Genomic DNA, 144179 nt, shown 5'->3' on the forward strand with positions numbered 1-144179 from the left:
GTCACTTCTTTGTTGTTTCAAAGTGTTAAATGTTTTATCAATTAATGAGTTGCACCTGGTGAACAACTGGTATGCGCAGTGCTCGAAGTGGCCCGGTAAGTTCTCAGGTTCATTATTTGTCATATGCACATAATTACAGTGAAGCAGTTGTTGGCAATGAAATTCTTGTTCTCAGGCTCTCTCCAACAACGCTCATACAAAATGTACAAAAGAAAACCACACAAGTAAAATGAGAGATGAGAAAAAGAGAATCTAAGTCAAAGACATGAATAGTGCAGAAGTTAAAATAAAGGAATAGAATATAATGTATATAAAATAGAAAATCAAATTATTATATGAACTACTTATACTGAGGTAGACGGGTGTACAGTAGTGATGAACAGGTAATGCACATAAAAATATATACTGTGATGTTTAATAGTAGTAAAATAAATATATATGTAAACTGCAATATATATATATATATATATATATATATATATGCAGAACAGTTTGTAGCTGGGGTTATTGGGGTCTTTGATGATCCTGTTGGCTTACTTCCTACACAGCTGGGTGTAGAGGTCCTCCATGGATGGCAAATTTGTCCTGGTGATGTGCTGAGCAGTTTTCACCGCCCTCTGTAATGCCTTATGGCTGAGGGCGGTGCAGCTGCCATACCAGGCGGTGATGCAGCCAGTCAGGACACTCTCAGTAGTGCACATGTAGAAGTTGCAGAGTATCTTGGAGTATAGGTTGAACCTCCGCAGCCTGCGGAGGAAGAAGAGCTGTTGTCTTGCTGTTTTTGTGATGGTGTCTGTGTGGTGGGTCCAGGTCAGGTCTGCACTGATGTGAACCCAGAAGAACCAGAAGCTGCTGACTCTCTCCACTGTAGTCCCATTGATGGTGATGTGGGCGTGTCATTCTCCCTGTCACTTCCTGTAGTCCACAATCAGCTCCTTTGTTTTTCTGATGTTGAGATGGAGGTTGTTGTCCTGGTGCCAAGATGTCATGGCTCTGACCTCTCCTCTGTAGGCCGTCTCATCATTGCCGGTGATCAGGTCGATAACAGTTGTGTCGTCCGCAAACTTGATAATGGTGTTGGAGCTGTGGGTGGCCACGTGAACAGGGAGTACATAGGGCTGAGCACGCATCCCTGAGAGGTGGCGGTTTTGGGAGTCAGGGTGGAGGATGTGGTGCTGCCTATCCACACAGCCTGGGGTCTGCCCATCAGGAAGTTCAGGATCCATTCAAACAGGGTGTTGAGCCCTAGGTCTCTGAGCTTGATGAGGAGCTCAGAGGAAACAGTGGTATTGAATGCTGAACTATAGTCAATGAACAGCATTCTCACATATGTGTTCCTCTGGTCCAGGTGGGAGAGGGCAGTGTGGAGGGCTAGGGTGATGGCGTCATCTGTAGATCTGTTTGGTCTGTACGCAAATTGAAGTGGGTCCAGTGACTCAGGGAGGGAGGAGGTGATGAATATTTTGTTTAACTGCTCAAAGCTCTTCATGATGGTGGAGGTCAATGTTACTAGGCAGTAGTCATTCTGGCAGAGGGTTTTGGTCTTTGGTCTGTAGAGACTACAGACTAAAGCAGGGACATGTTGAAAATGACTGTGAAAACATCTGCCAGTTGATTTGCACACACCTTGAGAGCCCGGCCAGGGATGCCTTCAGGTCCAGGTACCTCGCATGGATTAATCCTTTTGTAGTTTGTGATGGTTCCAGACCACATGTTTTTAATGTTGGAGCCCTGATACTTAGACTCCACTTTGTCAACGTCAGTCAAGATGAATGGCTCAACTGTTGGTGAAAGGATCAAATGTTGTATTTTTGCTCCCAGAACAACAGGATCATTGTCAAAGACAAAAAGCTTTGGGGCAAAGTTACATCGCTTGCTGCTCAGAAAGAGCAGCTACTGAGGCTGTCAACTGAGTGGAGTGGGCCAAGTTTTTCACTTAGACAAGACGTGTGATGATTTCATCGACCATATTGCAACAGAGATGAAGAAAAAAATGGTCAACGACATAATCAAAAACAGACAAAAATTGTTGATTGCTGATTGACAAATCCACCACAATCAGTGGCAAGTCTGCATTGGCGGTCTGTTTGCAGGCAGCTATTGCCGACCCAGAGCCAGCCACGATACTTTTTGAGCTGCTCGAGTTGGATAGGACCACAGCGAATAACATCACAGAGACATTGCTGGCATGTCTTCACAAATATGACTTTGATGACCACTTATTTTTGTGGCCTTTGCATGTGATGGAGCATCAGTAATGCTTGGCAGAAGAGCAGGGGTTCAAATCATCATCTACCACTGGCAGTTGGAGATGTTCTCAAGGAGGTCAGTGGACTTAATCATTTTATATTTTATGATTTTCTTTAATAAGAAGAAGAACAAGAAGAAGAAGAAGAAGAAGAAGAAGAAGAAGGGGAGAGGTTTTTGGGATTTTGGGAATACAAGGAACTAAGGGCATCCCGGATCCCAGCTGCCCTGGAGCCTCTACTTAAAGCTTTCCACACCATTACTGTGTCTACCAGTGAATGTGAGCGAGCCTTCAGTAGCATGAATGACATTCTTACTGTCAAAAGGAACTCAACTGCTATAAGCAGACTGCCCAACTTGTTTTGCAATGCAATGGTCCACCATTAGAGCAGTTCAATCCACAAAGTTATGTAAGGTCATGGCTGGTGAAGGGAAGATCTGCAGATAAAACAGCATGCAAAGCCCCTCGCCATTCAAGCACAGCTGACCCTAACATCTTATTTCTGATGGATATCATCACTATTGTCTTTTAATATTTAGTGCATGCAGAATAATTTAATTTCAGAGTAAGATTTAATATTTCTCTTTAGACTTCTTTTTTTTTTACTTTTTTTTACGTCTTGTCTTTGGCAATGAGTATTTGTCAACTTTGCTGATGTGTTTCATTATTCCAAAGTACAATAGGTAACAAGTGATGCTGAATTAACCATTTACCATTTAATGTGATGAATTCATCACCACGTTCATAGCCAACTCATTTTCTACCTCTATCTCTCTGTCTCTTTCAGCCTTTGCCTGGTAAAGGCAAGGAGAAATGCAGATCAAAGAACATGACAACAGAACATACTGGTGCCATTTCTCTAAGTATGTGAACATCTTATTCATTATGAATAACGGTGTTGTTTGTCCTGTCAAAAATGTCTAGTGCTTGCTGAATTTATGCTACCATCAAATATTCAATCAGATAACACACCCTAATTATCTATAGTCAATTAATCTATAGACACAGCAGTATATCTCTTGACTGAATTCATTGCCACCTGCGTAGCTAACTAGTGGTTGTCCCCTTGGTTAAATAAATTTACGTTGTGAACTTCAGCAATATCTCTTAGTATCTTTTATTCACTGTGTCGCAACCTGGCTCAAAAGTATGTGACAAAAGAGGAAGACCACACAGTCTGTAAATTATGCTAAATGTTTTAATTAAGTAAATTAAATAAGCAATACAATAGACTGAGTCTGTCAGCAGGTCAATATGTATGCAATGTCTGTGTGAGTGGTGAGGAGTGTGTGTATGAGTGTAATACACAAAGTACAAACAAATGACAATATCAGTCAGCAGGCCAGGGGAAGAGAGTGAGAGGATCTTGCAGGTCTGATTTATAGCCTCCTGAGCGCAGCCTGCATCTCTGACAAGGAAAATACACTGCCAACAAAGAAGAACAAGATAGGGCAGACCCTGAGGCCATCACAACTGTAGAAATTCAGAATGTAATACTTAATGATTTGCTGATACCGCCCGATACACACACCAACATGTGAATAAGGGAAGTACAGGCACTTAATTTTTTCCATTTCAAACACTGGGTATGCATCTGTTTTGAATTGCAATTATGAGGAGTATCAAAGGAGCTATTATGAAATAGGGATTTTTCCCATTACAATAAAGGTTTGTTTTTTTTATTGTTTTCCCCTGACACGTTCACACATTCAGGCACTGACCCTTCTGCTGAACAAGACCTGATTGTTATTTTAATTCTGACCTTCTCTGCCAGACTACATGTCTACTGTAAGTGTTCAATTCAAGTCCTATTACGCAAAACATAAAAAACTCTATCACTTTGCCACACATTTAAAAACACAGAGTCAGCATCCTCAGCCTAAATTACAAGATCTCAACTTTCTTGTGTTTCTTGTGTGTTCGTCCATATTCTTGTTAGAGAGAGTGAGTGAGTTAGAGGATCTCTGCAGGTGGCGAAGCTGTTTGGGGACGATGAGCGATGGTGTGTCTTAGGCCCATCTTTAATTCAGATGTTTCATGGTTCTGTGGTGGAGAGAAAACAAGAGACTTAAGATACAAGATTGATGCTCAAGTAGGGGACGTGCACAGCCAGTGTGAGTCACACAGCTGAGGCATCATGCAACAAAACAAGCGGTAGATTTGCAGTTCATATGTCATGCCATATCTATCGACTGGGCTGTCTGGTTTTGTTGTTTTATTCATAAAGCACACCAAAAGCTCTCTTTCTGTGTGTTTTGTTGTACTGAATTATGGCTGAAACATTAACAGAAAATGCAGCTGAAATGAATATTTGAACATTTGTTTTGTGAAGGATACTTTCGATATAGAATAAACATCGCTGGATAAACCCACTGGAGGGCCCTGGGGCAAAAATGAGTTGTAGGTCCAGATTGACCCCTCTTCCTATCACTCTCTGTGCATTGTGTCACCTTCAAGGTCTCATTAAGTAAACCACACTCAAATACATGGAAGCTTAATTTGGAGCCCCAGAAACCAACCACTGCTGTGTCCTTTAGTTTATGGTAATTGTGCTGAAGACAAAATGATTTTGCAATATGAGCTGCATATGCAAACAAATGTTTCAAAATTATAGTTTAAATGGTCCAAATTAGGGTCTCCAGAAGAGGTATTAATACAGGACCCCCCCTTAATGCCCTAGTTACTGTATACTGTGCTTTAGTGGTGTATATTCAAATATTATTAGACAAGACTAAAGACCTAAAGCTCCACTATCAACCCCACTATATGAAAGTGTTGGACAAAATGAACAATATACTGACAGTTACACAAAGCCCGGCTGGTGGTGAATTAATAAATTAGTCATTTGTGCTCTTAAAATTACTAAATTCATGCTTTTCATTAACAGAACATGTTGAACAACAGTGTTGACATTTGTGTCAAAGGGATGTCAAAGATATTTTTTACATTTTTCATGCCAAACACAGCACCTCTGAAGCTTGTAAAGATTCAGTGTCTTGCTCAAGGACAGTGTGTGGACACTTACCAATACAGCAACATAGTATCTTATTGTATTGTATTCAGTGTGGCCTTCATTCAGCATCCCCTAACAGACAAAACAATGACATCCCTCAGAGGATAAAGCGAAGTGTAAGAAGTGGTATGAATGGAGTGAGACTACAGGTGCTTGAATTAATTGTACGTACAGCAGTTCCCATGTTCCCCCCGAGACGCCACGGTGAATCAAAGGCAAAGGAAGCGCATAAAGTAAAAAACACAAATCAGAACAAAAGAATATGTCTTATCATTTGACTGCTAACCTGATTCCTGCCAGCATCAGATCTGGAATTCACATATATTCACATCTTGTCATATAAATAATAATAAAAGGGAGAGCGTGCCTATTGTAATCCTGAAAAACTTCTAAAGACACTCTAAATTGATGTTTTTGTACTGGTTTCTATCCAGGGATTACTGGTTAATAACAGCACCAAGTACTGTGAGATGCCTTGCCTTATTTTAATAAAGTTTGAGAGTCTCTTTTGCTGCTTTTTTCTTTGTTCCACCATTGTGCTTAAACTAACTACCCAGTTCTTCACTTTAATTTGAAGTAAATCCCTGTTGCATCCGTTGTTCAATCAAACATAAAAGCTCCCATAAACTGGAATCACTACTATGATATATCAAGCTGTGATATTTTAATAGCAGCCTACTATTCGTTTACACAAAAATATAATAGATTCTTAATTAACAATTATGAAACCATTATAATTGTAGATACTGTATATGTACAAGGTAAAAATGAAAAACCAAATAAACTGATAAACATAACAGCCATAATTGTGATGTACTGCAGCATGGAATCTTAAAACTTTACATTTATTTTTATTCTCTTCATACCAGAAAATGTATTACAATTACATAAGTGATGCCTTTAACTGATATAATATACCATATTGGAAGCAATTATATAGAGTAATTATATAGAGCATGTTCTTATGTGGTGACAGCTGCAAGGAGGAATAAAGACAGAAAACAACTTGCAAGTCGCATCTGTTGTGGGATGGATGTGTTGTATGGCACTATATGCAGTAAAAACATTTTTAATGTCAAGATGGTACCAAGACATATGTGTTGGTGTGTGGGGGGTTTTGTGAGGACCTGTTTGAGTCTTAGACCTTTAGTGAGGACATTTTGCATACCTGATGGTTAAAGGTATGGTTAGCATATAGGGAATAGCCATAGTCAGTGGCTTGTCTTCACAAGCAGAAATTACCAGTGAGTGTATGAATGTGTGTGTGTGTGTGTGTGTGTGTGTGTGTGTGTGTGTGTGTGTGTGTGTGTGTGTGTGTGTGTCACCTCTTTTGTTTAGTTAAACGGCTCAGTCCTCAGTACGCTCCCTTATCACATTCCATATGTTAGGATCGGCTGTGATGGACAACAATTGTTGCCCCGTATTTGGCTCTTGCCATCGCATTCCAACTTCCACTGCCAAACTAATTTACTCCTGCCGCCAGCGCTCTTCATAGTTGCCTTGGAAACCAAACTTGTGGTAGCATTTCTGTTTAGTGAAAGTGAAGTAATTGATGCATTATATGCTAATCAGAAATAACAGTGTGGGTAGGATGATGTGGATGTTCACCCAGTTGGCATACCAAGCAGATGCAGATGGGTGTAAAGCTGTCTGTTTCCTGGGTAGACCTTTGATGATGAATGCCAGGCGCAGCTCTGCTGATGGAAACGTCTGCTTCCTGCTCAGCAGACCAGCAAAGACACAGTCAATGGAATATTAAAATCATTATATCTGAGAATGAAAAAAATAGAGCGTTGGAGGCGGGAAATGGTCGTGCGATAAACAGCAGGGATTGTTCAAAAGGAACCATTTCACCCGACTGGAATTTCTCAGATGCTGCTGAGGTCATCACTGATCTTCTCAGTGCAGGTAAAATGTCTCTATTTATGGTGGAATTGATGATAGATGATTACTTTAATTGGTTGTGAGACTCACCAAGGTTTTAATAGAGGAATATATGAACACACTGGAAAATCCACCATGTGGACAATGGCTTTAATGACTAAAAAGATGTTGACTTTTTGTCATTGTTTCTCTTTGTTGTTATCGCCTATTCCCAACAGGCTGTTGCTAATGAGAAATGCTCAATGTGAAATAAAAATACAGCAGTGCCTCATGATACATTAGCAATGATTTGGGCTCCTGACAGTTGACAAGGAGAAAAAAAAGATAAAAATTGAATAAAACTGAAGTGCAGTATTGTGAATTATTTAGTGCAGAGGCCATAGCAAAGATCTGACTACTTGCTCATTTAGGAAGATTAACAGATGTGGCAAATCACTCTGCTGTGGCTGTCAATCTTTTACAGTTCTGAGCTGAAGAAGCATGAATAAATTGGGTTTCATATCTCCAATGGGAACTATTCTTTATGAGGGTCCTCTTTTCCTCCCTTCCCTGCACAGTACGTCTAAAAATAAAAAAAAAGGATGCATTTGTTATCCAACCCTGACTGGAGACCATTGTGTTGCATTTTTCTCTGTGGCCTTATCTCACTCATTCAGATTCTGCCCTGACAGCAACTTCTATATCAGTCTTACTTACAGGAGGAAACACATTTGTGCAAGTTCTATGTAGAGCTGCACATAATGAGAAAAATATGGCGCCGCTAGACAGGAGATAAGTGTGACCTGTACCACACTGAGAGAATGCTAGCCACAAATTTTGCAGAATAGTCAAATGTCCTCATCTCACAATGATGTATCTCTTCAAACTCAGCATCTACATAGTTCTACATTGCTGAGACTCTTGTGTACCTTAACTTCCATGATAAGCTTTTGCCTTAGTCCCACCTCACTTCTTACATCTTCACTCTTTACAACCTGTCCTCTAACAGAGGAGCACTCAGACCCAATGAAGACACTTTCACACAGACATTAATCTGCCACTGGCCACAGCCTTGCTTCATTGCCGCAGATATACTGTCCAAGGAGAATAAGTTCACTTCACCACCTCCTCCTCTCTCTCTCTCTCTCCCATCTCTCGCTCCATCTCCGAGCCACTGTTTAGACAGGAAGTGGTGTGCTCAGAGAAGCTGTTGTCTTATTAAATGGTACAACTGAGGAGGAAATGGATAACAGCCAACCTTGATAATTTTACATCCTCTTCCTCTGACAACAGACTGAATCATTGGGAATGATTCCTTTTATGCTGCTTTATTGACAAATAAGACTAAGAGCCCATAGCCCCACCAGTGGCTGTGTGAGGCCACTTACCATGTTCACCATCTTAGTTTAGCCTGTTTGCATGCTAACATTTACTAATTAGCACTAAACACAGTCCAGCTGAGGTTGATAATGTCATTAGTTTTGAAGGTATTTGGTCATAAACCAAAGTACTGGACTACTGTAAATTTTGACCTGATGATGGTGCTAGAGGAAAAGTTAATGTAAGTTATTACATTTCATCCTGAGGGGATCTTGAATATCTGTAGCAAATTCCATGACAATCCATCCTATAGTTGTCAAGATATTTCACTCTGAACCACAAAAGTCAACCGCAGGTAGGCTAAAAGTAGAGTCATATATCACCAAAGTCAGTAGATTTTATCCTCTGGGGTCCATGACTGTCGGTACAAAATTCCATCACGATCAATCCAATAGTTGTTGAGATATTTCAGTCTGGTCCAAAGTGGGGGACCGACTGATCAGCCAACATTGTCATCCCTAGAGCCATGCTTAATGCATCTGACTCACAATGGTGTGGCAAATATACCTTTGAAAGCACATTGGCTTCTATTGTAGGAGGACATAAATTCAGTGGGACATTTTGCATTAAAATGGAAACACGGGGGAATGTTTGACAGTGTCATGTTTGACCAGTAAAACTCAAACACTCAAAGCACACTAGTGTGGTTACTTGAAGGCTCAGGTCTACTAGCTCGGAGGTGACGTGGACATTAAGAGCAAACACAGGGAGCGGTATTATTCATTTTCCTCGATTGCCAGTTTGTGATTTCTGTTATCAAATTTGGATGTCCTTATTGCAGAGATGTAGGCCAGCTGATGAAGGGATGATTCAAACTATCTTTTAAGACTTAATTTAAACTGCGATTAATCAAGCAGGGTGATCTCTTTGACACAAAATGTCAAAGAGACACAGTATGTCAAACACAGTCTGATTAGAGAAGACAACCACGGAGTAAAAACAACCTTTTCACACTGTTCAACACAAGCAGCAAATTGGCTGGAAATTAGAACTAATGAGCAATTACCTCACCAATGAACTTCTATTAATGTCTGTTTTCTCAATGCTCTCCAACTGAATCCTAATTTCTACTTATTTAATCAATCTGAATAAATAAGACACTTGTCTTTAGGTCTTTAATCTTTCATTGTGTTCACTGTGAGCCACAGAGAATGCGCTTCTGCATTCTGATGCACATCCAAGAAAATAACTCATAATCTCCAAGCTCCTTCTGAAAGACTGTGAATACAGTGTAAACAGACAAACATATTTCTCCATAGTCAAAACATGGCAACTGCTACTGGTTCAGTTTATTGGTACATTCATAAATACTTTATTTGTATGCAGCTTCTATTATGAACCTCCTGCCCATATTTCTGCCATAATAAAGCTAGTTACCCTTTAGAAAGAGAAGAGTTGCACTCTGCTTGAACCGACGGCTCATTTCCCTGCCAATGCAACTGTACATGAAAGACCCTTCAACACGGGACAGTTATGATTTAACAGGGTGTGTTCACAAAGAGAAATATCTAACAATATAATCAATTATTCACCCACTCTCTCAGCCCCGAACAACGATGGTACATCAAAATATAAGTATGTGTGCATTGCTTTGATGATGGAATTCAACACCGTTATCAATGAACAGTGAAGTAAGTTGGAGGTTATTGTTGTTTTTTAATGAACTAAAGTAGTGTTATGTGGGTATTAACATTTTGAATTCCAAGTTTATAGATGTGCAGTCATTTTCTCTTCAACAGAGCTGAGCACAATGTTCAGCAACCTCAGCAGAAGTTGAGGAACCTGTGTGAAGACTCATCATAAAAAAAACAACCCATAATACCAAAATGACTGAACTTCCCATAGAACGGCATTTTCATACATATGATGTAAATATGAGCGAGCATGCTTGAGCGTGTGCATGGAAACTGGACTCGCATGAGGTGTGCTGCGTTCCAAATATGGGTGTTTTAAAAAAGAACATTACCACCACCTGCAGCTCACAGCCTGTAATAACATCCATTATATGAACATAAAATCTGACATGCATCCTCATTGGAAACTGCTTAATGGTTGGCTCACTGAGCCAAACAAGAAGCTTGAAAAAAGTTCAATCTGGGTGCCGCTCTTCGCCACAGTCATGCATGAGATAATATAACCGTTGAAAATCATCGTACTAAGGTCTTTGTGTCGGAGTAAAGCAACTCATTCTGTGTTTCCAATTCATTTTATACTATCATTTGCCTCTTCTGTGTTGTGGTATTAGATCTGTGGTCTGTGTAGATAATTTTCAGTACTTTTAGGCTCGGAAAGTTGGAGCAGTGACAGTCAGATATGAGAAGGCATCTGAGGCATCATAAATGAATAAAGTGAAGCACCATCTGCAATATTAATGGGGTAATTATGCAAATTAGACACCATCTTTCATAACAAAATAGTGATCTTTATGCCACACAGAAATGAAGCTCATTGTTCAGACCTCTCCTTCCTGCTGTTTCACAAATATCTTGTTGATAATGTTGATAATGCTGGAAGCTGATACATGTCTGTACGCTTGACTGAGAAGCTTGTGCTCACTCATCAAGTACCCGAACATCTATTCCCACAGATGCAATCTGTGTCATAGTTCATGCTGTCAGATGAAAACAAATCCCTACTGTCATGCTTTAATTCCATATACAACGCTGATGGCACACAGAGGTAAAGCTCTCTAAAGGCAAAGTGTTGTCTCCTGTGCTGTGAATGGTTTAACACACACAAACACACACAGAGAATATAAGCTGTATTTGCATTAGCGTCTTTCTTGAGGTTCTGTAAATTCATAAATAACACTTCAACATGCAAAGATTTCAGCAAACAAGACTGCCTGTGTTGCAGACCTCACAGAAGTCATCCTGACTTTTTACGTAGACCAATGCTGCCCCCTAGTGTGAGAAATGAGAACAAGGGGAAATTAAATGCAAGTTACTGTTGGTTACCACAAGAGGCTCCTGTTAAAAAAAATAATGCAATGCAAAACTTGAGTGATCCTCAAATTGACCCTCCACAGGGTACAGGTCAGATACAAATTACTGAAATATTAATGGGAGGAGATTTTTTAAAAAGTAGTGATTTCAAATGAAGCCATCTTGGGAAGCTGGCAGTGGTCAACTTTTTCTGATTCAAAATCAGCTACAGAGCCGCACTCCTGGAGCTTCAATGTCTTTTCTCGGTGTTTATCAGGGCAGATGTTTGCAATGCATGAATATGGCTCCTCTGGTTAATGAACAGTCACTAAACCACAGGTTCATCTTACAGGTTTTCAAGTACAACATCAAATGTAAGATGTAAATCGGTTGATGATTTTTGATTGCAACAATAAAACCCAGCAGGGTTGTTGTAATTGAGGTCAAGAATTTGGAAACGTAGTAATTATGACTAGAGCAGTCCATGTATGGGTCAAACAAGCACAGGACTTTCACCTAGGAGACTGGGGTTTGTATCCCGTGTGAAACCAATAGTACGAAACTTATGTGACTTATGTCACGTCACTTACATAATGTAACATACTTATTGTGAACCCAAACCATGATCTTTTCCTAAACCTTCAACTGTTTCACAACATTAACCACGTGTTGTGAGCAGTTTCATGTAGGAACTATTGATAAAAAGAAAATAGTTCCTACATGAAACTGCTCACAACAAATCTGTGGATTAACTTGAGTAACCAGGTCATGATTTCTGGAAAGAGACATTGCTATTGAGTTTTTCAAATGTATTTTTTGGCAACTTTTTTGGTGTGTGGGGGGGGGGGCTTTTTGCCTTTATTTGATAAGAACAGCTGAAGAGAGACAGGAAATGTGGGAGCCAGAGAGAGGGGGGATGACATGCAGCAAAGGGCCGCAGGTTGGTTTCGAACCCCGGCCATGGGGGGCCAAGGACTCAGCCTTATACATGGGGCGTGGGCCAGGTCTGGGTGTCAGGGCGGCGCACACCAAAACAATCTAGATGGATAAATAGCACTACAGGTAAGAGGGAAAATATGCATTTTTGATTTTGGGGTGAACTGTCCCTTTAAGTAAATTCCTTATTTTCTACATTAAACAAACAAAACATGTTTTATTTTCAATATTTAAAAAGTGCGATTAAAGGCATATTTTCCTTGTCTCATGGTTAGTGTTAAAAATCTAATTTGAACAGTAGCCATGTGTGAGTTAACTACACATCTAAGAAGGTCATTTGGAGACATTTCTAATGTGCCACTCTTTAAGTGCATCTGCTCATATTCCATTCTTTGCTGATACACTCATTCATCACAGACGACGCGGCCTGGGAATCGCAGTTTTGACTGGATGCTGCCTCGAATGAATGCTCGCTGTACTGTACTTGTCTGTCTCCAGTTTTCCGCTGCACTACGCAATGAGGATGGAAACGTTACCTAGGGAACCAGCCAGAGCGACAGAGTGTACGTTCCTATTAGAGGACACTGATATCTACTGACTGTAAATAACTGAAGGTCACAGGTGACAACACTGCAGACAGTCTGACACCTAAAATACGAATGCAGATAATCCCACCTTTCTCAGGCACGTGTGTTGCATTTTCTGCTAGTTGATCAAACATTTCCTGTACATAACCTACCTTTTATATAACATACAGTACACTGGGATAAGAATAGTGGAATACATGAGTTTATATATACACTTACTGGCCACTGTATTAGGTACACCTTGCTAGTACTGGGTTGGACCCCCTTTTGCCTTCAGAGCTGTTCTCAGCTGACAGGAGTGGCACCCGCTGTGGTCTTCTGCTGCTGTAGCCCATCTGCTTCAAGGCCTGACGTGTTGTGAGTTCAGACATGCTCTTCTGCATACCTCGGCCAGTCTGGCCATTCTCCTCTGGCCTCTGCCATCAACAAGGCATTTTCGCCCAGAGAACTGCCGCTCACTGGATATTTTCTCTTTTTTGGACCATTCTCTGTAAACCCTAGAGATGGTTGTGCATGAGTTTCTGAAATACTCAAACCAGCCAGTCTGGCACAAAACAACCATGCCACGTTCAAAGTCACTTAAAGCCCCTTTCTTCCCCATTCTGATGCTTAGTTTGAACTTCAGCAGATTGTCTTGACCATGTCTACATGCCTAAATGCAGTGAGTTGCTGCCACGTGATTGGCTGATAAGATATTTCCGTTAACGAGCATTTGAACAGGTGTACCTAATAAAGTGGCTGGTGAGTGTATATCACATACTTTAATTTGGGTTGGGTTTTTTTACACATTTTTCTTTAGCAGTAATATTTAATGTAGAAAAATATGTTATAAACTGTAAAGGATTTTTATGACATGCTACATTTTATCTGATAGCAAGTAATGCTACATTCATGACTAGGAAAGCACAGGGCAATTTGTTCCACCAAGCAGAAAATCAGAGGGTTTTACCTGTTCTGTGGTGTGTACAAAAAACAAAGGCCACTTAGACATAAGTCAAAGGTTCAGAGAGTTATAATGACTTCTTCCTGGTGTGAAGATTGTTCTTGCCCAGACAGAGGGCTACGCTGCTGGGGGAGGCCTGTGACGACACGGTGCAGGAGCTGCACGAGGCCTGGTCCACCCTGTAGGAGATGGAGTTGTAAAAGACGGGGTTGCTGTGGCCGCCCGCCTGGTCACGGTGAGGCGGGGAGGGGCTGTCGTAAATGTCCGGGCCACAGCACATGCAGGAGAACAAGGCCCTGAGTCTGCTGGGTTCAGAGTGCTTAGAGTGCTCAGATATAACAAGTCTGCGCTCCTCTACAGGAGAGGGGAGGAGATTCATACAGCTGGTGCCCCCCTCCATGGGAAGGCTCAGGTTGCACAGGCTGCTGTGTCCGTCTTCGCCATCTTTATATTCAACATCAGCAGTTTCTGCTTCAGCCCCCAACACCTCCCTATCCCCCTGCGTATCCTTAGGCTGCAATCCCTGCTGCCCCCCCCCTCCCTCAGGCCTCAAGTCAGGCTCCTCAGTGCTTACAGTGAGAAACCTCAGGACCACCAGGTTAAGAAAAGCCCCAATGACTGTCAGCCCAACCAAAATGTACATGAAGCTAAATGCCACATAGGGGGGTTGCTTCTGGAGCGCATCTTTCTTCTGCAGGGCCACAAAATCCCCAAATCCAATGGTGGTGAGCGTGATGAAGCAGTAGTAGTAGGCACTGAAGAAGGTCCAGTCCTCAAAGCGGGAGAAGGCTGCAGCTCCAATACACAGGGTGCTCATGCATGACAGCAGACCCACCAGGACCATGTTCCCCATGGACACCTCCGTCTTCCGTAAGCCCAGGCCCTGCTTGGCTCTGCGCAGGAGGTAGCGGACACAAGTGTTGATCCTTTCGCCCAGGCTCTGGAACATGACCAGTGTCAGAGGAATGCCCAAGACAGCGTAAAACATACAGAAGGTCTTGCCAGCATCAGTGCGTGGAGCAGCGTGGCCATAACCTACAAAGTCACAGTATATTGCAGGTCACATAATGTCAAGCACTACTGTTTAATGTCTATAAAGATTCACAGTCCTCAAGATCACTACTGCTTTACACACTGCAAGGCCAGAAATCTCAGGTCACCCACTGCAGAACCAAGTCAAGTCTCAAGTCTCTGGTTCTGAGTTGAAATTAGGTCTCCAGCTGTTTTTATATATGTAGCTGCTTCTATGGTTAAACCTGCACGAATCAATATTTTAACATCGTCACTTAATTACATGGCTCTGTATAAAGACCAGCTCATTGTGGCAAAATCCCGGAGAATTAACATTAAACTGTGCAGCTCTACAGAGCTTTTTAGCTCCTTTAACACATTCTTTGAGCTGTCTCTCAACCAGAAGGCAGACATTTCCAGAAAAGGCTCTGATAAAACCACAGTACGCTAACTGGCCAAAGCTAGCGCCTACTGTAGCTGGTGAAGAAAGTCAAACATTTGTCTTTGTTTTGATATTTTTCTGCCCCCTACTGGCCAACTACTGATTAATACAGCTTTAAAGAAAGTTGCAAGGTGGGTAGTTGGTTAACCTAAAGACAGAGAGCAAACAAGTCGATATAGTCTGTATATTACACTACCCAGCTGTGAAGAGAACCTTTGTAATGTTAAAAGCCCTGCACACCCACACAGGTGTTTTCACTTATTCTGTCTTATTAGACCTCTGCTCAGGTTGAAGTTGAGCAGGAATGCTGGAATTGATACTAAACTACATGAACCAATAAGAATGAATGAAAGGTGTAACCTCTCCCATCCTAAAGGCACAGTCCATCCTACAAATATTTGCTCTGTCCCCCATTCACTTCAATTAAGGCCCAAATGAGGGCATTTGTTTCCTGTTTCGTGCGATCTCCAGCCGGCTCCAGTAGACTCACAGGTCAGAGTTCACATTTGTTCAACTTTTACTGATTGGATGTGCTCGGTTGGCCAATAGAAACACTGATGCACTGTGTTTAGGGAAAAAAAGTTATTTCTCTAGAATGTTTTATCACCATGTCACACTATAGAAGTACACATTGTAACATTGTTCTCATACACTGTTTACAGTTTGTGGTCGCTCTGACCAACATTTATTTATTATGCACATCAGAACATCATGTCTTATTTGCGTGCGGGGCAATTATGTTGAAAGGAAGGGTAATGAGACTGTACCACAGATACAACTAATAAGAGGGTCAGACAGATGTCAAGCTCAGTCTGTACACACCCACAAAGTCCTCAGGCAAGTTCTAATCAGGCAAAATAAGTGAAAACACCCTGGACCGTGGGTGTGTAGGGCCTTTAAAAACTGGCCAGGAAACATGAACTTCTTAAGGATATAGCAGAAACAGACAACAAAGGGAAACATATAACATTAACCCAGAACTTTTTGACCTCACTTTGTCATGGTTCATTAGCTAAGTGGTCCTGTGGTCATATTCCTCATGGCTCTCATGGAATTAGTTACCCATCTAAATATTACCAACAATGATGGACCATTGGCAAACCAAATTAGCAAAAATGGACTGCACATTTATTCAGGTATGTTTTATTTTGGTTCTGCAGTCTGTGCCAAATTAAATTGTTTTATTGGGCCAATTAAAGGCATATTATCGCATAGCGTCGTTTTTGGCCGAAGCAGGCAGCCGTTCTCAGTGAAAAAAACTCTAAAAACCCACCGCACTAATTGCTCAGCACAGTTAGAGACGGTGAACATAGTGGAGCATTTAGCAGCTGAAGAGTCAGATGGAGTCGGTAGAAACCAAAAACAGAACTAAAAGGAGAATGAATATTGAACTTACATTCACCAGGTGGACACAACACAACAACAAATGAATGCTAACTGTTTACTAACAAGTTCTCCATATCAACTTAATTACATTTAGATGCATTACGCGAAACCTAGATAAGAACATAGTAATTGAGTAACAAACAGTCACCATCTGAAGAGCTCAAAGGAAGCTAAATTTACTGACTGAGGGGAGATGCATTTCCCTTTATTTTATATGTATGCAATAATGTTACTAACATTTGTTATGAGTTTTTAAATGTCATTTGATTATGCCAAATAATGCTATAATGCTCTCCACTCATATGCTCAGTGTTCCAGCCATATTTTCATGAAAATATGGCTAAATAGGCCTACATTAAATAGGCCTAAAATCTCAATCCTCACTCAGGACCCTGACATGTTTACACTGGAAGGTTATATTGTAACAATATTGTCACACGTGCCTCAGTTCACTGAGGGTCCAGCATTATGCATGTTGTGTATCTTACCAATTGGAGGCTAACCTCTTGGGTGAAACTAGCCCTCATAACGGGAAGCAGGATAGGGCAGAGGCACAAGTCAAATGAGAAAGTCAGCTTCAAAGAATGGAGAGATGAGCTGGCTAGGATAGCTATTGAGGAGCTTATCCACAGAGTTAATAATAGTTTAAATGTTGGGAATCCCAGATATTAATAGGTAGAGATGATCACCATGACTATTGATATTCATGTGTCCCATCCCAGTTCTCTGTGCATCGTATAATCATTTATGCTCAGTGGAGGAACATGAGGTGTAATATTGTTGTATGATAGAGGAATGTGCATGTTCTTTTTTATCTGTATATTGTTTGTAAATTTGTATATTCAAACAGTGAAAAATCAATAAAAAAAATATTTGGTTTCTTAATGTTTTGATCATTTTTATCCAATGTGAAATCTGGTCACTATGAGAATTCATTGTAACCACTGTGGATCCTTGTTGACTACCACAGTAGGCCTAGTTTTTATGGCCACCTGTAATGTTTCACATCAGATAGATTTTTGTTGGGTTGGTTTAAGTTTAAGTAATTTTACATGTCTCAATGCCAGTCATTAAGTTGTTTAGAAGGTGCTAATCAGTGGGAAGTCGTTAAATGACTCCAGTTCCCATTTGCAAAATCACGCACAATATGCATGTTTGCAATACCTTACACTGCACCGCAGCCCTGTAAAGTTTCCCCTGTTCCTCTCCAAAGTGGCCCCTCCAGTTTGGAGCCCTATGACAGGGCTCCGCCTTTGAACTGTAAAGAGCGCCTAAACACACGCACACACACACACACACACACACGCTCTCGGTAACACAGAAATGCTGCTTTTCCTATATTTTTCAGGTAAGAAGCAGGTATGGGTAAATCTTAAAGGCTACTTGCCAATTGTGGTGATAACAGTGATGGCAAAATAAAAAGAGCCGGCGAACTTCCACTGCCTCCCGGCGCGGTGCGGCTCCGACTGGAGGACCACTCTCTCAATCTCTCTGTAGTCATCCTCGGTGAAGCCGTACTTTTTCTTCAGCTCGTTCAGCCTCTGCTCCAGCGCCTTTTTCTTTGAACTCTCACTGTCCGACTCTAGCGCGTCAAAGACGGCGGCTCCTATGAGCAGGTAGAAAACAATAGAGAAGATGAGAGAGATGGTCCTGATGTTCTGCGTCTTCATCCTCAACTCCGGAGTGCGCGCGATGCGGAGGGAGGGAGGGAGGGAGGGTGGTGCTGCTCAGAGGGACGCAGAGGACACAGGAGCATCCTCCATGGACTCCATTGATCTTCAGTGAGTTGATGTGTTGAGGCCCCTTTGGCCTGCTAGGATTACAGCTTATAAACCTACATAGGCTGCTGTCGAAATGGCATCAAACTCGTTACCTGAGCTGAGCAGCTGGGACTTTCCACAGGATGTTAGTCTAGGCTATCCTACTTATTTGCTCACATGGCGTCATTTACTGCAGCTTACCTTAAAAGTAAAGTTTAAATGTTTTATTTATGTATTTTTTTACAGGTGCACTCACTCACAACTGCACTCACCAAGTCTACAGATTCATTAAAGTCCCCCCTCCACACAAAATGTGTTTTACTTATTGATACTTCAGTTTGAAGTCTGACCTTCACTGTGGAGAATGGTGTTTTGTGCAGAGTTTGACACTAAGAAGGCTGTTTTCACATTCACCGGCTGGTGAGGGAAATTTTCTCTGTTCCGACCTTAAATCTGAGTTTAAAACGTGCGTGCAGGAGCAGGATTTTGTGATGTAGTTTGGAAGCCGATCATGGTCCAGTATGCAACTGACACAAGTGTGATGCGGAAGAGTAGGACACATCTTGTGTCCAGCATTTATACGTTTGAAATGAACAATGCATAGTCATAGATTCTGGATTTTTCAACGTGAGAGAAGGAGTAGATTTGAAGAATTTTAACTAGATAATTGAACTTTTTTGTGAAAACAAATTAGACACATCTTGTTTTTTAAAATATATTGCATAAATACAACGATATAAATATATAAGTATAATGAACATTTCCTGTGTGTGTGTGTGTGTGTGTGTGTGTGTGTGTGTGTGTGTGTGTGTGTGTGTTTGCGTCTAAAATTATCTGGGTATAATATCCTGGGATATTATATTCTTGGTAGTCTGTCTTGGTATTCAGAACAAAAGGATTGTCACTATTTCTGAATTCATGGAGAGTTTTACAAAAATAAATAAGGCAGAAAAATGTAAATGATGAATTTCAAGTAAGCAAAAATAAATCAGCGCAGACTGGATATAGCCGCAGCACATTTGCCACAGCAAAACAGAATGTGTTAGTTCAGTTATCACCACTTCCTGCCCCTCTTTTTTTTAAAACAGTTTGTGAAGTATCTATGCTGCAAACTTTCTTAGACTGACTCTCCTAGCTGTTAATCACTGATCCTGTGTTTGGAGAGATTTGGGAAACACAAGTATGTCACAGAGTGTCTGTGTGTGTTGTGTCTGTTGTGCTGCCACAGAGAAGCACAGCAGAAACAGCTGGCCTTTCCGGACTCTACTCTCTTGATTATTTTGCCCTGTGAAGCGTTCATGTGCGGAGTATTCACAATATGCTCGGCTAAAGTATTACTCGGAGCGATGAAGCATTAGCTGGTGGCAGCACTGACCTTTATCAAGCACACTTAGTCGCTGAGTGATCCGGCAAGCCTTCGTCATTAACTAAGTCCAACACGCAGACTGAGTGGGGGAAGAGATGATTTGTGTGTATGTATCAGTGCAACTGTACACAGAGATCTGGTTCACGGAGCCTCGCTGAGGTTTTCAGTGGCATCTGCTGGGTTTTTGCTCAGTGTCATGCTAATTGGGTTCATAGCATAGCAACCACAAAATAGGCTGACTACTGTAGCTCCATGTTGCAAGTTATTTCAGTTTCATATCCTGCATGAAGTTCCCATCTATTTCAGGAGGCCATTCCAATTTGTGGGGCCTATTCATGCACTAAACCATGCCATAAAGAGCCTGAGATCTGTCATTAAAATCCACATTTATTGCCTCCATTCCATATAAAACATATGGCTATCTCTACACTGTGTTTTATCTTGCAGAGACAGCACAGGACCTTATCCTGCTTTAGTAAGCACAAATGAATCTATTGGAGCAGATGTTAACAGTGTAACATGCAGACAAGCCTCTTGGTTTTCTCCGCTGGCAGTGAGAGCAATTATCTCCTTTTGAAAGGAGTCCCTGAGAGATAAAGCCTCGCTGGAGTCCACTCAATGAGAGCACACAGTGCTTACATCGGTATTATTCAACATCAATTTCTTATGTAAATTTCACTTCGTATGTAGAAAATAAATAACCCACAGAAGAACTTTTTAAAGTCACAAATAGGCACAGCACTTCAGCAGTGTATTGTGCAATCAAGCGACTTTTTTCATGCGGATCATGTAGTTTAACAACTCTCCAGCCTCAATGTAATAATGCTGTATTATCTGATGTACTCATCTCATATCTCTCTGCTTTTCGGGGCGGTTCATGCATCCCTTTATCTTCCACAGGAAGACATTAAGAGCAGGATGTCCACTGACTCGAGTCAAGACACTCATCTGTCCAAGTGCCATCCCCGTAGAAAATGAGGAGGGGGGGGGAAATATATTGCAGGCATGATGCTATCTTTACACTGATAACAGCAGGTGACGGCAGTGGAGATAAAGACAGTCGTTATGATGATCATACAGTACAGAGACAAGGTGTATTTTTGTCATAAAAACAAAAATGCAGCATCTTTTTAAAGCCTGTTTAATTTAAAAAAAAAATGCTTTATATGAACTTGCAGGCAAATGTCTTTTTGGTGACAAGTGGTCAGTGTCACAGAGGGAAACAGGTTTGAACTTTGCAGCTTATGTGAACAGTCCTTTGAGCCTTATTAGCCAAAAGGGCAGAGACGTGGTCTTTAATTCCTCTACAGCGTTACCTTCAGGGACAGGTGCCTCATTCTGGTTGAGGCCTCTGGTTGATACCAGAAAAATGTTGTTTTTTATCAAATGGATCACTGTTTTCTCAAATGACAGTAAATTGCATGCTGACAGCAGTACTTGCGTTTTGAAATGATAGTCATTGTTTCATTTTCTGTAAAATATCACAGAGTTAAAATAAAAATATGTCTGTGTTTTGGCAGCAGGGTAATTTCTTCCTGTGAATGTCCTGGTGAGTAGACTACTTCAGCTTTGTTGGCCACGTTTTAGGGAGTTGGACAGAAACAAAGCAAAGAAATAAATCAAAAATAATTCAACTTCACTTTCTTTAACAAAAAAATGTGTTATGGTAAACAGATTTATTATGTTGATATTGTTAATAATCTTGAAATGATGAGTTTCTATCTGACCTGGGAACTGTTGAATGGATGGATGGAGAATGTAACCGTTTCACACTGAAATATTAGCCCAAGTGGAAAAGGGGTCATGATCTACAGTTTCATTGCAGTTTTAAGGTCATGTTTAATTAAATGATAAGCACTAACCTACAAAAGATCAGAAACTCACATAACTGTTGCATAAGCGAAAGAGAGACAATCAGAAAAGGTGTTCAGACTTTGATGGTACTCAAATACAATTAGTGTCACTAAGTCATATATACATGTGACCCAAGGAGTAGCTTTACATGCACACGGAATGAAAATAATAAAAAGTCTGTATTTGAATAACATCCGGAAGGCTCAATCCCTGACAGTGATTCAAATGGACTCATGTACTTGACAATGCACTACACGTGTGAAATAACAGCACTCTTAATTCATCTTGAACTTACCACTGAACAAAACACCAAACATCTTTATTTTAATCAAGGAGTTTGGTATGGTAGCCAGAGATCCCTTCATTTATTCATCAATTTGAAAATGTGAAAAGGAAACCCCTTAAAAACGCTCTAAATAAACAAATTAAGTAGAAGTGTTGCCTTAATTTGCACATTCATTTGACATATTTGACAAATCTATTAATTATTAAATAACGGTGTTATTGCGATTGGGACTTTGGTCTGCGTTAGGTCTGAAATACTTTCAGAATTCAGGTAGGCTACTTGATAGGTTTGTAACACAGGTGCTTAACTGGTACAAGAAAGCGTGATCACATAACACTAGTTTTGGATTCCCTCCACTGGCTTCCAGTCTGCTTGATTTTATTGCTTGCTTTTAAGGTTTTAAATGGGCTGGCGCCACCTTATCTGGCAGAACTCTTACATCAGCAGTTAGAGCACTGAGGGCTACTAACCAGATGCTCTTGGATGTTCACAAAAACAGAGGTGACCGAGCCTTTACGGTGGCTGCCTCTAAACTCTGGAACAGCTTTCCTTTTTCATATATGAGCTGCTCGAACCCTAAAAACTTTCAAGTCGCTGCTGAAGACCCGCCTCTTCTCGTTGGCATTCAATTCTAGTTGAGCTTGACACCTTGATTTCATTTTCTATTGTGCTGCTGTTCTTTTATTTATTTATTTTTTGTTCTTTTATATTCATTTATTTGGTATTTTATCCTGTTTGGCACTTTGGTCAACCATGGTTGTTTTTAATGTGCTAAATAAATAAATGTGTCAATAAATAATAATAAAAAAAAATGCCTCCAGCTGGGTCTTGGACCCTTTAAACAAGCAAAACACACCATCCAAATACCTCTTCCATAAGAATATATTCTCCTTGAAGCCATGATTAGAGTAAATAAACTTCTCTTTGCCCTTAAATGGTGCCAATAGCTAATTCATTAAAATTCCTGAAAATATTGCAGTCCATTAAAGTATCTATTAATTGTCCAGTTAAGTCTCATTAAAATGCCTTGCTTACTTTAAAATGACATAAGTATTCATGTGTAAATAAACGTAAGTTTCATAATGCCAGAGGAATCAGGTCATGGCTGCTCATATTTCTCACTCCCTTTGCTGATTGACTTAAAGGTTCAATGTGTAAAATTTAGGAGTATCTATTGGCAGAAATGGAATATAATATTCGTAAGTATGTTTTCAATAGTGTATAATCACCAGAAATCTACAGAGGGAGCGGGTCCCCTTCCACGGACGCCGCCATGTTGCACCGCCACTACGCTACTTTCTACAGTAGCCCAGAATGGACAAACCAAACACTGGCTCTTCACTGGGCTCACAGGGCCTTCACGTAGTTTCTCCTACACGCTTGAAAGGAGAGGGTGAGGCGAGCGGTATTCGACTGGTTGCAAGCCACAATTTCACAGCTAGATGCCACTAAATCCTACACTGCTCCTTTTAAAGGATTTAGCGGAGGTGCAACATGGCGAACTCCGTGGAAGGGGACCCGCTCCCTCTGTAGATATAAAGGGCTTATTCTAAAGTAACGAAAACACAACGGTTCTTATTTTCAGGGGACTATAGGCTACACTAATGAAAACATACTTATGAATATTATCGCCATACTCTGCAAATAGAGCCCCCTAAAAATTACACACTGCTCCTTTAATTATCTCGAGGTATCAAACTTTGCCGTCTTGTGTTTGCAGTTATTGCTGTTAAAACAATGGGGGAAATATAGGCTACCTCTTATGCCTATAACGTCCTCAAATGTAGCCCCATTATCGACTCATAGTAATAACATACATAATAATATATGAGATTAGGCTAAAGCGTGTCTTTCACACTCAGCCCATGAGTATTTCTGTTTGTTTCACTTAGCAACGTTATGGTTCTGCTCAAATCAAAAGCTAGCAACGGGAAGCTGCTGATGTATTTGTGGGTGTTGGTTGTCGACAAAGTTTCTGTTTTCTGTAGAAACTGTAACGACAACTTCAGAGGAAGTGAAAGTGAAACAGACGAACTCTTCGTGTAGGCTACAGCACACACAGCAACAGATGAGGACTGTGTCAGCGCTGTATATTCTCGGTAAACGCGTGTTAATGATGGCGTGGTTTAGCTACAACCGACTTTATCCTGTTGTTGAGTGGTTATGGCGCAAACTCATTTCCTTATGGCGCTGTTTCACCACAGCGCTTGGTTCAATAGTCGGGTATGCACGTTCAGCGATAGGCTGGCGACAGAATCACGCAGGCCGAGATGACCCTGAAATAAGCGAAGACGAAGACGGCGAACTTCCAGAGAGAGGCTTCTCAGTGGAGGTCAACGAGCCTGTCTGTGATTGTCAAAGTGAGGCTGCCGTTGGCCGGAGGGCCGCAGGCTCTACCCGAGAGCGGCCGTGGTGTGAGGAAGATGATGATGATGATGATGACTTTGACAGCGAGAAGTATCGAGTTGAGACCTCAGATGAGTTGTTCTGTGGCTATGATTCAACCTGGGAGACCGAGGAGCATCAGGAGAGCACATTCAAAAGCAGCAGGCGGTCAGCGTCCAAATATGTGAGTAAACCAGAGGCCTGCTGCATAATTATAGCTCGGGCCTACTGTACACAGCTGGTTGCACTCTAGGCCTGCATTGACAAAGGGATGACGCTCAATTTTTAGATTTTAGGTGTGCCTTTTGGTGATCTAATAGCGACTTGTATTATATAATATAAACTCAGTTGTTACATTTTCAACCCTTTTTATTTTTTTTGCCAGGGTAACTTGGCAAAATTGACTGCAATGTTTGTTGTTCCTTCTATAACCACTAAATGTCTCTGACTTTCATGTATTTTCTGTGTACCAGTACAAGTTCAGCAGATTTGAAAATGCTGCAAAAGACATGCAGAACTACAGGCATGACTACCCTGTAAGTTACACACACACGCAGCTTACACTGCAAACACACACTGTCCCGTGTTCAAGCGTAAGCCGTGCACTCACACTGTTCTTTTGTATCTCCCCACAGTCCCAGACCAGGCAGCAACGCTGGATAAATCCAGTAGATGTAAGTACACACATGATGACTGTGTGTTTATATGACGTATTATATGACTTGGTTATTACTCAGTATTAAAAAAAAAATGGAATGTCTAAGTGCAATTCTCTTCTGCTGAGCAGGATGACATGCCCAATTTGAAGTTCTACCTCGGAATGATGCCCTCTCAACCTAACGGTAGGCCTGTGTGAAGTCCACAGACGTGCCTTCAAGCTCTACGTTGTGATTTAATTTGTCAAGTCAGTGTAACTGCAGTGTAAATCTGCATCAGCGTTTTTAATCAAGTATAAGGATTAATTCAGTGGTCCCCGACCTCTTTGGCCCGTGTCCCCTTAAAACAAAGTGAAGTCTACATGTCACCCCTCATCACATGTTTGATGTTTATGACGATTTTCTCGTCTCACATTGTTTCGCTTGAATAATGTTTAGAGGCCTGAAGAAATTAAAAAAAAAAAAAGTGATAGCATTTCACTAGAGAACAGCAGTGACTATAGCAATGTAAGAACAAGTAAACATCATTTTGTGTAGCAGAAAAATCTGGTCCAACCACCAGACTGGGAACCACTGGATTCATCTTAATCTTTGCTTTACTATGTTAATTGATTTGCTTCTGGTGACTTGTATTTGTTATCAGGCGCCTACATCGACGATTTCCACAATGAATGGTCTGGAGAGTATGAAGCACTGGAGTACGTACACACCTATATTCAATGGTAAGATATTCGATAATCACAGATGTAATGTCAAATGTTCAGTTGTTCCTGTTTCTACAATTTGTGATAGCATTTTTCTCCCAAAGGTTGTTCCCACTGCAAGAACCAGGGATGAACAATGAGGCCAGTACTTTGACAAAAGCAGAAATTAAGGTACACTGCTAAACGCTACAAAGTTAACATTTCTAAAGAAAGTGCTTCATGTATTCTGACAGGAGTTCTGCCTCTGCTTCAGTGTTTTCTTGAGAACAGGACTGCAAAGGAAAATCTGTTAAAGTCCTACAAGCTCATGTTGGACTTCTATGGTATCGAGTTGTGCAATGAGGAAACAGGAGAGGTCAAGAGAGCATCAAACTGGAGAGACAGATTCAACAACCTTAACAGGTGATCTTTGAATTTTAATCAAACATATTGTTCAGTAAAAGTAACAGAACCCTCTATGTAATCTTTTTTTGTGTGTGCCTTTTTACTGTTTGTCATTGACAGTCACACTCATAACAACCTGCGCATTACCCGCATCCTGAAGTGCCAGGGAACCCTGGGGTACCCGCATTACCAAGCCCCCCTGGTCCACTTCTTCCTGGAGGAGACTCTCGTCCATGGAGAACTCCCAAATATCAAGGACAGTGTGCTCAACTACTTTGTGTTTGCTGTCCTCGATAAAAGAGAACGCAGGAGTCTAATCAAGTTTGCCTATTTGAACTATGACCATAAAGATGAGTTTGTATGGTGCCCAAAGAAAATCCAGATGATGTGGTCAAGGGCTGGCGGTGTCCAAGCAGCAAAATGGAATTAATGAAGTATTTGAGTCTGGATAATGAGGATGAAGCCAAAGACGAAGCTGCCAAAGCAGAATCTGTCACGGTTCCCCAAATCCATACTACATATTAATTCTATACTACATACATATCGTCATAGATACAGGAGCAGGAAATGATACAATATATGTGACGTTGGTTGTCAGTCAAGCTGACTTTGGAATTTCACTGCCAATTAAACGTCACTAATAGACATCAAAATATTTTTTCTAAAACGTTATACTATTTTTATAAGATTTTTTGGAGCTGTTTCACCACCACCCACAATTTAATGTGTCTCAACAGCACACTCAAAAAAATACCATATTTAGCATGCATGCTGCCTACTTTATTTTGTTACTTTTCTAGTGTAAACACACTGCATACTAAACACCTGCTTAATATCAGTATGTACTATAGTTTTGGGACACGCAGCATGTCTCGTATCTGGTAACAGTGTGACTCACGGGACCTTGAAAACCTGATGTGTAATAACTGTTGCCATAAAGCAACAGTTACAATTGATTTGCATTCACCAGCAGTAGGTGTAAGAGGCAATCACAGAGCGTAAACAAGAGCAATAAAGAGCTCATGCAAGTCCGCCAAATGAATGCAGGTAAAATATCCAGCCCTGAAGAGAACGTCACAGAGAATCAAAGCAGCAAAGACAGAGTGATGATGAATTATCCAGTGATGTAGAGGCAGATACACTCCAGATACTGCACATGATCTTGACAGAGCATCAGTGAAATTTCCTCAGTACTGTATAACAATGGTTTATTGTGCTTTACACACTGAATCAAATAGCATAGTCATTTATGCAAATGCTTTTGTTTCTTTTAGTATTCACAGTTTGGTTTCTGGACATCTATTCTTGTTTTATTCTTATTATTCGACTTCACAAACAAAAATGTGCAGTATTCTGAACTGGGCGAGTATGGTTTAACCAGACAAGGTGCAATTGTAATAAAAGTGCTTATGTTATGGTGTGGGTAAGTAGGACAAATGAAGAATTTTAAGAATTGCTGTTTGACTGTGGTTAATGAAGCTGTTCCCAATTCTCATTGTCTAAAATCTTCATTCTATTTTCTTATTCAGTATGTTCACATTCTGTTGTTTTATACCTAAATGCCTTACATGGTCATAGATTTCTCATGCTTGCATTTATTCCTATTAAGGTAATAACGCATATTAATGTGATTAGATTCACATAACTAATAAGAATGTTTGTACAGATTATGGCCAAAATAATGTCGAACAGTGGTTTTGTACTGGTAGTGTTGCATTTAAAGTTTAATCATCAAAAAGAAGGTAGATTCTACTATCAGTTCTGTGTTTGAGAGTTGTGTTACTGCCTAACTGCAGTAAAGTGCAGTTAGTTCCCTAATGTTTTGAATAATCTATTAATCCAGTTGATCATGCATTATAAACAGTTATAACATCTTCCTGATACAGCACTTTTATCATGCAGGTTTTTGATTATTCTCAAATTCAAAATAAGTGATTTCAAAAATATTTCTCCTTATGCCTTTACCTCACCAGGTTTCACCATTTTTTTGTAGCATCTGCCAGATGTAAGGCTACATACATCTTAGACTATGCTCACGACATTTCATATGATGAGACCCCACCTGTACTAGCAGCTAGATATTTTGGACGTACTGCAACAACCTAAGACACAGGCATTCATTGGCATTGGCCTAACTGGCTGTTATGTGACTCCTTACCACCCAGAATCACTCTTGTATTACTGAACCGCAACGTGAAGCGAAGCAATTTCACAATACTTTGGGACCAAGACTTAATTCACATCTTACACAAAAAAATTCTGTATTTACAACAACAGAGACCAACACACTTGTCATCAAACAGGTTTAATTGGTTGAGCTGAAACAAAATCAGGACATTTCATTAACAACCATTGATGGGGTGTATACTGTAGATAGTTGGAGCCTTTAAGTTCAAAGCTGTTGGACATATAAACACACATTTGTGTGTAAACAGTGTTGCCCTAACTTTCACATTATCTATTTCAGATATATGGCTTTTATTTTCTCTAGTTAGAAAAGTATGATTAAAAACATCAGTATATACACAAATACATTCATATTTACATATTGCAAATGGTGTGTTAATCAGTTACATCATTGTTTTCTTAAAAAATGCTTTGACAGGAGGAAGGTACATGTAATAGAACTCAGAATACATCTTGTCCACAAGCAACTTAGATGGCCTTCAGTTTCTTTTTTTCAAATGTGATAAAACAAACTTAGAAACCGTGACAAAAACAATACAAACATTGTCAAACTTTTTTTCTAGTAGGAACACAACTGTGGAAATTTAACGAAATACTGCTCATTTACATTTACAGTGTTGATTTCAACTGGTGAAAGATTGAAGTGTCTCTCAAAACCATAATGTAGTGTCCATAAAACAGAGACTAGGACATGTTCTTGTCATTTTGTGCAGTTTTATCACTCTCCTTGGGTGTATCATGTTTACTGTCTTTTTTCTCTTCTCTCTTTTCTCTGCTTCTGCTCCTGTCCCTACGATCCCTGTCTTTGTCCCTGTCTCTATCTCTCTCCCTCTCCCTGTCTCTGTCCCTGCCCCGGTCTTTCCCACGGTCTCTGTCCCTGTCGCGTTCCCTGCTTCGGGATCTGTCCCGTCTCTTGTCTCGCTCTCGTTCACGGTCACGGTCACGTTCACGTTCACGCTCTCTGTCACGGTTTCTCCCTCTGTCGCGGTCGAAGTCCCTCCTGTCAGAATCCCTGGCTCTGTCTCTTTCCCTGTCTCTCTCCCGGTCTCTCCTCTTGTCTGTGTCTTGATCCCTGTGTCGCTCTCCCTCCGTCTCCCTGTGCCTCTCGCCCTCTCTCCCTCTGCTGCGGTCTCTTTCTCGGCTACGCTCCCGATCGCGGTCCCTTTCTCTACCTCTATCCCACTCTCGCTCTCGCTCTCTGCTCCACTGCTTGCCCTGGCCCCTGTCCCATGACGTCCTGCCAGCGTGGGGGACTTCACGCTCTCTTTCCCTCCGGCGGTCCTCGGACAGTTCCTTTGGTCTCTCTTCAGAGGGTTGTGAGGGACCAGGGGCAGGTTCTCTGTGCCCTCCTTCGAAACGACTGAAGCGATCTCCGCTGCGGGGTTCTGAGTCCTCTCGGTTAGTGCTGCTCCTCCTCCTCATTTCAGGAGAGTGGCGGCGCCAGTGCAGATCTGGACTGTGGGCTCCCATGCGACTTGGAGGACCTATGGGAGCCTCTGGAGGAGTTGGCAGTAGTGGCCCGCTATGGCGAACAGGTCTAGCTTCATCAGAGTGCCTATCAAAGCGGTACCGCTCTGATCCTCCAAAACGCTGAGAAGGATGGGGTCTATTCTCATGGGGGGGGGGACCTCTGGGCTCATCAAAAGATCCTCTATGTGGTGGTGACGAATGTGGTCTGGAGCTCCCATACTGGTTATGTGGATTGAAGTGCTGTCCACTCATCTCGCCACTGGAAGGTGGGCCTCTTCTGTCCTCATACTGGTTAGGTGGAGGTCCCCGATATGCTGGACCTGGCGGGGGACCCTGATTGTCTTTAAAAACATGCAGAGGGTTTGGATTCTGGTCCACATTTAGCTTGAAAGAGTTAGAATTGTCTTTGTTATACTGTTCTGCAGGGCCCCGAGGTTGGTCTACCATTGAGGGTTGAGCCCCATGGTCACCATATTGAGATGGTGGGGGACCCCTGGGCCCTGGGAAGTGGGACGGAGGAGGAAGTCTGTTATCAAAGTGACTGGGAGGGAGCCCTGTGAAAGGTGGAGGAGGGCCTCTGTTTGCAGGGAAATTAAATGGCGGTGGAGGACCAGTGAATCTTGGTGGAGGTAAACTGTTCTGTCCATCAAAAGCAGGAGGTGGGGGAAGGCCTGGAGGCAGGCCTTGCTGTCCAAGGTGCTGAGGGGGAATGGAGGGTTCAAACATTTGAGGAGCAGGGCCTCTCTGGGCCACTGGAGGGAATGGTGGTGGTGGTCCTCTGGGTGGCATGATATTCTGAGGAAGTGGTCCAGGAGGAGGCTGCTGCTGCTGCTGCTGCGGTGGCTGGGTGCCTGGCCACTGGTTCTGATACGGAGAGTATGCAGCCGGAAGTGAACCATATTGCTGGCTGCTGTCACCCTGCATGGGAGGAGGACCACTTACAGGGGGAGGAACATGGATGGGTGGAGGGAGTCCTTGCATAGGAGGGGGGCCTGACATTGGAGGAAGACCCTGCATGGGTGGTGGCATAGACATCGGAGGAGGCCTCATTATCAGGTTTTGTCCTTGCATTGAATGGGACGAGGGGAAGTTGGATGGTGGGGGAATGTCAGCTGGAGGTCTGTATTCGCTGTCGAAGCCTGACACTGACATGTGGTGTGGCATGTGATGGGACTGAGTGTCAACCATGGTTGTGCTCTGAGTGAGTACTGGAATTGTCGAAGTTATTGTGGAGGTGTTTGCAAGCTCATTATAGTAACTTGTGGTTGGTGTATCTTGGCTATTCTCCTCATACTCTGAGTCCTCACCAGCTTTTAAAATACTGGCAGCATTTGGCCAAATACTGTACTTATCCATTTGTGTTTCCTCCTTGATTGGCTCAGTTTCCTCAGTTTTCACCTCTTTCTCATCCATGTAGTTGACCTCCATATCAGGTTCCATCTCCTCTCCTAATAATGGAATTGACACCTCTGCCTTGTCTGACTCCATGAAGGGTAGCGTCTCGCTTTTCACTTCCTCTTGAGGCAGTGATGTCTCTGGGCCTTGCAAAGAGTCTGGGAGTTCAGCTACATTAGACGACTGAGGCTCTTGAACTACAGGTTGTGAGGAAGGAGTAGAATCTGCCAACAGAGCAGATGTCTCCTCTTTCTCCTCAGGTTCATCGGTCAGTTTCCTGCCAGCCGCAGCCTGGCGAGGATCCCTGCTCTGTCTGGGATCTCTCCTCTGGTTGATCAAGGGAGCAACAGATGAAGACTTCACTAGTTCCTCGACCTTTTTGCCAAGCTGCAGTAGCTGAGTATTGACCAAAAGGGATTTGGTAGGTTCAGTCAAGAGTGTGTCTGGAAGTGTCAGTGAGGCACCAGGTGTCCCTGTGGATGAAATTTGCTGTTCTCCCTGTTTCTGGAATGTCTGATCCCCAATCTGTTTAAGGCTCTCCAAGATCTTTTGTGGATCAGTGACAGATTCAGCTGCAGCCTTAGCTTGACCTGGTACTAAAGTTTTCACATCGTCAAAAATTGAGTCGTCTTCTGGGTCGTACGCCACATCATCACTTTCATTCGCAACCACCTCAGGCTGCTTAGAGATTTCAGGTTTGCTTACTACTTCAACAGGCTTCTTAGGAACATTGTAGCCCATACTGGGGTCATACTCTTCTTCTGGATCATACGGTCGGTCATCTTCGTCCTCCTCAACCTGTTTCTCTTTAGAAATCTGTGCAAACTGCTGCACAATCGGGTCTAGCATTGTACCCGGCGGGACGGAGAGTTCTCCACTCTGATCAGATGAAGAGTTGGAAGCTTCTGAGTCGTGCTTTTTCTTCCCAAAAAGAGTGTTGAGGATGGTCTGAAGAGGAGTGGCAGCTGCTGCAGAGGAAGCAACAGAGCTGGAAGAAGATGGGGAGTCCTTGCCAGTGGTAGTGGATGTTGCTGGAGCTTTGACAGAGGACAAGAAGGAAAGGACTGAGGAGGTGGTCACGGTGCTGCTTGAGGTCTCAGAGGAGCTGGGTGGAGGTGACCCTGGAGGAGTTGTGCTGAAGGGGATTTCGAGACTCTGTCGTGAGTTTCTTTCTGCTCTGACTGAAGGAGTTGGCTTTGGAAGGCCAGTGTCATCGGCATCCTTGTTTTGAGTCTTGGACCGTTTTTCCTCAGTTTCCAACGGAGCACCAGCTCGCTTTCTGTCCTTCTGGCAGATCAGCAGCCCCAAGAGGAGGTTGGGACGAGCTGGTTCAAGACCTGCAAGATGGACAAAACAAGAATCTTTGAAAACATTTGCATGTGAACTAACAGATACAATTTCACAAAATAGACTGCCATTCTTTCTATAAAACTGCTAAAATAAAAGGGTTTGATTGAGCATTTCTAACATATGCAGTAGACACAAAAAAATAGGTGAAATGAGAGCCTCTAAAAAATTTCCACAATACATACAGAAAGAAATAGTAGCACAAAAAGCTTTATCAGATATAAAAAACCAAAGTTCTCAACTCCAAAGTGTATCTTTTTATACGACAAATGGTATTAATATGACTGCACAAGTTTCCTTGTCTAGTTTAGCAATAAGTCAGTAGTCATTAAACTTGTTGGTGAATTTAAAAAGAAAAGTAAAAAAAACATGCTGACATTAGTAAGTGAGCGCCAGCTGCAGAGAAACTTTGTTTTTATCAGTAGGTTTGTGTTGGTGACTGAAGTTATTTGAAGATGTACTGCCAGATATCACCAAGAAACAAACTGAATCAAGTAAAAACACTCAGTCCTTCATTGACATCACTAGACTGCAACTGTAAATTACCAAAACACGACTGGAAGAATGACTGCAACAGATGGTAAACTATAATATTCTGGTTACTCCACAGTCACATGCATTAATTAGTTACTATTGAAATTTGATTTGGGATCATTATCAGCCTGGTCACAAATTCAAGATGTGTGCTTATATTTTTCTACTCAAATAAAGGAAAAACCTCATGCATCTAATTCTCTTTCTGAGGCACAATATGCAGGAGTAGATCTACTGATATTTGAGACCCTCCAAGATGGACAACTTTTTTTTTTACTTACCACAGCTGCAATAGCCATGTGGATAATGTTAACAGCGTTGTGGAATCACTGGTTGCAAAGTTTAGATCAAGTTCTGATTTTTCATTTAGGACAGCTTAAGAACATTTTTGGTTTATTCCAGTGGTGCAGCATGTAACCATATCAACACCAGCGTGGTATAAAATGGTCGACAAATGATCTCACAGTAATTTATTGATTACACCGTTGTTGAATTGTGTTTATGTACGAGCCAAGTCTTAAGAAACAACAGGCTGAGACTGGACTCAAATGGCACCAACCTGCGATGCAAACTTCCTTTATTAGAAATGTGTGATACAAAGTCAGATACACAGCAGAGAACACAGCAGCTGTTATATGCACAGAGGTTTTTTTTCCTGGGGCGACTCAACAAGGAGTGTGAGTGCCCCCTACAGTACAAACCCATACTCACCACATGAATGAAGACAAGACAATTTAAAAGCAAAAACATTTAAATAAATACAATTACAATATACCACAAAGGTATATTTGTGTATCCCTGTAACTGCTTACCTGGCCCATCAAATGGTAAGAGTTTAGACGGTAATGGGTCCTTTGAGCCCAGTGGGATGAGATAGAGGTCTTTGATGCGCCGGTTGTTGTTAGCCACCACACCAAATCGTTTCCTGCTGCTAAAGTAAGAGAAGAGAGAGACATATGCCACCTCCTCTTCCTCTGTGGCTGGGTGGAAACGGATCAGACACAGTTCCTGCAAACACAGAGAGAGCAAAAACCAATATGTAAGTGATGCAAGGCCTTTAAATAAAGATGTTAAGCACTTTTTTTCTCCAAACAAACCTTGGAAAGCGAGGTTTTCAGTTTCCCGACATAGTCCCACACTGTGTTTGGAGATATCCGTCCTCCAACATGAATGGTGTCTGGCAAATCCTGCACAACATCGACAACACTAAGTCCAATGCTTTTGCTAACATGTACACTACCGTTCAAAGTTTGGAGTCACCTACCACAAAACCATGATTCAGTACAGTCAGATGGCTGAGAGGAACACTATTTTTTTAATGTCCTTTCATGCTTTTAGGTTGTAGAAAGTTATTTTGTTAGGGTTTGCAAAAAAAGTAATGTTTTGTACATGGAGAACAAAATGCTGTGCAATGGTTCAACAAGACTGACAAGTGAAAAGGCAGAAAGAGACAAAGCCTCTGAGCAACAGTTAAATAAGAATACAAGAAATCGGCAGTCATTGGTAAAAGAAATTGGAAGTTTAGCATTAAAATCTGTGCAGATTTAAATAGGAATAGGCTCCTGTTTCAGTGTCATGTGCACAATAATGCCTATAACAAGCTGGAATTAACGTTGCTTTAAAAGAGAAATAGTTATAGGTTATTCTAGGGTTAGCACTATTGGAACCGGATCACAGAATAGCAGCTGAACATACTATGGACAGACAAAACTGAGTAGACTGCAGAGGGCCCAAAGAAAAATGGGTTCCCAAAATATTTAGAGCCAAATTGCAAGCACAGTTGTGGTTCAGAAATGATCTGGGGTCACTTACGCTTTTCTTTTTCAATGCAACATTGTGGGGACACTGACTAAACGAAAGTTTTAATCATTTAATTATTCTAAAACTATTTCAAATAATACATTTAGTGTATAATTATAAATTGTTTTTATCTATGTTAAAATAGCCATTATTAAAGGAAAGAAGAAAAACATCAATATAACAGGTGATTCCAAACTTTTGAATGGTAGTGTATGCCCAAAGTTTTTGTGTTCAATAATGATTCATTTTGAAATGTAGTATGAGCCTAATAACCAGGCAAAATTGCTAACCTCCTTCAGATGTTCAAAGGATCCTGACACCAGATAAGCCTTGGTCACAAATTTAGCCACTGACTGCATGTTGATTAATCCTTTCCAAATCTTCTCTTGACCATGGAGGAAGATTGCTGTCTCACCCTCAGGAGGAGGCTCGGATGTACTGTAAAACCAAAAACATCATCCTTTTAGAGAAAAGCCAAAATCCAAGTTTCAAGCTCATACACGGTTTATCATAACACAGGGCTTTTCTTAAAGAACAGAACAATGACGCTACCCAATAATATATTACAGTAGCAACACAAATCCTGTTTAAAAATAGAATTTTACATATATATTCTCATGCAATTTTAGCACACAATATACAAAATATATTGCTAACAAATATTAGCACACTACAAAACCCAGCAATTCTGGGAAAAGCTAGTTTATAAAACCATGATGAGATTGAGCACCTTGTTTTCGCTGGTTTGGACACAGCTATTGAAGGTGGTGGAGCTGGGGGCATCGGCAGTGGTGCCTTGGGTCCACTCTCTACTGGAGCACTAACAGGAGCTGGGAGTGGTTCTGCTGAGTTGTTGATGGGCTTTTCTGGAGCAGTGTAGGTGACAGTCACACTGGAGCTGTGCCTGGCCATGCGTGGGTCTCTGCGGGTGATGCTGACGGAGGACACGGTGGGGGTGACTGGTGCGGGGGCAGGGGCTGGAGGTGCCTCCTGATAAAGCTGCGGCTGTGATTCTGAGACAGCTGGCTCCATGTTAGATTGGTAGGATGGAGGGATTGGGTGTTGGTAGGCTAAGGGGTCTTGGTGCTGGTAAGCTGTGGGGACCTGTGTTTGGCCGACGGGAGAGACATCCCCTGACCTGGACGAATGCAGCTCTTGTCTGGGCGGCTTATTTTCAGGCTTCTTGATCAGTTTGGCTCTCTTAGCTGCAGGCTCATCTTCCATCTTCTGACCTAGAGGGCAAGATAAAAAACACTAATAAAGTTATCTGTTGTATAACAATTCACGGTTAATTCACTGGATGAATATAACCCTGACACTTCATGTCAGCCTCTCATTTACCTGTGCATATTTTACAGTTGAGGTCAAATAGATGAGTCCTGTGTTCAGAAGTGGTGTCTTTGAGCATGTTACTGAAAATGTCGGGCATGCTGCTGCCACTGTTCCCCTCCACAGCAGAGGGCTGAGCCGAAGCTGAGGGAGTGGAGCTAGACTCATCTAGGTCCTGTGGACACAGAAAAGTGGATCTCCATCAAACCTTAGGTGAACTGCAACAGATGATAATCGTTCACATAACACCCACAATTCCGGATTATTATTAACACTATATTTTGTGCAAGGTAGATGCAAGTAGGTTTAAGGCCTAGCAATGATTAAGAAAGACAAAGCTTCAGAAAGAGAGAAATTGCATTGAAGAACAGGACAGTTGGCAAGATAACTGACCTGCAATATATTCGCTACTGTCTTTCCTTTGTCAGATTTGTGTAACAGTTTGTGTACTAAAGACCCCATGCAAAGGTGAAAAGAAAAGTGTGAAAGCTAGAGAAAGACAGCATGCCACCACTTACTGCAGCAGAAGCCATGCGAGTAGATGAAGTGGTGGCAGAGATACATACATCTGCATCAGATGTTGGTGGAGCATCCTCCATATCAATGCTATGTGAGCCAGAGTCATGCCTGTTGCCCAGTTTGGACTGCCCCGAATGGACCCTTGCACTGGAAGACAGGGCCTGCAGGAGACAACCATAAACGCTGTAGCAATCTTATGCATCCTGTAGATCAGTTAGTTTAATTAAAACCCTCAACAGGGAGCTCTTTGAACCTCAAGTTGACCTGTGTTTGGTGTTTAGTTAAAGGGAAGTAACATTTACCTCAGGAGCATCGGGCTTCCTCCACTCAGATATCTCTTTGGAAAGCAACTCTTCGGCACTTAGTCTCACCAGTCTGAAGGGACTAACCTCACCACCCACCACCCTGTAGAACAAGCCCTGAGACAAACATACCACACAGTATTTTAACATCTCAACATCAGGGACATCAACTCAGAAAACCAAAGCTTTTCAGGCTGTAGGCATTGCCTTTATATGCACAACTCTGTGTGCATGCATGTTTACTTTGACTCACTTTGTTTTTAGGATCTTTCAGGTTGAACATGAGGGACCTGTATTTGTTCTTGTACTTGCTGTCAGTGCTAAGGCAGAGGTTGAACATTTCCTTTTCAATGGCAACTGCCAGCCTTCCCACCTCACTCTCAGTCATTTTCAGATCATCACTGTCGCTCACCCTGGTGGTAAGGAACACAACAAATATTGGTGTTTGGTGTTTAGCCAAATATTTAAGTATTAAAGAAACAACAAAAGTATTCTGAAGTAGGTTTTGTGGGAGTCTTACCTCTTATAGAGGATGTCTGTCAGCGAGCGGCGGATGTTCTGTCTCATCTGGTTGTTGGGTGGCGGCGGCATGGTGGACACAGGGGGCGCTGAAGCAGTTGGATGTGGAGGTCTGGAGGACGAGGAGTGGCTGGAGGAAGCTGAAGAAACTGGAGATGATGAGATTCTGGAAGATGAGGAGGACTGACTATGGGATGGAGCATCCTTTTGTTGTGGCTGCTTTTTAGGAATGGTAAAGTTGGACTTGGTGACTCTCAGTGCTCCTGTGACGTGGATCGGACCTGGAGGAAAGGGAGACGGTGCATGGACGGGTGAAGGACCTGGTTTCTTGGACTTAGCTGCAGTTCTACTTGGGGGTGTCGCAGGTTTCTTGGACGCCTTTGAGCTGATAGTCTGAAGGGAAGGCTTCTTGCCCTTTGGGGAAACCTTGGCTGCTTTAGTGGTCGGGGACTTTTTGTTTCCTTTGACTGGTGTTGCGGACGCTGGGGAAGGTTTCTCAGGAGCCGGGGCTGGTTCCTTCTCTTTCTGTTCCTTCTCACTCTGCTTCTCTTCTTTTGGGGGGGCTGGAAACAAAGAACAAGATCAAACTTTTTAAAACATGCTGTCATTTGCAATATCAGCAGATGCTTGTGTAGTGTGATGGCATTAAACAAACACTGAAGATAATCACAATTTTGGGTCTATAATTCAGAGACTACAATGCTATGACAGAAAAGGCTCCATATTGTTTTTAGATGACAATTATCAATTTCACAGGTGAAAAAGAAAACTCAAATCAGAAAAGTGAAACAAATAGTAAAACTTAATAATGAAACCCGTCCTCAGTTGATCCAAAAATAAATATCATTCACATAAAGATTTGTGTGTGTACATATTTAAACACATTGCAATAAACATCCTGAAATAAACACAAAGTTGACAACTGGGCAGTTAAAAAAGCCCCTCTTTATTTGTAGCAGTGGATGGCAGATACATTGTGCTGTTTATGCAGGTCCATTTGAGAAAGAAGTATTTTCACCAACATTATTTGGTGGCAATGATCTTCAAGAAGAGTATATGAGTACCTCCTCCTGAGACAACTTGAGCACCCATAGATCCGTACAGGAGAAAAGGAACTGATGCACAAGGCTTGCGCAAACTCTAACAGACTTACTATCAGCAGTTACTGAAAAGAAAGGACTACAGCTACCAGGTTCTTTCACTTGAATGTGAGAGACAAGCATTAACCACTTATTCACTGGCTAAAATGTTGTTTAATCCACATATTTCAATGCCCACTAAAGCATAAATGCTCCATTACCCTGCGTGCACGGAATATGTGGCTCAGAATAAAAGGAAATGATTGAGAATGATAAAGTTCATAACTTACTCGTTCTTAAACTGTAACTTTAAACGTTCATTCATATCATGAGCTCTGCGATAAACCCTAACCACTCACAAGTCTCAGTAATAGTTCTGTCATTTCAAGAAAATATGCAGGTACACAAATACATTTTTAAAAAACTATTCACTTAAAAATATTTTACAAAAAGTATTATATCAACCAATTTGCACCAAGACTTATATAACAATCCACACCCGTCAAATCTCTCTTCAAACTGCTCTCAGCAGATGCTAATGCGTCATCTATTAGTTCCAAGTTCTGTGTTAAAGCTGCATTAGTATAAGCATTAAGCCCACTTTAACACACAAGCTATACCCACTAAAATGTATAAACCACAATAATATTGTGCAGAGCAACAGTATTGAGACACAAAGCAACCACAGTCAACCATCTTTTGAATAGGTTGTCAGACCAAAATATCACTCATCAAAATATGGACTATGAAAACGCAAATCAATGAGCCATAATTTCCTCCTGTTAATCACACAACAATCAGTGGTCATACTGATCTCCTGACCTGAGGCGATGCATTTACTTAAGATTAACACTTGCTATCTTGCTATCAATTAAGATCCTTCTAGTGCCTTCAATGACCTCTTATGAAAGGCGAGGTGAAAGAAACTGAAATGTCCACATTTCATTGCAACAAACGTTTCCCTCAATATATATCATATCTCATCAGGTGCAAAATGTGTGTGAAAAACTTTGAGCGCGGGCCTCCCTCTTCTGGATGTGCGCTCAGCCCAGGTCTTCAGCTTCTCTCTTCTGCTCTGGCCATTCTGAACTTCACTGCAGTATCTCCAGGTGGTCTGGTCTTTGTGGCAGAGGTTCTTTCTTTTCCAGCTGTTCACCATCTGGGGGCTCTTGAGCATCACGTCTCCACAGTGTGTGTAGATTTAACAGTTGTATATGCTTGTTTGAGCTGAACTGGTCAGGATATCCTACAGGAAGCCAACACTGCTCACATAATCAATCGAGGCATCCTAAAATCTGTTATATCACCTTTTATTTTAAAGCCAGTTTCCCACGAGTAGTAATGCATCATATTCAATATGAATCAAGAACTTTGAAAAAAAAGTCAGCCTGTTAACCCACAAAATAGTAGGAAAAACACATGGTTCTTATTAACAGCTGATATCAGCTCAATATGGGCTAGGTTAGCTTCATCGGTTCACATTAACATGGGGGAGTTCTGAGACACCTACCTGCTGGAGAAAGGGAGGACCTTTTTTTATGGGTCCAACAGCTGAGGTGATGAACCCAGGAAGTGGAGAGACTGGTGCAGGTAATTTGAAATCAGACACACATACACACACACACACACACACACACACACAAGCACCAGTCCATTCAGTACATCCATACATCTCATGGTAAAGCATCATAATCTGATGAGTTAGAGATTATTGCTCTCCATTTCTCTCTTCCACATTCCTTTCTAGGTTTTCATCTACAGCCCTGCATTTTAACTATGAGGTATTCAAAGGGGGTACTTTTAAAAAAGTTGAGGGACTGGAGAGAATTATATTAAAAAAAGAAATGGTTAAAATTGATGCAGCAGAGGCCAAGGTATCCTGACTTTTAGGTCCAGTCTTCAGTTTGTAACGCAGGCTTTCTGTTAAGAAATTAAAGTCTCCAAGCCCAGGCTGAGATACCCCTGGTGACATCATCAGGATGAGTTTTTCAGACTTCGCAAAGCTCTTCCAGAGCCACACAAGACAATATACAATTGTGTTCACAGGCTTAGTACCCCACCTTGACTAATAAAATTATCTTGATGATGCTCCTTTCGAAATAAATTAGATTATTGAATACTTACCCAAAGCCACAAATAACACTTACCTTTTCCACAGCTGCCAACATTTCATTGAGTAACAAAACCTTTACATTATCAAAGTCACAACACTTTGCAAATCATTTTGAAGTCTAGCATACAGCTGAGTTCATCTCCAGAGCACTCATGTTCTTCCCCAAATGTACGGATCATTTCTAAATTATGTTAGCATGACAGGAACCACATTTATAATGGAAAAACAACAATGTGGTTTCAACAACAGCCCAAGACCTTCAAAGAGATACATACACTTTTTGTTTAACACTGTTGGTGATATGGGTGTAGTCTTTTCTGGTGTTACTGCAATGTAATTATGGTCGCTGGACCAGGATGCAGTGGCTGGCGGGGGCGGGTGTTCCTCAGCATGCTCATCTTCGTCGTCCTCATCTGAATCAGGACTGTGATCTTCCTCGCTGTCCGACTCCTCCCGGGTTTTCTTCAGTGTCTTCTTTCCACCCGCGCCGCTCCTCTGGGTGAAGGCAAGAAACACATTCAGGCTTTTAATAACAGCACTCAGCAAGCATTGTTTGATTAACATTACAGACACAATACAGAAATGTTTTACTTGAGCTATGATGGCTTTTAAAAATAGAATCCCTCTATTAATGTACTGCCAAATTCCAGGAAAATCTGCCCTTGGTTAACAAAATCATTAACTCTTAGTCTTTGGTCTGCCTGCTCTCCATTTTTGCCCTTTCTAACCACTGTACACATACACATAGCATTCAAAGTAAATTAATAGCATTTCTGCATACAACAGGCTCCAGATTGGCAGTCTTTTACATTACTTTGCATGTAGTATCTAAGCTTCTGTACACCTGGACATAGTTCTATGAAAAATGTACACTGTGTACTAAATTATTCTTGGCAGGTACATTTTACTGGTCTATGCTAGAGAGCCAAAAAGTTCTTCAAAAGAGTGCTCTGTATTACAAAGCAAGTTCAACATTGTCAGGCTTTCTTCAAGTAATGATTCTTCAAGTTTAAACCCTATGATGATGGTTTCGCTGAACATACATATCACTTGGAATGATGAAAGATCACAATGCATGCATTGCAGTGTACATCCTTGTTTACTCGCTCCCCTAGCCCTTGAGGGTTCAGTTGGACTGTTGACTAACGCTATTATATACTGTTGATATTTTTAAGCCTACAGTTAAGAGATTTTCCCCTCTGTACTGTCACTAATAAGTAACTATAACATAAATAAGAAAGATACAGGACATTAGAAATGCAGACAGTGTGACTGCATGAAAATGTTTGAAATGCATAATGGCAGTCTGTAAACAAAATGTAATAATAGTAAGTGGTAGTTTTTAATAAAAGTATTAAGAGCCATATTCATTTAGATATCCCTTTGTTAAATAAAACAGGCCTATCACCTGCCATCATTAAGGTGCACTGGGGAAATGATTCACATACAACCCATGGCATTGCATCTAGAAAACTATTTTCACTTCATAAAGTCACCATATATTCTCTAGGGCTGGGGAACATCAGTAGCCTTATTGGGCTACACCATACTATTTTATTACTGATATAATAAATTAGCTTGTAAAGCAAAGTCTAAACACATTGCTCGAAATGCTTAAAATACTTGTCACTTTAATCTGCATGCAGTGCTTTTGTCCATTCAACGATCCAGAGGGAATGATGACTTCATTGTTCCCATGAGCTGACTGTTCAGTAGACAGGCCACATGCTCATTTTGATCTGATCCAATGAACTTAACCTGCTCCGCTGCAGGTTACCATCATGATCTGACCCTGTTAAATGTGAGTCAGTTTCGTATTACAAAACAGCCTGTGTTAAGACCAAATTTGGCTTGCTAACCAACCAAATTTGCTTCTTGAGACGGGCACTTAAACATCAAGACGTTCTGACATCAGAAAGTAGCAGCTGCCAGTTACCATTTGTTAAGTAATTCCACTTCCAAGTGGTACTTTAGAGTAACAGCAAAGCTCTCTGAACCATTTTAATCAGGCCAAGATTTGATTTTCTTGTGACATTATTAAAATATAGAGGGTGCAGCCACAGCAAGGAAACTTGACACTGCCAAGACAAATTTCAAAATGAGATTTCTTATATATTTTTTAAATCCCAAATATGACTGTAATAACACTTGGGTGTTAATATTAGCTAATGATTGTTGCATACACATGAATGTGGGTTTTCTGTAATGCTAATCAACAGTGAAACAACATTTTCATCCAAGTCACACCAATGCAGCTATTTATGCATGCATACAGTGCAGCCGGAAAGTATTCACAGCGCTTCACTTTTTCATATTACAGCCTTATTCCAAAACGGATTAAATTCATTATTTTTCTCAAAAATTCTACAAACACTACCCCATAATGACAATGTGAAAGACGTTTGTTTGAAATCTTTGCAAAATAATTAAAAAGAAAAAAAAAAAAATCACAGCCTTTGCTCAATACTTTGTTGACGCACCTGTGGCACCAATTACAGCCTCAAATCTTTGAGTATGATGCTACAAGCTTGGCACACCTATTTTTGGGCAGTTTCTCCCATTCTTCTTTGCAGGACCTCTCAAGTTCCATCAGGTTGGATGGGGAGCGTCGGTGCACAGCCATTTTCACATCTCTCCAGAGATGTTCATTGGGGTTCAAGTCTGGGCTCTGGCTGGGCCACTCAAAGACAACACAGAGTTGTCCCGTAGCCACTCCTTTGTTATCTTGGCTGTGTGCTTAGGGTCGTTGCCCTGTTGGAAGATGAACCTTTGCCCCAGTCTGAGGTCCAGAGCGCTCTGGACCAGGTTTTCAATCAAGGATGTCTCTGTACATTGCTGCATTCATCTTTCCCTCGATCCTGACTAGTCTCCCAGTTCCTGCCGCTGAAAAACATCCCACCACCATGCTTCACTGTAGGGATGGTACTGGCCAGGTGATGAGCGGTGCCTGGTTTCCTCCAGACACGCTTGCCGAGAATTTTGTTTCTCATGGTCTGAGAGTCCTTCAGGTGCCTTTTACTGAGGAGTGGCTTCCGTCTGGCCACTCTACCATACAGACCTGAGTGCTACAGAGATGGTTGTTCTTCTGGAAGGTTCTCCTCTCTCCACAGAGAAACGCTGGAGCTCTGTCAGTGACCATCGGGTTCTTGGGCACCTCCCTGACTAAGGCCCTTCTCCCCCGATAGCTCAGTTTGGCCAGGAGGCCAGCTCTAGGAAGAGCCCTGGTGGTTCCAAACTTCTTCCAATTACGGATGATGGAGGCCACTGTGCTCATTGGGACCTTCAATGCTGCAGAATTTTTTCTGTACCCTTCCCCAGATCTGTGCCTCAATACAATCCTGTCTCGGAGGTCTACAGACAATCCCTTGGACTTGATGGCTTGGTTTGTGCTCTGACATGCAATGTTAACTGTGGGACCATTTACTTAGGTACATGTTATGTTTTCGTTTTTTTTTCTTTCACGTTGTCATTATGGGGTATTGTTTGTAGAATTTTGAGGAAAATACTGAATTTAATCCATTTTGGAATAAGGCTGCAACATAACAAAATGCGGAAAAAGTAAAGCGCTGTGAATACATACTCCGGATGCACTGTATGTATGGATGTACACATACATATAGACACGTATTCATACACGCGCACACACACACACATTGGGGGGGGGAGGCAGAAGACATATTAAAAGGAAAAACCTGAATAAAAGAGTGGTGAAACATATCAAATGCAGAAGCTTCCGGGCACCAGAGCTCACTGAATGGTTTGGTGAGGATGAAAATGATGTGAATAAAATGCTACAGCCTTTACAGTCACCAGAGCTCAACCCAGTTTCACACCTTTGGAAGATTTTGGACCAGCGTGTAAGACAATGCTCTCCACCACCATCTCTATAAGACCAAATAATATAATATAAACTCATCTTCAAATCTATTTAGTGATGTCTGTGACTGTCTCTGATGCTATATATCCTTTTGTTATGTCTGGCTATGTTTGTTTTAATTAAAGGTTGTATATATAAATGCGGGAATATCTTGTGGAGGAATGGTGTTCATCCCTCCAATAGCTGTTCTGGAGGCTTGTGGTGAATTCTATGCCCAGCAACGCTAACAATAAACCAAACATTAGGCAAACAACAAAACGCATTTTAGGAAATAATTTGTCAAATGTGATAAAGACATGAGATCAAAAGTCAATCTACATTGCTATGACACAGATTATTTGGCAGTCATAAACTACTTCTAAGAAAGTGCTTTCCACTATTACTGATATTATAACTTACAAGAATATCATGTCTGCTACCCTGCACAGCTTTTCTAAATAGGTGAAAGGCATGAACATTTAGGGACAGGCAAAGGGCATCATTTCAAGTAGTCCGAGTTACCTTTGGTGTAGACTTGCTTTTCTGAGTCTTGGCTTTGTCCTTCTGCTTGGGCTCTTTGACATCAGTGATGGACTTCATGGCCGCAGCAGCATGTCTCAGGATACAGTCGTTGCCGCAGTACACAGAGTCTGGCTGGGCGTTATTCTCACAGCCAGGCCCGATACATTTGGGAAGTGAAGACTCCTCAGCATTCTGCCCAGCCTTCTCCTCTGGCACCTCCGCTGCTGCTGCTGCTGTTGTTGTTGTTGTTTTCACCTCCACGTTTGATGCCACTTTCTGCTCTGTGTCTGGTAGTGCTTTCTGCTCTGCTGTGGGTGTTGCCTTCTTTTCCACGGTTAGTGTCGATTTTTGGTCTGCTTTTGGTACGGCTGGCTGCTGTACAGCCTGCTCCAAGTCAACACACAACAAAATCAACAGCTAATGACGAGCAATGCCATTTTGCATTGTGTTTTCACAACACTAGCTTTCAACAGTTTTCAATTTCAAGTTGTGGTAGGCTGTCTGATGCTATTGCCATGCCTTTAACCATTTGTTTGTACACAGAGATTTCAAAAATGCGTTTTCTAAAAACAGAAACACCACCCATGCAGACTCAAAACACTAACAGTTGGAGTCATGGGTCACTGTACTCTAATCACAGATTGGGTGATTAATAATTACAATTAAAATTTCACCTACACGTTTAAGCTGTTTGACAGTGACTGTGGTGAAATGGAATTCAATTTGGTTTAAGTGTGAACTGTTTATAGCATTAAATAGTTAACAATGGCATCATAGTAACTTTGAAATTAATATTATTGGAACAACACTTGTATTGACATGTACTATGAAGTATTGGATGACAGAACAATAGGCAGCAACTCAGACGATGATTTAATAGCTGGACTCATAAAAACACAGTAATTCAAAGGCTTTAAGTTGAGATCAGTTGTAACCTACCGGCTGAAAGATCTTTATCTTCTTTTTCCCAGTTGGATTAGTAGCTTTCTCTATCCTGCCTTTGATGCCCAGGTCCTCAGCTCCCTTCTCTTCGGTTCCAGCAGATGTGGAGGACGGAGGTGCTGCCACAGCCTGAACAGCTGACGGACTAGCATCTACTCCACTGGTGGTAGATTTCTCAGCAGTTGCAGAAGAGGTCACAGCAGAAACAGCAAGAGCAGAAGTTGGAGGAGCACCATCAGCTTTGGGCTTCCCAATCTCTGTACATGTAGAGAGGATAGATGTGGCGGGTCTGACCACCTGGTTTTTCTTAGCGGTGCAATTAGGGCAGATGTAGTCTTCCCCATTTCTCTCCATCAGACGCCCTCGGGCCTCTGTGATGCCCACACAGTCTCCATGGAACCACTCCTCGCAGCGGTCACAGCAGATCATGAACCTAGTGAGCACAGAACATTTATAGTGCCACATTTCCTCAAAGTAATGCTCAACAAAAACTCTGTCTTGCTTTCCTCATACTTTCGAGTACAGTATGAATATAACACGACATTGTGGAATCAGACAGTGGTTGCAGCTACAAGCCTGAACAAGGTGGTGACATAAAATGAAACTTAAATATGCAGAGTTATAAGTGCAATGAGGAGTAAATGGTAATGAATTCATTAAAATTTACAATGCACTTCATTATTAACACTTTAAGTAGACACTGCAATCACCGCAATAATAGATTAAAAAAAAATACCTCTTGTTGTGTTTCTGGCGGCAGATGCAGTAAAGTGCATTGGGGTCATAACCTCCATCGTCAGAGTCAATGGATGATGAAGACGAAGACGTTGAAGAGTCATTCTCATCGTCATTCTCATCATCATTCTCATCATCATTCTCACCATCATTATCCTCTTGTGTCTGGGGCTTGCGTGTCTTTCCAGATGCTTGGGTAGGCTTGGTCTCCCTCTTGACAGGAGTGGTGCTCTTGTTGGCAGGAGCTTTAACAGGGGTACTGTTCTTATTGGCTGCCTTCTTTTTATTGATGTAAGTTCTTATTGGTCCACGTTTTACCGACATTGCTGCAGGCTTGTCTCTACTGTCCTCGTCAGTCTCTTTATCAGTCTCCTTCTCTGAATCCACTTTGTCATCTCCATGTTTGTTCTTCTCCTCAACCTCTTTCTTCTCAGAGTCCTGCTCTGGCTGAGGCTGTACTGTATTCGTGCTCCCTACATCTTCAGGACTGGGATAACTCTTTTCGTCTTTTTTCTCCTCATCTTCATCCGGTAAGTGGTCCTTCTTGGCAGCTTCTCTGATTTCCTCCTCGTTCTCAGAGCTTCCCTCATCTTTGACTGTCATTCCATCGCCTCCTCGGGTCTGTCTGCCACCTCGAGTTGTCCTTTGGGTCTGCTTCCTTGCACCACTTCTCGTCCTCCTCTCTGGGGACTCTACCTTGTCCTCTACAGCCTTGGGGTCAGCGTTACCATCAAAGCTGGCCTCTGACGCAGTCTCTGCATCAGTTGGGGTTTGGGAAGGAGGATCTCCGCTTTCCAGACTGGGGGGAGCGCTCTTTCTTGATCCTCTTTTGGCAGTCAAGAGGAATTCCTCTAGTTTGTCAGTACGCTTAGACTGCCTGCCACTGCGACGTACAGGACAGCGGTTTTCAGGGCTTTCGGTTGCTGTCTCTACTGGCATCTCTCTTTTTGCAACAGTGGACCGTCTGAAACCCCAAGTCTTCTTTACTTCACTGTTGGCTTTGGAATATTTATCTGGCTCCTCTAGTGTCTCTTTGGCCACATTCTCGCTTTCGGTTTGAAACTGGTCCTTCTGCTCGCTATCCCCTTCTCCAAAACCTGTGAAGAGACAATCAAAGAAGGCTGTGGACAAAAAATTATGACATGAGTCAACAACAACATAGCATATAATGATTGCTTGACTTGCACCCTTATTTACCCTACATTTTCAGCAAAATTTTAAATCATTCAAAGATCATAGAACCTAATACCACAATTGTGCCCAGTATTACTATAACCTCCCCAGCCCTTTATTATGAGGGGAAAGAAGCTCATCCAAGGTACCTTGAGAGCAGCTATCCATATGGTCCTGGCTCTGCCCTGGCTCAGGAGCTAGAGAGAGCTCAGGGCTCGCATTCTCCTCCATAGATGATGGAGTCAATCACTACTTTCAAACTGAATGTCTACAGAGGAGCACAAGAGACCAGCTATGAGTCACTCTTTTCAGTTCATAATATGATAAATACTGAGGGCTGCCAGGTTTTTATTCATTAGGCAGTGGTGGGATTTAGATATGTGTTTCTATTACATTCTCGTTCCAAAATAGTGTTAGAAATATAACACAAAAGTTTATTTGCACCATACAGTATCAATTCAACAAATATGTTTTAATGGAAGATCTACCGAGGGTATGCAATGACGCCACTTTTTCACATGATACCACCACCATCGCAGCATAGCTAAACAACCTCATAATGGCTGCTATGAATGGGGAGAGATGCAATACTGAGAGGAGACAAACACATCTTGAAATCGCAACAGCAATCAGTATCAACACTGATGCATACCATGTCCTCATCAGTCAGTGCTAAATAAGCCCAGCTGATATATCAGGGAATACTAGCTTATTGCATATATCGTATCAGTGTATATATCTGGCAATAAGTAGCAAGAAATTGCAGTACAGAAATGCTAAAGTAGGGTTGAGCTAATTTAGAAAGTGTCTCAATTACATAGCTTGTCCACCAGAGAGCACTGACAATGTCCTGCTTAGTATGTATCTTGGCCACAATTCTTTAAAAAAAAAAAAGTTTCTGACACAAATACATACTATGTGTGCGCGTGTGACAGTGAGGAACTAGGAGCATAAACCTCAAAGCAAATACATGCCTCTTCCCACTATGCCATACTTCACATCTGTCAGCCTAATCAAAATCACAAGAACTTTGAAGGATATGCTGGCTGTCTGTGATCAGGTTTGCATTTCATTTAGATGTTTTGCCGTCTATAAAAATGTGTGGCGGAATTTTTTTTTTTTTTTTTTTAAATCTGTGCATTTGATTGCATAAAAGCTTTTTATTTTTACAGCAGTACTTTCCATGTGAATGACAGATGCATGTTTGCTACTTAGGGGGACTGACTGTGGCAACTTCTGTGTGTCGTCACATCACATTCACACCCTCTATAGTCTAATGCTGCAATTTAAGGTTGTATAATATTATAATTTAAAATTTTTTAACTAGTGTCTGCTGTTTAAATATTGGCTGATTAAACATTTGTAAATTAATTTACATGCCAAAACTGGGATGAGAATCAGAAGTCACAAGTTCACACGTCTAAAACCAAGTCTATTGTGGCCCAACACAATTTGAAAATTATTAATGTTGATCGTGATTGTTGAATTATTTCTGTTAGGTCCTAATGCAAATGAGAATTAAGGAAACTGTACTTCACTTAAGATTCTCCAGGGTCAATCTTGCTATTGAGCACATAATGAGAATAGCCAACAACTGTACCTGCAGTTCAGTAGTGATGAGTAACAAAATGCTCCTTCAAACAAAACAAAGGCTTCACAGCAGTAATCATTGGTCTTGGTACAAGGTTAAAGGATCTGCCAGAAAGAGGAAAACACAAGTTAGGGTCAAAATACTCCACATTTCACAGAAAAGCTAAGATGCAACAACAGTGGGGACTTGTTAAATGATAAAAATAACAACGACAAAATGTTCATTTTCCAGAAATTTAAGATGTTTACTAACTGGGACATTTCTCACTTCCCCAACTACTTAAGTGACGTTTGAACTTTAAATGATCAACAAATAATACACCAAACAAAGTGAATTTTGACTTAATATGCCACAGTGATGATTTTGCAGTGTTATTCAAAGTAACTGCAAATGGATAAAATAACCAAATATGAGTGGGGCACCTGCTTGCTGTAACACAGGAGGGAACTGTTTGCAATTCGTTGACAATTCACAGCAAGTAAGAAACCTTAATGAATAATTGAAATCATTTAATAGTTGAATGCATTTGTATACAATTATGTCCTAAATGATCCATATTAATTATATCTGCTTTTAAATTGAGGCATCGATGAGCCTTGCACACTGCACCGACAACACTAGAAAAAAAAAAAAAAAACAACCAAAACCTGAAAGTCATTAAAGAGGATGCCTCCAATGCTGTGCCTATGGTCACGACACCGTGCCACGTGAATCGGTGGGAAACTGTTGCCATGAAAGGTGGGAGGGGCTCGGGACGAAGATCAAATTTAACACTAGCGTATATAGCTAATTACACATTCAGACAAAGCAATGAAATCAACTTTCTGACATTTACAGATTCAGCGGTATTTACATGTTGCAGTGATGCTATGTCTGTAATAGACATATTGAGGTCCAGCAGTGGCTGCACAGGGCCTTGGTGCGCATAATATAGCAACTGTTAAATCCCAATCTCAACCATGCATCGTTATCACATGTATATTGTCAAACGTGACCTGCAAATATGTTTGAAACAAGCCAAAGTATATTGGAGAAATCAGACAACAAACTACGATAACAGACTATAACTTACCTCCTGCCCACCCGACACAGTCAATGATGGCCGCAAAGCCAACATTCTGCCAAACCATTAGCGCTAACCAACGGTCTTCCGTTAGCTAACGTAAACCATTAGCACAGCGGCACAAATTGTTGTTGAATTATTGGGCGGGGCACAATTGGCAATTCCTTGTATAACGCTAAGCACGCCTTTGCATGTTTCGGTTCTCGACGTTTATCGTTTCGTCTTACAACGATGAACGTAGCGTTGAAAAACGTGCACTTGTAGCTAGCAAGCCTGGCTAACACTATTAGCCACCACGAGCAAGCTAACGACAAACTCAACCTGTAGCTGTTAGGAATTTAGGTAACCCTCAAAACTAAAAACACATAACTACCAAAAACCGAACAATGAGAGACATTGATTGTGTAGCAAGAGTCATATCTAACTAACCAGCGTCAAATTTAATAGCGTAACGTTAGTTTGGCTGTACACAAGTTACCGTTAAGCTAACGTCAAGCACATGATCACATGCAACATTGCCTCGAATACCTTTAATAGAACAAAAACTGACACACGGACGCAGCCCACAAGAAAACAACACTACACTAACGTTACTATAATATTAAATTGCAGCGTTCTACCCACCTATACGCTAGAAATACCGATGATATGCCCTCGCACTTAGGTCAGTCCTCCATTTTCCATTCCCGCTGGAGCTAACTGACTGCGGCAGATGGCTGACGGGTTACAGAACACGCTCAATGTGTTTACAGCGCCCCCACTGGCCAGGGGGAAAACTGAGTAACTATGCTGGGTTTGTTTGGCTTGTAGGCCTAGGCGTACCAGTTTTTAAATACAGTCTTCTAGCATTTTTGTTTAATCTTAAGCTATTGGAACACTTTAAATACCCTAAAATAGCAAATATAAAGATTTACAAACTGAAAAGTTTGTGATTTTTTTATTTTATTGGAAACAACCTTGAGCTAAATGGGAATTTGCCTGAATTTTGATCACTTTAAATAGTCACCTTTAACAGACAATATACTGCATATTTGTTAAAAATAATAAACTTCTTCTAAAGGACTTCTGACATACGGAGTCCTACAATATTAAAATGTGCCACAGCTGGTAGAGTTAAAAATAGTCAGTGTAGAGCTGACAAAATATGTTTTGTATATGTAATATTGTACATATACCAAAACCAATCCAACACACGAACAAGTTCCTCTGAGACAAGTTAAAATTTAAGGTGGCACAATTTTTCAAGATTGTATTATCTGAACTTGAGTTTCAGAAACTGTTTAAAACCTATGTACCTACTCAACCTATGGTTGAAGCTATGACTAAGCTATGGTTGAAGCTGTGCTAATTGATTGCAAACTGCTTCATAACTAATTAGACCACAGTGTAACCATAGAAACAGCTTGTTTAAAATGCTTGTATTTGTTATTTTCTTTGCAGTATACAGCAGGCAACATTAGAATAACAAATAAATTAACATAGAATACAAAATAAGTAATTTACAGACATTTCTGTCAACAGTCCTCTAATCTAAAGCTGGGGTGGTCCATTAACATGGGTTATATTTTTGCAGTCTTAAACTGTTTAACTGTTGTCATTTACACTATGTGTATGTTTTGTGACACTCAGGCATGCTCTTAAGATCTTTATACTGACAGCTCTCTATAGACTGCAAAGGAGTGCACGAATATGCAGTATACATTTTTTTTTAATTGCCCCCTCTAGTGGTTACTATCTGCTGTCAGTATTGTTTCCACATTTAAAATGTTTCAAAGACCACTGTGCACCGGGGCAGTATGTGAGCTCTAAAAGTCAAACAAAAATATATAAATAAAAAAGAATTTAGATTGCTCCCTTAAGCCCCCCTGCTTGAACAGTACATTTTACATAGACATATTCTTGTGGTGAAAAAAAAAAAACAATCTATACATTTACATTTTCAAGTATGGCAAGCTTGGTTAGGACAAAGTGACAGCAACGTTGTCCGTGCTCTTTTCCATGTCACAGTCTTTATCTGATGGTGCAGAGACCGGCGTGTCTCTGAGAGAGTTCGGGCCACTGCTACTCTGCCCTAAACCTTTGTTTGGGAGGTCTGCTGTCGACTCAGCCTCAGGTTCTTGCTGTGGAGCTGTGGCTACAAATAGAACAAAAGTGAAAAAAAAAATACATTACATCTATGAAAATTTTAGTAGTAATGACTGCTGATTATGCAGGCAAGCAAAGGACTGGAGACTTCCAGACAAGGTTAAGAGCTGCCATAAGTAAAAAACAATAGTCCTTGTTTGTGTGAATGTCATCAACAGCATGCTGGCACGTGCTGTTACCTGACTGAGTGCAGGACTTCATGTGTTCTGGCCAGTGGGCTTGCTGACAGGGGTAATCACAGTAGCTGGTGTTCCAGCAGCAGTAGAAGATGGCCTCTTTCCTGCAGTTAGCACACCACTGTTTCTTCTTTGTCTCATCTACTGCTTGCTGCTTCTCCAGCTCCATCTGTTTCTTCACCTCAGTCACCAACCTCTCTCTCTCCTGTTCCAGACTTTGCCTCATCTCTGCCATTGTCAGCTCTACATTGAAGTACGCAAACATGATCAAACACAACTAAAACTCACAGTAGGGAAAAGACTCCATGCATAATATTTTGCTGATTTATTAAGTTCTCACCAAGATTGTGCTTCATTTCTGACAACTCTTGTTGATGCAGCCACTGTAATTTTTCTATTTCAATTCTCAGTCGTCTTATCTGAATTAAAAACCCACGGGGACATTAGGGTAAGTAAAGGGTCACATGCAAAGCCATGGTTATGATCTGAATAGTAATCAGTCTCTAAAGGGCCAAGAGCAAACACCTACCTCTGCTATTGTATTCCCTGAAGTACTCTTAGAAAGGTCATTGTAGATTTCAGTCATTGTACCTTTGATTGCATCCATTATCTGAAAAAGAGTGGACCATAATATTGTGATGTCTCGGTCAAGAAGAAAATGTTTTATGGATGGATCAGATTGACATATGAACTACCAACACCAATTTCTTTGTCTTGTCATCTTTAAGTCCCATTTTATGTAGCAGTAAAAAATATGTAGTTTGAAAGCTATGAAGAATTGATATCTAATCTATCTCAGTGTATTACACACCAGAACCCCCCCACCTCATCTAGGTTATTTAGCCAGAGAATGATCAGTCAGTGCCAGTGGATTTGGCACCTTACAAAGCAAATGTAAAATTATACTAACTTTATTCGTGTACTTGGCAATGTCTGCAGCCACATCCGCTGAGGCAGTGGGAATATACAGGTCTGTTGCCACTGGTGAAGATGTAGCAGCTGTGCCTAAACTTGATGCTGCCATCATGGCAACAGAAGCTGGACTACTGGATACCAGGGTGACAGCTGACGTGGATGTGCTGAATGGAGTGTCTTTTTGTTGAACAGCTAGAATTAAAAAAACACTATTAATCAGAAACATCATTGTGGACAAAGTGATGGTGAAATTTTTAGCAAGCACATTTGTTGCAATTGATGATCTGTTTAACATATAGATACTATGGATATCAAACATTTATATACTACATTTTCTAATCACTATTAGATGAAGGAATTGTGATATATACTGGCCCACACACTGTGAAAAGCCATACTTGAATACTGTCATGAATATGAATACTGTAATGGTATCTACCTTTAACAGCCTGTCTAGTCTGATAGCGTGTGCTTTGTGAAGACTGCTGTGCTGAAGATGAGGATACCACTGTCGAGCCATTCCCAGTAGCCTGTGTCTGGGTCAGCACTTGAGCCTGGCCTTGCCTGGGAGACGATGCCTGCATCTGCGTGGTTGCCACAGGTTGCTGGTTCTGTTGCTGACGCTGCACTTTCTGCATGTGCCACTTCTGAGAGGAGGTCTGAAACTTGGCAGTGGGATTCCACACCACTGCTCTCTGCACCACTGGCACCGTCTCTCTGGGCAGCAGAGGGCGCTGTTTCTTCAAAGCTGGTGTGGTGGAGGCTGAGGAGGAGGAGGAGGAGGAGGAGGAAGAAGAGGGGGGTGTTGCAGTGGCACTGGGCACGGTTGTAAGGCTTATGGTTGCGGGAGAGGGAGTAGTGAAGGAGACCATGGTGACAGGAATGGCCATAGGGGACTGTGTGGAAACACTGGAGGGTGTTGAAGGAGCTGTACTGTTTTGAGATGGAAGTGTCGATGGGGTCAGGGCTTTACCTACAAGGGAAAGCACCTGTATTATTTACCAGTTCTGCCATCAACAAAATTGCTGATGTTTCCACGTTACATACACTAAAAATGGACATTACATTCAGCATGTTTGATTATTTCTTGTATGATCAGCAGAGAAAAGTACAACTCTCACCTTCAGGTTTACCAGCAGATGACTCTTTAACAATGGTGTTGTCTTTCCTGCTCCTCTTCCTGTCCTTGCCTCCCTGTTCCTCTCCGAGGTCAATAACCAGCTCTCTCTCTGAGTCAGAGTCCTCCACTGGCACAGGCTGCTTTGCCAGTTCTTTCATCTGAGCCTTCTCTCTGGGACCAGGTGATGCTGGAGGTGCTTTGGCCTTCTCTGGGCTCTCTTTTTCTGAATCTTTGCTTATTTTGTCTTTAGTTGGAGCATCTGATGCTGTTGCAGTGGAGTCGCCTGCTGCAGACTCAGAAGCCACGAGCGTTTCAGCTTTACCCTCCTTATCTTGGCTAGGGGAAGGTTGCTCTTTGCCTTTACTTTTGGTAGGCTCCGTTTGGGCTTCATCATTGGGTGCTGTGTCCTGACCATGCTTGGTCTTTTGCTCCTCATCACTGGCATACTCACTGTCACTGGAGTCAGATTTATCAGAGTCTTCTGAGTCACTGTGTTCCACACCTTTATACACATCAACAGAGATCTCATCTATGCCTGCAAAACAAAGTAATGGGAGGGATATCACACTGCCATTCAATATGTTATAGGGTTCAGCTACAGAGGAGCAAGCACAGGTAAGCAAGAAACTGGATCAAAATTATTCAACATCACACTTCAACACTACATTTTATTCAAAGTCATATCTCCAAAAAGTGTAAGCAACTTTTCCATTAGGGCAATGATTCTGCTGACTATCAACAACAGAAATACTTCAGAAATTGCAATTGTTTTCTATGCGAACTCTACTGACCCAGCTGTGCTTTGCAACTCTCAATGGTTTTGTCCAAGTTCAGCTGGAAACGGCTCTTGATCTGTCTTTTTGGAGAGGTGAGGACTGGTGTGGCTCCTTGTTTCTGCTGAACCGTTTCACTAAGCTCCTTTAGGTCCATTTCTGCTTTACTCCGGTCTGGAAGAATACAGCGTAAAATAACTCCAAACAGCAATATCTGCACAAGAGAAAGACTTTATTTCTAGCAGAATCATGTCCAATGGTGATCTGTATTTACTCACAGAGAATGGACAATATTAAACACTTCATGCATATTACGTAATTGACATAAAAGATTCACCTAGATTGAGGTTCAGAATGCTTCCTGTCGGCGGGGTCTTTTCCTGCTTGGAGTTGCCAGGAACTTGAGAGTGGAATGGTTTAGGGCTGTCCAAAGAACTGCCTGCAGCACCAGATCGAGGATGGGCAGGTGATGCTGTTCAGACATATTTACTGTTAAATGAAGTCTCCTCCCATTAGACACAACATACTTGCGACACTAAAATGCACCTGGTGAAATACCTGTGCAGTCCATGGACTCTTCTCCCGTACTGTACTGGCTGTTTGGAGCTTTTGTCTGGGACTTGTCCGCTGTCTCCTGTTCCCCATCTGAAACAGTATGGGCAGAGGAGTTGGTGCTCATGGGGGAGCGAGGCATGTCACTGAGAGGAAGCCGCCGGCCTGCTGTGCTCCCTCCCACCCCAGCCCCAGACAGCATGGTCCTGGCCAAAGGGATCTTGGGTGATGCCGTCATATCAAAGCTCAGCTTGATCTTCTCCTGTTTCTCAGGTTTGATTGGGGTGGATGAGGGGTTGGAGGGATCTAGCAGCATCTGGAAGTTGTTGTCAGGAGTGTAGGGTGTCCTGAACGGGGCATAATTAAAGACTCCAAACTTTTTCCTCATGTTCTCCACGTAGACCTCCATCTCTTGCATGGCACTGTTGAAGATGCTTTTGGTCTTCTTCACAGAGAAAGGAATCTCTTTGGACATGAGGTAGCAATTGTTTAAAGGAACCCAAGCCCTGAAGGATAAAGATTCACATCATAAACAAAGCTTGAAATCTGCCTCATAATCCAAGTAAGTAAAGCACAAAGGACTGATACCTGTCATGCTGACCAAAAAAGCGGGCATCCACCTGTCCATCTTTATCCCGCAGAGCTTTAGCAGGCCAGAATGGAAATCCTTTCAGTTTGGCCCACACTAGAGGGTGCGGGTTACTCTGCAGACATACAGTAAAACACTGGAAGTAAGTGGTTGTATTCCAATGATCTCTGTTTGAATGGGTAAACAATTTGGTGGAATCATCAACAGAAACTCAACTCAAACTCAAAGTTACTCAACTAGCTTACACAAGGCTCACAGAACCAGTTGTCTCTCTTTTGGCAAGCAGACAGATAACACTCAGGACAAACTTCAATCTCGTTCATCTGCAATTAAAGAATCAAAAGACATGAAATGAAGTTTCAGCTGTCACGTCTATAGTGTTTTAGATCAACAAATCAAATCAGCTTGATTATAAAAATCTTTTCTGACCCATACCACATACCCACCTCGTGTTCGCAGATTTTTACTATCACTTTAGCAGTAGCCGTGAGTTTGTGATTGCCTGAAACAAGGACATAAATACATGTCAAACAATTTATATACATACTAGACATGGTGATAATTCAATATTATTGTTAGTCATCTTTCAGTGGAACTGTATTGTAATGATGACAGCATGTTTATGTTGTACAAACTTCTGTTATCCAAATTAACTATCCTGAGTAAACTGTCATTAAAAACTAACAAAATAAGTTATTGACATCTGACAGTGGAACACAGTTGATTGCATTAAACATCAATTAGACTATTTCATGACATGGCTTGAAAATGATTTAATCTGTGTCACCCAGCCCTGCTGGATTATTCTTAAATATGGTTCCACACAAGGAAACATACCTCCATTGTATATAATACAGTTGTGCAAAATCCATTTTGCATCTGCCAAGAAGGCCTCTGTGCAGCCATACATTTTCTTTTTAATATTCTGCAGTGCAAAAAGAAAAGATGGTGCACAACTGACAAACTTTTTCTACATTCATATTATCAAAGAAGAATATGTGACAGCTTGTGGTTTACCTTCTCAAGTGTGCAAAGATCCATAGGGTGAAAAATGTACTCTGCATAATCTGGATGCTGTTCAAGAGAGACAGGTTTCTGGAAGGGTTCAGTCTATAAAGTTGAGTGGACAGAAAAGAAAGTGAAGGTAGACAAACTCTCAGGCCAAACTTACTGCACAACCTACACCTCTACTGCACATGAACATGTTACCACCATGCTACTACTAAAAAATTCTAAAAGCCGCTTCAAACAAAAGGAGGAAAACCAGTGGAGGAAAAAATCATGACGGGGTCTTGTTAGTGGTGTAATTGATTACCCAATTAAAAGTCTTTCTCTGCGTGGAAGCTGCATGGGGGGAGCGAGATGACAAGCGGGGATGATCCTGAAAGAGAGTGAGAGCGGCAGCTGTATCCTCACCACCAGCTAGCAGGTTTGCCTTCATGGTTTCCAGCCATGACAGACCCATTATAGTACAATGACTGTGATTGTTAGTTCTGTTATTAGAAATCATTTGCACATGCAAATCAGTAATACATCATGCTGGACTGATATGTGGACACTTCAGGGTGCAGATCTTAACATCTGGCACGACTGATGGGAAAACGATGACCAGAAAAAATGTGTGTCTTTTGGTTGCATAAGCAATCTAAAAATTAAGACTGGCCAGAAAAGAACACATGCCAATATCCAAGTGAAATTAAAATGACAGTAAACAGAGTACCCCATCTGTAATTAGAGTGTCTGCCTCAACACAATATCAGTAATGGTAGCATGAATTTCTTAGAAAGACAGAGGGACCAGAATACTTACACCTGGCTGTTTCATCTTCTGAAGGGCAAACTTTAGTAGGTAAGACAGCTGGTCTATAGTTAGCATCATCATGGCTTTGCTCTGAGTCTCTATACACTCAGCAACTGTTATTTTCTGGAAGACATCAAGAGGAAAGTAGTTGAAAACGTTGTTCTTATTCCATTATTGCACAGAATTAGGCTCATGTTTTTATCACTTACGTCCAGAGGTCCTCCATAATTAAACAAATATTACAACAGGTTTTGACTACAGGCTTTGAAATATGGTTTACAACACCCATACACTATACGTATTCCTGGGTGAGTACCTCACACTCCGGACAGAACCAGTCGCCCTCGGGCTCGGCTGGTAGTTTGAGGCACTTGGCGTGGTACACCCTGGGGCAGAGCTCACAGCAGAGCACCTGGCCCTCGCGGTGGCACAGCCAGCAGTAGAAGTCATTCCTTCCGTCCTGCGGTACAACATCAACAGGGTCTGTGGTGAGTGCTGGCTGCTTCACATAGTAAAAGGGACCATGTCTTAGTTCTGACTGGAATGCAGGCAAAAGAAACACAAAGTTGGGAAAGGTCATAATCAGGCCAGAGATTAGAGAAGCCAAGCAGACATGCACAGCATCAACAAAATGCTCACACAAGTGTTACACACTAACTGCTGGTTGTTGAGATGGAAATTACCTCGAAAGACAATAGGGCTGGATATTTAGTCATGTGACTTGTTCAGTTCTTATTTGAGTCTGTGTTTTAGAACACAACCATCACTTCTGTGCACATGGGTATACAGTACAGTGTGGACGGCCTCAGATAGTTACAGTGGCTACTAATCATTTACAAAGGTCAACCTAATGTGCCAAGTCTAAGATACTAGCAATCATTCACCTACTGTGCATTTGTTAAGTGCTTTAAGCACAAAGGCAGCAACGCATGCACAAAAAAATAACTATGATAAACCACAAATAATCATATGATATTCTCAGATTCAGAGCTTAAATTCAATTCTATTCAATTTTATTTATATAGCACCAATTCATAACAGACGCTATCTCATTGCACTTTTCATATAGAGCAGGTTTAGACCGTACTCTTTATAATATAATTTAAAGAGACCCAACAAATGTCTGCAAAAAGGAAAGAAATACCTCTGCCTCACTAGCAACTACCAGCAGATTATGCACTAATGTACTTCATAGTAAGTAAAAGAAATAAAGTTAAAATACAGAGCTTCAAATGTTTTCTTGAGATTTTCACACAGATTTGTGTTATTGATGTTTTGTCAGATTTAGACAAAATTTTGAAAATTAACCTCACAACAAAAATAGACAGGAAAACTGAAAAAATATTTGTAAAAAGTGAAACCTAATGTCCATTTGGTACAATTAATTTGGGGTTAAACTAACCCACGACTAACAACAAATAATCGTTAACTATTTCATAGTAATTAATACGAATTCAGTTGTAATCACTGAAAATAACATTAAAGCCCTCATCAAAGTTTGAACAATCAATATGAATATCTAATTTGAATTTGCATTGAGCAAAGTTCCATGTTTGAGGGTGGCAGCAGAAGTCTCAGTTGCAAACATCTCGACATCTAGATCTTCGGCAAGTAAAACCAGAACTATCCACATTGACCTCTTGATGATTAAAACATTCTCAGAAGGTGATGTCTTGTGTAAGTCTGAATATCAAAAGACAATCAATCAATCACTTTGGGAGTGATGGCAGGTTTAAATCCCATTTTTTGTTGATTGTTACCTGGTCTTTGCTGCCGCTAACAGCACCTGGTTTCTTCTTCTTTTTCATTGGGCAGGGGGAGGTTTCAGAAGAGGAGTGACCGTTGGATGAGTGAGAGGGACTCGGCATCTTTCGTTTTTGGGTCATCCGCTCTGTTGACCCTGTGTCTGAAACTGCAGACAAAAGGTCAAAGATTACACAAATCAGGAAGGGCACACTGATGGCCTCCTTACAGCAGGAAAAAAATACCAGAAATGATACACCACATGCACGGTGGCAGAGCGGCTACAGCTCCTGCCTCCCAATAAGGAGATCGTGGGTTCGTGGGTTCGATTCCCGGACCGGACCAACATCACACAATCTCTCTGGGTTACCGTGGGTTCTCTCCGGGTTCTCCGGCTTCCTCCCACCGTCCAAAGACATGCATGTGTAGGTTAATTGATAACTCTAAATTGTCCGTATTGAATGAATGTGTGAGTGAAAGGTTGTCTGTCCTTGTCTGTGTCTGTGTTCGCCCTGCGACGAGTTGGCCACTGTCCAGGGTGTGCCCTGCCTAAGGCCCGAAGTCACTGGGATAGGCTCCAGTCACCCGCGACCCCCTAACGGGGACCAAGCGGTAGAAAATGGATGGATGGATGGATGATACACCACAGTTTTACATGTTTCCTGTGAGATATATAATAATATATCTAATATATCATATAAAATCAAAACAAAACCACTTTACACATCACTGCGTAAATACAGAAATAGGCATAGAAATAGAGATTTGCCAGCCTATATAAAAACAAACTTGTATAGTATGTACTTACCTTTGGACCGTGTTGAGATTTCCATTCCTTCTGTTGTAATCTCAGTTTTTCCCTCTCCCTCTGCCACACTGATGCAGAAAAGAGGTTTACCAGTCAAACGTAGCCTACAGCTGAAGATTTCGCATATCTGTTATTTATGCTATAATCATTAAGTTAAAAAACTGTTGAAATTGTTCCTTACAGTAGAACAACACGTTCTTTAGAAGTACACTCTAGTTGAGACATCCTGGTGGCCAAGGGGTTTAAGATGTTAGCCTCTCATTTCCTGTCAGCTCTCTAAATGGTAAAAATGGTAAATGGCTACATTTATATAGCGCTTTTATCCAAAGCGCATTACAAGGTTTTTGGTGCTCATTCACATATTCACGCACACACTCACACACCCAGTTTAAAAGTCACAAATAGTACCAGCTTTCCTCCTCTGATGTCAAATCTGAACATTTTATATCACCAAACACAACCAATTGGTTCAGAAACGAAGTGTCAACAAAATCCAAACAATCTAGATTATTACTGACTTTCAGTTGTATACTACATTAGTGGCAATGGAAATGGTCAAATGTTCGGTGTTAAGACTATAATACATTCCTGCAGAAGTTTGTTATTAAATACCAGTCTCTCCTACCTCTTAATGCATTCCCCTCATCTTACTACAATGGAGTTATTCTAGACAAAAAAAGGTCAATTTTGCCAACAGGCTCTCTCTTGACATTAATATAATTCTGGTTAGATTTGGGGTACTCAGTTGGGAACAGAAGCATCATACATCTTCTGTAAAAAAAATAATATTAAAAACTACTACTTCTACCAAAGTGCTATGCTAAAAACAGTTTCAAAGGCTTAGAATGATATGAATGATTAAGTCATTAAATGAAGTTATCACCGGTGACAGCTTGCTAAATTGTGTCTGGGATGAAATACTGAAAAATGACTTGTAAATTCTGATTCCACCAGCACTGTGTGCAGTTGACAAAAACATCTGTTTTCTACTCTGCTGAAGGTTACATGATTCCAATAAACACATCAAAACAATTATTACAAAATAAATTAATGTAGGACTACACTGCATGAAAACAAATGGGCCACTGGAAATAGCCTACAAAATTACCTAATGTTAATGTTAAGCTCTAAAGTAGAATGAGACCACAACTTGGTGACTCAGTCAGACATCTTCTAAATATTAAAAATATCAAAACTGAATTAAAGCAAATGTTAACCAATACCGGTGCTAAGGCAGCGCCATGTGTAGGGCCATTCTCCAGTTATAAATAGCAGGCACTTTTCTCCACTGACCACAGGTCTAAACAGTAAACATGAAAACACAGAACAGTAAAATCTGCAGCGTCTGAACCTTCTGACATCCAACAAGTGAAAACCATGTAAATACACATCCGTGCTGATTTAAAACAACCACGTAATATTCATTGATCAAGTATCCTAATAACAGACAGCATATCAGAAATGAATTGCATAATTACAGCCCCAGATCTGCTGAGAAACATTTCCTTGAAATGCAAGCCACAATTTGCTGTGTACCACCTTCTATTCAAAATATGCCCAACAGGTTTTTCTCAGTATCAGTTCACCTTGGTTTGCAGGCGCCCTGTTGTCGATCCTATTATTGTTGCCATTTTCTCTGACGCCACAGCAGATGCACTGGCCTCACTGTTCAGATGGCTTCAATTTTGCCTATTTTTATGTCACTTACTGCCGAGGAAAGCACCATTTGAATGTTTTGTGTAAAAAAAGACATGAATTCACTAAAAACAAAAATACTGCCTCCATTTCAACAATCTTGTCCACAAATCCTCCCACCCCTCCTCCTCCATCACTAAAGAAGGATGAAATGACAGCCAGGAGCACAGCACATCTGCAAAGACAGACAGGAGGGCAGTGAAATGGCTTTACTGGCCTCCTCATCTAACCTGTCTGGACAGCCTCAGACAATCTATCCCAGCAACATCCTGTCCTGTCCAGGGCAGGAAATACAGCAACAAGAGACAAAGAGAAAGACAGGGACAGGCACAAGAAAAAAAATCAATGCTGCTCATCCTGACAAAAACATTTTTAAAGACCACAGAGCACACGATGCAGCCTATTGTAGCCTACTGATACAACCCTTTCCACACCCACCATTGCCATAACATCCATGCTTTAATGTAGGAAATCAACAGCATACCTTTTTCCTTTTTCATATACAGATTCTTCAGCCTATTCTTTAATCTTTTTCAATTATTGAAGGCGTTGGGGATGAGGGAAAAGATGGGTCCAGGTTTCCCAGAAGGCCTTCTCTCCCTGCTGCTCTCTCCTGCAATTGTCAATCTTTAACCTCGGCTGCAGGCTGCCGATTGGCTTGAGCACCACACGGAGGTGCCTGATTGGATACTCAGCTCTGTGTGCCACACAGGCTCTCTTCTCCCCGCTCTCCTCAGCCACAGTGCTGCAATGCAGAGAGGACTGCTCCTCACTGTTGCTAAAAAACCTCCTGAAAACCAAGTCCCCCACTCCCTTTAAACCCAATACAGACATATACTGGCTGTGTGCCTTTTATCAGACATGTAAGATGTAGCTCTACAGGCTTGACAGGGATAGGATCAGATTCCCTCCCTCGCTGTACTCTCAGCCAGTGTATGTGTATGGCATCCATTTTGAACACACTCTCCCTGACCACTGTGCGCACCGAACACACAGCACGTACAAACGGCAAAAGTCAAATCTGCTGTAAAGGACCACATGCAGTTTATTTTGTGCCCCAGCATGTTGATATGCAGCATGGGCCCTAATACTGGACACAAAGACAGGACTGAAAATGTCACAGGCCTCCCAGAAAGCACAGAAGGCATAACCCCCTCCCTCCCTTCCTCTCCAATGCTTCTTCAACATACACTGTCTCATAATCAATATGTGGCCTGGAGATTTGAGTGTGAGCAACAGTAAGCTGACAGCAACAGATAAACAACTGAGAGCAAAGCTATACATTTACCCATCTTTCTGTGGAAGTTATTTCCAAATATATGCATTTCATTTAATCAACTATAGAACTTCAAATCATGTATACAAACAGTGCACACAATTAAAACACATTGATATACACACTGCACTGCACAACTAATAAACCGTCCTTCAAAACAGAAACAAATCCAGGCCAAAATGTCAGGGCCAACTACATCATCTACACAGGTCCAAGGTCAACTAGTGGATATTTTAAAGACAGACACCAAACTAAATATGCTGTGTGTGTCGGTGTAATGCAGATTTAAGTGTGCCTACACCAATCCTTACACCATAGTGGAATGAAGGGATTAGACGAATTACCAAGCACCATTCACAAAATACTGAGGGGGGATTTGCTGTTTCAGTCAATGTATACTGCTCCTGAACCCTGGTCAAGCAATATTATGTGCACCATTATATCCAGGCCATAGTTCCCCTGGTTATATTTAAAACAGAGCCTTTGTCAGACATCATCCACTAATAATGACAAAACACATATCACATATTCCACCAGGAATATGTCAAATGTCCAAGAATAAAATAACAATACTGACAAACTGGCAGAAATAGATACAATCATTAACTAAATGTAATCATTTTTTATCTGATTCATGCATACAGAAACACCAACATCATTATGTATAAACAGAATTCAATCTAACCTGGTCGACTTCAAACAGGTTTTCAAGCCTCTCTGGATGAGATGAGGTTTCTATGCAGAGCCTTTTCAGAGGAAGTCCTTCCCTTCTTCTTTCCTTCTCTCTTACATACAAATACTCAGTGTGCTTGGAGCAGAGGGACAGAAAGGGGAAGCTCTCTAAAATGGCTGACACTCGGCAGCAGAGAACAACACTGGGAGGCAGTGCACACCATTAGGCTCAGGCAATTCCTCCAACCCTGTGATAAACAAGCTTCCACGGCATATTTAGTCCGTAGATAATTGGTATTCTACAAAACTGGTGAGCAGCTTACAGGATTAGGCCTGTTAAAAGCATGTTTTTAATTCACCAAGTAAAAAAGGGCATTATGGTGAGGTGACTTGGGTTTTGGGAGAAGTGTAGAAAAATAAGGCAACTAGAAAATTTACAGTCTTTTCTTCATTGCCATGTTAGTCTGGAAAACAATTAACAACAGTGCCCTCCTGCCTTACTCTCATGACAGTTTGAGGCCTAAATTAAACTTGCTGTGCTGTCAGTTTACCATCTGTTAATTCCTCTGGGGACTCCCCTCTGCACTGCTCCCTGTCTCTCCCATCCTGCTTGGATCCTTCACAAGGCCTGCCATCTTGACAGCATAGGCCAGGGGCAGCCACAAAAACCCAATCCTCTTTTTAGCTTGACAAAAGAAAGCAGGTTTTCTCAGTCAGTATACTATGAATATACAATGACCTTACACTTGACCTGTGGCCCCCTACTGTATGTGTCCAGACAGCCACCCAGTTAACAGAGGGAGTCTGTTGTACTGTACCATGCTATGCTCTCCTTTCAAGCTCCACTCCTATGCTGTGGGGTGACAAATACTCTTACCCCTCCCCCAGTCTGTCAGACAAACCTGTATTATTACTCAGGCACGGATCACACACAGTGGCTGGTGCCTTATCAACAGAGTAATATATGTGAAAGAATGAAAATTAGGCTTACCTCTGTGGATGCATGGTTAAAAACTCTGTGTGATATGTGAATGCTTATTAAAACATGGAGGACAGCCCTGTCAGCCCTCACCCTGCTCAGAGCACAGCCACGGCTCTCCAAGCTGTCCGACTCACTGCTCCGATATAAGGCGCACTGAGACTGGCCGCGCATGCTGACAAAATGTAAGGCAGCTGCTGATTGGCTAGTGCATTTCCTGGCTACTTGTCTTTTGTTTAGCACAGGCAAGCAGTACTCAGAGCAAGAAGAGCTAGGCCCAGATCAAAATAATCATCCACTGCACACCTAGTTGTGCCAGCTACCAATAAGACTGCATACAGCTGTTGATGTCTCATAAACTTGCTATAAAGTAGGCCTTTGGTGTAGCTGTGAAGGACAGTTAAAGAACAGGCATGTGGCTGTATTCTTAAGGAGGAACTTGTCTAACTAGTTCCCACCCTCAAGTTAAACCAACCTTCATGGGAAAGATAAAAACTGCTATATAAATAAAAGCAATGAGTAAACAGGCACTAAATGAAATGTACTCTGTTTCTTTGACCTATAAAGGTTTAACGACAATGCTAAAAATGCAGACCAAATTACAGTGTTGTGTGATTTGCCTGACACTGGCCTTTGAACTGGTGTGATCGCATGTTAACAATGTGGTTCTAGATAGGCCAAGATTGTACATTTTAAAGAAACTATGACTTTTAGTCTGTTATATCATTCCACCATGGAGCATGATTCAACAATATTTTGTTACAAAATTTTCAATGACTTACAAGAAAATGTATGGTACCTCACAGTTCACAGCATAAGCACAGCATTAATAGCAATTTTGCCATTTTAGGAGCTTCTTGTTTTCTATATTTTGCCTAATGTATATCTTAAGAGACATGTGAGCTTATGTTAACGTTATTAAAAACATGTTAGGACAGCTTGTGAAAATGTATTTCTCATAAGTTGAGGACGGAGTGTCACGTTGGCAAATGTCAGCACAACTTTAATATTTTCTTTTTTTTCTTGCATAATCAGAATTTTATTTTCACTTCCACCATTTTGTTAAAATTGAGCAATCAAACAAAAATCCTGTCTCAGTTTGACAGACAGAAGTAATTTTTCTTATATATTCAGCGTTATAAATGAGGGCTGTCATGATATCAGATTTTCACTACACGAATATCATGGCCAAAAGAAATCACGATAACGATATTATCACTATATCTAGCTAAAAACTAGCTAATTCAAGCTAGTTCAAACTTTATAACCATAACTTTGTAATTCATGCAATATTAAAGGTAAATGTTTATAACTGATTGAACATAAACTTTGTGAAAAACTAGCAAAGCAAATTACATGGCAATAGCAAAGCCAGTTTAAATGTAAATCTGAGAAGTGCTTATCAAAGACATTTGAATCACTACCTGTAAACAAATTAGCCACTGATCAGTAGGCCTGAAAAAATTGCAATAAACGATATTATTGTCATTTTAAGACCATTTTATGCCACTGATATAATGATAATATAATAGCATAATAATGCAAGTACACCCTTTCAAAGAGCAATGAACTTTTAAGCTGCCTGAGCACGGCCCATGCTGAAACTCAGACACTGAGAGCAGACGACGAGAGGACAGAAGCAGCGCGACCAGAAATGACAGAAAAGCCTGTCTCAGACTCAGCATAGTTTTTTTCTGTTAAATTCGGCTTAGGCGCTGTGAAAAAATACACTCAGGCGTTGTGCCCAAGTCTTATAATTTAGGGAAATCCCTGCTGTTCATTCTGGCATGATGTTGGTTAAAATGTTGGTGACATTCTTATCCAAATAAACACGCATGTGAACACAACAGGCAATATCGTACGATCACATAACCTTGATCATTTTTGCTGACCTCTTGGTAACTACTTGGGTAACTACTTGTCTCCAGAAGATTATCCCCCGGCTGATATCGTGAAGGTTTATGCACTGATCATTGCTTCTCTGTAGGTATAAGATATATGATGGAATTCATTGTTTGTTTCAGTTGGTGGTTGCTGGCGATAATGCTAATTTTACTCTGCTTTTTGTAAGTCATAAGATTTGGCTGCTAAGAAGCACCTGGCTGCACTGTTCAGTTACTGTGGCCTATCCTTCTACATGAAGAAAGACAGCAGCGACCTCTTGTGGGAAAACTTTACAACAGCACAGTGGGCTACACACTAGCTCAGAGATTCTCAAACGTATTCATGTCAAGAACCACCAAATAAATATGAAGTTAACCAAGGAGCCCATTTGACAACCTTTTTCCAAAGAGACCAACAGATCTGTTGCCACGATAAAGCAGGGAATGCATAGGAGTATATAATGTAGGGTGGATGATAATGGAGCGAGGCCTACATCTATGTAGTCATCATGTATTCACTCACTGGGATAACAGTTTGAGCTACCTGTTAAGTATGAAATATTGTTCAAACAAACAAATCCTCATATAGCTATGGACTCCTGAATATGTTCAGATTAACCTGCAAGGGGGCCCAGGTGCAAACATTTGTTGTAGGACTGAACTGACCTCCCACTCTCTGTGGTATGTATGTGCCTTACCAACCTCAAGTGCAAATAACGCACAGTGCCCACAGCAGGCTACGAAGTGCATCTTAATCATATTTGCCAAACCAGTAATCCTATGCTAGAATACCTGCCCTCAGATTTGCTGTGTGTCCACTTGTATATGGTGAATTGATCAAACACAAACTTATTTAGAAATATGTCATATCATAATAATAATACACTTTATTTGTGCTTATATGTAAGCACAATGTCAACAAGACATAGTAAATGTCTTAAAACTAGATTTCGTAACAAGATCCCTTTACAACAGGGCCTTAAAATTAGACAAACCAATTGACACACTGTGAACCTGGGGGTCTTCAGGGATAGTTCCTGTCTTTGGTTATCCAGCCTTACTTTAGGACATCACTGCCAGGGTTCACCAGCAGTCTAAGTTCTTTATAGTTTCAGTGCAGGCCAGGAAAAGATTCTTACACATTGACACATGACAGCTAAATACAGATGGTGCATTGACTTTAAGGCATATAAAATATTTTTGGCAGAAAGGTAAACAATAAAAAAAGATTTTTATAATTGGTGGGAAATAGTCTTGGAAAGAGTCAGTGTGGGTTATGTCAGCAAAGTAAGGATACCAAAATTGTGTAACCCACTTGGCATTACTGTCTAAATGTTAAAAGATAAAAAGTTAAGCTAGTTTTACTTGGTTTAGCTAGTCTCTCTAGGCTTCTAGTTAACTTAACTAAATTGCAATGTCAGCCTAATAAAAAATATGTGTACTTGAGACAAAATAAACTGAGAATAACGTTGCGTCTCCTACTTACTAAGGTTATTTTATGGAATTGGGAAGCTTTTCACACGAGTCCGTTTTCGCATCTCTCGCCAATTAACTAGTAAGTTAGCTTAAGTTAAAGTTAACTTATTAGCCATGAGCTTCTGCCCAAGATCACACTAACGTTAAACAGGGATAATTCGGCTAACGACGGCGTGAAAACACTTCGCCGGTCCATTTACCAGATGTTTTAACGACAAAACATTATTACTCTGGTGCCACCCCATATAACAACTTAGCTATATGTTATTATATTCTGTCACCTTTGTCGGCCTCGACGATGACCCGTGAGCTTTACAAGAGGCAGACTGGTAACAAGCCCTGCGGTCCCCAAGATGGCGCCCGAGCTAGACTTTCACTGCTCAGGCCAGTAGTTGGATAGCCTTTAAGTCTTCCTTGGATACAAGGGCTTGAATATAATACATGTAAAGGTTGTTTAAGAAGACTTCATTCTTTTTTTTTTTCTCAGTGCATACGCTCTAAACGTAAATATTCCTGGCCACATGCTGTGCTGTGTTCTGATTTACCAGTATCATTATTTTTATTTGTTTTTCATGAAAAGACATTTACCTCAACTGCCATTGAAAAAGGATTAAATTTAACCTGCAGAAAGTTATGTAAAGCAATATGTTTTTTTATTCACTGTTTTAAACTTATACTTTCTGTGATCAGTCACAAGGGACCACCGAGACTTACATATTAATTAGACTTGGGCCTAAGCTACTGACTTGTGGTTTCTGAGGTAATAATCTCCAAAGGTTAAAAACAGACTATCTTCATCTAGCCATTTAGGGTATTTTAAAAGAGAAATGTCAAATGGTTTTTCATTTTCCACAATTAAACTGTAGATTATATGCCATGGATCAAAATCAGATTGGTCACTGAAAAGAAAAGAAAAGCTAAAACAAAATTTGTTACGCCTATAGGTCTAATTTACTGTGTTTTCACTGAGTTTTAGTGACTTGATTTGATTAGTCTTATAGATTAGTAGACAATACAGCTGAGAAACCAGAGGAATTATATCAATGATTTTCCTATTAATTATACTACTTTCCTGCACTTAGGAAAAACAATTCAAATTACACAAGCAATTTATAAGACAATCTACATGTTTTACTGAACTTTAAACACACAATATAATGGGATGTACACAGTTTGTTAATCTGCCAGTGATTAAATATCTATTGGATTTTATAAGCAGCTTGGAAATGAAATCTCAAAAATTGGTCCTCACCGTCTCTTTATTGTCATCTCGGTAGTAACTTGTGTTATTGCTGAAAGTAGATATGTGAGATGTGTTTTGTGCTTTATTGCATCTGCATAGTGTTGAGAAGTTGGGGGATGGGAATGGGTTTGGAGCAAAGAAAGGCATGCTGTTAGCTGTTTGCAGGTAAACCAATCTGAATGCATTAATGATTATGGGTCTATCTCCTGTCCTTTCAAACTGTTATCTCCTGTCCTTTCAAAGTAGAGAGGCCGAGTGGGGAGGGGGGATGGGATAAAGTGTCTCACACTCACGGAGGGGGGAGGTCAGTTTGCCATGTTTTGTGGGGGAAGGGGCACAAACAGAGGGCCACTGGGCCCCTCTTTGGGTCTCCATGGAATGTAATTGAGGCTCTCTCACTCAGGCAGACATACAAACAGACCAAAAACACACACACCAAAAGTAAAAAGCCTTGTGCATTTTTGGTGTGTGTGTGTTTTCATTATGTCATGGACCATTAAAAATCCTATAACATTAGCAAACAAACTGCATAGATCTGGACTGATCTATATGTAACCATGTTTTGCATCAATATTATGAATAATGTCTTGCCAATGAGTACATTTTGTGAATTGGTAGCATAACATAAAATGACGTAACAGCGGTAATGAACTTCACTGCCTTCTAGGCAGCTATGATTTAACCAAATAAACTGTATTGGTATTTCCACCCTGCACACACACACCCTTTAATTTTTTCCTCCTCAAAGTTTTGATGCTGATTGCAGATTTTAACACTGCCTCTTCTCTTCTTTATTTTCTTCACCCCGTAGCCTACCGCACTCCCTCCAGCTTTGGCCCTCACTCACTCCTCAATAGTAAAAATTCTAAACTACTGTGCCCAAGAAATCATCATCTCAGATCAGACAGTTTCTTCCGTCCTCTGTGGGCACTCAGGGTCCATGGCGGCTCCACACTCACCCCAGTTGATATAACTGACACTGGACCCTGAATCTGTGAGGTATCAGGCCGCATATGTTGGCATGTAGCCTATGTGAGTGGCAGTCACTTTATAACTGACATAATTGCAAGGTACTAAAAGGTCAAATGTGATGCAGTGGATGGAGTGTTCTGTTTAACAATATAGAGACCATAAATCATGTTTTGGCAATTATATTTAATCCTGCTTAATTCAGGCCACATTACATATCATACTCGATCTTGTCGAATTGCCTGCACATTTGTAAAGTCCCAGAGTAACAACATTGGAAAAATGTCCAGCTTTTTACACTGTACTTCGGTACAACTCTCATACAATGTGTAGGCCTACATGTTTCCCTTAAATGAATTCCAAATGCACACTTGTGTTCTGTTGAATATTTAAAAACAATCTTCAATTGTTTACATTTTGTGAAAAATATTTTTGTAATTGTATGTGCAGTGAATAACATAATAATGTAATACAATATGGCTATGATAAGTAATTTGCATAAAGCTGCTTTTCTGCCAGCCTATAAATACATTTTTAAATCTCTCCCCTAATAATATCAGCGACTGCTGCTCATATCACCTACGGGTATTGGTGTACGTGTAGTTCATTTGCAGAATGTGTCAAACTGTTTGATGCGGCTTGAAAAGGAAAGCAACTACATTACCCAGACGTCCTGTCGCTGTGCTACAAGCTGGCTCCCTCCGCTCTGGGAGTGTTTCGCATTTAAACAAACACGGTCCTGCCGAAGATGGCGGAGAGTTTGTAGAGGCGTAAAAGAAACTGCTCTACTCAATGAAAGCGTCGAAGCCGGTGAGTTTTCAGCAGTTGGTTTATGATTCGGTTATACCCAAGTTTTGAACTAATGCTAGTGTGTGTTTGAACGCGCAAATTTGTTACAAAGGCAGTTGGTGTTGCTCCGCTTCCGAGCAGGCTGTGGTTTTTAAGCTACCGTGTTACAATGAACCACCTTACCACTGTCTATTTGTTATGGAATGTTTGTTATGATGTTATTGGCTCCGAAACAATAAATGATTATAGTACGTAATTTACGTTAAGCCTATCTTGCTGATGTGCCATTTTTATCCGCTACGGTGTTTATTGGTGTTTCCATTATCCGCTAGCTACAAAGTTTACGAGATACAGGCTCTCTGATCCGCTGGGGTGCAATAGCCTAGCTGTTAATACTCCACACTGCTTATGAGTGAACTCGTTTGTGTTTCAAAACGTTAATGTTAACTTTGTAGCGCCGTTGGGCTGTGTTCATTGTCCACAACACAGCTGAATAGCTTTGGGCAATACATTTTTTTACCAGACGGTCTGACTTGCTTTACAGTTTCGGTACAAATGGGACTGCAGGAATTGTTTGTGTTCACAGCTAACGTTAGTTACACCGTAGTAGTTGTCTTGGGTAACAAAATGAAAAATATGGTTTATTGCTCGTTTGTTACGATTGTCTAGCCTCCACCGTGAATGTAGTGGAGGGTAAACACACTTAAACACGGTGTAACGTTAACTCAGTGTACCTGCATTTTGTTTGTGGAATAGTTTTCTTGGCTTTAATTTGACACACACTGAATGCAACACCACCAAATAAATAGCCACAAGCCAATTTAGCTGACGTTCAGTCGTATGTAGGCCTAATTAGAAAAACACACATTTCCGTCTTATTTTCTTGGTGGTTGTTAAACGTATGATGTTAACCAGTAGGTCATGATTAACCACCTTGTGTATACCAGTACATCACTGTCCCCCACTGCTGACAACTAAACTTGAACTGACTAGCTCAGCGTGGCTGCTCTGGAGAATCCACAGCATCTGTTATTTATTTGCGTGGTTGTAGCGAGATTACTTATCCCTGATTGTAATGGTTGGTATAATGGCCCATCACACTATGATAAATGTTGTTTTTCACTGCTGATAAATCATATTTAGGTACGTGTGTGTGTGTGTGTGTGTGTGTGTGAGAAAGAGAGAGAGACAGGCAGGCAGACAGACAGACAGACAGGCAGGCAGAGGGAGATGAATGTGTTTCAGTGCAGGGGAGGATGAAAACTCCCAGGGTTCAGGTAGAGTCCAGGTTTGCTTTCTTTGTGGTCGATAAGGTGTATGCTGAGCACTCACTTTTTGAGGTGGTAAGAGGACATTCTTGGAGAGCGTGCTCATATGTAGGCAGACAATAGGGAGGCAAGTTAGACCATTCCACTGAAACGGTTGAGATCTAGGTGTGCTGTCACTCTCTTTGCCTGGGGCCATCCCTGCCAATACTTGCAGGTATTTACAGCTCAGTGCTTTTTCCAGTTTATGAAATCATCTAGGTATTTTTTTCATATTCCTACATGATCTAGCTACTAGGTTGTCGCAGGAATTTTCCTGCTTATATGATTTCACGCAGGCCATTAAATGAGCTGCAATGTCTCAATAATGTGGGCATTTAAATGGCGTGTAGCTGGGAATGAACCAAGTGAGAATGGTGCTGGCACTCTTCAGCCGTCAGATGAGCTAACTTGTCTTTATTTTGAGTCTGATGGAATGCCATTACTCAAGCCCACGTATGTGGTATTTTTGTAAGTGGTAGAATGACCACTGTGGGAACCTGTCCAATGAAGTGCTTCTGCTCATATTCTTGGGGAAAGGAGCCCCCTGTCCCCCATCCTCTGTCCCTTTATCTACCACTTTCTTTCTCCCTCACACAGGGTGTCAGGCTGCGTTAACAATGAATCAATCTTTGGGGGGATTCTTTGACTGCAAATGGGGTGAAGAAGTGACTGGGATGCATGGCTTTCGCTCTTTGTCTGCCGGCCCCTCTGTGCTCTCAATAATTCATTAACTTATCACTTTTTCTCATGGGACTGGGAGAAGTATCTGTGGTGGCAGATTTTGTGGTTACATCAGATCACCTTATTGATAATCAAATGAGCATACATTTAGTGGCATTGTTGATATTTCCATTAACATTTCAACTGTGTCGCTGTTGTCTGTAGATGTTTAACAGATTATCAATGAATTATATGTGACAATTCATGAACATACCCTAATCGAGATGTTTTTTGTGCCTAAGCCTAACCAAACCTTTATTTGTGAAACAGTTGAATTGTTGAATCTCAACTAATAAGCTGTTGAAATGTTACAAATACTAAATATAAACTATCTGTAGGAGGACTATTCAAAAAAACTGTAACCGAGGTTACTTTTGATGTTGAATATTTTGGCATCCTGTCGACAAAACAATACTTTTATTTTTGAGATAGTTACCAAACAGACTTGGTAAACTACTATATCTGGGAAGCAGGTGTGACAGATAACATATCTGTGTAAAAATACACTAGATTTGGCTGTTTGAATTTATTCAGTGATATCTGTAGCTACTTTGGTAGGGTTGGGTAATGTTTGGATTTTGTCAATTCTGATTCTGTGTATTGATTCCAGTCCACTTTTGAGCATGCTTTTAGGCATCCCATTTTATTGTAAACACTGTATATATGTGTAATTGTAGATGTACATGGAAGCACAGTAGGTTCAAACTATACTTTCTAGAGTCAAACTTTTGTTTTTAAAAATCTTTGCGACAAAATTTTCAAAAAATCTCATACTACTTTTCATTTTCTTTTCATACACTCCCTTTTAACTGTATTGGGTAAATATTTCTTCATTGACTTCTAAATACTGTCTGGTATCAGAGAAAGGGAGGAAAAATAAGTGGAGAGCTTACCACTTTTGTGTGGCAGAGCCACTTTTTGTTAACTGTCTCTAATCTGTCTTTGTCAAGCTGCATTTTTGCATCACTGACGTCTGAATAGATGGCATTCTTTAAGTGTTTCGTCAGTCTGTGTGCCTTAACAGAGACAGAGAGACCTAGATAAAAAGTTTCGTTTAGAGAAACAGACAGTCATGTGGTATGTGTTCAATTTAAGATTAACAGCTGTTTGGGTGAGCAGTGGCTGTGAGAGGACTCTTGATGACACTCAAAACTGAAAGGAAAGCCTGATTGTTTCCCCTAATTGAAATATGACTCCTTGGTCTTAGTACCTTTTTGTTAGGCAGCAGTGCAGGTAGTGTAGGGTTAGTCAAGGAAAACACCAGAGTTGCTGTCACTGACTGATAACTGAGTACGTATCATTCAGGGAGTACGCCTTTTAAATTTTCCAGAAATCTTTTTTTCTTTTTTTAGTGTTTAAGGGATTTACCCATGTTCTTTTCCCAAGTTTCTCTGAAGATTCTCTGAAGCGTAAAGCCAAATTCATACTTTCTGCGTGTCCGCTAGGGTCCGTGTGCCGTAAATGCTGTCCTCCATCCATGTCCGCGATGGTCAGCCCAAAATTTGTGACTGCGCTGACAGTACACATAGCAAGTGCGCCGACCGAGCATGCTCCAGATAACAAAATGGATGCTTGTTTTGAAGAGAGGTTGTGCGAGGAGATCCGCCGTTACCCACATTTATATAATTTGCCATGTAGAAAGAATAGAAAATGCTATCGTGAGGTTGCCATTTTCTTTCCTGGTGCGCATGCTGCTTCTTGATTTTTTTTTTTATTATTATTATTTTTTTAAAATTAAAATTTTTTTATGGCGGTTGGCATGCAACGTTATGGTGCATTACCGCCACCAACTGGAATGGAGTGTGGATCGGGAAATGTGCATGCGTGGAATGCCAGACTGGAGCGGACCCTCAATTGTAGTATGAATGAAACTGTGTAGTCGTCCACGTGACCGGTACAAGTTGCGGCTGTCCGCGGACACGGAAAGCATGTCCAGGCCATTACTCTGTACCATTTAGACTTGACTCTGACTTGTCATTGGAGGCTGTTTTACAACCAAGGTTTAAGAATACAAAAGTTTCCTGTGGTCAGCTCAAGCTGTGTAAAACATCCTGTTTAGTCCCCGCATCTCAAGGTCACTCATGCAGTGACAGTGATCTGTATTTGTGTTTATTAAAGTGAACATACCACACACTGGTGTGCTGGTGTGGTAGTACTCAACAGGTAGGTTTGCTTTCTCTGCCTACCTCTGTAGAGCTAAATATAGAAAATTCTGCTCAACAAGACAGTCATGTTTCCACTGCTAAAATATTTACAGCTACTTTGCCCCAAACAAGTGAGAGTGAGAATATGAGATGAGAGCTGCTGAAACCAGATTTTTATTCATTATTCAGAGGAAGCCAGACAGTCCCAAGTCAAGCGGTGCAGTTTGCACTCTGACTCTGTTTGAAGTCACATCTCATTCATCCCTTCAGTCCCCTCTTCTTCAACTCTGAGGTAATACCCAAGTGTTGGGCTAGCTGAGCCATATGTGAGCCATGCACACTTCTACAAGCCAAACAGGCAGCCTGAAGCAATCATTGCACCCAATTCCAGTTTATAACCAGCAAGGATTTGGAACAGTTCACTCTCTGTAGTCCTCAGTGATTGGACGAAGGCGAGAGTTTATTAGAGAAGGGGGTGCCAAGAGCTTTGTCCCCCCTCCCCTCCTTCCCCTTCCTCTTTAACTTCAACTCCCCCTTTAACTTTCGCTCCCCCAGCTGAAGAATGCTCGTAAAACGGGTTCACCTGAACAAGCCAGTGGGAGGGTAGCTGGCCGAGTTTTGTTACCATTGTAAAATGTTAGCAAGACCTTGTTTGTGTTTTGTTTAGGGCCCCCTTTTTATAAAAAATGCTTTGGGGGGAGAGACAGCAAGGGAGAAAAAAAGCTTGGTTTGTGAGATAACTACTACCAGATGCTCTCTCTGTCTGTTATTCAGTGTAAAGAAAGGAGAGAGAGAGAGGCTGGTAAAGACGGGAAGAGAAAAGACACTGTCATTTGTGGATGAACTTCTCAACTGCTACATGGACACTCTCCATCTTCTCCCGGTCTCCAATTTTCTTGTCCCATGTATACTCTGCATTCATCAAATACACAAGAATTTAAAAATGTGTGTTTGCACATGCCAAATAGTTAAGCTGAACCCACCCAAAGTACCCATAACTTTTATCCCCAGGAACTACCTTTCAGGGAACTAAAAAGTTCCTTCAGCCCATTGTTGTGTATGTTTCCACCGCGGTCTAAAGACACGCGAAGATTAAGCAAATTACACCCATTAGGTTACACCCATCACACAGATGCATAACTCTATAGTTGTAACTTATTAAACACATCACCTGCAATCCAGCATAAGGACCTTTGCTTATTTTGACCTATGCACTCTCACCTGTTTTTAAATACTGAGATTACCAGTGTATAATGATGAAATGTAACAAAGAGTTTCCCTACGGGGGATCAATAAAGTATTTCTGATTCTGATTGAGAGCCACTTCTTCCTCACAGTGTAAATATTAGAATAAGGTAATGCAAGCATAAGCATTACGTGCAGGAGTAAACACACTAGTCTCTGCAGCCTGCAGTTTAGTGTGCCCGCCTGTTTCATCTGAAAACATGTTGGGTAAAAACGTGTCTCACTGCAACAACGTTTACAAGATATTTATTTTGTACGATCGATTTAGCCAACCCTTGTCTTAAGGAACACAACGATTCTACACCATTAGCGGTTGGTGTTAGCATGTAGCTGACGTTAGCTTTTGGCTAGGGTAGCGATAGCATGACAACAGTTAGCATTATAGCATTTAACAAGCAGCATGTAATTTACCTTTGACCGAGTGGTCATCCGCTTCCGTGTCTTCCACCACAGCTTCCAACAGCACAGTAGCTGAGCTGCTGCGCCAGAGAAGGCCGGCCTGTGACCCAGCAACACATCGTTCCAGACGGTCAAACCTCTTGCTGCTCTGCGACCAATCCGAAATGTTCAGCGCAGCAAGCCCCACCCCGACAGTTCCGGTACTTCTGAAAAGTACTACCCCCCCGAGCAGGGACCTTTTGGAGGGTAAAATAATGTCCCCGAAACTTAATTTAGACCCTGGTCCCTGTAGAGGAAAGGTTCCTAGTCCCTGGGGAAAGTTCCTGCACTGGAAATGCAGCTTTAGTTTGCAAACCAAAACAACAACAAGGGGCTTTGGCCTCGACCACTGCAAAGTGTGTAGGTTCTCTGTCCCAAATTTTCACAAAGCTCACCCTTACTGCTCTCACTACTCCATCCCCTGTAATTCAACAGTATAAAATTGTTGGTTGCTTTTATTTCCTTTTGTTTACATTGTGTTCCTCTTTCTCTCTGCACCTCTCCAAGATGAACAGTTTGATGTTGGACTTATGTGGCAGTGGGGTGGGGTTTCTGGGTCTGTCAGGATTGAGAGGCAGCCGTGGCTGTAAGAGGATATGTGCACCAGTGATGTTGCTAGGTATGCGTCCTGCGTCTCTGATGCATTCAAATCCAAAAAGATGCAGTAAACCAAGTCAAGGGGACGCACACTATTTTTTCTCTTGATAATGCTACATTGTGAACAACAAATCCATGTTGAAATCATAGCAATAAACAAAAGACACCTCGCTTTTAGAACACAAGTTTTACTCGAACGTTTGGCAGTGCACCAGTTGTTGTGTATCAGCTGTAGCATGCTAGTCAATTTAGCCCGGTTCGTCAAGCTCATGTAGTATTGCCGCTCATCTGTATGGGAGCATTATGCTTTCCCGGCTAGTTACAGTGAACATGGACACAGATTGGTGTCAAACTGTATGCTGACATTGTTCAACTGAAGTCGGGTTTGTCTGTGGAAACACTTCAAACACGTAATTTACGGCGGCAATACCCGAACGTGTCAAATAGCGTAACGAGGCAAAAACAGACTGAAAGGCGAGTCCTTCTCCTCACAGCGTTCAGGCAGCCACTCACTACAGATTCAGACCGTGCCAAAGTAATAACTAATGCTATAGGAGTGTTTATCTCTTCAGATATGTGACCATACTCAGTCTAGAGAATACAGGATTTAAGCATATGCTCAAAATGCTTGAGCTCTGCACAATGTGCCTTCACATGTGCATGTTAATCAGTCCGTTGTGCAGCTCTTTATATATGAGCACAAGTTCAGGAATTATCAACAGGTCAGAGTCTTACGATAAAGCAAGACTTATTTATTATTTATTTGTTCTATTTAGTTTTTCTTATTAACAATATGCCAGTAATTGAGTGCCTTATTTGTTACAGTAAGAATTGTGGCCAATGAGCCACTGTTGAATGTTTACATTTTTCTTTTCAAAATAAATAATGACCTACAGTATTTAAACCCCTAAAACCGAGGTACATACCGAACTGTGAATTTTGTGTACCATTACACACCTAACATGAATATAACCAATATAACATCAAACACGAGTTTAACACTGCAATTTGTCAAAAAACACAAATTTGAGGACCCACTCAGTTTTCCCTGGGACCCACTCAAATGACCACCCGTGGGTCCCGGGGACTCACTACATTGAAAAGCTATCAATATGAAGGGTGCACGTATGTGACCATGCAAGCAGGGACTGTCTCCTATCTTATAGTTCACCTGCAATTTAAATGTTCCTTTTTAATTAAAAGAAATTACCACAAGTTCCAGTGAGTGTGCAGACATTTGCTCACTGCACTGTGCTAGACAGCATTTTGATTTTCCACTAGTGTGATTTCTTCTTTTATTGCAGCCTTGAGTTCAAAGAAAAGTCAAGTTGTGAATGACATACTTCCACGCCATCGTTAAAGGCTCCAGACTTACTACAGCATGTCAACACTGGCAAGGCTTGTGTCACATAATTTATTATTATTCCTTTTTTCAAAAACACTCATTTCTTAATTGGACTGATTTTCTTTCTGGATGAAGTGGAAAATGTTCCTTTCACCATTACTGCTCTTCACTCTGCCTGGTGACATCACCCCTGTGTATGTGGCTTGTCGTTAAGGCACTCCAGTCAAAAGGTTGCTGCTCTGGAGCTTCCCCAGAATAGCTGAGCCAACACAGCTTTGCACCAATACAGTAGTTTATATACCAAACAACACTCAAAAAAGTTGGCCAGTAGTCCCGTCCAGTATTTTGTATAGAGGTGGCTCTACTTTTGGCAAGTGATCGCCATATTTCCATTCTCCTTGTTTCTTGTGGTTCTCATATATGTTCATCTGATTGCTATTGCCATACTGGAACAAGTGATTCTATATGACTGCGGTATGACTAAAATAGGCAAAGTAAAAGTCCCTGTTCAATCAGCACCATGGTAGCAGTCTATACTACCCTGACACTACCCTGTTCCATGTGGCCACCCTTGAAATTAGATGAAAGTTATATTTAGAGCAATGTATGAGTTTGGTCTTAAGTAGAGATGGCAGTTTTGACAGTTGTGGGGGCCAAAAACACAGTCAGTTGCGCAGATCAGAATAAGCGTGTATTGGCGCAATGTGGATGAAGTCAACCCACATGGTTTTGTAAGCTTCAGTAAATTTCGTTTTAACAGACAATAGTAATCACAAGTAGTGTAACAAGACAGTCAGTACAGGATACAAGGTTCACAGTTCAATACTTACTATTTTTTACATTTTACAGACAGACTAGAAGATTCCTTACTCATTCTTCAGTTGGCATAAAATGTGCAAAACAGTTGTCTTTAAGTTTTGCCATCTCTTAGTTTTTTAAAATGTAAAATTTATAATTTTACATTTATAATTAATAATTTAAACTTTTTTTAATCAGATCCTTATCTGCATAAAACTTAACTGACGAAAAAAATGGATGGTTTGCAATGGTTGCAAGTAGATTTATGGATGTTGGCTAGGGTAGCAATAGCATTACAGTTAGCCTTTATAGCATTTAACAAACAGCATGTGGGCCGTATGTAATTTACCTTCAGCCGAGTGGTCATCCGTTTCCGTGTCTTCCACCACAGCTTCCAACTTGGATGTCTAGTTGCCAGTACTAGTTGAGCTGTACAGCCTACATACTGTATTATTTACTTCACAGATAATCAGGATATATCTCCCATGAAAATTTCTTACTAAAGCCAGTACACAATCGACGGTAAGAAGTCCTGCATCATAGTGAACTTCACACATGAGCTTGCTCGAAGGCATGATGATCTACAGTACATTCTTAAGAATTTTACCTTGGTAAATGCAGGTTTTGTGTTGTGACATCCTGTAAGATATAGGATACCGTATTTAACTTTTCCTGCAGATGTGATATTATAATAAATATAATAATATTTTGATCTAATTGATTCAGTTTAAAAATCATGTGGTGTAATTTTACTACAGATAGTCTAGATATACGCTACAAACAACATGTGCTAACACGTTGCTGTTAAGTTTTTATACTTGGCATTGGATGTGTCTGACAGCGACCAGACTTAGAAATAAGTAGGCTGCAGACAAAGTTTTATGAAGGCTGCACAATTATCTGTGTAATAATTGTCATCAAGATTTTGGCCTCCACAATTAAACTTGACCGGTATAGTTTTGATGCTTTGTGTTTAGTAAGTGTTCAGGTTCAATTGAATATTTTTTTCATCATCTCAATACTGCACAAACATAATTATTAAATTCAACAAAATCATTGTTCGGCCCTATGTTTTACACATCAAAACACCAGTAACATACAATGAGCTGCTTTAAAGTTGCACAGTAATGCAGTATTGTTAAAGACACTCAAGGCTTTAAGCAAAAACTAGTAGAACTGTATGTCCTTAAAAGAACTGTGAGGTAGGACTTTTTCATTCAGTTTCTGGTACGAATGGGTATTTTTACCAATAAAGCTTATCAATATTAAAACTCATTGGTACTCTTACTGCTACTCCTCAATGATTTAGTAAAAAAAAGAGGGACATGTTCTGAAAGAGGTTAACCTTAATCTTTTTTACTTCTGGCAGAAACTGTAAATACATGTGTGCAAGTTTTGTTGCTAAACTAAACTTAACTTATGTTGCAACTGTGTGGGGTCCCAACAACAAAACTCTCATTCTAACTGTAACAAAATTGTTACACTATAGGAGAATTTTTGATTTGACAAAAGTTTAGTCCAATCCAAGGCGTCTTACAGACTCCTCGATTAAGACATGACAAAATGAACAGACTGAAGTATATTTTCTTTTGTTCATACAGTTTGAAAACCTTTCTAAACCCATCAAACTTGATTTCATTTGGAGCAGTATGTGGGTCTGCAGGAACATTGACCCTGAACTTCTTTTCTTTTTTTTTTCGTGGGTGAAAACTAAGAAGGCAGTTTGAAACAGAGACCAGTGTGTTTCAGCACGTGTCGTTCTTTGCCCACCCGCTCCCTTACAGTGTGAGGGACTTGATTAGCAGTGCAGGCTTAATCACTCAGCAGATGGGAACAAAGTGCAGTGTTACCAAGACAAAAACAAACCCACAGTTGGAGTGTGTGTGTGTGTATACACATATGTGTGTATGTGTCCAGTCAGGCTGAGCAACTCTGATTTTGATTCCTGAGTGTTGTGATACAAGTCCAGCAGAGCTCCCCCCCCCCTTTGCCTTCTCTGTATGTCTTTCAACACTTGGTCCTTGTGACCCCTGTATCCCGCCTGTCCTCATAAGTCATTTAAACACACTTTTAATAGTGTTAACCTGGAACTGAGCGGCATGTGGTGTGGCAGGCTCTGTAAAGTATCAGAGATTAAGGAACATAAAGAAGGAAAACCAAAGAATAGAGTAGTAGACCTTATCAAGTGCACAATGATTTTTATAATCTATAATAATTCTGTGGATTTTATTGCAATTGGATTGAAACAAAGCAAACTATAACGGTCTCTACTTGTCTGTAAAATGATCCTTGTGATTCTCATGAGTTTTTTTAGGTAGTTTTTTTTTTTTTTTAGGTTTTATGTCATTTTGTTTTTTATTTCACCATGGTTAGCTGTTCATCACCCTGGGAGATAAAAGAAAGCAGGTATTGATAGTTTTCTAATAAAGTACGGCCGTGAGGATTAAAAATCCCAGTTCTGCTTGTGCTCTCCGTTACCCCTCATACCTCATTTCTGGAATCTTTTTCACCTAGGTTCTGTCAACACATGAAACTGGCCAGTTGAAAGAAAGGAAAAGAAGTAGTAAGGGGAAAAATCGTGGGGGGGGGTGGAGGGGGTGCAGTTGTGAAACTGGCGTCAGACCATCTTTTGAGTGGAATTCTTTGCAGGGGTTAGAGTTCAGGCGTTGCAGTGTGGCGCTGTGATTGGCTGAGGAAAGGTGAAATTAAAACCACTGTAAACTTTTGACCCCGGCTCAGGAGCCCTGCAGGAACGCCCAGCTCTGGCGTGGTGGAACAGAGCCCGCTCTCTTCCTGTGTTTACTCCACCAATCCAACAGGGACGGTGGGGAGAGGAGGAGGGAGCACAGAGATGGAGGAGAGAAAGACACGAGAGCAAGAGGGAGGGGGAAAGGAAGAGAGAAAATCGTCAGAGCTGCGCTGCGGTCTGAAAATGAATGTCTGCTTTTTCACTGAGTGGCACAGTTGAAACGTGTACACAAACGCACACGCGTTGCTTCTGAAAAGCAGTTATATCAACATGAGGTCATTTAAAAAAAATATTGCCAAAAGTAATTACAATGATTGACATATCTTCACATTGAATTATCTGAGGCTACATGAGATTTCTCCTCCATTGCATCTGCATCAGTTGCTAGTGAGGATTATCAGAGTGGGCAGCATGAAGGCTGATCAGGCCTTGGCACTCTGGCTCTCCAGATAAAAGGCTGTTTAGCCATTGATTAATTAACTAATTTCCATAATATTAGCCTTGAGTGATCCCAACTACCTGCATTTTGGTTGGTCGCTGTGGTCTCCTCTGGACGATGTCGTGTCCTCATTCTTATCACCTCGCCATAAACACTACCATGTCAAGCTTTAAAAAATGAATGGCTTGTTAGAGATGCAGCGTAACAGTGGTGCTATGCGATGAGTTAGCTGGTTGAATCTGTGTCTGCGTGGGTCCTTTGCTGTTCCTTTCTGTTCTTTGTCCGTATTAATGATGGATAGTTATTGGAGATGCATGTGTCACACACACACACACACACACAGTGGAATCTGCCATCTCTTTGTTTCCACCTTCATTTATTTTCTCTGTTTTTCTACACGTTGCAGTTTGTGAGAAAAATGGGGAGATGCACACACAGTCTGTCTGAGCACTGTGTGTGTTGTGTGCGGGTGGGGGGGGATTTTTCTAGGAGAAAAAGCAATCCTATGTAGGCAGTTTCTCTCTGCTTTGAACTACCTTCTCTCCCTTACCACATTCATCTATGGGCATCATGTACACTACAAGTTTAAGGAAAAAAACACTAGGAAAAATAGCTGTTTTGTGTTTATGTACATCTACTGTTTTTATGTGACCTTGCGAATTTGTTTTATGAGGAAAATCTCTAATATAATTTACGTCGACAGAATGTTGTTTTGCAGTGTAAATGAGTCGCAGATGGGCTAAGCGGTGTTTAATTTATTGATAATTCACCCCACACATGTCTGACATAGATTAGCTATTAGATTTGGAAACTGTTTAAATGTAAATAACATAGCTGACCTTTTACACATTTATATTTTTCATGTATTTTAGGCCTTAATTGGTCAGCCAAATCGGACCATCAACTTGGAGGCCTTAAAGATTGAGGCTTCTTACTGATACCTTTTCTGAAATGCTTCACAAACTCCAATAAGCTTCTGTGAGGGTGGACTGCTTTCCCAACTCCACCTCCCTGTCCACGCTCATATTTGCGTCAATACCGTGGTTTTTGAAAGGTGTGCTTTATTCCACTGTGAACTGCTCCTTGTGTGACTTTAATATTAACTATAAATCAGTCACTCTTGTTGAGGCTTTTCATTTGGAAGACTTAGCTAAGTGAATTAATTTGGTAAAACAGAAATGAACCAAATTTGGCTTTGTATTTATTTTGTTTTTGGCAGTGTCAATTCACAACTCAGACACGGTTTGAATGGACCTTCACATTAAGTACGCAGAGGAATAAAGAGACAGAAACATCTTGCTGTACCACCAGACATGCAACAGACAAACAAAGGGACATAGCCTGTGTTTTTCAGTCTGGTTTTTAAGCCTTGCTGGAATTTCACAGCTGCCTCAGCATCTCAATTGTTCTCTGAACAATTTACAGCTTCAGTTTTTCAAAATCCACACTTGTACACACATGCTTGACATATGTCCTCCTTATCCCCATCCCTGAATCTCATTGTGTGGTGGCTCTCTCCATCTTGCCATCACACCCTGTGGCTCCAGTTTAGTCCCACTAGCCATAAAATAATGTGTAATGTTGGCAGGAAAACAGCTAATAAGCAATATTCACCAACAACAAGGGTGCATTTCAACTCTATGAAAAATGTTTGCTTCTGGAAGTTATCGTCACTAAAAATTAAAGGGGAATCCCCAGAATGTCAAGATGATAGATGGCTGCTAAACAAAGTGAAATTTGGTTCTAAAGTATGTGAAGCAAGAGCAGTAATGTCCTCCATGGTTCCCTTGTTTTTACTGCCATCTAGCAAGGGAAACAAAATTATTTCCAGCATGGAGTTCACAGCATTGAAAGTTCACACGTGTCAGACACTGTGGGTGTGGTATGGCATGATGATTCAAAATGTAAAGCTAGTTTTTAAATCTGATTTCATGTCTGTTCATCTACAATGCAGCACTAATTAACTATCTTAAAAAAACTTTCTAATTTTACTGACATTACTGACTCTCAGCAGTCAGACTTTTTAAAGCATTTTATTTGTGTTCACTTCTGCAGGGCTTCATGCTTTTATTCACTCAAACGGATGGAAGTAACACCTTTTTTATTGATTGTAATGGCCATTCGATTTCAACTTAAGTTAATTCCTTGTCCTTTTTGCCTTGCTGAGGGCCAGAAGGGCACAGTACTTTTGGTACATGGATATCTGTCACATTTCTCACCATTGGGGGGCTCACTGAAGTGAAGACATAAAGAAAGACAATTTGCTAATGGCCCTTTTGCTAAAGCGTTTTTTTGCCTCTCTGAAAACACAAGCGCAAAGGTGCAAGGAACAGATTTAACAGTGTTTGCCTGATCTAAATTAGGCTGCTAACGTTAGCATGCATAGCTAACTACCTTGTGATTATTTGATTTCTCAGTACAACAGTCTTTATTTCCCTCTTTGTCGTGGCCTGGCTCGTGACAGCTTGCTACCTACAACACAAACCTACTTCCAAGGCCAAACGGAGATAACATTACAGTGTTTCCCTTGCACATTACGCAGTATGCCACAGACGCATAAATACATTGTGAAAAGGTTGTGATTTATTTTGATTAATTTAGTTACACCAAGTTGCACAGGATTAATTTGGTCGAGTGTCGTTAACGAGCTCCACGAGGTGTTCCTCGTTAACTAGTCGTTGTTGTGGACAGTGTTTATTTTATTTATTTAACAGGAGGATTCTAATAGGCAATGCATTCCTCAGCCTGTTATACATCAAACCAGTTATAAAGGTAGCCCATCCTATAGTGTAGACAGAGAACTTAGCTGTAGCTCACATTACAACAGTCCGTTTAGCTCGTGGGATTTAGATTTCCAAATGGCTTTTCTTTGTACATGCATGCTTCAAATCAGGACTGTGTGTCAGTGTAAAAGGGTTCCTATCTTTCAGTTTAGCCAAGAACCTTTAGTTTTGCAATCCTGCCCCACAGAAAGTGTGCAGAGCTGATTAAATTCAATAACATCAATACGTAAATCTTTTTCATTCACCTCAAAAACTCTTTGGAAGAAAGGGAAAATATCACACGTGCAATCTAAAGATACCGTATACTATTAACTATATTATAAAATATTTCTAATTTGTATTCTTTTTTCTTTCTTTGATTATTATTTAATTTTATTCATGACTGATGTCCAAGAGGGCCCAGTTTGCAAGTCTGAAGGGTGGATATTTGCACTCAGCAAAACATGGCTTCAGAATTGCCCCGTATTTGTATAAAGACACGGAGGCTGGGTTTGGTGAGAGCTCCAGTTGTACTTAAGCCAGTATATACAGTTCATACGGAAAGTTTTCAGACCCTTTCAAGTTTTCCACGTTTTGTTATATTTCAGACTCATCTTAAAATGGATTCAATACATTTTTTAAATTAATTTTTCTCTTCATCAATCTACACACAATACTCCACAATGACAAAGCAAAAACTGTTTTTTGTTACTTCCTTAAAAATAAAAGACTGAAATATGCCATTTATATAAGTATTCAGACCCTTTGTTATGACACTCGCAATTGAGCTCTGGTGCATCTGACTTCTACCAATGGTCCTTGAGATGCTTCTACAATTTGATTTGAGTCCACCTGTGCCTAATTGAATTAATTGGACATAATTAGGAAAGGCACACACCTGTCTATATAAGGTCTCACAGTTGATGGTGTGTGTCAGAGTGAAAAGCAAGCCATGAGGTCGAGAGAATTATCCGTAGACCTGCGAGACAGGATTGTGTTATGGCACAGATCTGGGGAAGGATATAAGACATTTTCTGCTGCATTTAAAGTGCCCAAGAGCACGGCAGCCTCCATCATTCTCAAATGGAAGAAGTTTGGAACCACCAACAGTCTTCCTAGCCACCCAGCCAAACTGAGCAATCGGGGATATAGTGCCTTGTTCAGACAGGTGACCAAGAACCCGATGGTCCTGATGAATAAGATCCAGAGTTCCTTTTGTGGAGATGGGTGAACCTTACAGAAGGACAACCATCAGTGCAGCACTCCACCAATCAGGCCTTTTTATGGTAGAGTGGCTGGATGAAAACCATTCCTCATTAAAAGGCGCATGACAGGGAGTTTCCCAAAAGGCACCTGAAAGACTCTCAGACCATGAGAAGTAAAATCCTCTGGTTTGATGAAACAAATACTGAACTATTTTGCCACAATTCCCAACGATGTGTGGGTAGGAAACCAGGCACTAAGCATCACCTTATTAATAGCATTGCTCTTTCTTTATCCATCTTTCCCTCTATCCTGACTAAACTATGCTGCTAAGTTTTGGTGTCATTTACGGGCATGCTGTTGTTTGTTTCACAGAGGGCGGGGCTAAGCTGCTCCTCCACACACACACACACACACACACACACACACGTATGTCGAAGAGGCCCTCGGAGACCGCTAAGTCATCCAAAAACTGAGGTATTTGACACTAACACAAACAATGACCACCTACAATCAAAATCTTGCATCGAACTGAAATCTTGAAATTCTTGTTGAAATTTTATTCATCCACCACATGATTAGACACTTGCTGATGACAAAATGAGCTTAAATCATAAATGAATTCACAGAATTCTGAAAAATTTAAACGGAAAACATAGAAGCTGGAAAAACTTAAAACAGATTTCATAGGGCCCAATGAAGGTTTACATTTCAACAACACAACGACCTGAAGCATACTGTCAAGAAAACTCTATGAAAGTCTTTGAGTGGCCCAGCCAGAGTCCAGACCTGCCAAAGGTGCTCTAACAAAGTACTAAGTGAAGGGTCTGAATACTTAAGTAAATGGAATATTTCAGTCTTTTTTATTTTTATTAAATTAACAAAACACTCCAAAAAACAGTTTTTGTCATGGTGGAGTATTGTGTGTAGATTGATGAAGAGAAAAATTGAATTTGATTAATTTTAAGATGAGTCTGAAACATAACAAAATGTGGAAAACTTGAAGGGGTCTGAAAACTCTGTATGCACTGTAGCTGGTTGTATGCTCAGCAGGAGGTGGAGAAGTTCTTTGAAGAAAAAGAGGAAGTCATTCTGTCCTTTTGTTTCCTTTTTTGCTCTTGATGTCCCAAACTCAAGTGGACACCTTTTAGTTGCTTTATTACTCTGTGTGTGTGCGCTTCTAGTAGCTCATGTCTGCCATGATTTTGTAACGAGAGAAACTAACTAATACTTTTTCAGAATAGTGCTTTAACCCCTTTCTCTCTCACACAGTTATAATAAAGACAGTTTGTGCACATGTGCTTTGGGTGTGTTTTTGGGGGTCTATAATTAGGCAATATTACACGAGAGGTTGTGCTTTAACGTCATTATTGGCACGACAGTGATGCGGTCAGGACTCAAGTGTAATATTGGGATTAAACAAGTTACCAACAAAATAAAAGATATAATCAAAATGTATTTATATTATGGGGCAATTCGCTCTCAAAATAAAAAACGTTTTGCTAGTGTTATCTCCTTTTCCCTGGGGTCTGACTAATAACTGGAAAACAGTCATTTCAGTAGAATGCCATGTAATGAAACCTAGTTTACCCTAGCAACAGCCATCATGTTGAGTCAGCCATCCAACTTGAGCTAATGTTTTCTAGAGATCATGGGATTTCCCAAACTGAAAAAATACCACACATTAAACACATATAAACACAAAACTGCCTTGCTAGCTCAATCTTGTTGTAACTAAGATATCTGCTGAAGAAAAGAATGGTTAGATTGGATAGATTTAGCTACAACGTCCGCGAACTTCACGTATTTTCAAGCTAGTAGCGCTGTGTCACCGACTCACCGGCACAGCTGATGCAGGCTGCCAGAGCGCAACATCAAGGCTGAACAGAGTTTCCATGTGATCCAAACATTTCCAATAACTCCAGAGCGTCGTAAAGTCCAAAAGTCAAACGTTATTGAAAAAAGATAGATGTAATCACTTTCAGAATTCACATCATGTTTTTATCTAACGAAATATTCTGCTTTAATACATGTTTGTTGGCGTTTCAGAAACATTTTCACTGTGCTCACAAAAATGTTTGCTCTCCGGCTTGCCACAAACAAGGGAGGCACGCACGTGGCGGAGTAATATTTTTAGTGATGAGCACGGTGTGCAGTCATGCTTATTTGAGCACGTTCTAAATGTCTAGTTGACCAATCAGGTTGCTTGGTCGGAACTACTTATTGTAATTAATTGATGCAATTGTGTGTATGTGTGCCCCACTTTGTCTGATCTTTGTTTTGGGTGGGCCAGTGTTTATTGTTGGGCCTGCCACTCATTGTCTCAGGGATCTCAGATTGCATGCTTTATTTCAGGCGGAGCAGGAATGTCCTCCTCACTATTCTGGTCCTGACTGACTGACTGACACTGCTGCAGTTCTGGCCTTTAGCCAAACGTCTGTATTTTTAGTTATATAATACTAACTGAAATGCTATGGTACTGCAAAATGCAGTGTCATTCAGTACCAAGGACCAAGTAATGTCAACAGCGTCATATCTGTAAGAGAATGGGCATTATTGTTTAGAGATCCACAAGGGTGATCGGCTCTCTTGCTTATACCTGATAGGCATACAGGAAAACAACACACAGGAAAAACAACACAAGTCGCTTATTCCCTCATAGCCCCTTCAAACACAGTAAATTCAGTGAGGAATGTTATCATTTGAAAAACAGAGGGTTGTTTCAATCTGATTGCAAAAAGACCTCCGAGGCATCATAGCCATCTACTAAGCATAACAGTCTTTAACAAAATTGCTGTACGTGCCCATTAGTGTAACAAGTCAGCTAATTTAGCTAGCTAACATTAGTTGCCTTGCATGTTTGTATCTCCACAACTCCCCAATCACTCACTGAGGCTGCAAAATCTCTGATTCAAATGAGACCTGTGTGTAAGATCACGCTGAGAGAACACAAGAATCAGGGGACAGATAGCCTATGTCTTTGGAGTTGCTCCCTCTGCTCCCTTTGTTTACTCAGTACGAGTGAAGCAGATGCCCCTCACGTCCCCTTTTCAGAAGAATTGTCTGGAATCGCTTCAAGAACGCCTCATTTGCCCATCACAACTCAACACTGAGACAGTCTGAAATCATTCCCTTGTTCACTCATTCACTACTCCCTATATAATAAACACTTAATAGTTTACTCTCTAGCGAGCAGTAAATTGAGGATTTGGGCTCTTACTAATCGTCATCATTTTTGCATCATAACTGGCTGGTGTAGAGTTGCATGACTGTAATTTGTTCATTTCTGACACTCAAAAATTGTACATTCAAACCCATTGGCAGACAGTAAATATAGTGCACTATATATAGTAAATAGGGAGTGATTTTGGCCTGAAAGATACCTGCAAGCCTTGCTGGTAAAACTCAAGGTGATCTTTCAAAACAGACCTGACTTGCAACAGCAACCCATAACTTCAGTTCTTACCCCAACAATTACTCAACTCAGCAGCAGTCAGCATTAGACACCTGTGACTTTCTGTTTTGCACTTAACTATTTGCTCCATTTCACTGTAGCTTTAACATTTTGTTCCTTTGCAGTCTGACTTTTTGAATTGAAATGGAGAGCTTTAAATTTTTGTTTTAAAAAAATAGCCTATTTAGTGTGCAGATGTTTTTTTTTATTTTAAAACAAAACAAGTAGCAAACAAGTTTTGTTTAGGAACGGTTTCAAAGTCAAATACCCAGTATTGCTACCAGACTCTAAATTTTGCGAAGTGATACCCAGCACTATTTCTCTCCTCTCCTCTTTTCTCCCCTCCCCCTCCCTGTTCCCCCTCCGCCTCCCTCTCTATATTCTACTCACTCTGCCTTGACTCCTCCTCCTCCTCCCCCTCCTGCGGTCCATATTCAAACGAGTGATTATATCTCCTGATTTGGAATTGCATGCGTGTACATGCACGTGTGGCGTGTGTTTGTACCTGTGTCAGTAAACAAGGACAAAAAAACAGAGATTAACAAAGTTTAACAATAATAATGAACGTGAATGAGAGATGAGGATACAGCAAAACTAAAACATCAGAAAATCCTCCAAAAATGTTCACACATTCCTTTCTCACTCTAGTTTCTGTGAATTGTTGATATGTGAATTATTAAACCATGTTTGGACAGTTGACAGAGAGGGAACGCTTTTCTCTCTTTCTCTGTGTTAAATTATTCAGCTGCAGCATTAGCTCAGTAGCAGCCCGGCATTTAGGACTGATGTGATCAGTGGTCTTTGGTGGAGGATCACACACACACACACGCACACACACACACAAACTGTGGGCAGATTAGGTTGAAGGCTTGTAACTACTGCCTATGTGTGGCTGTGATGATTGTGTTAGATTTATGACTAATAAGACTAAACCTAAATGGAGGCATCATGATAGGATTTTTTATTTATTTTCAGGAACATTTATCAAATCCATGTCCAATGTTTTTTTTTTTTTTTAATCTGTAATTGTAATTAGCATGTCCTTAGAGAACACCAGTTGTTCAAGACTCATTTTTTTCAATAAATCTTTCATTGAAGTCACACATTATTGTGGCTGTATTATGAAGAATTGTGTGTTTAGAGCAATGTGATTATTATTAGCTTTCATGAAGGAAAGAACATCGGACAGGCTTATCTGTGGCAGGGGGATGATGGTGCTAAAGGTCAGTTGTTTTGGGAGCAGTTGTACCCGAGCACTGAAGACCAGGGGTCCCTCCTAGTTTTTGTGTTAGGACCCCATGACAGGTCCCTCGGTATGAAAATGTGGCTAGGAAAATCCTAAACCAACAGCAAAAGTTATTATATTGCAGTCTAATATTGTAACTGCTATTTTGAAATGGAAAAACTGTACACACAGATGTCTGTGACCAGCTCAAGGGAGATTCATTTCTGTTGCTTTGATGAAAGCTTATCCAATTGTTCTGATGAGAAAACACAAAACCCCAGAGGGCCTTCTTTATTGTGATTATGAATAGGATTGCAAAGTACTGAAGGTTATGAAAGCTTTGACTGAATGGTTACTAGCACATGTGTAGTGTCTGACAAATGTTTCTCAAAGCTGTATAAGCATTGTATATTTTAAAAATCGTAGGAAAGAAAGGTGACATGCTCAGTAGCTTCTTGGTTAACATAAATAATGACATCGCAACAAATAAAAAGCTACTTGCTTAGTGACGTACACAGTGAGGGAAGGTCTCTGACCAAACAGTGTTAGCAACCATTTGGTATGGAGCCATTTGCACACTGTCTTGTTCTCTTAATACTGAGTTAGCTTAACTTTGGAAAGCCTCTGATAGCCAGCAGCAATCATGTGAGGTGTGAGTAGGAACCAGGTTGACAGGGAACCAGCCTGATAAGCAGAATATGTAAATAGGGTGGATGAGTTGCCACATTTCCAGGAAAGGGAAGCGATGACGCAGTGGAACGGGCTGAGGGGAGGACACAAACAGGATGCTATCTGCTGTGGCTTCCTGTACAATTTTAGAAATCAGTTTTTTCCCATGAATTTCTGTGAAAGCAAAACATATAAAGAGCTCATGCTATTTTCATAGGAAGCTGGAGTCGTCCAGACATTCAGAGAGCACCACAGTTCATGACCTTTTTATTTTCTTTCTGGTTTCAGGAGATGTTAAGACATTGAAACGACACTAGACCCTGAATGGAGCTTGACTGGGGCTTGTACTGGTCAAGGTGAGCATGTAGAGCATGTATGTAGAGAAACACACACAAACTCACACTCTTACACACACCCTAATGAGATGTTGTATTTCTCACATTGGCAGCTGCTGCTTGTGTACCTGATGGTTTGTGCAACATATCTCACCTTGTCCCTGAGCAAGTTTCACATTGTCAAATGAAACTGATTCAGGTCAGTGGCATACTGCCAGGCCAGTTGAGACTCATCTGTGGTTTTGGTGGGCTGTTGCTCACAATCTCTCACTGTGCTCGAGGTGTTGACTACTTGTTTTCAGATTTCAGTCATGTCAAACTTTTAGAAAGTGCAAGATGTCAATGTGAGTAAACCAATGAAGCATACAATTGTGAACATAAAAAGCACATTAAATTGTGCCATGCAGTTGTCTAAATCCCATGTGAAGATAGTTGTTTTGGTGCAGTTTTATGTAACAAAGAGACTTTAAGAAAATTGCATTTCCGTGTTGAAACCTGTTTACATTTACTCAGGGTTTTCAGCATTACTTCCCCATGACCAGAGTAGAAACTGTACCACACTGCTATGCATTCCCTGCTTTCAGAAAGACCCCCAGCAGCCCCCAGCTCTGCTGTTTGTCTGTTTCAGGATGTGAGGCTGACTGAGGGCTGATGTCATCTTTCTCCACTACTGCAGAGGTGAGCCTTAGGACAGAAACCAGGAAGGAAGGAAGGAAGAGAGAGAGAAGGGAGGGCAGTGAGAGTCACAGCCGGAGCAGGACAGGCAGATTTAGAGAGGGGTGGTGAAAGGTATACAGACAAGAAGCATGCGATGCAGATTTATGGCGCAGAGTGCATGTCTGAGACTTGGTGCTCTTCTAGAAGTAGTAGTAGTAGTGGTGGTGGGTGACTGGGCTGCATGTCCTAGCCTGCAGTTGCGGAGCAGGAGTTGCATAATGGCTCCCATCCGTTCTACACTTTTCCACTCTGGAATGAGCTCACTCTGTGTTTAAGAGTGCTTCTGTGTGCACATACACAGACACAAAGTCCAGGATAGGGTTATAGTACAACAATCTGGTTGTACTGTCGCACGCTACAGCTTTGTGTGTGTCTCTGGGTGGGAATAGGAAAGAGCAGTGACCTTAGAGGTTCGCTACAGAGGTTTCCGCTAACGTGAACTCTGAGGGGGTCAGACACAGGGCAATGCCATAGTAAGAAAACAAGGGCAGGGTCGGGTCCCCAGCCCAGAACTGCTACACCCAGGGAGGGAGGGAAAGAAGGGAGGGGCTGTCTTAGCATGGTATGGGGGGAAACAGCAGTTTAAACCTTTTTGGAAGAAAGAATGTAGTAGCCTAGTATGGAGAATGCAGAGTAAGAATGCAGAAGAGGGATAATTCTTACTAGTCCCTGAAATATGCTGTGGAGTCTCACCTGGACTGTTTCTAGGCTCCACAAGCCTAAGCAGTGTGCACTTTTTGCTCGTGCAATCCCAGGCAGTTAGACAAAGAGACAGGCTGGTGAATATGTGCCTTGCTGGGACAGTAGCTACTAGTACTCGTCTCTCTAACAGACTGTGCTCTGACATGCCTGAACATGTAAGTGTACATGGAAGTGTGTACGTGTGTTGCCGCTGCTAGCAGAGTGGTATCGTTCTAGCGGGCAGGCTGGCTGAACGCGGGATGACCCATCTCCCTCGAGGTTCCAAATCACTACATCATCATCAGTCGGTCCTCGCAGTGGAACAGATGAGATTTCACTCCCATCAAGCACTAAGCAGGAACCAAGGCTGCTTTACTAACTGGATAGTCTACCCTCATAAATCTGTGGGAATCTACAATTTACTCTTCCCTTGGAAGGCACTTCATTTGTAACCTCAATAGGCTGGGGATTTTGTTGATTTCCCCCCCCTCCCCATAACTTGACACTAATCTTTGAAGGTTTGCCTGAATTTGGTGTAATTTCTGAGCGGACTTGGCAAAGAAACGACAGCTGAGGGCACTTCCCAATCCACACTTATCCTTTGATTAGATTGTACCACACACATATGAGTGTATAAAGCCACACGCTCGGTTCATTCCCTCTGATCATGTTGCACCGCCTGCATCTGTGTTTGTGCGTATACATGACTATATGATGTGTATGCTTTCAGGTGCTGATGTGCGCTGAAGATGAGTGGTGTAGGAGACAACTCGTTGGAGCCGCTGTGCTCCGACCGCAAACGTAAACTGTCTACCTGTGACACACCGGGCTTAGGGTGAGTGCTGTAACTTCTAATAAGTGTCTGTCACATACCAATCCACGTCCGCTGCTGTTTTTGGTGTTCATGTCAGCAAGTGCATGAGGTCACTTCATTCCTCCTATATCTGAAGCATCTGAGCCCTGGCCCTATGGCCTGCATATGGACGTGGCATGGGGATTTGAGGTTGTCATGGCAACATGTCTAATCCCCTTGGCTCCCCGGCAGGTGTGACAAGCGTCGGAGGGAACAGGAGAGCAAGTACATAGAGGAGCTGGCTGAGCTCATCTCTGCCAACCTCTCCAACATTGACAGCTTCAACGTCAAGCCTGACAAATGTGCCATCCTTAAGGAGACCGTGAGACAGATCAGACAAATCAAAGAGCAAGGTACCTCCACTGTGCAAATTACACCCATACACTCCTGGTCATAAACAAAGCCACATACAAAACAAATAATTTGTCTTTTTTCTGTATTGGTTTTGGGGAGTAAACAGTGAATTAAGTTAGGCTGAATCTTGGCAAGTACCCTGCTGCAGGACAAATGATGCCAGTAATAAAGTGGTGTGTTTGGTTCATGGCCAGGCTTCTTCAGACTGACAGCCAGTTTGGCTGTTAGTATTGCTGGGGGTAAATGAACACCAGTAATTGAGACCAATCCTTGGTGGTCACGGCTCAAGGCTGTCAGTGACAGTGCTTCTCTCTGGGAGACTGGTGGGAGACACTGGTCACTCAGAAATCAGACCTCTCCTATCCCTAAGCCATTTTCCAATAATTTTGCAAATTTTACATGATTGGATACACAAAGGAGGATATTTTCTTCCACCAATTTTAGCTCGGTTGAGATTAGACCTGTGAGGTTAAGTGGGTATGGAAGAGAGAGCAATCACATTGGAATCTACCCAGAGGGTCACAGCTGGCTACTGCTTGCCCGGGTGTTATGCAGCAAGGTTGCCATAGTTACAGGATGGGAATGATGGAGGGCCTTTCTTTTTTTTCTTCTCTTTTCTGTCTGTTGTCCATTTAACACACCTTTTCCCTTGCCTTGTTTACACATCTTTGCTCTGCATTCAGGTTCTCAGGTGTCTCCTTTTTTATGTCAATCACTGCTTTCTCAGCTCTCTTTGCTTGTACAGCTAGTTTGGTTAGAAATTGAATTAAATCCAGTGTCATATTATTTGTCGTCTTGCTTAGCGCCACAGATGACCCCGCTATATAGACTGGTATCTAACAAAGCCTCAGACACATGCTGATTTTAAAAATAGAATGGCATGCTAACCATTCATCCATGATTCATGCTGCCACCTGCTGGCCAGAAAAAGTATTTTACTTCATTGTACTAGGGAAGCAGCCCCCACAGCCAACTGGAACTCATAGAATGGTTGTGATGAAATCATGACAAACAGTACAATCAGGGAAAAGTCTATAAAATACCATCTATTATACTGTGGCTGAAAACATGCAGGTCATGTGCACTTCCAATTAAGGTCACTGGCACCAGGTTTTGCCTTCTGAAGACCAGCTGTTGTTGAGTTACACCGTGGAAATGATTTGCAATATGTAAAGTACAAAATAAAAGATCCAAAGACATAGATAGCTGTTGTAAAATGACAATTCTCTCCATCAGTAGTGTGATGTGCTTCATCTGTCCTCAGGAAAGAGCTCTTGCAGTGATGATGATGTCCAGAAGGCGGATGTGTCCTCCACTGGTCAAGGGGTCATTGACAAGGACCATCTGGGGCCGCTGCTCCTACAGGTCAGCTTGGGGACAATCACTTGGGGGCAAAAGACCCAACACCAATTAGCTGCTGTTCCATATGCTGGACCAGTGCTTTGCTGTCATTGCTCACTTGAAGTTGATGAAATGTCTCAGCTGGTGTCTAGAGGGGCAAAATAGTAACCAAACAAGGTTTTGTTTTTTGTTTTCTTCCTCCATTCAACTCTTCATTTTTGTGGTTGTTCTCAGGCCTTGGATGGCTTTCTGTTTGTGGTTAACCGAGAAGGCAGCATTGTATTTGTGTCAGACAACGTGACGCAGTACCTACAGTACAAGCAGGAGGAGCTCATCAACACCAGTGTGTACAACATCATCCATGATGAGGACAGGGAGGAGTTTCACAAGAATCTGCCCAAGTCCAATGGTGAGACATGGGTTTGTGTGGGTGCAAAGTGCAAACACATTAAAGATCATGCATACATAAGTGTACCTGAACACTGAATGCTCTTGCACAAACACACAGAGTCATGGTCATCTGTTCACCTGTTGCCTATTTCTCTTCATAGCACCGAATGGGGCATCGTGGGGTGGAGAGGCACCCCGGCAGAAAAGCCACACCTTCAACTGTCGTATGCTGGTGAACTTTATTCATGGTCAGAGTCATGGGTTGTCAGAAGAAAGGCCTGGGGGCCAACGCTATGAGACCATGCAGTGTTTTGCCCTCACTCAGCCCCGGGCCATGATGGAGGAGGGAGAAGGTAAAAGCCATGCTAATGGGGGGGTGTTTTTGTTTTTTCAGATTAAAAAATGGGAAATTAAAACAATTAAGCATGTGACAACAGTTAACATGTACATTTAGGATATGATTTAACCAGCTTGTTTACATTACCCAATGACTTTCTTGGCTCACGTGTAGTGTGTGGCTATGCCTTCTACTGCATTTATTGGTCAATTTGTACTTAAATATTGCAAATAATACTATATCCACAAGTAAGATTTTGAATGTCTAGTTTCTCCTCTAGTGTTGTCAAATGGGGACTTAACATTGTCTTGTCTCTTTACTCAGATTTACAGTCATGTATGATCTGTGTGGCACGACGCATCATTGCAGTAGAGAGGACAGAGAGGTTTAGCACTCGCCATGAACTGTCTGGTAAGTTTCCACTGTGTTATCTAATAGATGCAAGTACTTTCCCCAAGTGTATTCATTTTGGTATACATGTGACATGACCTTTGGAAATGCACACCAGCTTACAAAGGCCTTAGTCAAAGTAGTTTAGGTTATAAATGCTGTTAGCTGGCATTGGTTGAAGCTGTGTACTTGTCCCTTTAAAAAAAAAAAATAAATAAATTAAAAAACATTAAAATTCCTCACTTATACTCATTACTTGCACTAATACGACAATGTGAACCTTCAAGCCATGTCATTCTAGATATTTAGAGATGTACACTATAGATTCTTAATACACTGTATTAGGAATATACACTACATCTACAGTTATTGCTTTTTTCCTTTACCACCGCTAGCCATTATCCTTTTGTGTTATCCCATTGGTACATCTTCTATTGCAGGTAAACTGATTGAAATTGAACAGCAGAGCTCTCTTCACACTACTATGCGTCCAGGCTGGGAGGACCTGGTGAGGCGCTGCATGCAGATGTTCCTCAATCGAAGTGAGGGACAACCGTGGTCCTACAAACGCCACTATCAAGATGGTATATAGTTCTGCACTTCCCTAACATCTAATCTCCCTTGTCACCATCACTCAGTCACTACCAAAAAATGACATTAGCATTACAAACTACATTAGCAGGTGTATGCAATAGCCGCTTCATTTCCACATTCGTTTTGCATGTGAATGGATTACCTAGAATTAAAGCATGGTCTGACATTGACAAAGGCATGATCAATTATTATGGGTGTCAGGAGAGCAGGTTTGAGAATTGTCAGGAAAGCAGCAATCACAAAAGTGTTCAAGGAACACAAATCACCGCATTAAAACTTTTGGCATGTGGGACACAGCCCTTGCTAGACGACTAAGTGGCTCAAACCATTAATGAGTAATCTCTAGCACAACAGGAGACATTTGATTTGAAAGACACAATGAATAACACTTTATGGGGTTTAACAGAAAATGACCATGCAGGGTACCTATCCTTTCCACAGTAAACAGTGAATGATAACTGCGCTGACCTATAATATTAATGATCCTGCTTGGGAGCAGGGCTCAACCAAAGCAGTTTCTGCCCTAAATTAAGATGCATCATTGCACTGAACCGATTATCTTAACGTGTTGTCATTGTAGGCAACTACAAAGAAAATGCAATTTTTTAAAAATCTCTATAAGAGATTCTGTGGATTGGAGTGTTGTTCCACTTTCTTGTTCTTACCCATCTAGCAGACAGCAGCCCCCGATCCTCTGGTGTGGTCTTCTTTGCCAAACACAGCTGTAATTGCTGTGTTAATTCAGTCATCTTCACAATAAAATCTTTCAGACAGTGAACACACTTGAAGGCTTTCAATTGCGGAGCAGTTACATTGCAGTTTGTTACCAGTGTTAACAACTGAAGGTTAGCCCTTTTGTTGTGCAGATTTTTAATCCACACATTTGTCAATGGATCAGTTTTCAAAAAGGGGGAATTATAAAAGAAGTGGTTAGAATGAAAAGAGTAGACAAATAGTTGCCCATGCTTATTGCAGTTAGAACTTTCAACATGTCATCAAGTTGAGCAACACCTCTAATCGTGCCCTTGTGTTGTGTGGGGAAAGAAACATCTGTATTGTGACCACATCACAGGTGCCAGGCTCTGACCATTCACAGTACAGAAGAGCATGCATATATCAACTATATGGAAATTCAGCTTAAGTCCCTGCAGCAGCTGTTTATTAGCGTTTTTATGTTGTTAGTGTGTGCATGCTTTGTCCCGTTGTCAGACATTTTAATTCTCAATTTTTCTGCTGCAGCTTTCCATAATGGCCATGCGGAGACACCTCTCTACCGCTTCTCGCTCTCTGATGGCACCCCAGTCACAGCCCAGACCAGGAGTGACCTATGCAGGAATTCCAACACCAATGAACCGCACTCTTTCCTCTCCACACACTTGCTACAAAGGTGCAAATGCTCTAACAATTACAACTAGCAAAAATGATATTTCCTAAATTGGATGATTGTCTCACTGTGTTGTATGTGCTTAAACTTTGTTCTGTTTTAAATTTGTATTATTTACCGTATTCTCTTGTAGGGAGCAGAATGGTTATCGTGGAAACCAGGGTGGATGTATGCGGCCTCAAAACATGGGTTTGAACAATCCCAACCAACAGATGAACATGGGCCAAGGAGGGGGCATGGGCATGAACAGGGGCTACAGCATGGCTGAACAGGGCAACATGCCACAAAGAGGAGTGCCTCCGTATGCTGGGGGCAATCGCATGAATCCCATGAACCAGATGAATCAAATGAATCCCATGAATCAGATGAATCCCATTCATCAGATGAATCAAATGAATTCTATGCATCAGATGAACAGCATGGGTCAAATTAATTCCATGCATCCAATGAACTCCCCCATGAACTTGATGAACCAAATGGGGCCCATGAATCAGATGGGTCACCATGGCATGCATCAGCAGCAGCAGCACCAACATCAGCAGATGGGTCAGTTCCATGGAGGTGGAGGTGGACCTGGAGGTGGAGGCTACGTTATGGGAATGACCAGTCCCCCCCAGGCCAGTCCAGGGATTAACGGCCCCCCACATAACATCATGGGTTCACCCAGAGTCCGAGGAAGCCCCAAGATGGGTGCCAGCCCCTTCTCTCCCGGAGGTATGAACCAAACTTTTCTAGAACTCTCGAGAACTATCAGCAACTAATAATATGTAGGTTTATTGGATGTAGAAAATCACAGCTTCTTAAATCACACATTTTCTGACACATGTAATTCACTTCATGGAGTGATGACCTTTGTGTCACCTGGTTGTGTCATTTGCAGGTATGAACTCTCCCATGAGCTCCAGTAACTCTGGAGGAGGAGGCACCACCTTCTCCAGCAGCTCCTTGAATGCCCTCCAAGCCATTAGTGAGGGAGTGGGCAATCCAATGCCCTCCCCGCTCACCTCTCCCCCCCCTCACAAGCCTGACAGCTCCCCGAGCATCAATTCCACCAACCAGGCAACAGGGGGACCCTGTAAACCAGGCCTTCCAGCCTACTCCGACTCCAAGAGCCCAGGCAGCTCACTCGGGGCTGGAGGAGAGCAGCAGCCTCAGCAGCACCCACACACCCCCACCAGCGAGGGCCCTCCTGACAAGCCAGACAGCCAGGCCTGCAGAGAGGCGGGTCTGGCCGTGGGAGAGTCCACCCGACGGGTCCCTGACAACAAGTGCCACAAGAAGCTTCTGCAGCTTCTCATCTCCCCTTCAGATGAGCTGGTACCACCTAATCACACACCAAGCTCTGGGCCCAGCTCCACACCTGAGTCTAAAGACGGAACAGCCGGCGTCACCAGCCCCTCGTCCTCAACAGGAGTGTCCTCCTCTACGGGCGGGAATCATGGCGCTGTGTCCTCCTCTGGCGGCACAGGACATTTAACAAGTCAGTCACTGCAGGAGAAGCACAAGATCCTCCACAAGCTCCTTCAGAATGGGAACACTCCCGACGAGGTGGCTCGCATCACAGCTGAGGCCACTGGGAAGAGTAGCCTGGATTCAGGGGCACCGGAGCCTGGGCCTGCAGCCACTGGAGGGGTTAGGGGATCAGAATCAAAGCAGGACCAGCACAGCCCTAAGAAGGAGAAGCCCCACGCCCTCCTTCACTACCTCCTCAATAAGGACGACTCTAAAGAAGGTGGTGATATCAAGCCAAAGCTGGAGGAGCTGGAGGGAAGAGGAGCTCAGGGTGCAGGGGTCACCAGCTCTGACCCCCACTGCATGGATGGGAAGGTCAAGTTGGAGCCATCTGATGAGGTAAGACTTTTGCCCAAAATAACAATTTGTTAGATATAGTTTAAAATACCCAGTAGAACATTGTTTTCTATTCGTTTTTGTCTCTCAATGGTTCAGACGGAGACGCTGGAGACCATTCTTGGTGTCCCAAGGAACAACTCTGGCTTCTACCCTGAACCAGACTCCAGAGCAGGGAAGGAAGTTGGAAACAAACAGGGAAATATGCCTGACAGTTTACATGGTAAGTCAGTCAGTCTAATTTGGAAGTATCATGTGATCAAATCTAACACTGGACAGCAAAAAGGTTCACACTTAATGTGGAAAAACACAGAAGACTATGCATGGCCAAGATACTGCGGCCATAGCAGCCTTGGCATATGGCGTTTCAGATGCTTTTTTAAGTCTTGCATGAGGTATCACACTGTGGATGTTACCGCGTCAGTGGCAGTCTTAATCTTAAATAAACCTAAATATGTGAATGCATATACTCTAATTTTTGTATTTTGTGTGTTTCAGATGGGGAGAGAGGCCCCATGCCTCCAGTTCAGCGTGGTGTCTATCAAAGAGCCTTGTCCATGGATACCAAGCACATGGGTGGAGAGGGAGCTGTAGGAGGTGGGCTGGCTGGGAGAAGGAATGTCCCCTGTCCCACATTGGTCAAACAGGAGAACATGGACGCTCCGATCCGACCTGGTGCCGTTTCCAATGGCTTTCCAGGAGGCATGGGTGTGTGTCCACCACGGGGCAATCCAACAAGTAACGTAAACCCTTATTTCTTAGCATGCCCTAGACAGTCTGGCTTCCTATGAAGACCTGAGTCCAACAGAGTAGATGGTGCCGGGATATTTGTTTTCTCAATACTACTTTCTTTTAATTTTTTTGTTAAACCCACTGTCTTTGAAAGTACATAAGCTTAGGGTCCAGTATTCACCATGATGCTAAGCATACTGATGAAACAGTAAATGTTTATGGTCTTTGTGTTCAGGAGGTATGGGCAGAGGAATGGGAATGCCCCAGCGCCCTCCCATGTCAGGGCCAGGGGACTGGGGGATGCCGAGGTCCAGTGGCAGCCCAGTGGGCGGACCAGGACACCCTGGCATGGGTCGCTCTGGTCCAATGGGAGGACCCATGATCAACCGCTCCAACAGTGTACCCGGACACACCAGGTCTATGCTGCAGCAGCAACTCATGGATATGGGTATGTCATGTCTTTGCTGTAGTGTGTGAAGCTGTAACTAGTGTGGTGCTAATACTTAATACTTAATTAGTGGGTATTATGAAAACATAATGTAAATATCTAATTCGAATCGTTTTCTTCAAATTAACTGGTAGATAATTTCTCTCTATATTGATCATACACTACCCATTATCACCTCTGCAGGTACCAGTGAAGCCAATATGGGTATGAGCCGGTTTGGTGGACACGGACCCCCACCTCATTCCCCGTCCTGGACAGACTCTGCCATGGGAATGGACAGACCACAGAGTAACACAAAGAGGTAAACCTTTTGCACTGGTCCCTTAGTAGACCTCAAGCTGAATTTAGAAGCTGACATTAATAGTGTATGTGAGTGACTTAACATCTCCCGTGTCATTTGTTGTGTTAGGGACCAGTTTGGGCACCCTCTGGATGAGCTGCTGGGGCCCCTGGCCAACAGCGAGGGCCCAAGTGATGAACGGGCACTTCTTGACCAGCTGGACTCTTTGCTCAATACCGCTGATGTCATTGCTCTGCAGGAGATAGACCGAGCCTTAGGCATTCCTGAAATTGTAGGCCAGGTACAAGACACACTACAGTACACATTATGTATTGCATGCACTCATTTTGTTAACAGAAAACACATTACGAGTGTTTGCATCAATGGAGCATGGGCCCAAATGAACTTCAGTTCTTCTAAAAGTAGTTCTAAGTTCTCCATCGTTTTGAGACCATCTCCCCACCCAGCTACATATTCCATATGTATGGGGAATGTCCCTACCTGACAGATGATGTGGATAATTATTTAAGACACACCGGTAGTACTGGCATGCACGGGTGGGCACAGGTGTGCAGGATTACTCAGATTTTTTTTTTTAATCTCCATTGAGCAATCCAAGACGTGGTTCTAAGCAGAAGTGTGAAGAAAGAGAGGAAAAAGTGAATCAAGCTCGGGTCTTCTAGACCTGGGAGTTTGAAGGTTCTGCGCAGTATCTTAGCTGTTCCTAGGACTGCACTCTTCTGGACAGAGACTTCAGATGTTGTACCTGGAATCTACTGGACCCACTCTCCCAAGTTTTGGGGTCACAGCCCCCAGTGCTCCGATTACCACTGGCACCTCTGTTGCTTTTACTCTCCACGTCTTTTCTAGCTCCTCTTTTAGCCTTTGGTATTTTTCGAGCTTCTCGTAAATGAGACGTCCTTTCCTCTGAAGCATCACGTGAAGCGACAGCCGTTTTTGATGTCGGCTTTAACAGCTGTAGAGACTTTTGATGGAGTTTGTGTCTGCACATGTGCACTGTGCTAATACTAATAAAGGTACACAGTTATCACTGCCAGAGCAGCAGTGTTTTCTCTCTGTAGCCTGTTTACCTGTTTAACAAACACCTGCACATGAATAACAAGCTGCATTCTGTATTGTCTATATTGACTATGGTGTCTTTTGAACACTGGAAATTATTTATTAGGCTAAATGTTTCATGGAAAATTTAAATTATGTAACACTGTGTCCTAACTAAATGCGAGTGTCTGACAATCACTGAATCCGTTAAACATACTCGTCGGTTGTCATGTAAACAAGCCACGTACCTATCAGCTGTGCGCTCGAGAGCAGACTGGAGGCGTTAACCACTCAAGTAAAAGATGGGTGCTACTTGCTATTTACGTTTTGCACTTTTTAAACAGAAAACACGTTTTATATTGTGATATTTTGATTTTTCTTTACTGGAAATGACAATATATATATATTGTTGGCTAAATACAATATAGCCAACAGCAAGTAGGTTGTTATTAGCGATGGTCATTTACCTTGAGCTCACTGGCGATCTCCCTCCAGCCAGCTGCCACCTTATTTAGTTTTTTGTAGTTAAGACGCGTTGCTCGCAGCCAGTTAGGAAAGAAAACTATGCAATCAAACCGATGTTGACGCTGCATTGCTCGCTCGCATTGCATGCCATCAGGACACGGTGTATCAAACCCGACGTTCAGGAATTATCAGCCTCACATGTGACTGAATGTCAATGGCGATAAATGATGTAAAAAGTGTTTCTTGCTGACAGACAGACTCTCTCTGACTTTAATTGTAGGCCTATCCATACTAAAAGTTAAGGGGGGAAAAATCTTTCTAATAATTGAAGAACATTGTTTGTGGTCCTTTTTATTGTTCAGACCTACAATTAACACAGATTTTTAACTAGATGGTGAATCGGAAAACACAGCAAGTAGTACGTGCAAGTACTACTAGTGTTTCTTAAATATTTATCCACGTCATCTGTCAGGTGGGGACATTCCCCATACAGTGAGAGAGAGAGAGAGTCTCTTCACTCAGAACACTACAGTTAGTGATTATTGAAATAAAGTGAATATTTTAATATAAAATATGAATTGAGTGCAATGCGACATTTAAATATGGTACTGTAATAATTGAAAGCATAGCTTTCAATGAGGTATTATGGCTTTAAGTGGACAGCTTGTTCCTCACTCAATGTAAGTGAATAATTTAAGTGTTTTATGTCTGTGCTCTGGCGGTAGTTTAATTACGTAATTACTCTTATCCAGCTTTGTGTTGATATTGCCATAAAGTTTACTTTGTCCAAACTAGCATGACATGCAACTCCTCTGTACCTTAGACCAAGGGACCTGAAGGCCACCAGCAGGGCCAGGATCAAGGTCAGGGTCAGCGCCCACCATCAGAGCCTTTCTCAGATTCCATGGACCAAAAACCCATATACAACCAAGGCTACCCAGGGCCCCCCTCCATGGGCATGCAGCCTGGTTATGGTGGCAACACGATGCAAGGCCAGTCTCCTGGAGGCTTCAACCCCATGATGAATCAAATGGGCCAGACAGGGGGCTTCCCTGGCATGGCAGGCATGGGCAACCCCCGAGCAAACATGATGCGACCTCGTATGATGACTGCCACCAAGCCTCTCCGACTGCAGCTGCAGCAGAGACTGCAAGGACAGCAGGTGATCACACATACACAGATAATATCCATCCTAAAGGTGCTCCTTCCATATTGGTATATTAAAAATACAGCAGGTCAACTTGTGTCTTAGGAGAAGTTGTTCTTGGATGCTACGTTAATAGTGAACAAAATTGGCATATTGAACTGTCTTAATCTTGTCTCATCTGGCAGTTTATGAACCAGACCCGGCAAGGCATGAAGATGGAACATGCCCCCGGAGGAAACCCTGCCATGCATCCAGCCATGCAACCAGGCATGCAACCAGGCATGCAACCTGGCATGCAGCCTGGCATGCAACCTGGCATGCAGCCTGCAGGCATGGGTAGTCAGGTATGTAGTCAGCACTACCTCACATCGAATGTAGTGTGCATTCGCTTGCCAATTTTCAATAACGTCAGTCAAATTGTAGAATTAAGTATTGATGTTTGTCTGCAGCCTGGTTTCCTGAACGCCCAAATGATGGCTCAGCGCAGCAGGGAGATGATGACCATGCAGATGAGGAGGCAGCGGATGATGATGCTGATGCAGCAACAGCAGCAACAGCAGCAGCAGGGGCAGGGGGCAGCGAGAGGCTTCAGCCCTCCTCCAAATGTCACTGCACCAGGAGGCATGGACAGCCCCATGGGAGGCCCCTCCATGAACCAGCCTGGACAGCAGGGCTTCAACTATGGAGGTAACTATGGTGAGTTTAATGACATAGAGCTTTATATAATTTCCTCCTGAAATCTTCAAGTTTCACACTCATGACTGTTTTCTTGTTGTTGTTGTTGTACTTGAAGGGATGAACCAGCAGGGGGACCCATCATTCATGGCTCCAGGCAGCAGCCCACCAGGAAACATGATGCAAGGACGAATGGGAGGTCCTACTCAGAACACCATGATGCCAGGGATGCAGGGCAATCCGCAGGGAGGGCCCATGTACTCGTCTGGAGACATGAAAAGCTGGCCACAGGGCGGCATGCCACGCAACAAGTATGTACTGTCAGGCTTCCTTGAGCAAAATTATTTAGAGTCATCAATTATTCAAGTGTAGGTTTGTAGTTTAACTATCACCATTTTAGCACCATACTCAGAGGGTTATACTTCTGTGATATTTCTATAAGTTACAGAGGTAAATAAATTGTGTCAAAACTTTTTTGTTATTTTTCTGGTTTTCCAGCTCATACCCCCAGCAACAGTTCCCCCAGCAGGGCAACCAGGGCCAGTTTGGACCCATGATGATGAACAACTCCATGGGTGGACCCGGGCCAGTCAGTGGGGCTGGTGCGGGACAGATGGCTCAAATACCAGGCCAGAGGCAGGGCCAGATGCAGGGCCAGATGCAGGGCCAGATGCAGGGCCAGATGCAGGGCCAGATGCAGGGCCAGATGGGCATGAAACCCATGGGAATGGGCAGAATGCCAATGGGACCTGATCAGGTAGGTAACACTGACACACAGGAGTTAAGTGGCCTTACATGAGGCTCAGCTGATGTTTGAAAACCCAGTTGAAAGATATCATAGACATGCAAGTGTTCTTTTCAACCGCTAGAAGGGTTTGCACATCTCACTCTTTTTCTGTCTCTGCAGAAGTATTGCTGAAGACCTGTGACTAAGAATCTGGAGCCTTTCAGCTGTGGCAGAGCGGTCTGAGCTCAGAAAAGAGCTGGACCTACACACACACACACAAACACACACATAGTAGGACTTCTCCAGCATAAAACGTGATGCAGGAGACTCACTGCTCATCCTGGAGGAAGTGGGTTACAAGGACAAACTTGCGCTGGGCTTCATCCCCAACTGAAGCCCCACATACTGTAACCCTATTAAGGTGATGCACAAACACAAAATATTAGTGTGTGTGTGTATGTGTGTGTGCATGTTTGTGTGTGTTCATGTGAATGACCTGGAGCTGTCGGGCAGTTTTCAGTGTCACAGCCAGGCTGCAGAATGGGACTACGGTACAACTGGCTGTGGCTGCACTTTACCTGGAGGCTTCTGTGTGGAATAAAGATTGATGCAATATTTCTTCATCATTACAGCCTTACTAGAGATTCAATGCCTTCACAACAATGGGTTTCTTTTCTTCTTTTATCCTTTGGATGCGCCTCATTCTTGAAGTCATTGGAAGCTATAAGCACACAGTTTACTATGTTATGCAGATTGGAGCAATAACTCTTGCCTCTATGCTTTAGACTGTAACTGAGCATCATAACCCCTGTTATAAGCAAACAAATGGTACTGTAGTATTAGATGTCTCAAATGTTCTCTGTGAATATGAATTGTAAATATTCAACAAAATATATCAAACATGTTTTTAAAGGTCCATTATTGCACAAAGTATGAGACCTGGTTGTATTTTTGTGTCCCATAGGTCAATACTGATTTGGTTGATTTGCTTTTTTCATGCCTTTGCAAATATTGCAGGCATGTTTGGGTTTTCCTTCCCTTCTTGTTTGTCAATTTCTGAATGCTGTATTTTATTTTATTTTTTAATTTTCCAAAAATTCATGTATGTCGTGTTTTATCGAGGCACTTTTACTTCTGATGAGTATCTGATGAGTTGAAGGTGTGAGCTTTCAATCAGGTTTTATTGGAAGGTGGAATTCTGTCAGGACCGTTGATTACATAAAATGATATGATTTTGTTGGGTTCTGTGTGAGGAGATCTGTATGGGTATTGTCTGCAGTACAGTGAAGACAGGAACACACACTCTTCAGTTTACCAACAAGTCTGCTCTTTGCAGTGCCCCCCCCCCAGCTCTGTCTGTCAAGTGTATTTTTATTCACATCGTCTTCTTTTGACTGTTGTTCTCAACTTGCTGAATCTACCTTTTCAACATGCGCAATCCAAAGATATTTTCCCACATCTCTGTATAGTTTCTGAGGTTTCTGGTGTACATTTTTTATGATGTGTTATTAGTCTGATGGTAAATGGGTACATATCATGCATCTGTAAAAGCATATGATGGTTATGTACTGTAAGCATAAAGGGCATGGGGCTAAGTTGTTCTACAGTGGGAAGCTATCAGTGCAACCCCACAGCAGAAAGTTTTGACATCCAGGAAAAAAAAAGAAACAAAGCATGTTTTGCTGTGAAAGAGAAATACCAATGGAACGAAATCAACTCTAAGACATATCAATCAATATCTCTTCTATTTTTCAGGAAACTGTTTCATTTTATGTCCAGATTTTGTTACTTTGGAACTTTGTAGAGTTTGAAAGTGCAAAGAGGCAAGAGATCATTGGGTTTGTTTTTGTTTTTCTTTGTTTGGAGGTAAGATATGTCATTTTACAGGATGTATATTACAGATTTTTTCTGTTGATATTGATGTAAATACAAATTTCTATTTAAACACTCATGACTGGTTCTCTGATTATCTTCTGACTCTGATTATGAGCAATGATGTATCCATGCAATTTACTCAGTCTAACTGCAGTAACCGTAAATGTCCGCCAGTATATTATATTGACAAAATAATCACTTTTATCAATACCACATTGTAAAAAATCTCCATTGCAAGTAAAAGTTCAAAATTCTACGTAAGTAAAAGTACAAAAGTATTATTAGCAATATACTTAAAATATATTAAAACTTACTCAGATCTGCAGAAAAATGCATGACCCCTGTGACTGATATATTAAGACATTATTAGATTGTTACTACTAATCATCATCAGAAGCATTTTACTGTTGTTGCTGGTTCAGGCGGAGCTAGTTTAAACTACTTTGTACACAGTTTGATAGTTTAATCGAGTGACTCCCAAAGGTCAGGTCCCTCCTACGGGTCACAAGATAAATCTGATAGGTCGTGAGATGATTAATGGAGTTGGAAAGAGGAAAAAAGAAACTCCCAACTACACAATTTTGTATTTGGTAGTTGAACTTTTCTCTAATCTTTGCTTTTTTTAATGACATTTTGCATAGTTATACCTCTTGGTCTTAAACTGTTATTCCAATGAAACCATCTGACAAGTTTAGAGGGGAAATCTCTCTTATGTGGAACTGCTAACAACTCATCTGAAACATGACCTACGGAGCCACAAGAAGAGAAAGGGGAAAAAATAAGTTTGGGAACCACATTCATTGTATTTTCATTCAATTAAATTTTATTTATATAGCGCCAATTCATAACAGAAGTTATCTCATTGTGCTTTTCCTACAGAGCAGGTCTAGACTGTACTCTTTATAATATTAACAGAGACCCAACAATTCCCACCATGAGCAAGGACTTGGCGACAGTGGCAAGGGAAAACTTCCTTTTAAGAGAGCATACAGTAGCACAATGCAAATTTCATGTAAAGTTTTTCATTAATAATAATAATCTAATGGTAGTGGTAATATTAATAAAATAATAATAGTAATAATAATTATAGGAATAATAATGATAACAGTAATAAGACTAATAATAATAATTGTAGTAACGGTTAAAAGCTTATTTGAAAGCTTAACATATGTTGGGGTTTTTATGTAAAACCCTAATCTGAAAAGCTACAAGTACTTGTAGCTGTCACATAAATGTAGTGGAGTAAAAAGTACAATATTTCTCTCTGAAAATGTAGTTGAATTGTTGAGTACAAGTGTAAATATCATGGAGTAGAAGTAGCATACTGGAAATACTCAAGTAGAGTACAAGTACCTCAAAATTGCACTTAAGTACAGTACTTGAGTAATGTACTTAGTTACTTTCCACCAGTGCTGAGGCAGATTTAGTGAGATATATTTATAAACAAAAGTGATAGATTATAGTTTTCTTCTGTATTATCAGATTATTATTACTGATTTGTTAACCGGATTTTTAATGTAGATGGCAGAGATAGGACTAATTCTAACTCATTTATGCACTGTTGGGTAGTTTAATTGATAATGCATCATATTGCTTAGATGATCATATGTTTTGAATGTAAAGTAAGGTAATATAACTTTCACATAAACGCAATGGAGTACTAAAGTAGTACAGTAACAATTTTGAATTTGACATTTCAAATTTCAACAAATATTTTATGCCAGCAGGAAAAGACATGACAGTAGTACCAACACCACATAACAGATTTTTAATCATGTCGCTGTTACCCGAAGGAGGCGCTGCGCTGTTGTCTACTAATATCTTCTCCAACGAATCAATTTCCCCACACAGCAGCGAATACAGGCTTTTTTACCCTGAAAAAGACTGCAATTCATTTCATGCTCGCAAGAGGGCGCTAACTACTAGAGAGTTGAAGGAAGGGACATGAGATTTGATTCATGTTTATAGACAGGGATTAAAATAATAATAATAATTGAGAATGAAGCAATTAAAAAAGACACAGGCCTAATTGGATTTAATGGTAGTAAAATATCGAGTACAGACTTATTATGGAGACCACAATAGCCTGGTCTTCATTTTCTCCACAGTTCAACCAGATTACCTAAGAGGGATTTGGATTTGCCATATAAATAATTATAAGTGATTAGAAATTCAGAGAGGAAATGCTATAAATTATTTTTCAGTGTAATGGAAAACATTAAAGAGTTGTAGATGTTAAACAATTCTGTGCTGCCACTTATGGACACTTCTCTAACAGCTCAAGCAGTGTAGGTTTCTAAAAAAAAAAAAAAGAGAGAGAGAGAGAGAGAAAGGGGAAAAAATAAGTTTATATATTAATAGCAAACTTAAAACATACGGCTGTACTGTGGGAATCTCTACCCGAGAGCAACTCTCTCTCTCTCTCGCTCTCTCTGAGTGTTGGCGTGGTTCCCGGCCCATCTGCGGCCTGGCCCGTGGATTACTGTTTGTTAATGTTTCAATCAGCTGTGTGTTGAGGAATGTGGAGCTATTTAACCTGAACTTCCCCAGGTGTGCCGAGGCGCCGCTCAGTCTGGGCCCCGCCGCCCTCCCCTGCCCTTGGCACAAAGCTATCACACAAACACAATCACACACTGGCCACGCCGGGGCTGCAGCTGTGCGCATCGCACCGCAGGGAAATGGGAAAAACATTGCACCAGGGAGACAGAATAAATCTTATAACGAATCGCCTCGCCAAAACCAGTTTAACCCCTGCAGTGCCGGGAGAGACGAAAACTGCTGATTTACACGAGAACATATTGAAACACCATATTTAAATGGATGTTTTATGGAGTGAATGAACGTGTTTCTTATCCGTTTCATTTTTCTCTCCCAATAAACCATCTTACATCACTTCATTTGTGTCAGTAATTTGTTAAATGCGTGAAGAATCTTGAATTCTCTTGAAAAAAAAATCATTTGTCATGACTGCGATGATTTGATTTCATTTTAAACTGTATTCCTGACTCTGCCTCATTTGTCAAGATCTTAAGACTTGACGATTTAAAGCGAGACTTCCTCTTGTAATGTGATACGGTAATGACCCATAGAGCGGCAAATGACTAATTTAACTGGCTATGAGCCATTATGTTGACCACCAGCTTTGGTTTTATGTTACCAGAATGACTAAACAGCTTCTTCTAGGTGTAGCACTTTTTAGTGAGAACCTCTTCACACTCCCCCAGTACTCTCGGCAACAACACGATAAGCTATTCAGATGAATGTGAGTAGGCCTGCTATTAATCACAATGATAATACGACTATAACAGCCCATAATAACCACCCAAGTGTCATGTTTCACAACTATGGTTCTAGTTTTTGTAATTAAATCAACTCCCCACGTAGCCTATTTGATGCGATTCAGTACCATATATCATTCTCTTTCTCTCTCACAAACACACAGTGACACAGAAGAATTCTTGTTCAAAAATAATTGTCTTGTTTTAATAAAAACACTAATAAGGTACATTGTAAGAAAACAATATTTTCACATAATGTGGCATTGTAATATACAATACAGTTTGTCGCTCAGGAATCTGAGAAATGTATTTTTTCCTTTTACAAAATGTTGGATTCTCTATATGGTTTAAACAAGATACAAAGAGCGTAACAGAAACATTAGCTTTCTTTAGAAACTCTACAAGCAACAAGCGATGCTAGTTGCACTGAACTTGTCTTGGTCCCCCGGCTAACCCAGTCTATATCTGGACACCACCGGTCTTCTTCTCTCAGGGCCCTCTGATGAATCGAGAGTCTTGAGTGACAGAGATCCTCGCCGCCGGAGGATGTCCACACAACGATATTTTTCTAGTATTGGGAGTTTGAAACGTCCCTACTCAGTTCAAGGTTTTTTATTGATGTGTTCGAGAAGTCACATCAGGTAGCCTTGTTCGTTCTTCGCGGTGCTCGCTGTGGGGTGATGGTGCGATGCTCCACGAGCTCTTAACGGCACATAATCCTGTCGTCTGAGCATCCATTCTGCGGGGACAGAGAAAAGAAGGTTGATTAGTACATCTGCGTTGCTTGGATGTAAAGCAGTCACAAGCAAACCGGTGCGCAAAAGTAACTTTTACGCACGGACTTGGCAACTTTACGCACGCGTACTGACTGTTCAAAAACATTTGTTACAGGGGTGCATTCATCTCTGTTGGACACTGAGCTATTCTCAGAATTATTCGGCTCTATATGTGAAAAAGATATTTACCTCCACTGCGATGCTGGCGAGCTCTGCGTTCAGGGTGGTCAGCGGTGTGCGGGGCACGCTGCTGGCGGAGAGCTGGCGGCTCTTCTCCGGCTCGTCCAGCTCCACCTGTAGGTCCCAGATGTAGTCGATGACGTGCTGCAGGATCTCCACTTTGCTGGCCTTCTTGTTGGTTGGCAGGGTGGGCACGAGCTCCTTCAGCTTGCTGTAGCAGCTGTTCATGTCCTGGAGAAAGGCTGTCATCTGCTCGTCCAGCAGCGGGATCTTGCACTTGGAGATGGTCAGGCTCTGGTCGGACAGGCAGCGCACCATGTCCTCGCCGCCGACCTTGCTCTTCAGGGCGCAGGTAGATCCGACAACCTTCATCTTGATTAGTGTAGAAGGTGTAGTTTCCAAAGACGACGAGCGAAAAAGATTAGTTCAGCAACGAGGCGTCTCCTCCTTTTAGAGATGTTGGCAAGACAATGTTGACAGTTTGCAACATCCACATGGGCAAACCTCCTCGGTTTTATAGCGGAGCAGGAGCCGGGGGCGTGACAGAGTAGTCCTGTTTGAAGACAGTAGTCCAATGAAACGGCTACGTTTGTATTGATGGGTCGGTCCACAACAGCACTCTCAGCCAATGCCTGCGCTCGCCTGGTTATCGGGATTTACAATCTGTTTGAGGGATGGCGTTACAAATGGAAACAAATGTGTGTCTTTTATGGGTAATATGTGGGAATCCAGCTGTCCATGGCTTGGGGACTCTGCAGGTGTGGATTGCCTGGGGACAGTCACGGGGTGGTGAATGCCTGGGTATGTACTGTGAGAATGTGTGTGGGATGGGACAGGATGAATAGGATGAATGGCTAATGATAATTAGGCTACCACAGTGCCCTAGATTTGCCTCTCACAATTGTTGATGGCACTGCAGATGTGGATGACAATAGTACAGTAAAGAAAGACAACTGGTGACATAGAGCGGCCAAACAATTCTGGGAAAAGATTCACTTTTTGTTAACTTGAATTAGTTCAGGATGATGACGTTTGTTTAGAATAAACTTTTTTTTTGTAAACTGTGTGGAATGCCCGGACCAACATCACACAATCTCTCTGGGTGGAGTCTGCATGTCCTCCCTGTGTTACCGTGGGTTCTCTCCGGGTTCTCCGGCTTCCTCCCACCGTCCAAAGACATGCATGTGTAGGTTAATTGATAACTCTAAATTGCCCGTATTGAATGAATGTGTGAGTGAATGGTTGTCTGTCCTTGTCTGTGTCTGTGTTCGCCCTGCGACGAGTTGGCCACTGTCCAGGGTGTGCCCTGCCTAAGGCCCGAAGTCACTGGGATAGGCTCCAGTCACCCGCGACCCCCTAACGGGGACCAAGCGGTAGAAAATGGATGGATGGATGTGTGGAATGCAGCCACAAAAGAGATTGGCAGTTTATCAGATCATTAGTTTAATAACATTACTATTTCAGGGGAGATTGCTGATTGTTTTAGAAAATATGCTGCGCAGTCATCTGAACACCACTTCTCCCTAGACAAAATCTCTGCTTTTTTTAAACTCAAAACTTTCTTTTCTCGCAGCACAGACTCTCCTCTTCCTGCTGTTCCGTGCTGAAGAAAGCCCAGTGTGAGCAGCGGCTTCACGGATTCCTTCACATGTTTCTGCAGTGTGTGCTCAGCCTTGTGTGCACACTCAGATCGCATCGCTCTGTTCTGAATCTTCCCCCCAGATTGTCCAAACAAGCCCGAGCAGACTGGCAGGCGCCAGCGCGGTGACGTCACCCATTCATCCGAGCCTTGACGCCTGTCAGCCTGGCGCCGCTCGGGCGGTCTCCATGGAGACGTCAAACAAGAGAGCTCGCACTGCACTCCTCCATTCACCTGCGTGTCGCGCGGAACACTGAGAACAAACCGGCTCCGGAGCTTTGTCGTTCATTTATCACCTTAAAGCAGCGGGATGAGATTACCGCCCAGCGCACCTGCAGAGCCGCCTCTGTCAGCCGGCTGACAGAGAGACAGAGGAGGAGGAAGGCTTGGCATTATGTTGTTACCGCATTTTAACACAAAATAACTGCTGCATTCCTCCACACAGCCCTCTTTGACTACTGTATGCCCCTGTGGTTACTATAAAACTCGATTTCATGCATTTTTTTTTTAAATTTCATATCTTATCTTATCCTAGCTTATTGTGCCAAATAGTGCAGACTACATCATGCATCAAGCTCATTTAGATTAGAAGACATTTTTAAGGAATAACAAAAAAAAGAGTAAATGCATTTCCAAAAAAAAAAAAAAAAATGCATTTACTTTATTTACTGACTTACTACTTCATTTACTACATTTACCTTAATTTATTCTTTTTTTTTTTACCATTAATCCACTATTCCTGTATACTGCAGCAACTTCTATAGTGATGTAATAGCCTACCAATAGTATAAGAAGTATTCAGATCCCAAGTAAAAGTAGCAACACTGATTAAAAAAAACTCCATTACAAGTAGCCTGACATACCTGCATTCAGAAGCTTACTTAAGTAAAAGTGCTTAAGTATTAACAGCAAAATGTACTTAAAATATCAAAAGTTAAAGTACTCATTAAGCAAGAGAATGACCCCTGTCATATTATTGTATATATATTATTGGATTATCATTATTGATCTATTAACTTGTACATTGTATTTTGATATTGTAGCTAGCCAATGTGAATCTATTTTTCCTAGCTTGTATACCGATGTGTAGTTTAGTCTATAACAATGCATCACATTTTATAAGCAGATCATATATTTTCTGTGGAAAATCAGGTAACTAGCAACTACAGCTGTGAAATAAATTTAGCGGAGTAAAAGTACAGTATTTGACCTCTGAAATGTAATGAAGTAGAAGTATAAAGTAGCATAAAATAGAAATAATCAAGTAAAGTACCTCAAAATTGTACTTAAAGGTCCAGTGTGTAACATTTAGGAGGAGCTATTGGCAGAAATGGAATATAATATTTGTATATATGTTTTCATTTGTGTATAATCACCTGAAAATAAGAATCGTTGTGTTTTCATTACCTTAGAATAAGCTCCCTTCCACGGAGGTCGCCATGTTGCACCGCCATATTTCTACAGTAGCCCAGAACAGACAAACCAAACACTGGCTCTAGATTTCTCCTACACACTTGGAAGGGGAGGGTGAGGCGAACAATATTCAAATGGCTGCAAACTGCAAATTCACTGCTAGATGCATTAAATCCTACACACTGGACCTTTAAGTACATTACTTGAGTAAATGTACTTAGTTACATTCCACCACTGTATAATACCATATGTTATGCTTATAAATTAATCTCTTTTATTTAACTAGGATCTGCAACATATAGTTGTTTATAAATGCATGATTTTGCAAATTTAAGATTTTGTTTAGAATATTATTAATATTCTGGTAACTGCACAGACTGACGCCACGCACAGTGTTTCATCAAGTTTTAAATCAATTTGCATAGTCTAGGCAGGAATTAAAAACAGCTTGTTCTCTTCAGATTTGAATATAAAAGCTATTTAAAGAGCCACTGCTTATATCTGCACAGATGCTATACCAGACCAAAGATAACATCAGCATTGCTGTGCTGTCTTGTAACAAAGTTAACTACCACCGGGACTGTTTCTTCTAGCTGTTGCAGTAGCCTGTAAAAACTTTTTTAAAAAACTTTCTTTTTTTCCCCCTTTTCTTTTTTTGCCCTCTGTCCTAGGTCGCAGCTGACAGGGTGGAGGGAGGGCCGGGTGGGCAGAACAATGGGAGTGCGGTGCAGGGATTGTGGGAGAGAATCTAGGCTGGAGCCACAGTGTCTGGAGCGCCCCTCCACTCCCCTCATCCAGCTTTTGTTCAGCTGCAAAAGCTATCAGCACTTCCTACTGACACCAACAATAACTCCACACAGCTGGGCCCTTTTTAGCCTGTTTACAGCACATCAAGGCGAGGGGAGAGAGAAGACAGAGGGAAGAGGCAGAGGGAAAGAAAAGTGAAACATATTAGCTCCTGATTTTAACTGACAGAGTGGCAATGCCGTTTCCCAGCCCCCCTTCCCTCCTTCATTGCTGACACAGAATTAATTTCCCAGAGGACTCTTTACATGTGAGCCGCTTATCACTTAGTATTTTATTTCTACGACAGGCTACTGTTTGTGTCAGTGCTGTTGCAACATCCTGCATCCATCAAACGGCAGAAAGGCAACACTTTTTTTTTTCCAGGACATTGTGTATCTTGGCTATATTTGTGCCATCACACACACCGTTTTCCCAGTAGCGTTTTTCAGGAGAAATTGTTCCATTTGGTGGAGAGGAAACATATTAGCTAATACGCCCTCTTTATCGCTACAGCAAATACATCTACAAAAGCACACTACAGGAAGCCACAAGGGGAAAAGTTGGTACAGGAATTCATTCAAGGGAAATAGGACATTCCAGTAATGCTTTCGCACTTTTGCTGCTGTTATTATTACTGCAGGGACAATAAGTAGTGCGCGTACTACTTCCTGAAACATGAAAGTGACCAAACCACAGTAATGGCAGAGGAAAATAAATGGTTTCTTAGACAGAGGATTTTACTTCAGTATGATTATTGAGATACACTGTTGAAAAGAAATGTGCAGGAATTTGATTATGAAAGGAGAGCACCACATGCAAGTTTTCAACATTTATTACTCACACACACACACACAAACACACAGGCAATCTCCTCGCAGCTGTGGGATTAGTTTCCAGTTCCCAGTCTCGCTCTTCCTGTTTGCTTGATAATGATCACACCTGTGTGCAGGTGTGTGGAGAGGCTCATATGGGACTGGGAGGGGTGAGTGTGGTGTCAGATACAAAAACTTTTACCACACCATGTCATCTTTTCCCAGCTGAGTGATGATTGACTGACGGCACTCAGGACTCATCAGTCACAGGTACAAGAAGGACGAAGTTTGTGCTGAATGTGAGAGTTTGTAATGCTGTGTGTCACGGCTTCTGTGGGTGTGTGTTATACATGTTTCTGCCTGGATTCCTGGTTTGTCCCAGTGTGGCCTGGCACCTCCCTGGGCAGCCCAGCCTCTGTAATGACTGAGGACCCGTGGTTGGGAGTCACTTCCTGTGGGAGTCCTAGTTCAGAGATGTGTCATCAGCAGTGCAGACCGGCTGGAGCCTCACCGCCTGGTGTTTTTCCTGCGTGCAGGCAGCAGACTGGGTGGGTGGATGGATGCCCTTCCCTGAGAGCCAGGGGCAGGTTACAGGAACATTATCTCCATCTGATAGTTGGTGTGCGGAGAAGCCTCACAGAGATCCTTGCAGCCCCACAGGTGTCCTCTGCTCTACGTCCTTGGCCCAGGAAGACTCACAAGGACAGTTTAGTCTCTCTCTGTCTCTTTCTCTCTCTTGCGTACATGTGTATGTGTGTGTGCATTCACCGGACCCAAAGCTCACCCCTCCTTTACACCCCATGTGGCCATCTCCCTCCGCCTGGTTCCCACACACACTATCAAAGCCCTTTAATGGCTTCTAATTAGCTCCCCATCTGCTGGTGACAGCGCACTGGTGGCATGCTAAAGCACCCATTGAGAGCATAGGCATTGTGCTCTGGAATACTTTCCACTCCAGTGGCAATTGCCTGGAGAGAGAGGTTTAGTTGGGGGTGTGGAGGGTGCTGGGGTGGGGCTGGGTGAGGAGGGGGTGAGAAGGAGGAGAAGGGGGGGATTCTGGGTAGTGTTCTCTACAGTCAGGGGCTTGGGGAGGGCAGGGGTGGAGGGATACACAATGGGAGACAGTGTTACAGCTTGTTGCAAATCTAATAACGCCAGAGTCCCTTTTCCGTCCACTGGTCATCACCCCCCGCCACCACCAGCAACTATTTCACAATCCCACCTCACCCCTCCCTCTACTTCTTTCACTTTAGCAACAGTTTGCCGCTGACATCTCACAGGGGACAGTCGGTGAGTTAAATCTGACTTTGCGCTGAAGCCACAGTGAAACTTGCAACACAACCTGATGAGGTCCTCCATTGTTCTGAGGAGCCCCATGGCTATTGCTCCCCTCTTGGACCGAACAATAGATGCACCTCTATAGAAACTGTAAATGTAGCCTAATGAGGCCTCTTCATTAGCAGAACCTGTCTATGTGTGAATGCGGCCTGTTTGTCAGATCCTATGAGGCCTTCTCCTTTCCAGGATTTCCAGCAGGGCCCAGGTCCACTGGTAGCAGAAGGGGGGACCAGCTGTTCCCAGCTGGTAGCCAGAAGATGCCTATGGGGGACAGGCCTGAATGCTGCTGGCCAGCTGCCCCCCTGCTGTTGGAGGGAGATGGAGAACAAACAAATAACTGCTTCTGGGAAACCATCAGATCAGCTCCAGTATTGGCTTCGCACTATGATAGATATATATGCAGTACATATACTTTAATTAAGACATTTAGCAGACTAATCTAGAATGGGAAATCAAATCCTGGGTCATCATCAACACCCAAAAGAAAAAAGGTGAAATATCACCAACAACAGAGTATTCCTGTGATTTTGTCAAATCGATAATGAGCGTTTGTTGTATATTTCTAAATACATATTTTTACCATACAAGAATATATTCCCCTAATGAAGTTCTAATAGGAAACTGGACTAACGTATTAAAGACAGAAACTCATTCAGGTGTTTTTAAGATTTATTGGTAACTGAATGCACCACTTTGAAATGACAAGTACGACCCTATGCAAAGCCTCGTATTTGTGTGTGTCTGTGTGTGTATGAGACGAATGGTCTGTCACCTAACCTCTCTCTCCACCCCGTACACACACACACACACACAAACTTGCACATCCCCACAGCTGCACAGAGGCGTCCAGTCAGCACGGCCAGGGGACATGGGAGCCAAAGCCCAAAGATGGAGCATGGACAGTGGCAGCTGGGGAGCTGACAAAGCCCCATTCAGAGGGCCCAGGCCTGGGGACAATGGCTGGGCCAGGCTGAGCCCTCTCCTCCACTCTTCCACCCAAAGATTAATACTTCAGATGGGCTTCCCGGTGGCAGGCAGGGCTAAAAGGAGAGCCCTCCTGTTTGTCACTGGGCATTGTGCGAGTCGCCTGAGAACCAACCTCTTGGATGAGCTTGACAAATGAGAGCCGCCATTGACAGTGAACAGATTGGGCCTGCCACTTTTGTTTTGATTGTGGAGCGGGTATAATCAAGTTATTTGGGCCTCGGGGAGTTTTTGTTTCTCTCTCCTGATGCTCTTGACACTAAAGTCCTACCTTAACAGTCTGCTGGCTCAGTTGTGATCTGAGCCTGCTCAAGTTTCCCCTCCTGTTTATTGTTTTTTATTTATCAAAGCTGTATAAAGGACACAACAGCAAGAGGAAGTTAATTTACTTGGGTGTGGGAATCTGGCTATCTATTCATGCACCCTACAGAAGGCAGTGCAGGTGCAACAGGTGTAGGTGTTTGTATTCTTGTCACAGTCAATAGGGCTACAGTAGCGTGATTGTTATGTTTTCTATGCAGATGTCCCCTGTACACCTGACCTGAGTAATGTTAAAAGAACAGCTCAGCCAGGGAACTACAGTAACCAGAGACCCTGTTAGGTAAGGGTTAGGGGTAAACACAAGCAGCTCGGGTGTACCCCTCCCCCAGCCTTTTCTCTGTAACCCTGTGAGTGCAGCACAGGTGTTTAGCCCCCAGCAAGGCAGCATTTCAGGTTAAACTGTAGGAACGCTGCCCCGCCTTTACACCGGGAAGTGGCCGCAGAGTACACAGCGTCACACCTGCACACCTGTGCACCCAGTGTGTGTTTTGCTACTCTGATCACACCACATGATTTCACAACAGGAAATATTCTACCACAGAATGTTGTCAGAGAAGAGAGCACTCATTCAGTCTGCATTTTATATGCAAATAAGCCCCATAGCTAAATTAAACTGAAAATTTATTTTACCTCACCCATCAGACTGTTTGATAAAGCAACACTTTGAACATTTGTTTTCATGTGCTGTGGCTACAGTCAGGAAGGCCATCTGCCCTGTCTGTCCCGGTGTTATTGCTATGCATCGACCGGCCATTCTCACGATAGAGGAATGTGCCCTTCTTGTAAACATACATCGACCCCCTTGAAGTGCCACAATCGCCATTCCCTTTCCCCGTTACCTCCCATCCCTCCTCTCACACCCGGTGGTGTCCCCTCATCCACCCCAGTCTCCATCACCCTCTCATCCAGCCCCCCAGATCCCTCTACTGCCAATGTCCCAGTCCCCTAAGCTGCCTAGGGAAGATCCTCCCCTGGTTCCCACGTAGAATTGAGAGACACACAGCTAAAACAAGCGCCCTGCTTTTCACCCAGGGCCCACTTCCAGGAATCTGCTTGTGTGAAACTTTGATGCAGCAGAAGGTGCCCTACTTTTAAACTTCATTCTTCTCCCTGGGATTGTTTCAGGGGGTTTAACAAAAGGGGAAAGAGCCTGTGTGTGGGTCAGCAGGGATGTGTGCGTATGTGCATCTAGGCATACACGGGTGCATGTGTTCCCGTGCACGCCTGTGTTTATGCAACAGTGTGTATGTGTGTGTGCACGTGAGGGGAGGGCTGGAGGATTATAAAGAGGAAGTGAATGGGAAGTACACACTCAATGACAAAATAAGAGGGAGACATTCCTTTGCTGCCCCTCCCCTCCTCCTCCCTGCTCCCTCTTTCTCTCCTCTCCCTCCGCTGTGGCAGGGCCCTGGGAAAATCAAACAGGTGGTTTGGGCCTGGCAGGAAAGCTGGCTGGGCCCGGGGTGGGCAGGCCTACAGGCTGCTGGGGGCTATCAAAAGCTCTTAGGCCCAGCTTTAGGCCAGCACTCTGAATGGCCCCGGGCTTCATTATCATGTGAATTCTGGGAACTGCCCCGGGCCCCCAGTAACACCAGTGAGCTGCCCATATGGCGTTCGCTTGGCAACTAGGGAGACCCAGCACCCTCCCCCGCCTTCCTTCCAATGCTACCCCTCCATTCCAGCACTCCTGATATCAAAGGAGGACAAGGAGGAGAGGGAGGCAGAGGCCCAGACCCCCCCAGCCCCATCCCTCTCCTGGGGGGGCTGGACCACACAGAGCAGCACTGGACAGTCCTTAGGGACCCTGGATAACACCGCTGCCCTACAGGGCACTACAGCTAGCTCAGCTCTGGGTGGATTTAGCCATCGAATTAGCATTAAAGACACATTCTAAAGCTGTCAATTTAGTATCAGAGCCAAAGCTTTGACAGATAAAGATGTCGGCAGCCTCTCTATATCACGAGGGTGCTGTTAATCAGCTGCCCTCCTTTCATCATACCATTTCTCACTGAGGATTTTTTGAAGGGTAAATTCTTTCCGACTATTAAGGCCCAGTCACACTAGAAAGTGGCATCCGTCAGTCCGCCACGCAATTTTGTGAAAAATGTGGTTCTAGAAGTTTGGTGATGTAGTGACTATTCGCAGGGCTAGCTGGTGAACTATTGTAGCTGGCAAGCTAACTGCTCCGCTAGCCAGCTGATAACGCGCTACCACAAATCAATACTCTTCGAGTTTCTTTTTTTCTAACCATTTTTTCTGTACTGTGCCGTTTACTCAACCCTGGCATTTTGTTCTCAGGATTGTAATTCATGTTATGCAATAAGGGTTATCGTAGGGGGGTAAAGTTTGTTAGCTTGGTTGCTAATGGGGCAATAAGTTGACAAAGGTTATTCAAAAGATGTATTTGTAGTCCTGTCTCATAACTGTTTGCAAACCATTCCTTTTTTGTGGAGCAATTTATACTCCGACAGAGGAGGGCTAAGTAAAAGTTCATGGTGCAACACAGGTAATAAGCTACTTCTTCCACTTTTGACTCTCTGGCACTCCATACCCTCAGAGGCCAGCACTGTCAAGATTTTTTGCAGATTTACTTTGCCCCTGCAAGCTAATCCACTAATGGATGCGGGGTGAGTTTTTTGCCATTTTAAATGCCACCGTGACCATGGCTTTTGTGAGCCGTAGCAGCCGAAATGTTACAATAACATTTCCTTTCACTATCTATGATACATCTGCAGCAATGTGCTGTAGGTGTACTGGCCCCAAGCAGCCCCCCATATGCATTCCAGATACATTAGCAGTAACATAAAAATCCCAATGAGGTCCATCTGAGGTAAAGAACCTTGTGAGTCATCTGATTTTCCTGGATGAGGATGAGGACACTTCTACAGAGGAGATGTCACTTAACAACAGAGCAGGAATGCTGCTCCGGCTGCTGCAGCCAGCCACCTGCGTTATAGTGCAGCAGGGGTAGGAGGAGGAAGTGTGTGAGCGATGTGCGTTATATGTGCCGCATGATCTCATGCTGATCAAGAGACTTTGGATGTCTCCGGCATTGTTCATTGTGATTACTGGGGAGTGTGCATTTGTGTGTGTGTGTGTGTGTATTTACATGTCTGTGTGTGTATGTGTGTGTGCGTGTATGTTTGTGAGACTGGGGTGTGATATAGCATATGTGGATAATCTAGTCAGCTTACTTCACTGCTTGCACCTGTGATAAAGAAGGCGAGGTATGGAAAACAGAAGAGAGCAAAACAGGGAGGGAGGAGTGTGTGAAAGGGAGAGAGAGGTAGAGAAAGAATTAGAGAGAGAGAGAGAACTGAAAGTGTGATCTGACTTCTGAGGAACTCTACTGGTGATTCATGCTGTTACACATGGAGCGATTCACTCCCTCTGCAGCTGTGCAGGCCACATGCGCAATATGATTTCACAACATCTTCCCTGTCCTTGGAAATTCCTTTTTTTCATGCAACCCTCTCACCCCCTTCCCTCCTGTCAGTGTGCTGGCGCTGTTATCCTGACAGAGAGGCAGGTGCACAACTTAGTCATTCTTCTCTTGCCCGAAAGGCTCTGTGCTTCAGTACGGCTTTAGTTAGCTAGAAGGGCTTGACCAAAAAGCCCTGTCAGAGTCATGTGTTTATCAGACAGTGGGTTTCACGATGCTGCTGGTGATGGCGTTGTTGTTATCACTCAGCGAATCACTTCTCCCTTAGTTGTCAGCAGAAGTCGAGTGACTCAGCATTTCTATGTTTTTCAATTCCTGCTATTTGCCCTACAGTGTGTGTTTGTTTATCTTTACAGTATCACTCTCTCTCTTTCCAGGATTGATCCGCTCCATGTCCAGTTGTGACCCAAGGGTGGGATCACACCCAGAATGACGTGTGTGAATGTGTGTGTGTGTGTGTGTGTGTGTGTTGGGGCTGTGATTCATCCCACAGCTGTCCCTCTGACCGTCTCCAGCTCTGCAGGGGTAACACAGCCAACATTCAGACTACTCTGTTTACAACAAACCTAAGCTCATAGCAGTGAGGAAACTAAAGCCGCTTTCACACATGGAAGCCGCAATGATTATCCAGGTAACATTATTGTTCTGGATAGATTAAGTTGGGCTCACATAAGACTTGGCATGTGCAAGGGTTGATTTTGTCAAAGCTTTGTTGTCATTCCATGGTAATGCACTTTAATGCAGAAACTAAGTATAATATAGATTGGATAACCAACTCTCCTGCTCTCAGCCTAACTAGATTTCATATCATTTTTAATTCAAGAAGCTAATAAATTATAATTATTTTTCCCATGACATCCTTGTTTGTGTACTTACTGTGAATGCAATAGGGATGCACCGATCCGATGCTCCAGATCGGTATAGGCCGCAACACAGCAACATTATTAAACTGATCTAGTATCGACTATGACATGATCGTTCCAAATTAAATACAGTTTCTTTGTCACTGTCATTATAGAATTCTGTGTTTGTGCTATCAGTTACGTTCATTCAGTCACAGCCGCCCTCCGACTCAGTTTTTAGTGCCATAGGTGTCATAAGGTATCAGATTAGTACTCTGTTTTGGCAGATACCTTGAGTTGAAACATCAGAATCAGTATCGGAAGAGAAAAAGTCAGATCTGTGCATCCCTGGAATGCAATGTGTTCTTCAGCTGAATCGCAAGTCTTGATTATCAGCTTCCCACCGACAAGCTTTTGAGTTTCCTTTGAATGTCTCCCTCATAAAAAACATTGTATCAAAGAACATTAGAACTTTTAAAAGTGCTTTAAAAAAGAAAATTGCTGCTTTTGGTTTGAGAAATCTTGGTTCCTGTGGCCACCTGACACAAACACGGAAAACTGCCATAAGAAACGTTAAGTTGGTTAAGAGCTTAAACTCAAAACAATCACCTGTCAAAAAGTTGAACGTCACTGACCTCCAAATGTGTTACACATCCCAATTTTTTCCACATTTTAAAAAACTAGAAAAGAAAGAGAAGATTAATTGGGGTGGTTGATTAACACTGAACTGTGTGACTGACTACAGAGTACTTGATAAGATAATAGCGGTGATAGTGAAGCCTATGATATGACTGTTAATCTCACCTTGTTATCCTTATACAATCTGTGACCAGTCTTAGTGAATGACAAATAATTGAAAGACAACAAATGACAAAAACATTGGACACCAAGCACCACTGATTTACAGGAAAGATAGTAAAATGTTTTCCAATGTTGCGGGCAAAATAGATTGTAAGCACTAATTTCATGTAATGGAACAGTAATATATGTATTAGTATTTTAACAAATACTCAGTGCTCTCAGGGAATAATGTAAAGTCATGATGAGGCCTGGGTATTGAGCCTCAATACTTTTTTGGCATTGCCTGGAATGCATCCAGCTGGCATCAAATGTCAGCTCACATTTGTAATCTTGTTTAATTATTAACTGACCCGATACTTGGTTTAAATCAAAATGTTGTCAATTGTAAGCTCTTTTATTTAGGCAGAGTTCTTGTAGATAATTCTGTATTTAACATTAGAGAACATTTGAGTCTTCCTTTTTTATTGAAAAAAGGAGTCTGTAGCAACACGTTTGTCTTTCTCAAAGTAAGGTTTCGGTATAGTGTTGGTGTCTGTGTTGAAACTCAGGTAACATATTGACACCACTATTGAAAATTTCAAATATTACCCAGCCCCAGTTATGATATTACGCTTGAGATGATTATGTAAAATATGATTCCTTGCTGTAAACTTTAAGTAACATCTTCAGGTAAGCTCACATTCTCTTGGATCAGTTAGGTGGGTGATGTCTTTAATAATAGATACTGGCCTTTAATGAAAATAAACTGTTTGATATACATAGTATTGGTTAAGGGCTATATTTATTGTTTCATGAAGCATTTCAATTCCTAATCCCCCTCTCCACCCACCCACACACACACACATATACACCTCTTATCCCTCTTCGCGCCAAAAGAGCCAGCAGGAGAAACTGAAAGAAAAGAGAATGGGCCTTCGAATGGTGAGGAATGAGAGTTGAGTTGAGGAACAAGTGAGTGAGTTAGAGAATGAGAAAATGAGAGGGAGAGGCAGCATGGATTCTTTTCTTTGGGACCTTAAAGACATGTTTCCCTCAGATGTTGGCTCTTCTTCAGATGCTAATGGTTCACTCTTATTCCCAAGCTGGGCGTTAGCATAACAATGCAGTGGAAGTGAAAGAGCTAAACCTCTGCTTTCTTTAAGAAGCCAAAGCTGGGCTTTTCTTGTGGACTAATGCCCCTCTCTCTCTTTGTGCTCCCAGTGAAAGGCCTGTGGAACGCAAAGGCAAGGTGATCACAGAGTTTACTGAAAATGAGACTGAAACAACACACAGGCCCGGGCTGAAATTGCATTGGTGAAGTCATTGTAAGCCTGGAGAATGACCAAATATAGAGCAGTCAGTTGGCTGGCCCTGAGCCAGCGTACTCACTCTCTCGAGTATGATGACAGCAGTCATTTTGAATATTATCAGCGTTTGCTTTTAAAGCTGTGCTGAATTATGTCTGTTGGAAGACTCCAATCCAAATGTTATGACTGTGTGTCCCGTGCTGACTCCAAGACGCCAGAGTCCCATGTGAAAAGCAGTTGCGAGCCTGAAGGGTTTTTGGATGAACTGCGGTCTGACCTTGACGGGGCCCTAGTAGATACTGCAGTAAGGCCCCGATAGCCTCTGATAGCAAAAAGAGAACATATGGTTTAATGCTTTATCATTCATCAAGGAAGAATGAACAGGATGGGAGGTAAAGGACATGCAGGAGGACACAAAGACACTGTACAGGTCCCACTGGCTGCGTCGAGACATGATGACTTCAACTTATCCGTGTTTGTGCGAAGTCAGACGGTTCCTTCTTATTACAGTCATTCAATTATCTGCTTGTCTGCAAAAGTGGTTCTTAGAACTCTGGAGAGATCTCATAGGGCACATTTTGAGATGTGGTTTCAAGGCTGCATGGCATTTTACGACTGCGTGTTTATGACATAGACATAAAAATATTGTATGCTGAAAATATATATACGTGGTATCCAGAGGGGAATTCATGAGTTTTAAAGGAGCAGTCTGCAATTTTTTAAACAATTAATACTATAATGGAAATTAGTTGTGATAAAAGATAAACTTGCAGGAAAAGTGAAGTAAATGGAAGTTCAAAAACTCATAGTATAATAGATAAAGAGAAGTAACCTAAAAAAAATACCATATACAATGTAAAGCACAAAAAATGTACTACATGCACCATACATAAATAGTAACTACAAAAGTGTAGTTAGCGATACAACAAAAGAAAGAATTGGGATGAAGACAAAACATACTGGAAGAAATGTCTAGAGGACAGTAACTGATATGAGATAAAATGCATCACCGCTTAAAGTGACGTGTGAACTCTAAGAAATCCAAATGAGGCTTCATCTGTTGTCCCTCAGGCCTCATGATGACAATAGTCGACTAAGTACCCCCCAATTACCAGGTTTTAACCCATTAACACCTCATGTTCTCCCTCTTTCTCTCTCTGTCTACCCCCCCCCCCCTCCCTCCCTGCAGATGAGCCGTCAGCCCAGGTGCAACACAGAGGAAGTTAGCACCTCCTCAGCACAGCAACACACTCTATTTACATGCAAAAAGCTGGGCTCTGAACACAGGTGTGTGTGAGTGGGACGAGGTGGGGATGTTGTCACCGGAGCCGCTTATCTGTTTGTCCTGACGCGCTCTGTGTTTGCTCTGATACTGTTGAATCGCAGTATTGTGTAATTAGATGCTTTATGGAAACTCATTTCAGTTTTCTATTGTAGGAGACTGCAGAAGAAGGAAAGAAGATAAATATGCCTCTCACAAACACAAGCCTGCATTTACTTGTGCTGAATTGAGCTTTTTGTGCTCTTTCATTTGTGTGTATATATGTGTGTGTAGGTTGAGAGGAAGTCGGTGGTGGCACCCAATGTCATTTGAAGCGGAGCGCCTGGCGCCACAGCATCAGGAACATCACTCCCTGGTGCCAGGCTCATTTTTTATAAGCACTCACTAAATGACACACAGCTGGCGGCATGGAGACAGCTGTCACTGCCGTCACTACGCCCTAATCTGTCTCTCTCTGTCTTTCCCTCTCTTTTCCTCCTCTCTCACACTCTGGTGTTCAGCTGGGCTGCCTCCCTTCCTCCTCCCCTCTCCCTCCCTTCAGGGTCCAGACTTCGTGGAGCCGAAGCTGCAAAAACTCACTTCCTGGAGCTGGTGCTCACTTCCTTTTCTTTTTGTGGGACTTCCTGTGCTGCCTCTGTGATCAGGCCGGTCAGAGCTAACTCTCTGGGAGAGACTTCCTGATGCACAGACAGCTGGGGAGATAATCCTCTCTTTCTGCTTTTGTTAGGATTTTTTTCTATCTCTCTTTCTCCAAAGCTCTTCTTTCCCTTCTGCACGGTTTTCCATTTACTCTGCTAAACTGCAGGTTTATTTTGATACGAAGCAAAAAGAATCTGATACCCCAGAGATGGACCATCTTCTAAAAAGGCAGACCTATGAAGGGAAATGAGCCTAACAGATATCATACAGCCTAATGATATCAGACCAAAGCACAGGGCGCAGTTTATACCTGCTGATGTGAAGGAAAATATCCTGCAATATCGCACCAGGCTGTCCCATCCATTAGGACTGATGTTCACCTCATCCACCACCTCGCCCTCCCCTCTGGCTGCGAGTGAAGGAATGTAGTGGGTGTGAGTGTGTGGGCCCTGGTAGCGAGCAGAGACTGGCTCTAGTCGGTACGCCAACCCTGAGAACAGGCTCTTGTGATGGTTCAGGCAGGACAGAGCACAGACAGCCTGCAAGGAGGAGGCCTCAGTGGGTGAGCAAGCACAGGCCTACAGAGAGAAAGAGGGAGAAAGAAGCTGAAGGAGTGTGTAGGAGGTGTAAGAGAGTTGGATTTTAGACGCCTTTCTGTCTGAGCTCTTGGTGTATCCTATCCTGCAACACATCACCCAACATGCATGTTATTTTATCGCTGGAACATTTTTATCTCTCATATTGCGGGTGTTGCCAAAACACGAACAAATACATTTCCTGGCAGAAGCATCCACCTCTTTTTCAGCAGCATATGTTCACCTCATGCCGCTTCCTCTTCTGTATGTCCATCTGGCCACTTGGACCTATGGTGACAGCAGGGTGACAGGCCCAGGGTCAGGCCAGAGGAGAGACGGCAGCAGGAAGCAGTGCTAGCCTGGGATCCTGGGGTGTCGGCCAAGATAACCTGAAGAGAGGCTACGGGCCGCTGAGAGCCCTTATGCCACCTCAGCATCCCCCTGTACAGAGGCCAAACTGTGTGAGCCTCCTTTGAGGGATGTGGCTAACACACGGGCTCCTCACAGACAGACCACGTTGTGTGTCAGCAGGCTCTATGCTTTGTGCGACGGACAAATGGGTTTAGTGTGTTGCTCCTCTGTTTGCACGGCTGCTCTCATATGTTTGAGGTTCTCTGAGGGGAACGACCCGGCAGGGGCAATAAATAGTTGGACTGGATAACTAGTGTTGTTTCACCTGAACACTCAATCTGTAGTCAAACAAGCCCAAGCCATTGAAGTGTATGGCTGCTTAAGGTTCATATTGCCTCAATTAACATCCACACAGATAGTATCAAGGTGTCTAGAATCTGAACTATGCAGACAGAGCTAAAAACTGACAAGTGATACTGAACAAGTGAAGGTGCCATGGAGAGATAGCAGTGTTTGGTGGAACAATCTCATTCTCAATCCATCATAATTAAGGCGATGTAGTTTTTGGGACTCATCCTCAGGGATGGAGATTTGGAGGGAGGGAGGGAGGAAGGGAGGGCTGAGCAGTGACTCCTGCCCAGGACAAGGCCTGTGCTCTGGGCATGTTCCGACGGGATCCCCAGCTCTGCCGTGCTCTGGCCCTGGTCCGCCTGACTCGCCGTGGCTGGCTGTTCCCTGGGGCGCTGAGTGACAGGAGAACACGGCGGCCTCTCCACACGTCCTCCACTTCCTGAGTTACTGCTGGGCTCGGCAGCCCTCGGGAGCTCCACATGGCAGCAGGCTAAGTACACACACAGGAAGAGGTGACATCTGAAACAGCAAATGCTGCAACAGTTTGTTTGTCGTGAAAGTTTTGAGTGTGTGCATTGTATTCCTGGGCCATCTCATCACACTAGAGCATCTGCCAAATAACAAAATCCAACATTCAAATTCAATGAATTAAACATTTTGTTTTATTTCACGAAATGTCAGTGAATTGTTCATTTGTCCATTTGTTCGTAATTTCTTTGACACTGCATGAGAAAATATATTGCTGTCTATGACAAATATGGTCTTTTTGACAGAATATAAAGCATTCCCAGCTGACCTAATTATCTAAAAAAGAATAAGAGCAAAGAATCCTACATATAAGTTGCTGGGAAAACAAATGTGTCATCAAACGTGCTAATACTGTGGTACATTTTTCACAACAAAAGAGCTACAGTTTGATTATCTAATATGCAAGACTTTTATTTTTTGCTTCAAAACTTGCTTGATAATTCCATAAAAAATGTAATAATGACTTCAAACATTTCCAAGGTATTAACCAGCTTAGCCCAGAATGTTTTTTTCATATAAAAGGAGATGCTTTAGGAGAGCTCAGGGATGAATGTGTAATGAGCTCGAAATAACCTAAAGCCCTTTTTTCTCTCTTTTTCTCTTCTCTGTGTCCTCCCTCCCTCCTCCCCTCTCTGTCTTTTTTTCTCCTCTTTTGGGAAACATGCCTTTCCCAGCTGCACAGCCCCCACAGCGCGAGGCCAGGCCAGGAGCACAGCTGGCCAGACTTGGTGGAGCCAGTCGACAGGCGCATGGAGCGCAGCCCGCCCAGGGCCCGCTTCCTCCGCAAACATGCCCAGGTGTGGGGCCTCTGAGCTGGGCTTCTGATCTCCACCAAACAGCACTATGTGTGTATATGTGTGTGTGTGTGTGTGTGTGTAGGGAGGGACGGTGGGATGAGGGATCAAGAAGGCAAAGGGGGGAGGAGGAGGAGGAGGAGGAGGAGAGGGGTGTCATGGTGTAAAGGGGGGTGGGGGGGTGTCCCTGCAGAAGCTGTGTCAACAATGTGTGTTAATGTGTGTGAGTATGTGCATCTGTAGCTGCATGTGTTTGTGCTTCGGGAAGTGAAGGGGTCACCCCTGGGGAAGACAGTGGGCAACAACAATTACTGCAGCATTGTATCTAAATTGTGTCTGAATTGTTCGTCCCTGCCCACAGCCAGCCGGTGCCAGGAGAGAAAAGCATAGAGAGGGTACATAATTACTGTGCAGTGGCTCATTTGAAAGATGCAACACATTATATGCTTATTAGCATAGAATGGAAAATAAATGATCACCTGCAGGATGAGTACACACTCATGCAAAGCTCAGAGGGCTGTTTGAAGAATGTAATTCTGTACAGATTACTGATTACCTTCCGCATATAACAATAACTGACGTCTTTCTGTTAACTCTAGGTTTCAGAAAGTTCTGTTGTACTGGCTGAGCTGCGGTTTTAACACGCTTAAACAAAAACACACTCCTGATCGTATCCAGCTCAGGCCACAGAACTCGCCTGAGTAACTTTCCCATAAATCACTTCATAAATCACTGCACAAATGTATGCTTAAATGATTTCAGATTGCTTCGTAACAATAACATTACCTGTGGCTGATTCGATATGATATGCAACCCCTCCCTCCCTCCCTTTTTAAATTTCTTGTTTTTTATATACTGTGTTACAACTGATGGTGACCTCACACTGGCCTGGTTGACATCCAATCCAAGCATTTAAGAGTTTAACCAGATTCCAACACACACACAGTCCTTCAAATTCATGCACACACACACACACACACACAGGAACCAATTCCACACTCTGCACCAGATGAAACATAGTGTAACAGGAGGCGTATGAGCTGGGGTCAGATCAGATAAGGCGAGGCCAGAAAGCTCAGATAAGCTCTTTGAACGGCTCTATCTGCAGCGTCAGGGAGACGTTCTCCCCTCCAGCCATTTCACATGATGACCGCTGGCCAAGCGGCTGCTGCTGGCCTGTTTGTGGCCTAGCCCTGCCACTAATTAACTGGGAGAGCCCAGGGCCCTCTGACTGACTGCCTTGTCTCCTGCAATCCCCCCCCACACACACACACACACACTCAGGATTGCTCATGCATGCTAACAGACACTCACGCAAATACACACATAGACACACAGACTCCTATCTGTTGTGGACCCCAGGAGGATCTTAGATGGTGTAGGTGGCCCTCTTGTGGTGCAAAATGTTGAGGATGGTAAGTGAGTCCTGTGTAATCCTCTCAGTTGCTGGGTCTTTCTCCAAAAGTTTCCCAAAACCTAAAAAGTAAATGGGTAGCGCTACATGCTAAACTGCTTTCTAGGGCTGCAACTAACGATTAGTTTCATTATCGATTAATCTGTAATTTTTAGGATGAGCAATGAATCGTTTAGTCCAGTAATTCCCAACCAGGGGTTACTTCTGCAGTTGCCAGGGTGTGTGGAAATTTGGAGTATAGGTCAACCAATTTGAAAAAATTGAAATTGGAATTTCATTTAAAAAGAAAGAAATCCACATATTGAGACAGCTGTTACACCTAAACGTGTTGCAATTCAGAGTGCTGAAAATCTTGCAAGCGAGTAGTGAAGTCTAAACTAGCTAGCTAAAAGTAATGGATAAATGGTTGAAAGAGATAGCTAAACATAATGAATAAACATTCAAATAGTTAGGTAGAAGTAAAAGATGAACAGTTGAACCTGATAGCTAAAAGTGTTGGACAAATGGTTAAATAGTTAGCTTAAAGTAATGGATAAACAGTTGAAATTGTTAGCTAAAAGTACTGGTTTCATCCATTTTACTTTAAGCAGCATTCTCATATTAGAGAAGCTGCAATCCGTGAACGTGACATTTTTTCTTGATAGATGACTTAAAGACATTCATTTCTTCTCAGTTAATCAACTAATCACTGCAGCACTCCTACTAATTCATAAACATCGCCCTCTTTTTATCTCTCTGTTTGATCATGTCAAGGCATACTGTAGGTTTTAACTGAACAACATTGACTATAAGTCTCACAGCACTCATATTGTTGAGTCTTGTACACTTCATTGTCTAATGTAAGCTTCTGATGACAGTCTCAATCAGAGGTCTGCGCTGTGTTTTAGCAGCGCTCCCCTCCCACGGTTCAGAGGTTAAAGCCCAGTTAACCTCATATGTCCACGAGCATTCCAGAGGCTGTCAGCTGTTTTTTCCTGCAGTGTCCCATGCAGGGTCTGGGCCTTGATGCTGGGTAACCTCCCTCTGAATCCCTACAACAAGGAACAACACAATCAGGGTGTTTGAACAACCACAAAGTGCACACACACACACACACTCACATATGGACACTGGAGGAGGCTGTGAGAGTGCTGCTGCTACTGGAATCTCACCATGAGCAGGCGTAGGTATGCTTAGGAGGATCAGCTGGGATTTGTGTGTGTGTGCGAGTGTATGAATAGGTGTATTTGTGTGTTTCAGTTGCTGTGTTTGTGTCTCCTGGTTGGACTAAAAATGGTGGCTTGCTCACCTGTTCACACACAGTGGACAGAAGGGGAAGCAGCCTCTTTTCACAGGGACACAGTCACGGCTGAGTGTGCATACACACACACACACACACGCACACACACACTGACCTCCACATTTTTTCCCCTGCGCTCACCTGTTTGTTCAGAGTATGTCTGCAGGCTGATCAACTTAAACACAGCTCCAACGTTTCCACACTACCTGTTTGAACAGCTGAGTGAAGCGTTGACTTTAGCTCTTTCACAATAGCACGGGATTGGTTTGGAAACCCACTCAGGCCTCCTCCTCCCGTGCTCCTTCTGCTCGCGTGGACTTGGATGTGTTAAACGCTGCCCGGTGACCAACTGAAAGACTCCCCCCCCCCCTTGAAATAGCTCACTCTGGTCTGATGGAGTACAATAAGAAATCTGGTTTTAAGTGCATGTTTGTGGTCTGTATTGCTTACTATATATGGGCCGGGCCTCCCAGTCCAACATCTAATTATGTGTTGAGCACTGATGGGAAAGGATTACACACACACTCACATCCAGCAGGAATCTGTAATTGTGTGAATGTACTCTGTGGATGTTGGAGTGGATGTGAAGTATAGGAAGCAGTGTGCTATTGAAGGAATGCCCTGGTGCCAGTGAGACTAGGGAGCAGAGCAGCAGACGAGCTGTGGTGGAGCTAAATGAGGAGAGACTGCAGCGTTTATGACACCGAGCTGCATTCCTCTCTGATCTATAGGCAGCTGTACCCTGATGGGCATCATCTGCATTTAGAGGAACACCTACACATGCATGCAAACACACACTTAAAAAACACAAGAGGCAAAAAAGGTGGACATGGAAAAGGGTGGTAACTCTTAAAACCTGGAGCCCATTCTATCTCATATAAGCAGTGAGGGGGACTATTACAGACTTAACGCGGCACAGTGGGCTCATCGGCGTCCGTCTGTCGCTGGCCGGCCCGTTTTGGGGGTCCGGGCGGAGGGGTTTTGTGGCTGCGGTGAGTGCCTGAGGCCTGGCTGGGCTGATTTACAGGCGGCGTGGGGACATGTGCCGGGGATACTCCCAGAGCAGCCTGGTGGGGGCCAAAACAGCCACACTGCTGCTGCCTGCACATCTGGAGTCTAGACTGAGTGGCTCTGCCGAGCTCCTCACTCCCTCCCTTCTTCCCTCTCCACATCCATCCATCCATCCCTCTGCCTCAGCTGCTGTGTCTCCCCCCTCCCACCTTCATCCACTGTTTGTGTAGCTGCCGGGGCTCAATTGAAATTTAATATCAGCTCACGCTTTTTCCTCTCTCCCACTCACTTTCCACCACTCATGTCTCTTTCTTTCTCTTCTCTCTCTCCTTCTTGCCCAACCTCCAACACATTTGATGAAGGACAAAATAGTCAGAAAATGCGTACGCGTCATGGAGCGCATGTGGAAGACATCATAGAGGGGATTGTTATTCCTCTCCCTTCTGAAAGCTGGAGCCTAAGTGTTCACAGGGGGACCCTCCAGTGATCTTTCAAGGAATTGAGGATCAGGCTCCTGAGCCAAAGAGCGGTCACATAAATATATTGGCTCTGACATACATAATAAACAGCAGTACGATAAACACGATATCTCACATGCTCACTCTCTCTCACACACAGCCTTGTTTTAATGGTGGCTCCCGTTAGTTGCTGTCAGGACAAATGTTCCTTGTTCTGCTGAAGACCTTGTCAAGATGAAGACTTCTGTCCTATCTGACACTCCTGCTCTTTATCCCCCCTTCCTTTACCTCCAAACACACACACACACACACACACACACACACACACACACACACACACACACATCTTCTCTTACCATTCATTTTTACCATTTATCTCTCCTCTCTCTATCTCACACAAAGAGATAAAGCTTCTAATGATGTTTTTTCTTTAGCTTTCCAACCTATACATCACATATGGGAGCGCTCATTAGCTTTGTACATATGTGAGCCCATAATGTGTAAACAGACATATGTGTTAACTCTCATTGCACCGACATGATGGATGAAGCCCTCAGCTTCATAAGATAAATATGTTTTGGTAGGTCGGGTGGTCTTGGGAGGCAGTTAGGAACTTCTACTTTCTTGCTGAGACATGATTTGTTATGCAAATGATCTATTGTGCCTGCCAGTGGCTGTTTTAAATTTTATAACTGCTCCTCCAGTAAACAGTATGCATCAGGGTTTCCCCATGGCACATGAGCACAATCACAATAGTGTCTCCCTTTTAAACAGTGGAAAGTTGCTGTAGAAACAACTTCTGCCTGCGGATCCAGAGAGGCAGGCGTCAGTGTAATTTACTGCAGACAAACAGAGACCTCTCTTTCTTTCCACGTAGCCCTGATTTCCTCTCGCATAAATGAACTCGGGCCTTTTTTTTTACTACCGTGTTCACCCTATCGTATTCACACCGTGTCATACACCACAGGATAAATGGCTGTGTTCAACTCTGTGGTGTTAAACAGGCCATAAAAGGCAGCTACATGATACTTTTCCAACAAGGCCTTAACCTGTGAGGCTGCTCGCCTGACTGTCGCCTGCCTGCCTCCCCCTTCCCTCAAATGGAACAAATTATCCAGCTACTTGGGTAAAACAAGGTAATATTCATTTTAGAGAGAAGTCAAGAAAGAAAGACGTAAAGAAAGAAAGAAAACATCTGGATAGTACTGGTTGCTGTTTGCCTTCTCTGGAAGCAATTAGAACAAACAGTGTTCCTGGTGTAACTGAATGGTTTTCTCTCACTCTCATGTTTCACTCTGGTTGAACCTCGCACATCCTCTCACCAGGTGTATCAGCTCTGGTTCCCACCCTTGTTTTCTGTCACAGGACAGATACTGAGGGTGAGAGAATGTAGAAAGACACCAGATACAACAGAGGGAGGGAGTTTTTGTGATAGTCAAAGAGAACAAGTAGTCCCAAGTGATCTCAAGTCTTCAGGTTACAGGTGCAAACCGTCGGCAAAGCCGCGGGGCTTGAGTATTGCACATGACAAAAGTCCGAGGCCACAGGTTTTCTCCACTGTGCCACACAGCTCAAAAGTTCTCCTCAAGCACCTGCTAAAGTGCCATGCTGACCCTGGCTGACGGGAGAACAAAAGGTGCTCTCCACTGACGTCTTAAAATACCTTCTATTGGTCACTGACCAAAGCTAAAACACTTTATTCAGTGGGGAATCATAAAGACATTTTTTGACCTTTCCAAACAATACAGCAATGGTTAAAACATTGCTGACGTACCTATTTTTTCCCCCATTGACAGCCACAAATAGACCTTAATGCCAAGCAATTTTCTGTAAACCAGACTGAGAGGCAGCTGAATGGATTTTGTTATTTCAAGACTAAGTGCTGAATCATATTGTCCCAGTGAGACCCATATATTGCACAATAAATGTGTATGCACCCAAGTGAGAGAGCGTTTTCTACTCATGAGTCTGCAGAGCTAAAGAAAGATTTTGGTGTTGCACAATAAGCCACCGGCTGGCTGGCTAGGCGTGTGCACCGTTGGTGTGTGTTGAGACCCGCAGGTTGGCACAACATTGTGTGTGAATCATCAGGCTTACTGGGGCAACACCACTGTCAACACAGGCCTGCCCAACGCCCCACTGGGAGAGGCTCAACAGCACTCGTGGTGCACCCGGATTGGTATTAGCAGTGTTTGTGCTCAGAGAGTTAGGCAAACACAGGTTTAACGTGTTATCCAGAGGCTTAGAATAAATTGTGCCTGGTGATGAAGTCAGGTATGAAGAAAAGCAATCAGACTGCTGTAGTAGGTGAGAAGTGTTGCGTGTATGTTCTGACTGCTGATAAAGTGGTGATAAAGTTATAAAGTGAGGTGTGAGGAAAAGCAATTAACAGCCATAGTGGGTGAGAATTGCTGTTTGTATCATCTGCCTGGTTTCGAAAAATCAACAAATACTGATTCCCCTGAAGCCTCCCCTTAAAGTGAGAATATGTAATTTTTGAAAATGATAAATGTAAAGTTAAATTCATAAGAAATTAGACGTACCCTTGCTCATTTCAATACCCTCATGGGTTTTGCTACTAGAGCCTCACTTTTTCTGGTACGACCAGTAGCTTATGGCGGCTAATGTTAGCAAACTTTACATACATATTGCGGTGTAACTGACATTACTGAGCTCACTCACTCACATTATGACTTATCTCTTACACTAACTTTTAACACAACACAGATAAACATTTCAATTGTTTTAGCATAAAAGCTAAACAAGATCGAAACACTCCACATCTCCCCAGACATGAGACATGAGAACTTGACTCAAAGATGGCATCCAATCATTCCAATCAAAGGTGCTCACCCTGCACATACGTCAAAAGTGTACTGTCTTCGTGGTTTGCCTCTGCATTATGCATCCCACTGCATATGCACGTTCATTTCTCTTCCCCTGAGCCCATCCAATAGACTTTACATTGTTGCACCTTATTCAGCTCTCTTACAGTTTTTCTCAGTCGCTTTGGTACATTTCTCAAATCAAACTCACAATTTGCAAAACAGTAAGTGCATTTCTCAAAACAATTTGTACAAATAGCAAAACACCATGGATAACCTGCAAAAGCCACTCTCTTACTCAAAATCCTTAGTTCATCTCTCAAAAGTAAATATCTGTGTCAATGAACATGTCAGTGCCATCAGAATGACAAGTCCTTGTGTCATTGTGTACGGATAAGACAGTCAAATTGTTTAGTCATGTTGTCAATATAATAGTTTACTCTGGAGGGATGTTCTGATGGAAACTATGGCTAAAGTTTTGATGACAATTATTGTCAATTGTAAGTTACATCTAAGTGTATGTGTGAGTGTAATTGCAAGAGAATGGAAAAGATTCAAATTTACACTCTTACTGTTTGTACTGTATTTTATTGACAGAACATGTCATTGAGATACAGAAATGAAAAGACAGCACTGAATAGCACACAAAAAAAACAACCTAAAGAAGAAATGTGAACATAGGAAAAACTGTACATGCGGTGCTGTAGAAATTACATTAAGGAATTACAATCTTCCTACACCTCTTGACGATCCTGTCTGTTGGGCCACAAATTCTCATCCACATCACAACGAACATCTTCTCTTGCAATGCAGCGTGGAAAGAATCTTTTTGAGTGTCTTATCCAGCCTCTGCAGGCATCTGCTGTGATGTCATCACATGCTGCATCCATGGCAGCCAGAAGGGTCATTTGTGTATGTGGCTGACAATCGTATACTTTCCATCTCCAAGCTGAGAAAAATTCCTCAATGGGGTTAAGGAATGGAGAGTAGGGTGGGAGGAACTCCATCAGCATCCTGTCATGGGCAGCAAACCATTGCCTGATGATGTTGGAACGATGGAAACTGACATTGTCCCAAACGATCACATACTTTGGCAGGTCATCTCCAATCTGACCCCTCTGCTTCATATTCATTTGGTGTCTTTTCAGCACCCTATCAATGGTTGAGATGCTGATTGTTTGGATGTTTTGAAAGATGTTGTTGTCCTCTATAATGGCACTTTTTATCTCCCTTAGTCTTATTGCATTGTTTTCTATTACCATGGTGCAAATGGCCTCCTTCTGTTCACGTGTGAAAAGGGGCCCTCTGCCACCCCTGTGAATTTGTCTTGCAGTCCTATGTGGGAAAAAAAATTAGTAAGGAAAGTACAGTGTACAATGCCTATTGTTAGATTACATACCTATTCTGTCGACGAAAAGTCTGAATAATCGAGGACACAGTTGTTCTTCCAACATTTGGCTGCACCCTTCGACCAGCCTCGGCCATTGTAAGCCCATGATTGAGAACATGGTCTACGAGTGTGGCTCTAATCTCATCAGGAACGCGCATATGTCCTCGGCCTCTTCTGCCTCTTCCTCGGTTTTGCCTTCCAACTCCTCCACCACGCAGCCTCACTCCTCTTCTTCGTCTTCTCTCTTCTATATACCTGCTAGTTGATGCTTCATGAGAAGCACCTTCGTTAGAGAAAGTCAAGATTCACCTGGGAGCAATTTACCAATTCAGGACAGATTTAGAAAAAAGTCTAATGGAAATATAGAAAGTATAGAAATATGCTTGACATATTATGATAACTTGTTCAACCATTTTGCATGTAAAGACTTATGCTATGAGCTTGTGCCTAAATGTTGTGGGGGGTGAGACTATTCAACAGAGACCCAATATAATACATTTTGATCAACATGACATAAGCAACTGATAATGTAGGAAACAACAGAGAATTGTACATAATCATTTGCATGGATGTACCAAAGCATTTGCAACTTGTTCAAAGAAATGAGAAACTGCTTTTTTGATGTGCACAAGTGACACAATGATGTGAGAATTGAACAGGTAGTTTTGAGAATTTCAATTCTGATCTGAGATATGTACCAAAGCGACTGAGAAAAACTGTAATACATCCATGGTTGTTTCCTGCTTATGGTCTCGTTCCATTTGCTCTCAGCAAGGTCACTTAGTCATGACATCTTTAAATCAACTGAATAAAGAAAATCTTGTAAGATGAAGAGAAATTCAACGTGCCATTATCTTGTCCTAAGCACATGTGGCCGCAGTGACTGCTATTCATCAAAAGTCACATAGGGTTGCTTTAAAGTTACATCACATAATATTCTGTATCTTCATGTTCCAGCACTTCACTGAAGCTATATCACACTTTGCTGACTGAAAACTGAAAAATTCAAATCCAAGTAAAAGCATTTTTATGTCCGTCTTACATCCAGTGGAAAATTGGGAAATTGCGCTTTACATAATTACAGATGGACAGATGGATCTACCTAAAGGTCTTCATCTGTGGGGTTAAAAAGAAATAACTGAATACCGTTAATCAAAAGCTGTCTTGGGACTGAATGTGGGAGTTAGTTGAAAATGAAAGAGTGGTGTCAGCGATCATGCCGTGTCAGGTAGAACCAGACCAGAACAGTCTCAATGACAGGTGACAGAAGACATGTTATTATAGCACTCACTAAACTGTATCATATCGCAATAAATATCACTGTTCCAAAATCTGTGTGTGTCTCTGTGCGTGTGTGTGCGTGTGGTGGTATCTGCCAAAGCAGTCAGTCACAGTGACTGTGTTAAGTGCTTTATTGTGTATCGGCTCCACTTGTAAACTGCGCCAGTGTTTTAACCTGGTTTGTAACAAACTGCCTTAAGAGGGTTTTTTACGGCTGGGTTATGACGTCCTGAATGGTCCGCTGTCTGCAGGTGGCACTTAACCTTTCACTCAACTTCCTCTCTCTCCAACTGCATCTTTCTCTTTCTCTTTCCCTCACGGTTGGCCTCTTCTAACTTTTAGTTCCCTCAATTCAAGTCAGGTACACTGAAGTTATCGACCTATCTATCTATGTATCACTTATCATCCAGCTATTGTTGCCGTCGGTGATCTCACCTTGCCTGTGACACTGAATCAAACTATTGTCAAGAGATACTTGTCAAGCTCACAGTAATGCCTGTAATAACAGCTCTTTTGGCAATCACAACAACAATTCTCAGAGGCATATTTAAACAGATTATGGGCTCCTCTCCCTGGCTGTAGGGTGTTGTTTCATCTGCAAAGGCTCTACCATCACCTCGAGAAAACACGCAAACAGAAAGAGTGAAGCCATCATTTGGTCTTCGTGGTTACAGTAGTTGTCAAGACTAAAAATTGGACTGTTAAGGTTGAGCTTGTAGTTTGGCTGAGTCACTGTTCATGTGTATGAGACCTCTCTTCCAGGAGCTCAATGCCTTTGGGAAATAATGAAAAATAAACACAGAGCCTTGATGTTGACTCAGAGAGAAGTGATCCACAGGTTATTACTGCACTCCTCTCTCCCCTGCTCTCCCATGGCTCTTGGATGAGTTTATGTAATCCAAGCAGATTGCCCCCCCCCCTCACACACACACACACCCTCTGGCCTCCCGGGCAATGGATGTCAGATGCTGCTGTCATGTCTCATTTACACCTTTCGCAGCTGTAATGGACAGATGGAGGGTGTTTATGATACTAGTCTTCTTAAGCTAGCTGAGATTTCTCACCCAAAGTTAGGGTCAATTCAGTTATATCTGATAGACACACATTAGAAATGGAAGCAGCAATTCACTCTCCAGTGATGCAGCCTCCAGTCATTGTGGTTATAGACTGGCTATTTGAACCTTTAGCCATACATTTTCACCTCTCAAACTGAGAAAATCAACCTCCTGATGGTTTGATCTGAAAGAGAGCTGAAGGACTTTCATGATTTGTTTCCTGATTGTCTAAAATGTTGTAGTCTTTTGTTTCTGTTACTTGTAAAGCTATGATGCACATGTGGATGAACCAGACTCCCTTAAAGTTATACCTTAAAAAAGTCAAGTTTAGACACCAAAGTCCAGCCCTAATGTTTTCGTTATCTTCTGAGTTTGTTCTTATGACTTAGGCATTTAACTACTTAATGTATATCATGTAACCTAGATCTCAGCATCTAGGCTACATGATGACCTAAGGGAAATTTAAGGCATTTGGTTAAAACATTTAAAAGGATGCTGAAGCACAGATAAAGGGATCATTAAGACATTTTTAAGCTCTTTTGTAAGGGATATTTGCCCCTAATGTGCCACCCTAGATTATAGATAGATAGGTAGATAGATAGATAGATAGATAGATAGATAGATAGATAGATAGATAGATAGATAGATAGATAGATAGATAGATAGATAGATAGATAGATAGATAGATAGATAGATAGATAGATAGATAGATAGATAGATAGATAGATAGATAGATAGATAGATAGATAGATAGATAGATAGATAGATAGATAGATAGATAGATAGATCTACAAATATGACATTTGTAATCAGGGCAGTCATAGGCTTACAGAGGAAGCAGACGGATAAGGATGACAAGGAAAGTCACTAAAAAGAAGAATTCTTGATTGATGTAAAGTTATTATGACAGATTAGCCCACACACGTCAAATCCATAACTTCACCCCGGGGGTCGACTAAGCACAAACAAGCTTTCATATCATTCAGAAACACTTTATCCCATGACAGATACATGGACACATTTTTCTCTGTCCTGCCACCTCAAACTAAAAACCAGAATCAGTCCTGCCTGTCTGCTTGGACTTGCACTACTTGTAAAAATATTAGAAAGCTGG

General features: G+C 42.1%; 6 protein-coding genes and 1 long non-coding RNA gene across 30 annotated transcripts; 3 read left to right on the plus strand and 4 right to left on the minus strand.

The window, feature by feature from the left end:
• Positions 1-12253: 12253 nt before the first annotated feature.
• On the minus strand, positions 12254-18582 carry LOC122866194 (potassium channel subfamily K member 15-like). Its single transcript, XM_044175550.1, has 2 exons — positions 18121-18582; positions 12254-14929 (listed from the first exon to the last, which is right to left on the minus strand). The coding sequence occupies exons 1-2, from the start codon at positions 18401-18403 to the stop codon at positions 13962-13964; spliced, it is 1251 nt and encodes a 416-aa protein (XP_044031485.1). The 5' UTR covers positions 18404-18582; the 3' UTR covers positions 12254-13961.
• Positions 18583-23727: 5145 nt separating this feature from the next.
• Positions 23728-27623, plus strand: LOC122866626 (opioid growth factor receptor-like). Its single transcript, XM_044176534.1, has 8 exons — positions 23728-24568; positions 24858-24920; positions 25020-25058; positions 25172-25226; positions 25684-25762; positions 25849-25915; positions 25998-26146; positions 26249-27623. The coding sequence occupies exons 1-8, from the start codon at positions 24068-24070 to the stop codon at positions 26556-26558; spliced, it is 1263 nt and encodes a 420-aa protein (XP_044032469.1). The 5' UTR covers positions 23728-24067; the 3' UTR covers positions 26559-27623.
• Positions 27624-28417: 794 nt separating this feature from the next.
• dido1 (death inducer-obliterator 1) lies at positions 28418-51386 on the minus strand. Of its 8 annotated transcripts, none has more exons than XM_044176372.1 (17): positions 51229-51386; positions 49551-49645; positions 48100-48218; positions 46779-47874; positions 46040-46475; positions 45101-45484; positions 40998-41217; positions 37532-38093; positions 37265-37424; positions 37012-37128; positions 36709-36870; positions 36203-36365; positions 35592-36093; positions 35152-35299; positions 34159-34248; positions 33874-34069; positions 28418-32517 (listed from the first exon to the last, which is right to left on the minus strand). In XM_044176372.1, exons 3-17 carry the CDS (start codon positions 48179-48181, stop codon positions 29000-29002), a joined length of 7836 nt encoding a protein of 2611 aa, XP_044032307.1. In that variant the 5' UTR covers positions 48182-48218; positions 49551-49645; positions 51229-51386; the 3' UTR covers positions 28418-28999. The 8 variants fall into 8 exon arrangements, with proteins under 8 accessions (XP_044032307.1, XP_044032318.1, XP_044032287.1 ...); XM_044176383.1 differs by having other exon boundaries at positions 36757-36870; positions 46779-47898; XM_044176352.1 differs by having other exon boundaries at positions 46779-47898.
• A 621-nt stretch (positions 51387-52007) lies between these two features.
• zmynd8 (zinc finger, MYND-type containing 8) lies at positions 52008-69507 on the minus strand. 12 transcript variants are annotated; one of them, XM_044176426.1, is made up of 22 exons: positions 65860-65974; positions 61407-61501; positions 61226-61293; positions 60435-60586; positions 58991-59212; positions 58684-58797; positions 58190-58255; positions 57892-57984; positions 57712-57799; positions 57321-57376; positions 57120-57197; positions 56874-56989; positions 56292-56791; positions 56071-56205; positions 55752-55907; positions 54962-55495; positions 54280-54813; positions 53836-54032; positions 53455-53535; positions 53266-53344; positions 52929-53168; positions 52008-52738 (listed from the first exon to the last, which is right to left on the minus strand). In XM_044176426.1, the coding sequence occupies exons 2-22, from the start codon at positions 61448-61450 to the stop codon at positions 52563-52565; spliced, it is 3729 nt and encodes a 1242-aa protein (XP_044032361.1). In that variant the 5' UTR covers positions 61451-61501; positions 65860-65974; the 3' UTR covers positions 52008-52562. The 12 variants fall into 12 exon arrangements, with proteins under 12 accessions (XP_044032361.1, XP_044032371.1, XP_044032377.1 ...); XM_044176436.1 differs by lacking the exon at positions 65860-65974 and adding an exon at positions 64882-64998; XM_044176442.1 differs by lacking the exon at positions 65860-65974 and adding an exon at positions 63405-64054.
• Positions 69508-72086: 2579 nt separating this feature from the next.
• ncoa3 (nuclear receptor coactivator 3) lies at positions 72087-110010 on the plus strand. 6 transcript variants are annotated; one of them, XM_044166895.1, is made up of 24 exons: positions 72088-72228; positions 93591-93658; positions 94222-94315; positions 95766-95870; positions 96081-96241; positions 97507-97607; positions 97818-97992; positions 98135-98326; positions 98635-98721; positions 99141-99284; positions 100534-100681; positions 100812-101392; positions 101559-102529; positions 102626-102749; positions 103025-103264; positions 103494-103706; positions 103890-104007; positions 104116-104287; positions 106334-106672; positions 106843-107001; positions 107107-107353; positions 107451-107643; positions 107831-108089; positions 108240-110010. In XM_044166895.1, exons 4-24 carry the CDS (start codon positions 95785-95787, stop codon positions 108249-108251), a joined length of 4722 nt encoding a protein of 1573 aa, XP_044022830.1. In that variant the 5' UTR covers positions 72088-72228; positions 93591-93658; positions 94222-94315; positions 95766-95784; the 3' UTR covers positions 108252-110010. The 6 variants fall into 6 exon arrangements, with proteins under 6 accessions (XP_044022847.1, XP_044022857.1, XP_044022830.1 ...); XM_044166888.1 differs by having other exon boundaries at positions 94266-94315; XM_044166912.1 differs by lacking the exon at positions 94222-94315 and having other exon boundaries at positions 72087-72228; positions 93591-93675.
• Positions 110011-113389: 3379 nt separating this feature from the next.
• On the minus strand, positions 113390-114555 carry id1 (inhibitor of DNA binding 1, HLH protein). Its single transcript, XM_044173047.1, has 2 exons — positions 114178-114555; positions 113390-113951 (listed from the first exon to the last, which is right to left on the minus strand). Exons 1-2 carry the CDS (start codon positions 114538-114540, stop codon positions 113916-113918), a joined length of 399 nt encoding a protein of 132 aa, XP_044028982.1. The 5' UTR covers positions 114541-114555; the 3' UTR covers positions 113390-113915.
• A 263-nt stretch (positions 114556-114818) lies between these two features.
• On the plus strand, positions 114819-116306 carry LOC122865110. The gene is made up of 2 exons (XR_006375399.1): positions 114819-114969; positions 115742-116306. It is a non-coding gene; the product is annotated as an uncharacterized LOC122865110 (long non-coding RNA).
• The last annotated feature ends 27873 nt before the right edge of the window (positions 116307-144179 follow it).

Source organism: Siniperca chuatsi, linkage group LG2 (genome assembly GCF_020085105.1).
Source record: "Siniperca chuatsi isolate FFG_IHB_CAS linkage group LG2, ASM2008510v1, whole genome shotgun sequence".
NCBI classification, from domain to species: Eukaryota; Metazoa; Chordata; class Actinopteri; order Centrarchiformes; family Sinipercidae; genus Siniperca; species Siniperca chuatsi.

Excerpts from the sequence above, each read along its gene's own strand:
- LOC122866194 (XM_044175550.1), bottom strand. The coding sequence starts at position 18,403 with ATGAAGACGCAGAACATCAGGACCATCTCTCTCATCTTCTCTATTGTT. Across the intron at positions 14,930-18,120 it reads CACTGTTATCACCACAATTG|GTTATGGCCACGCTGCTCCA; the intron begins GCAAGTAGCCTT and ends GTGACTTTGTAG.
- LOC122866626 (XM_044176534.1), top strand. The coding sequence starts at position 24,068 with ATGAGGACTGTGTCAGCGCTGTATATTCTCGGTAAACGCGTGTTAATG. Across the intron at positions 24,569-24,857 it reads GGCGGTCAGCGTCCAAATAT|TACAAGTTCAGCAGATTTGA; the intron begins GTGAGTAAACCA and ends TCTGTGTACCAG. Across the intron at positions 25,916-25,997 it reads TGACAAAAGCAGAAATTAAG|TGTTTTCTTGAGAACAGGAC; the intron begins GTACACTGCTAA and ends CCTCTGCTTCAG.
- dido1 (XM_044176352.1), bottom strand. The coding sequence starts at position 48,181 with ATGGAGGAGAATGCGAGCCCTGAGCTCTCTCTAGCTCCTGAGCCAGGG. Across the intron at positions 36,366-36,708 it reads CTCGCATGGCTTCTGCTGCA|GACCTAGATGAGTCTAGCTC; the intron begins GTAAGTGGTGGC and ends CTGTGTCCACAG. Across the intron at positions 32,518-33,873 it reads CTTACCATTTGATGGGCCAG|GTCTTGAACCAGCTCGTCCC; the intron begins GTAAGCAGTTAC and ends TCCATCTTGCAG.
- zmynd8 (XM_044176426.1), bottom strand. The coding sequence starts at position 61,450 with ATGTCTCAACTAGAGTGTACTTCTAAAGAACGTGTTGTTCTACT. Across the intron at positions 56,792-56,873 it reads TTTTTTGGTCAGCATGACAG|GGCTTGGGTTCCTTTAAACA; the intron begins GTATCAGTCCTT and ends TTTATCCTTCAG. Across the intron at positions 53,345-53,454 it reads CAGGGAATACAATAGCAGAG|ATAAGACGACTGAGAATTGA; the intron begins GTAGGTGTTTGC and ends TTTTTAATTCAG.
- ncoa3 (XM_044166912.1), top strand. The coding sequence starts at position 95,785 with ATGAGTGGTGTAGGAGACAACTCGTTGGAGCCGCTGTGCTCCGACCGC. Across the intron at positions 97,608-97,817 it reads TGGGGCCGCTGCTCCTACAG|GCCTTGGATGGCTTTCTGTT; the intron begins GTCAGCTTGGGG and ends GGTTGTTCTCAG. Across the intron at positions 102,750-103,024 it reads TATGCCTGACAGTTTACATG|ATGGGGAGAGAGGCCCCATG; the intron begins GTAAGTCAGTCA and ends TGTGTGTTTCAG.
- id1 (XM_044173047.1), bottom strand. The coding sequence starts at position 114,540 with ATGAAGGTTGTCGGATCTACCTGCGCCCTGAAGAGCAAGGTCGGCGGC. Across the intron at positions 113,952-114,177 it reads TCGCCAGCATCGCAGTGGAG|AATGGATGCTCAGACGACAG; the intron begins GTAAATATCTTT and ends CTGTCCCCGCAG.